Below are 137,257 nucleotides of genomic sequence, written 5' to 3' on the forward strand. Positions count from 1 at the left end.
TGATCTGTATGATGTTATTATCTCTATAGGTTGTTTTCATAAATTCCACAATGGTAAGTGAACTGTAAATAGTTTTATTTATGATAAACGAATTTATTTAAAATTTGTGCTCCATTGGTTGTTTTTTATTTTCTACCAACCTTTACTTCTCTGACAGCGATATATTGTGATGTCCTTACTGGGCTAGTGTAGCTCACCTCTTATTTAACCATTTCAGATCAGGATGACCCGATTCCCGAACCTGATCCGCAAGAAGGCTACGACTAGACCCTAGATAATTTATAATTTCCTGTATTTTCTCCATTTTTCGTATTTCTTTCAGAAAATTTGTTCCGTGATATTTGTTAGTACTTTTGAGTTATCGTGTAAGGGATGTTAACTTTAACTTTTATTTCGCTTTCGCACTCAAATTATTATATGCATTTTTAAAAAAAATTTCGGGGTCGTTACAATATTAGTAGATCAAGTACAATGGTGACTTGTAAGGTAAGATCTAGATGCAAATAGACGAAGGAAACAACAATAACAAAGAAAAAAAACAAAATAAAGAGGAAGTGGAGGGGAAAACCCTAATAGGGTTTTGTTTTCCTTTTATCTCGGATCTTTTACTCTCTCTAAAAGAGATTACGAAGTTATATATGTACAAAAAAGAAGCATAGGTACGTCTCGATGCACTATGTTATTTGTAACGATCCTGAAAATTCAAAGAAAACAAATAATAACCTAAGTGCATAAGCGAAATAATTAGTTAGGGTTTACATTCCTTACACACGACTTAAAGTACCAAATAGTGCTATGAGAATTATTCGTTTGAAAGAAATACAAAAAATTAAGGAAATAAACAAAAAATAAAATGAAATTGACATCCTACTCGTAGCCCTCTTGCGGATCGGGCTCTGGATCCTGCTCCTCTTGATCTGAAATGGTTAAATAAGGAATGAGTTACACTAGCCTAGTAAAAATATCACGCTACTCACTGACACATAAATGAAGATTAGTAGAAAATCAAAACAACTAATGGAGCACTTAATTAAATAAATTATATTTATTAATAATAAAACCATTTACCGTCCACTTACCATAACGAAATTTATAAAAACAACCTATACATACAATAACATAGCATTTATCATGATTTCATATGCATTCGGTAACACGCACACATTATAAATCTATATTCAATAAATTAAACAACAACTGTCCATTTCCATCAACCTGCTGGTATCTGTGGGGGTTCATAGGGATGTCTCCGCTATGTATGAACTCTTTCCTTTAACATTCTCAATTAATGGGCCGTCCCCATACCCCGTCTAGTATGAGCACTAAATTACTAAATCTCAATACTCCATGTGGTATGAGGGTGAAACGGGCTCTCCCCATACCCCGTCTGGTATGAGTGCCAAAATACCAAGTCTTGATATCCCGTCCGGTATGAGACAACATTCACAGTAGGGTTCCCTATTGTACCCGATCTGTCTACCATCTCCCAAGATACCCAGTAAGGCTGCCGTTTCTTCCATTCATTTAATCACACAATTTCTGGTTTTTTTTAGTCTCAAATTTTCAACTAATTGGTAATCACATAAATCAAACAATACATGCATTTAAAACTATAAAATCGATCAATAAAATACTATCATGCAATTAACTGTAAAATAATTCAACAGAATCAACAATAGATAATTTTCGGTTCTTCCTCCATTAGTAACCCATAATTAGTTATGAATATTTTTTAAATTATACAAAATACCATATTATTATTTATTTAGACTTCAATTCCATAACAGAGAATATGGTGAGAGATTCCTACTCAATTCGATGCCCGAAAAGTCAAACTTGTTGACTACGCCTATCGGCGGTCCCTGGATTTTCTGAATTTTTTTTTAAATTAAAACACACTATAAGTACGTACAAATGTCCAAACAACCCAAAATCAGTCTTCGGACCCAACTTTGGCCAATTCTGGAATTTCGGCATGCGCCTTCTCCTGCAGTGATAACTCACCTCAAGTCGGCTGTTTTCGACCATTTTTGGCCGAATTCAGCCGATTTTTCATTAATCTTTATGAGAAAATACGTTAAGGGGACTCAGTTTGTTAAAAAAATAAAAAATAAAAAATAAAAACTCACCGGCGACAAAGCTCTTCAGTGTGGTGGCTACTCTAGCTCACGTTGCGGTTGAGTGTTTTGCTTCAGTCAACCTATAGAGAAAGAAACGGTAATCAGAATGGTGAAAAAATTACGCCAAAAGAAAATCGGGAATGGCTTCATCGGAAGCATTTTGTGAAATTCCCTGCAGCGGTGCCGCCGGGTTTTACCCACGATTTTTGGCCAATCGGCCAGTCCTTTTGGTTCGATTTTTCCATGGGGGTGTTTAAAATTGAATTCCAAGCAAAGGGAGAAATTTTTACCTTTTTTGGCAGCCGAAAGTAGCTCCGGCACAACGGCAGGTGGCAGTGGCTCTCATTCCCGGCGGCTGGGTCTTCTTCTCTAGCAAGGGTGTCTGACGGCTAGGGTTAAGGTTTGGTATGAAGAGGGCTATTTATATCCATTCCCATTTAATCTGGACCGTCTATCGCGTTTGACCTAGACCGTCTATCGCGTTTGACCTAGACCGTCTATCGCGTCTGATTTGGACCATCCAATCGCGATTAAATAGAGAGTGAATCTGGATCGTTTATCGTGATCTAATTTGAGTCATTTGATCGCCTTTAAATCTGACCGTCCGATTGCGTTTGTGGAGGGAATGTATCCAGGTCGTCCGCTCGTGCGGGAACAAATCTGGGCCGTTCGATCGCAGGAACGCAAATCGCCAGCGTGGCCTCCTGCGTGGCACCACGTCAGCATCTGTTGCCACGCGGCGCGTGCTAGTTCGCTAAGGCTACTGATGGGGCATCTTACGTAGCACAAGTTTTCTAAATTATATTTTGATCCCCATTTTCTGATTTTTCTTTCAAAAATACCACTAGAACCCAAAATCATTTTCAATTTCATCCTCTATCAAATTTTCTTCATTTTGCCATTAAATTAAAATTAAAAAAAATTAAAAATTTTCATAAAATAATTTTATTTATATTAATTAAAATTGGGCATTACAACTCTCCTCATCTTAAAAGAAATTTGATCCCTCAAATTTGTCTCTCTCGCTCACAATCAAACTGCTAGCGATATTGGGCTCTGAAGTCTGATTCTAACTCTCATGTGGTCTCTTTCGGTGTCTGATTCTGCCATATGACCTTAACAAAAAGAATTTTTTAGTTGCGGAGTAATCTGCTATTTCGGTCTATAATACCGACCAGTACTTCTTCGTAGGATAGATCCTCCTAGAGTGAAAGAGACTCGTGAGCCTAGATGTGAGAGGGGTCTAGGTTGCACTTGTGTAGCATGAACACATGAAACACATTGTGGACCCTGAAAAGTTCTGGAGGCAGTGCTAGTATGTAGCCGGTGGTACTAATTCTGTCTAAGATTTCAAATGGCCCAATAAACCGGGGATTCAGCTTCCCCCTCTTCCCAAACCTACGGATCCCCTTGAAAGGGATGACTTTAAGGAATACTCAATTGCCTTTCTCAAATTTCAAATCTCTCATCCGGGTGTCCGCATAACTCTTCTGTCTGCTTTGAGCCGTCTGTATATTCTTCTTGACCTTAACTATTTTGGTTGTAGTCTTCTCTACAAGGGTTGAATCGAACAGTTTTCTATCACCCACTTATTCCCAACAGATCGACGATCTGCATGGTCGGTCATACAATATCTCATACGGAGCCATCCCAATACTTACTTGGTAGCTGTTGTTGTAGGCGAACTCTATTAGGGGTAGATGGTCATCCCAACGGCTCCCAAAGTCAAGAACATAAGTTTGAAACATATCCTCAAGTGTGCGGATCGTTCTTTCCGATTGTTCATCGGTCTAAGGATATAATGCAGTACTAACGGACAGTTTCGTTTCCATGGCTTGTTGGAAGCTAGACTAGAACCGAGAAGTGAACTTGGGGTCCCTGTCGGACACTACTGTCACTGGCACTCCATGTAATCTGACTATCTCCTGGATGTACATTTTTGCCAACTTGTCTAAGGGATCAGTCATCATGATCGTTAAGAAGTGGGAAGACTTGGTAAACCAGTCAACAATTACCCAGACGACATCATATCCTGAACGTGCCTTCGGCAATTCTGTCACAAAATCCATGGTGATATGTTCCCACTTTCACTCCAGAATTGGTAATGACTGAAGTAGCCCACTTGGGCGTTGATACTCTGCATGACTTGCTGACATACCAAACACTTGGAAACAAAGTCAGTTATATCTCTTTTCATCATGTTTTACTAAAATCGGGGTCGCATACTTTAATATATCTTAGTATTTTCGAGATACATGACAAATTTTGAGCTATGGGCCTCTATCATGATGTCCCTTTTTAACTCACTGTCACTTGAAACCCACACTTTATCCTGATATCTGAGCAACTCATTGATAGAGACTCGAAATTCTGAGTTAACTCCTCATTCTACATTTTTCTTGAGGGCTACTAGGGTAGAATCGGCGGACTGAGCTTTTTTTATTATCTGGATTAACTCTGGTTGAACAGTCAGGTAGTCCAAACATGTGACTCTCTTCAAGTCCTAAAGCTGCACCTGTTGTGCGGTCCTTATCTGCCTGCATTCTGAAACTATCAAATGGGTTAAGGTACCTATGTTTTTCCTGTTGAGTGCGTTGGCTACCACGTTGCCCTTAGTCGGGTGATACATAATGTCACAATCATAGTCTTTGAGGAGTTCTATCCACCTTCTCTGACGTATGTTGATATCCTTTTGAGTGAATATGTGTTTCAAACTCTTATGATCGATATAGATATGAAAAGTCTTCTCGTACAAATAATGGCACCAAGTCTTCAAAGTGTGGATAATTGCGACAAGTTCTAAGTCATGGGTGGGGTAGTTTTTCTCATGACTCTTCAACTGCCTAGACCCATAGGTTATGACATTCTCATGTTGTATCAAAACACAACTCAATCCTAGGTATGAGGCATCATTGTAAACTGTATATCCACCCGATCTGCTCGCAAGGCCAACACAGGTGCGATAGTTAACCGTCTCTTTAGTTTTGAAAAGCTTCTCTCATAATCCTCGTTTCACTCAAACTTGACGTTCTTCTTTGTGAGCTAAGTCAGAGGGGCAGCTAGACTAGAAAATCCTTCCACAAACCTGTGGTAATAACCTACCATCCCCAAAAAGTTACGTATCTCTTTAAGCGAGGTCAATTTTTCCCATCCGAGCACTGCTTCAACTTTTTTGGGATTCACTGACACTTCATCATTTGATATTATGTGTCCTAAGAAGGTAGTCTGCTTAAGGCAGAACTCACACTTACTCAACTTTGCATATAGCTTCTTCTCATTGAAAACCTGCAAAACCTGAGTAAGATGGTATGTTCCTCTCTGCTCTTTGTATAGACCAAGATATCATCAATGAACACAATAAAAAACTGATCCAGGAATTGTCTAAAAACCCTGTTCATCAAGTCCATGAAGATGGCTAGACCGTTGGTTAGTCTAAATGACATGACCAAGAACTCGTAGTGTCCATACCTGGTTCGAAAGACTGTCTTGAGGATGTCTTCTTCCCTGATTTTTACCTAATTGTAATATAAATGCAGGTCTATCTTAGAGAAGACCTGAACACCTTGCAACTGATCAAAGAGGTCATCGATCTTGGGGAAGGGATACTTGTTCTTGATCGTGACCCTATTCAGACCTCTGTAATCAATGCATAACCTCAATGTCCCATCTTCCTTTCATACAAATGTGACTCTAGCGCCCCAAGGGGACACACTATGTCGGATGAATCCACTGTCCTGCAATTCAATGATATGTTTCTTCAGTTCCTCCATCTCAACGCGACTTATGCAGTAAGACGCAACCAAAATAGACTGGGTGCCTAGCTGAAGGTCTATGGTAAATTCAACTTCTCTGTCCACTTGTAGTCCAAGTAGTTCATCTAGAAATACATCTAAAAAGTTTCGAACTACTGGAATCTCTTGAATACAAATTTTTTTCTTGGGTTTGTCATGTACAACGTCCGAGTTGGCTTTTGTATCCTGCTGAGTGAGATTGTAAGTCCTGCCCTATATAGGAGGTTTGGTCTACTTCTGGTTCCTCGGGCACTCCCTTGCATAATGTTAGACGCTACCATATATGTGGTAGGTGTTGTTGAGACGATAGCAGGGTCGGTCCCATGATCCTTGCCATAATGCTGACAGATCTTGCCGCGTCTTGCTGCTGGAACCTGAGGGGGAGCCTGAGTCATCGGCTTGAGTCTTTTGTTCTGTTGAACAGGTGCAGTAAGCGCTGGTATGCGGTGTGGAGCTGAGGACATGAGGTTTCCTACTACTTGAGGGAATGTGCGAAGGCTCCTCTTTACTAATTGTGCCTTAGTCAGACCAACCGAATAAGTACTGAGATTGAACACAAACAACTACTATCTGATCTCAGAACGGAGACCCCACTTGAACCTTCTAGCCTTCCTGCCTTCATCTATCATGCTTTCAGGAGAATATCGACCCAACTCTAGGAACTTACGAGAATATTCTAATACAGTCATGTCCCCTTGGACTAAGTGCACAAACTCCATCTCCTTCAGATGTCGGAGATGCTCTGGGAGTTACTCTGCATGAAAGGCTGTCAGTAACTGTTACCAAATGACTGGAAAAAGCAAGGTGGTCTACTTGAGTTGCCACCAGTGGTTTGCTTCTCCCACTAGCATGTAGGTAGTAAAGATGACATTCTGTTCGGGAATCACCCCGAGGATCTTGAAGGCCTTCTCTGTCTCAGGCAACCAGAACTCAGTCTCTTCAAAAAAGGATCCCCCGACAAAAGTAGATGGATTTAATCTTTTATACCTTTCTATATAGCTTGTGTCCATCATGAGAGGAGTTGGGTCCCGTGGATGAGGGATTAGACCATGCTAAGGATGGACTGGATGGCCCTGTAGTGGTACTTGATGATACGGTGGAGGTACCGGATTGTACTGTGGTGGTGCCGGATGATGCGGTGGCTAGGGCACCGGATCCTACTGTGGTGTTGCAGGGTCATATCGGGGTGGCTCGGGATCCTCCCGCTGCAAGGTTGGCTCAACCTATGGTAGCGAGAGAGGATCAGGTAACTCCCTCCTTTCCTCCTGGGCCTATTGGATAGCAATGGGTCTCTCCACCATCTCAAATAACCGGTCAACATCCTCTTTAAGCGAACCCTCCCGGGCTGCTCGGTTTAGTGGTGGTCTTTCTTTCATCATCTATCTGTACCTGCATTTTACAAGGAATGGTTGAGTGGCAATTTGTTATTTTTGGTGTTTCCTAAGGATTTTGTGTAAGAAATAGGTCCGAGGAATGCGACTCTGATACCGATTATAACGACTCTGAAACTTTAAAGAAAATAAATAATAACCTAAGTGCGGAAGGGAAATAATTAGTTAGGATTTACATTCCTTACACACGACTTAAAGTACCAGATAGTGCTACGAGAATTACCCGTTTGAAGAAAATACAAAAAATTAAGGAAACAAACAGAAAATAAAATGAAATTGACATTCTACTCGTAGCCCTCTTATGGATCGGGCTCTGGATCCTAGTCCTCTTAATCTGAAATTGTTAAATAAGGAATGAGCTACACTAGCTCAGTAAGAATATCACGCTACTCACCGACACATAAATGAAGGTTAGTAGAAAATCAAAACAACTAATGGAGTACTTAATTAAATAAATGTATTTATTAATAATAAAATCATTTACCGTCTACTTACTGTAACGAGATTTATAAAAACAACCTATATAGACAATAACATAGCACTTATCATCATTTTATATGCAATCGGTAGCACGCACACATTATAAATCCATATTTAATAAATTAAATAACAACTGTCCCTTTCCATCAGCCTGCTGGTATCTGTGGGGGTTCATAGAGATGTCTCCACTACGCGTGAACCCTTTCCTTTAACATTCTCAATTAACAGGTTGTCCCCATACCCCATCCGGTATGAGCAACAAATTACTAAACCTCAATACCCCATCTGGTATGAGGGTGAAATGGGTCGTCCCCATACCCCGTCCGATATGAGACAACGTTCACGGTAGGGTTCCCTATTGTACCCGGTCTGTCCACCATCTCCCAGAATATCCAATAGGGCTGTCGTTTCATCCATTCACTTAATCACATAATTTTTCTTTTTTCCTTAGTCTCCATTTTCCAATTCAACCGTAATCACATAAACAAACAAATATGCATCAGGGAATGCAATCATATCCTGGTTTCTCAATTTAACAATAGTCGCGTAAGGCAGCAATACATGCATTCAAATTATAAAATCGATAAATCAGATATTATTATGCATTAAAACTATGAAATAAATCGATAGAATCAACAGAAAATAATTTTTTGTTCTGCCTTAGTAACCTGTAATTAATTATAGATATTTTCTAAAGGGTACAAAATACTGTATTATTGTTAATTTGACTTCAATTCTATAACAGATGATAGGGTGAGGGATTCTTACTCAATTCGATGTTTGAAAAGTAAAACTTATTGATTGCGCCTACCGGCGGTCCCCGGATTCCCTAAATTTTTCTTCGAGAATTAAAACGCGCTATAAATACCTACAAATATTCCAAAAAATCCAAAATCAGTCTTATGACCCAATTTTGGCCAATTTCAGAATTCTGGCACGGTAGCTCTGCCGTGCTCCGGTGATGGCATTGTCGCCCGCAGCGGCGATCTACCTTGGGTTGGCTGTTTTCTGCCGGATTCGGTCAATTTTGCATAAACTCCTGCGAGAAAATATTTTAAGGGGCCTTGGTTGACCGAAAAAATATAAAAAATCGAAACTCACCGGTGGTAGGGTTCTCCGGTGCGACGGCTCCTCCGGCTGACGTTGCAATTGGGTGTTTTGCTCTGGTCAACCTATAGAGAAGAAAACGGTGATTACAATAGTGAAAAAATTACACCGAACAGGAATCGGGAAGGGCCTCATCAGAGGCATTTTGTGAAATTCTCCGCGGCTACGGCACCAGACTTTGCCTACAGTTTTCGGTCAATCGGTCGGTCCTTTTGCTCTGATTTAGACATGGAGGTATTTAAAATTGAATTCCAAGCAAAAGAAATTTTTTTTACCTTTTTCAGTGGTCGAAAATAGCTCCGGTGCGGCGGTGGATGGCGACGGCTCTCCTTCTTGGCGGCTGGGTCTTCTTATCCGACAAGGGTGGCTGGCGACTAGGGTTAGGATTTGGTGTGAAAAATGTTATTTATATCTATCCCCATCTAATCTGGATCGTCCATCGCGTTTGATCTGGACTGTCTAATCGCGATTAAATAGAGAGTGAATCTAGACCGTTCATCCCGATCTAATCTAGACCGTCCGATTGCATTTAAATCTAACTGTTAGATCACATTTGGAGAGGGAACGCATCCAGGCCGTTCGTACATGCGAGAATGGATCTGGGCCATTCAATCACGGGCACGCGGATCGCCCGCGTGGCACTGCATCAGCGTCCGTTGCCACACAGTGTGTTCTGGTTTGTTAGGGCTGCTGACTAGACATTCTACGTGGCACAAGTTTTCTAAATTGTATTTTGACATCTATTTTCTGATTTTTCTTTTAAAAATACCCACAGAACCCAAAATTTTACCCATTTTTTCCAAAATCATTTTCAATTTCATCATCCATCAAATTTTCTTCATTTTTACACTAAATTAAAATTAAAAAAAATTACATAAATTAATTTAATTTACATTAAATTGAAATTGGGCATTATAGCAGGTGGCGACGGCTCTCCTTCCCGGCGGTTGAGTCTTCTTCTCCAGCGAGGGTGTCTGGCGGCTAGAGTTAGGGTTTGGTGTGAAGAGAGTTATTTATATCCATCACCATTTAATCTAGGTCGTCCATAGTGTTTGATCTGGACCGTCCGATCGTGATTAAATAGGGAGTGAATCTAAGCTGTTCATCACGATCTAATCTGAACCATCCGATCGCGTTTAAATCTGACCATCCGATTGCGTTTGGGGAGGGAACGCATCTAGGCCGTCCGTGCGCGTGGGAACGGATCTGGGCTGTTCAATTGCGGGCACGCGGATCGCCCGTGTGGCATCGCATCAGCATCCGTTGCCACGCGGCACGTCCTGGTTTGCCGAGGCTGCTAACTAGGCATTCTACGTGATACAAGTTTTCTAAATTGTATTTTGATCCCCATTTTCTGATTTTTCGATAAAAAATTCTCACATAACCCAAATTGTCACCCATTTTTCCCCAAAATCGTTTTCAATTTCATCATCCATCACATTTTCTTCATTTTTACATTAAATTAAAATTAAAAAAAATTTAAAAATTGTATAAATTAATTTAATTTACATTAAATTAAAATTGGGCATTACATTATTTCCTCCAAATAACACTGTTCAAGCTTGGTTGCTTCAGTTTTAATGGAAGTTTAGTTGACATTTAGGTTTTGCTAGGAGTTCTAAAATATTATTAAAATAATTGTTCACTAAAAACTTTTACAAAAAAATTGTTTGACATTTGATAAAAATAACTGCATAAAGTATTATTATTTTAAATAATAACTTTTGAAATTTTAGTTGTAAATTGTTATTAAAAGTTAAAACTGTGTTAAAACTTAATAAAAACATATTTGGGTTTTACTTTTTGTTAAAAGTACTTTTTATTTACTTGTTTACTTGTAAAAGTATTTTTTGAAACACAAAAGTTGTGCGAAAAACTGTCCCAAACATGACTTTAAGCAACATCGTCTAAATACAATTCTTGATCCAATCAAACCGCGTCATTTAAGGCGAGGATTAAATCCCCATCTAGTATTTAAGGGCTATGTTAAGCTCTCCCTTTTCATTTAGTTTTTTCATTCAAAATAACAAGATAAATGGTAGCTGGCAGCTTGAAAAACATAAAAATGAAGAAAATATGATGATTATTTAGGAGTTAAAAAGGTAATCATGACTTTCTAAAAGAACCACGTGATGATGATGATTGATTGACGATTTACGTGATAATGATTTACTTCGTCTATATAAAAAAAAAAGGGCTTAAATCCTTAAAGGAGGAGATAAAGAGGAAAAACATAAGAGTGAGAGGTTGAAAATGAGGAAAGTCTTTTTTTTTGGCATTTTATTTAAAAACTCAAGAATTTTAATAGATACTTGAAACCAAAAAAATAAGATGATTTAGAAATAGAAAAAAAAACAAAAAAAAAAAGAATTGTTACAGAGAGTGAAGATAAAAAATTTGTGAAATTATTTTGTGAGACCAAAACAGTAGGAAACAAACAAAGTCGTTTAGCGCTAGGTAATTGCCACTAATTTTATCTACGTTTTGAGTTTTTATGAATGTAATCGTGCTAGTATTTTCGGTTTGAATCAAAATAATTTTGTCATGTATTTTCTCATGCTTGAGTTAAGTTTTTGGCAAAAATTATGCATGTTAAAGTAGAGATATATATACCAAAGTAAAGTGGAATGATGATCCTATATAATTTTTTTTTATAATATTTCGATATTTAACTTAAAATATATAATAGGTTCAATACCTTATTCTATAAGGTATGCATAATGATAATGTAAATGATATTAAAAGATTAATTTATTGTTTAAATGCTCATATATTTGTCTAGGTTAATGATTTTCTAAAACCTCAAATTGGAATTTAGATTAGAATAGATTATGAGTTAATTTGTTTAATAGTTATGCTTAATGTTTCGTTTCATTTCATTGTCCTTGACTCGGTGCCAACATTTTATATGTACATAAGCAATGTTGATGATTGAATTGCAATCTATGAAATTAGACCATAAACTAGTTGTTAAATAACATTTAAATGTTCTAAAAAAATTTTCTAAGGAATCTAAAGATGTTGCAAAAAAAAAAAATTAGAATCATCATTCACATAATTATTTTAGAAAAAGAACATGGATTATTAATGTTTTTTACTCATCTATTTAAGAACATGAGTTGTAATAAACTATATATTACACATACCTTTATTAGTTGCATTATATGTAAAAAAAAAAAAAAAAGCGAAGAAAGTTAGTGGTGAAAAGTAACTTCTATAATTAATTTTATGGTTAATTAGTTAATTACTAGGTTAAATTTTTTATGGTTTAATCTGAATACAGAGAAAATAAACTGGCGAAAGATGTTACGAGAGTTAGAGTTTGTCGCCGGAATTTTGAACGCCTGAAAGCTCTGCAAAACCACCGGCGGTCTTCGGAGCTGAACAATTTTCACCAAATGTAATACAACTTTCCGTTGAATTATGTCCTCTCGTGATTTTTATCCGAACGTGCTCCGGCAATCTCAATCTATACTTCTCTTCTTCTTCCTCCCTACTCCTAACTATCGAGTGTCCAGTTGAATGCGATCTTGAAAATCTCTCTTCATACTTCCTTTCTTCTTCTTCTCTCCTCTCTTCATCATCTCTGATCGTAATACACACTGCGTCTTCCACTACGGCGTCTCTGATCTGTTCCTGATGGCTTCCATTACTACTGCTATGAACGAAAACAGGGGATTTCCCAATTTCATCTACAGGTAAATCTAGGTCACCGCGACAAACAGGGCATGTCCGATGAGATTCCAGCCAGAGATCTATACATTCTTGGTGGAATACATGGTAGCATGTCGTTAAAAGTCGAAGCATATCGTCGTCTGTGAACTCGCAGAGACAGATAGCGCATTCGAGGCCGTACTTCTCCCGGCGGTATTCTTTGACGGAAGAGTACGGAAAAGAGGGGAAGGCTTGGATTGCTTTGGGGTCAAGACCAGGATTAATGGGAGAACTTGCGGTGCGCACTAGACTTCCCGATAAGCTGCGACGGATATTCCAGGCGGTAACGGCGTTCTCGAGAAAACACTTGCAGAAATAGATGGAGAAGAATCCGACAAAGAAGAAGATTAGGAGAAAGACGGCTAAGAGAACGGTGATGGGCGGGGAATAAGGTTGATCTGGAGAATGGGGCTGAGGAGGGCTGGCTGAATTCGACATGGAAAAGAAAAGGGTCGGCGGCCGGAGAAATGAGGATTCCGGCCTGGAGATTTCTGGTGAAGACGAACAAGAGAGAATTGGAAAAGAAGAAGAAGAAGATAATATAATGAGAATTGAAAGAAGAAGATATTTTGGGTGGACTGTAAGAAGAGAGAAAAATAAGGAGGGAAGTCCATGGGAAGGTGATTTGGTTGCTGGCGTTCGGTAGGGATGATGGCCATGGAACGAGTCATTGTGAGAAGAATTCATGTCTGTCTCACAATTATTTCTATTTACTATTATTATAAATTTCCCAAAAATGTTTTACACTCTCCAATTTTTCTTTTTATAGAATATATATTCTTTTCCATTTATGGAAATGTAATCTTCTTTGTTACCATAACACACTTTGTTTTAAACTATTAATATATTAAGGGCTAATTCAAAGTCTTAAAACAACCAAGAAAGAAATTTTGATAAGTGTTACCATATTTTATAAATTTGAAGAAAAATTTAAATTAATTATCATTTGATGTATAAAAATGATAATATTCAAATTACATAGGACACTTATACAACATAATTTTAATTACGCGACAATAATAAACTTGTAAGTGTCACACGTGGACTATATACTTCACATCTCGGGGGCACTTATTAACTACATTAAACTCATAATTTTATTCATTAAGGGAGCTTACCATAACGGTATAAAATAGATAAGTATATTTCTTTCATTAACTAAAGATTCAGCGATTCTCCTATATAAGAATGTATAAGTAGAGAAAAAAAAAAATCTTCCTAAAAATTACAAATTACTGAAATGTTTGAATTTTCTTTTTATATGGATTCTTAGTAAATTTAATTTTCTTCGACCATGACTAGTCTCTAAGATCGGATCTACTTTACTTTTTCTCACGAGAGGTACTATAGTTGTTTAATAAAATAATTATAACAAAAATTTATTTGTCAATAGTTTCAAGAGACATATCACGGATAAAAAAAAAAAAAAAAACTTGTATTATACTTTACTGTTATACTTACTATCATAAAGAATGGGTAAAATAAATATAAGTTGAGGTATCCTTAAGAATAATTCGTTTATAACTATTAATTAAGAAAATAAAATAAATATATCCCTCTAGATGTAATAAGCTTTTATAGTAAGAAGATAGGAGATCGAAAACAACAGTATAATATTTTAAACCTGAGCAAAGAAGATGATAAAGTTATGTCTCTATAGATGTACAACTATATCTAAAAAATTTGCATATGAATGTCAACAGTTAGTTTATGTAGATTTAATTTTGATAATTAAATTATAGTAACGGTAATAATTAAATTGGTAATGACGAGTGATGACAATAATTAAATTGTCAACCATTAATAATTATTAGAAAGAATTAAATGGTAGAATAATGTTGTAGCTACTACTTTAATTAGCGTTTACTTAATTTTTGAAAATTTTCAATGATCAAACATATTTCGAAAGAACAATAAAGAGATTACTATGCTCGATTTTAAGTATAATATATCAGATATTGTGTCTTTTAAATTATGAAACAGATTTAAACTAAATGAGTTATAAGTTAGAGAATAACTATTTAAACTTTTAACTTTCTATGAACTTAAAATTCTTGTTGTAAGTTAAAATTTTCATTGCTACATTATATCTCATACAAATTTTGTAGTTATTTATTAGTATAATTTTTCATTAATGCTCTAAAGACTTTGCTATAAATCTCGTAAAAGGAGCTCTCATCTAAACTCATATAGATCATTCCATCATGTATATCTGTAGCTAAATACACCATTTATAAAGGATATAAAATTTGATTAAGAGTCTAATTCATTTTCATATTCATCATAGTTTTGCATTATTTATATTTATAATAGTGCTTTAGGAAATTAATTAATGACTTGTTACTACTCATGTAAAGCTAATTCATGGGACATTGATCGCATAGGTTAGGTTATTATTATTGTTCATGTCTTAAACTAACTATAGTTTCATTTTCTTGTTGTTTCATTTATTAGTTTCTTCTTAAAGGTTTAGTCAAAGATCAGCAAAGTTCACATGTTAAACTCACATAATCAATAGATATAATTATATCTTTAATTAGTAGTTTAGTCACATCATATTTTAAATGAGTATATCTATTCTTACAATTAAAAATCTTATTCAATATAATGATTGTTGTTATTTGGTGATCACAAAGCATAACCACATAAGACATTGGTTTTATGGCCAATGAAATATTTTCTAAGAAGTTTCTTAACCACCCAGCTTCATTTCCAGCCAGTTTTAGAACAATAAACTCTAATTCCATCATGAATTTAGCACTAATAATTTTTTTAATTGACTTCCTAATAATTGCACTAATATGATGGGTGAATATATAATCATTAGTGAATTTTGTCTAATCTAAATTTGAAATCTAGTTAGATTATCATATCCTTCTAATATAGCTAGAAGTCCACTACATAAAATAATATAGTTCATGGAAATTTTCAAATATTTTCACTAGTTTTAATAAAATACTCTAGTTGTCATTATTGGCATTATGTGTATACTTGTTTGATCTATAAGTAGCATGTGTTATATTAGGTTTAAAAAAGTTTATCAAATACGTTAGACTGTCAGTAATATGTGCATACAAATATTGATCAACAGAACAAGTTTTATTTTTCTTTAATTAAGTGTTAGTATTATAAGGGGTACTCAAAGATGTAACCCAAAATGCTCAAACTTCTTGAGAAGTTCTAAAACATAATGTTCTTGTGATACCATTGTACTATTACCCTTCCTTATGATTTAAAACTCAAAATTACATTTCTCTTACCTATGTCTTTCATACAAATCTACCAGCAAGAGAATATTTTGTCAATTGGTTAGAGGATGATATAGTAGGCTTCGAATTAGTGAGAGTAAGAGCAACATCATCCATTGAAAAGTTTGTTAGAGATGGTACTGATAATTATATTTTCATGAAATCAAAGTTTCAATTGATTAGAAGATTGTTTAGCAAGCTTGGAACCAGTGAAAGGAAAAACAACACATTCTTGCCATCTTTTGAAGTCATCTTTATTAAAAACCTCAACTTTGATATATAAAAGAATGACTTTACAAATAATACAGTAGTAATATAAGAATCTTTGGAGGAGGCACACCTTTGAAATCAATAAGAGTATTAGACACAACAACAATAGTAGGACAATCACCATTAGTGGCAGAAATAGTAAGTTTAGCAGCCCAAGAATCTATATTTGTCATTTAAGATTTTTATAAACATTGGATGGAATTGATATAGCTTCAGGGTGCAAAAATTGCCCTTAAGGATAATTCGCCAACAATTGCGAATTAAAAAAATAAGATAAATGTACCCTTTAAGATTCAACAAGCTTCTACTAAGCAACTAAGAGACAAGAAATAATAGTATAACCTTTTAAAATCCAATAAAGAAAATAATAGAGTTGTATGTGTATCAGCTTATAAGTATATCTGAGGAATTTATGAGCATATTCAAACGATTAGTTTAAGCAAATTCGCAAGCTCTTCTACTAGGTAGTTTAAAGATATGAAACAACAATATAATCTTTTAGAGGTCAGCAAAAAAAATAATAAGATTATCTGTATGTCGATATACAAGTATATATGAAAATTTTAAGAATACATCTAAACAATTATTTAATTTTGATAATTAATTATCAGCTGCTAGTGATGGTAATAATTGAATTGGTGATGTAGGATAAAAAGAGTTTAAAGAGAAAATTTAGAATAAATATGTCAAGAATCAAACTTGAAGATCTTGAATCTCAATAATTAAAATAATATTTTAATGTTTAAACAATAATTATAATAGTCTACTTAATAATTAAGGTAAGATACCTTATTTTTAGTCTCTAAGATACAATAAAAACAGAAAATCTATTAAAAAAAAAAACAAAGAAAATATGAAAATAAGTTAAATATAAAGTATTAGGAAATATAAATTTTTTTTTTTAAAAAAAATAGGAAAATAAGATCTTCATACTTTCTTTTATTGTAAACTTTTCAAAATTTTAGATAATAAAATTTAAATATTCATATTCCTTTCAGTTAACTTTTCAAAATATTTATACTTTTATTTATTTATTTATTCTGTCTCATATTTTTTATAAGTAAAATATGTATACTTTTAAAAGCTACCTATTCTGCATCAATTGGCAAATACTAGTAGTTCAATTGCCAATGACTAATAACAACTATAAACAATTAAATGATGGAATAATAATAATTAATAATAGTTATTTTAATTAGCGTTTAATTGTTCTTTTGAAAATTTTAAAACTTAAAAAAGCAATAATCATTAACTAATAGTTAAAGGCTTGCATCTCTAAGGAAGAAATGAGAAAATAATTGGTTACCGAATACCCTAATAATATAACCCTTTCACATAATCAAATTAAAATATTCCCACATCAACCATTCATTTTGGTTCTTCCAACAGATCATGTTCGTTAACAAGACCAAGCAAACTTCCATGGTGGCAACAAAAGAAGAAGAGAGAGAGAAGAAAAAGTCTGTGAATTTGATGGACTGTTACAAAGATGATTACTATCTCCTTACATGAAAGTGTCATCTAGCAATCACACTTGATAACATTGATAGAGTACAGAGAGTGATAGAAGCTTCAACTTTCCAGATACTTGAACTAAATAGTGATACAACTAAATTTGCAGACTCATCCACTAAAACCTTGGAGGCAACATAAGACTGAAGCCTCCCCTAACTCAAACTGTGTGATTCTATGCATGCATCATATCGTCCTAAACGCTACACCAGTTTCTGCTGTCTGGATTGAGCTTCTTAATTCTTCAAGCTACATGAGCTCATGTTGTTGTTCCTGCAGATTTGTGGATTCAGGACCGAGATTCTATTCCATATCATCGATCCAGTCACCATATATCCTACTGATTTTATCTGGGCCCTTCCACTTTTGAAGAGTTCTTTGCCCTGGCTTTTGTATCACAATGGATGGCCTTTGTGCAGGAACCCCGATATGATAAACATCGGTATGAGTAACTGAAGTGGCTGATGCAACCACAGTGTCAGCTGGAGTTTTTGAAGCTGCTCCTCCCTGTTTGGAGTCAGATGGGGGAGCAGAAGAATCCTTTCCATCTGTATCAACAAGCCCCCCTCCATATCGATGTAACTCTGTGATCAGAAAATTCAGTTTCTACGTTAAAAAGGTCTAATTCCTCCTATTATATTTAGAAAAAAATGCTTAACATATGGAATTCTATCAAATGCTGTGGCGTCATGCTAGAACAGAAGCATCCACACAGATAAAGAACTAGTAATCTAGCACCATTGATCCAAAAGGCTAACTTTCTGATACTATGGCAGTGTTTTGATGCAAATAGACAGGATAGAGTAGGAGAAAACAGAAAAACATACTGATATGCATAGATTGGAGAGAATAAAATTTTATCTGATATGCATAGGATTGGTGGGAAATCTTTGTGTATTCTTATGCTTGCTAACTACCAAACAAGATAAAATATAATATCAGACTTAGAGTCACTTTTTTCCCCCCCGAAAGAACAAACTTACAGTCACTTTAATGCCTTTGTGATGTTAAATGTTAATTTATATAGTTTTTAGAGTTAATTACAGTGCTAAATACTTTTAAATAGAAAATCAATTTAATTTGATGTATTGATTAATTAATAAATTATGTTATTAAAACATAAATTAGTAAACTACATTAAAGTGTACTTTCCAACAATTACTAACAATTCAAAAATAAGTTCAAATTTAAATTAATAACGATTGAAAAAACCATTGTACTCAAAATATAAATAATCAAAATAAATTTAATAAAATAGATAAGCAAAATAAAAAGAAAAAGAAAAAGAAAAAAACCTTGACATGATGGATGCCTGAGACTGCCAAGAGGGATTGCCACCGACACTGACATTGTTGAGAGAGAGATAGGACGGGAAGAATAAGGTTCCAAGAGTTGTTTGTAATTTATAAATTAATTAGTTCTTTTCAAGAAAAGAAGGATTGCTCAGGGAACTCTTTTCCAGAGAAAAGAAAATATATATCAATGAGGCCCAAAGGAAGGGCCACCCCTGTAGAAATGGAAGAAAACTATCCTGAAGAGGACAAAATGTCGATAAAGGTTCCCAGATCCTCCTGTGACATGATTGAATGACTTCTACTAAACAAAAAACACAAGGTCCAGAACCAATGATCTCCAATATTAACAAAAGAAGAGAGAATGTCCTCAAAAACTCTGTTGTACAGATCATCAACACAGCAGCAGCCAATGGAATGAGTTATATGAGGTTTTTTCCTACCTCTGATAGCATATATGCCATCCTAAGTCCAGATTTCATCAGCCACGAAGCCACTGACTGCCCAGGAAAGGTTGAAAAGATTGAGAGCCAAATCCCACAATCTTCTAGATGCAAGGCATATTATCTATGGTAAAATCTGGTTGTTAAAATAGGAGAGGTAAGAATTTCAAGGAGAAGTTAGTCCATGGTTCCTCAAATTATAACTTTTTTTTTCCTTAGATTACTCCTTATGCCACCAAACACAGGATTAGACTCTTTTACAATGTCAGTGCTATAATTTTTATGGACCAAATGCTACTAATGAAAACTTGTAAAACAGTTTTTCCAAATCGAGAACATCTTTTATATTGGACAAATGCAACATAGTGGCTGGTTCACCAGACAATAAACACCTTGTTACCCCTCGTGTTGCACCTCTACAACTGTTCAAATCAGCAAACACATTTACACACACATTCAATGAACATCATCAAAGAAACTGAAAATATTTTAGTCCTATAACAGGTAATCCCCTAGAAGATAAAAGAGACTAGGAGAGGATGCATGACGCAAAAACTCGACTGGACTGATTTCTCACCTTTTGGAGTCTTCTTTGGTTCAAGCTAACTAGAAATATAGAAATAAACTGTAAAAAAAATAAATTATAGTTGAGAAAATAGGTTAATGGATTGATTTTTTCTCCAAATTGTATTAAATAAAAAGGAATTTTGTTTTCCGGGTATTGTTTATGCTAACAGAAGGCCCAAGTGATTGAAAATAAGACATGCAAGAAGAGACAGTAAAACTAATTTGGATGTGATCTCCTCTTCATTTATGTTCCCTGCTTGAAAAGCAAAGAATCAATAATGAATTTCTTTCAAATGCTTTATTGCTGTCATAAATGGAACTAAAGGAAATGCTTGAGAGAGATACTAGTGCAGTTCTTAAATAATGACATGTTTAGTAAGAGGTGTTCATTAAAACATAAAAATACCAAACCTGATTTTTTACTTTTTAATTTTGGTTTGCCATTTTAAAAGAATGCAGATAATTGAAACCAAGCTGAAATTTGAAACCACCGAAACCAAACTGTTAATCTGGTACATTAGATACATATTCTCATATACTATAAACATAATATATATATATTTTTTTTTTGAAATAAAAGTGAAATATTATTATGCACAAGGCACCAAAGGGGTACCGCCCAACATAATAATATATTTGTATACCTGATACTTAAATATAATATATTGAGCTAAAAAATATTTCGATACAAGATTTACATACTTGAAGAGTTTCCTATTAAGTCTAAAAGACTTAAAATTTAGTTGTAAAATTTTATTAGTTTTAGCTTGTGTCCTTGAATTGTATTTTAAAATTTCAACATTTAATGGTGAATTATATTTTCATAGTTCCTAAATATTTTAGAAGTTATACAAGTTATGGCTTGTATAAAATTTATGTTAAATTTAAACATACTTACTTTTCGAAAAAAAAAAAATTGAACATATTTATTAATTTTCATTCCTTCTATTTGTTGCTTGTTGATTAGCTAGTGACTTTCACAATGTAACCAAAACCAAATCACAAAAACTCACATGCTTAGTAGGAAAGATTGCATTCAACATTTAAGAAAGGTGAGAAGAAGGTAATGCCACAATATAAAAGGTGTGATTGCAGTTTCCAGAAATTAATTTCTGCAATGCGTAAAAAATAACTATTATTTTCAATTTGGTTCAACTTCCATCAATTCCTATCCTATTCCTTCTTTTTTTCTTTTTTTCTTAAATGGAAATTCATTCACTTCCTTGATAATATGACAGATGCATCAATTATAATACAACTTGCTAATAAGGACACACGAAATGTACAGTTTGACTAGAACCGATACCATATATAAAAAGAGGAAAGTATCACCCATCAAGTTAAGGAATAGTTTTAGATATAACAACTCCCACTCTCACCTTAAATTCTTCAAAGGTAAATTTTTTTTCCCTACTTAGAGAAATTTGGGATAGAAGTAGAGATAGTACCAATATGAGAATATTGATACCGTTCTACTTAAAAAGATTGGTTTAATAATTAAGTGAATGAGCAAGGTAGACATTAAATGAGACTTAAACCAAACATGTGTATGATTAACACATTCTAGTTGTCTCAAAAAATTATCAGATACATCCTAGTTTCATGAACATAAAGCTGTGTATGAAACTTCAGCCTTAAATAGTACCATGCCAATCCTGGACAAAATACTAGAATATGATGATTCATGAAACAATATTGTCATAATTTCCTTCTCTCCAAAAAATTTGAGTGACTGATATTCTGTATTTAGAACAAAGGAGTGGCAATCATCAAAGCTATAGTCTTACCGTTTTATTTATTGGGCATCCTATTTTTGTCAATGAGGATCTAGGAACTTCTGGACCTTTTAATTTCACATACTTTGTGATTCCTTTGGTTCTAACTATGTTAAAATATATTATTTTCTTTCTTTTTCTTTAAAGTCACCTTCAAACCTGATGTATATGGAAAAAGAAATGGTAGTATACAAATAAAGTAGGATGTGCTAGGAAACCATTAAATGTGGAATATAGAAAGATCAAAAGCATAAGATGTAGTAGCTAGAGATGGCAAAAGTGCAAAAGTTTCCAGCCAGACAACTGAAAGCATTTGCAAATTCAATAGGGTAGACATACATCTCTTGTTGATTGCATCTCGGGATCCAAGAGCTTCTAACTAGAGGTTCCCGTACAAGTTTCAAGACCTATATCGCATTTTTCACTGGAGGCTCCATAGGAATTTTAGCATGATAAAGCAAAGAGATAACTTTATTCCTAAATTGTATGGGTTTCTTTTACATGTCAATCAAGAAGGGGACTGTAAACCTCCAGATTGGGAAAGTCCTCTCCTATCCTAAACCTAAAAGATCAAACTACTATTTTATCTTCTTTAAACTGAAACATCTATAATTCAAAAACAAGTACTCGGCTTCCTCTTACACAAATTCACAAGAAAATTCAAAGCATAGCTAGACTATCTGACCAGTTAAAAACTAGAGAACAAAAGCAGAAATGAAAAAGCAATCATACCTGCAGCGCCATGAGCAAAATGGCACTTATTTCCGAAGGGACAATACCCCGTGATTTCCCACTTGTTACATATCCTTGTCTTCCAGTTGGAAGGCTTGACATTTTGGGCAGCACCAGCACCAGCACCAGCACCAGCACCGGCACCAGCACCAGCACCGGCACCGGCACCAGCACCGGCACCAGCACCGGCACCAGCACCAGTAGCGGCAGTAGCCACTGCAGCACCACTCCCACTCCCAGCAGAACCTCCATATCCACCCGGCCCCAAGCTTATAGCAACGCTTTCCCGATTCTTGGACTGCTCATCATGCAAGAACGTACAGTTGTCCCCATAGGGGCATCCCTCTTCTGTGTAAAACTTTTTGCAATGTCGACCCTTATACGACCTCCCCATTTCACCTCCAAATGCAGAAGATCCCAGTGAAGGAATCTGAAATTCCTCCCTGGGCTCCGCCACGGGATTCCCAGCTGCCGCAGCCGCAGCTTTCTCCTCCTCATGCGCAGCCACGATTTCCTGCCAGTTAGCAGGGGGCCGCCGTAGCTCCTCCACACTGTGGGCGAAATTGCAGTTGGTGACGTAAGGGCACGTCCCTGCTCTGAACTTGCAGCACAGCTTCGTTTTGAAGAACATCTTACCGATTGCCTTGGCCCGGTTGCTGGTAGAGGAATTTGCTTCCTGGGAGTTCCTGTTCTTCTTGCTCGGCGGCTGCTCGCTTCCAGACCGTGTTTGGGAGGGGCGTTGGTCGTAGTTAGAGCTGGAACCGTTGTCGTTTGACGCCTCCGGGTTGGTCCAAACGCGGTAGTCCTCTTCAGTGGCCCAAACTTGATCGTTGGGATTTGGAATCCAATTCTCAGCTGGCATGTTCCCAGTGATCACATGGACTACATTCCCACCCGAATCCCGACCACAGTCCATCCCAGAATTATTAAAAAAAAAAAAAAACAGAAACCCTAGGTGGTCTGTAAAACTGAGTGATGTAAAAGGAAAAAGAACGAGGGTTTGAATACGTAGTAACTCCAATCCTCTGAATTTAATCAGAAGCTCGGAAAAAAAGAATGCAAAATGTTGAAGATTTGAGAGTTTGATGACTCAAACACACATCCAACACCGAAATTTATAGGCTCCGAAGATGAAATCGTGGTTGAAATTAAAAGGCAAAACTCAAGAGTACAAAGAAGAAAGAGGAAGAAAATAAAAAGATATGGAAGAAATTAAAGAGGGAAATAAGGCAATAGATCTACAGGATTAGAATATGATAGGATAATCATTATAACATGTTTACATAGATGGCAAACAGAAAAATTAGATTAGATTTTCATAGAAACAGTTGAAGAAATTTAAGACAGATTCATTAAAAAAAAAAAAAAAATTGAGAGATCTCCAAAAACTTGGATTAGGATTTAGTGCGTGTGGGGTGTAATAATTTTATAATTAAGTAAAAATTTAAAAAAAAAAAAAAAAATGGGTAAATAAACACTCTGTCTCTCTCTGCAACGAGAAGAAGCTGGGAGAGAAGAGGTAAGGTGATGACGATGATGTTCACTTCTCATTAAATTACTTTTTAATTATTTATTTATTTTTTGTCTTCATCATCCAATGCTAATGCTGACGTGTACCATTTCGGGTAATAAATTAATTTCGGATCCGGATCTCGGTATTTCACACGTTCTATTCTTTTTTTCTTTTTTTTTTTTTTTTGGGGGGTGGGGTGGGGGTCAAGATTATGTATAAACCAAATACTATATTTACTTAAGCAATTTTGGGATTCATTTACAGACTTTCTATGATCGAATGATGCGGTCAAAGAAGATATAAATTGCTAAAAATTTGCAGTAAAATTTTGAATTTCTTTATAGAATTTCTAAATTAAGAGATAAACTAATTCCATGATAATTATGTTAACATACAATTGGTTCTTTTTCTCATATCTCATTGGGAGTATGAATTGATTTTTATATTTATAAGTAGAAATGTAATCCTTAAAACACAATTTTTTTATAAGATATACAAAAGTGTTCCATTAAATTTGTTTAGAGTCTACGTAATCTTTTTATTTTTTATGAAAAATAGTCACCTATAAAATTTTAATTATCTATTCATAAATATAGAGTTTGTAACCTATATCAATATTACATTCCTTATTTCATAATTTTTTTCTATCTTATATTAATTAAAATAATAAAAAAATTCTTTTTACTTTTATGTGAAACTTATAATTTTTTTTAATTGACACGAGTCTCACATAATAAAAATTTTTACAAAATAATATTTTACTCAAAATCGATGAAAATTTGAATTCTTTATATATTTATAATAAATATATATAAGATCAAATTAAAAATATTTAACCATACATTCATAAAGAAAAAAAAATTATTGTATATGGTATTGTATCATAAGGTAAAAAAGAATAAATTATTTTCTTTATAAAAAATAATAATAATAAATATGAATCTAAATGTAGAGATTTCAAACTAGTAACAATATTCAACTATCATGATGCATAAACTCAAACCGCACAACAAAAGACATAATCAAAACAATAAAAATTCTATCATTGGTCAAATTTTTAAAAAAGAATTTTTGAATTAAAATAATTTTAGGATAGCATACAAGTTGAAATATTAACTTTACAGTGACAAATTTTTCGTAATTAAATATGGTAGTATCACACTACAAATTGGGTGATAATTTTAGTATAAATAATGGGTCATAATTTTTTGTGCATTTTAAATAAATAGGTCTATTTCTATGTTAAGTACTTTTAGGTGTGTTGGTGGATATTCTCATATACATGTTGTAATTGTTTCATTTAACATATTTTTAAATACTTCAATATATTTCAAACTAATCGAATACATTTATAATAATTTTAGATATTTAGTATTTTTTTTGCAGAATTATCTTATAAATTTTTTTTCAATATATTAAAAAAGTTAAAACACTACTTAATGACTTTATAATTCTATAAAATTATTCTTAAATATTTTTTTTTTTATCTACTTATGGTCTTATCATAATAACCTATGACTACTTAGGACACGAACATCAAATAAAATGGGTAGCAATTTAAAATTTTTTAAAAAATGGAAATAACTTGGAAATTTTTTTGTTCAAACTCATGGACGTATGTGTTCCTGATAAGAAAATTTTTTAGATTTATTTACACGTACCGACAGTAAATTGACATTGCCTCCCTTTGTCCCTAACCGCTCTGCTTCTCTTTCAATAATTTATTTTTGTATGGGAGGTTATTTTTATTATTTTCTTAAATAAATGAAGTAAATATAAATAATTAATTTCATACAAAAAAAAAAAATATATATATATATATTATTATTTTAGAGTGTTTAAATTAAAGCATGAACGAGGAAGCACACGTGGAGCCCATGTGGTACGTTAACCAGATGCCCCAATCAAATTATTATTACTACAAAATATACTACTTTAATAATGATATAACATTTTTTTTGAAAAAATTATATCTTCAAAATTAATATTGACATTATTGTTAACGAAGTAATATTATTTTGAAGTAAAAATATTTATATATAAGAGAAAATTATTTACTCGCATTTTTTGTCCACGTGGCACGACGTCGTAACTGGATCACGCTGCTCTCGTGACTTGCGGCGCCAACTCTCACAGGAGAGAGAAGATCGTTACTTTCGCCGACCACTCCCGTGCAGTTTGCACACGCGTTTCTCTCTCAACTGCGTATCCAACCCTCCACCATAAATCTACCGTCAAAACTGTTTAACACGTGTCTCTAATCTGTTATCAGTCTACAAGAAAGTCAGCGCATCTAACGGTCAAAGTTTAAGTATATATATGCACATCCGCTTAGGGGCTTCTTGGTTTCTCCAACTAAAACAAACCAATAAAAAGGGTAGCCAAGCAGCCATGAAAGCTATTCTCTTGAGAAGCGGCTCCTTGCCGGTTCACCATACCCTGGTCTCTGCTTCGCCCAGGGCTTCTTTCTATCTTCAACCCTCAACCACCGGACCGTTCTCTCCCATCAACTCTCCGAACAGTCGTCTCCGGTTTAAAACCGATCATTCTCGGCCCACGGGAATCCGGCGAACGCTGTCGGAAAACGACATCGTCAGATCGGAGAGGAATGGTCTCTCCGTGTCCATGAAGATGGGAGGGATGGGTTTCCGATCTTTTTCGGATAAAATTCCGGAAGTCGAGGAGGATGAGGTTGATGATTACGGATCGCTGATCCTCGGAAGGAATGATGTCGGCTCCGCTGGAATCTGGCCGGAGAGCGGTATTCCGTCGGACGAACTGGGCTTTCCGGGAGAGGGATTAGGCAGCGGTTCTGGTGACGATGGATGTAAACGAAAGGGTAAAACAGAGGGAGAAAATGGAGACAAGAGGAAGCAGATTGGGGAATACTATCGAGAAATATTGAAGTCGAACCCCGAGAATTCACTTTTGTTGAGAAACTACGGCAAATTCTTATACGAGGTAAATATATACACGAAAACCTCTGTAAAAATTATAGTCGGCTAGTTAATAAAATGATGTGACTGATTAATTTGAATAAATAGGTAGAGAAAGATGCAGAGAGAGCAGAAGAGTATTACGAGAGGGCGATACTGGCGAGCCCCGGAGACGGAGAAGTGTTGAGTTTGTATGGGGGACTTATATGGGAAACGCAGGGAGATGAGAAGAGAGCCAGAAGTTACTTCGATCAAGCTGTTTGTGCTTCTCCTGATGATTGGTGTGCATGTATTTCGTTTGTTTTTTTTTTTTTGTTTTCAACTCATTTGTTAATTAAATTTGTGTTGAATATAAACCATGTTCAGTATGGTGCTGGGATCATATGCACACTTTATGTGGGAAGCGGATGAAGATGAAGAGAAAGAAATGAATGGAAAGTTAATGGAGGATTCAGGTGCTATGATCGTAGCTTGTTAGGCAACAAACAAACAAGGAATTGAGCGAGTGTTTGAGGGAGATTGAAAGTGTTATGAGAAGCCAAAAATACTGTGCAATTTTAATTTTAACATTGGTAGAGGGATCGACTGAAATCCTCTTTGATGCTGCTAACCAAAAATATCGAGTTTTCGTGTCAATTTGTTGGAATAAGTTGCTGCTCCTGCACTCATCTTTGAGTACTGTACAGAACCGGTAATTGCTCTTCATCTCCTCTCAAGTCTTTTTATCTATGTTCTTAATTAATGTAAATATATCTCACTGCACTCGTTTGAAATAAATCTAAAAATGACATATAATGTATCTTCTGTAAATTTACAAATGTGAAATTCCATGTGGAAATCAAACAATAAATTCCAAATTCTATTATTTTTCAATCTTTCTATATACTCAGTTTCTTAATCGCTTCAGCACAATTTACACCTATTCCTAATTAGCCTTTTTAAGTTTGGATTTGCAAATAAATTCTATATCGCATTTATTAATCTGTTCCAAACACATAGCCTAAATTGCTTTCTTATAAGGATCTGATTCCCTCCCCTCACCGAGGGGGTTGAACTCCATATCCCACCTACATGTGTTTTTTCTTAAATAGATTTCCACATACTGTGATATTTCAATCTCCCATCGAAAAATATTTCAGTATTAACCTCGATATGGATTCAAGTCATACATCATTATTAAATAATATGAGTATAATTTTTGATAGTTGCGGGATTAAAATTCTTATTCCAAATGTATTATAAATAGTATTGAAAAGATAAATGATTGTGATTTATTTGTATTAAATTATGTACGAGAATTTATATATATATATATATATATATATATAGTCATAAATCTTAGTTTTTTTCAGATTTGGACAATGATAAACTAATATATATATATATATATTTGGTGTTTGTTGACAACATTATGCACAAAAGTAGACTAAGAAAGGTTGTGTACATTGTCTTTCTAGAGAGTCATCGATAATTTTTTGCAGAGAAAGAAATGAATACTGAAAAAAAAAAAAAAAACAATAGGAATTTGATAATCATGCAATTTTGAAGATCTGTATTTTTCATAGTATGGACTGAAAATGTAGATGATTGAACTCTTTTAAAAGATTTCCGGCAAAGTCTTCTTATAGAGTCCAAAATTATTATATTTGGATAATTGTATAATAATTTGTAAGTGTATTAAATCAATATTTTTAATTAATTGTGTGTGATTATCGAAGCACTGGGTAGATTTATTTCAAACAAAATCTATGAGATTGAAGAAAAAACTATTAAAAAGAAACAAGTAAAGATTTATCAAGAAACTTTTAGCACCCGAGACAAGGTTTAGAAAGCAGCATATATACACTGCTAAAAATTTCTTGTTGAGATAGTAATCGGCAGCATATATATTATATATATGAGTTACATGCCACTCCATTAAATGTGTTTTGGACTTGATTTTATTGCATAGTCTGAATGTTTTTTTTTTTTTTTGAATTTTTTTAATATCTACAATATATTTAGAAATTATTAAATATTAATATCATCCTTATTGAACTATAATTTAAAATTTTGAAATAACAACTTAACTAATGCTCGATTAAACAGATCTTAGTGATTAAGGTAGAGGGAAGCATGAAAGCCCTCCGGTGATTGTAAGATCTTAGTATATCTTATCGGAGTATGGTAAGATCAACTGAGCCAAATAATTAGAATAAATGTTGTTTTCTCTATGGACATCTAATATCTAGATATCCCAATTTAAATTAGGAAGAGCATTAATTTGGGCATTCAAATTGGATTTTGTAGAAGTTGCTTGACATATAACAAATCGATATGAACTATAAACTTTTCAGTTCCTTCTCTCTGGGCGAACTTTAGTCCTTCTAAAACTCCATGAACTTTTAGCTGACGAGGAGGTGTTGATATTGAGGTTGCATATAAAGCCAACAACCTAGTGACTATGTTTGCCATTAATAAGGCCACCAATAATTGCATATCTAAGGTCAACTCGAGCAAAGTTGTTGATATTAAGCTTGAGCAAGGCCCAAGGAAGAGCTTTCCATCTCACGTAAGAGAATTTAGATAGGTTGTCAATGAAATAAGTTCATGCATTGTTGTGACCTATCTAATATTTCATTATTAATCGAATAAGATGAGTGCTTGAAGAGATATTGTAACAGCTCGTGAACTTGAAAAGAAATATATTATGAATTGAATGCAGAAGCGAAACAATAAATTAGAGTTTATATTCCTTACACAATAATTCAGGATATCTAATAGGATTACGAGAATGACCATTCTAAAAAAATAACTAATAATCAAAGAAATACAAGAAAAGTAAACAAACTGAACGGCCTATTCGCAACTCTCTTATGGATCGGATTCTAGATCTTGGTTCTCTTTATCTGAAATGGTTAATGAAAGAGTGAGCTACACTAGCCTAATAAGAATATCGCGCTACTCACTAATACAAAAATGAAGGTTGGTAAAAATTATAAAAATAATTAATGGAACTCTTAATTTAAGTAAAATTTATTTATAAAAATAAAATTATTTATTGTACACTTACCGTAGGGAGATTTTCAAAATCGATCTATAAAGTCAATAACGTAAACAATATTATAGTTTCATATTCAATCAGTCGGAACAATAAATTTCTCATTCATCGGCCTACTAGTATCCATAGGGGTCCATAAGGATGTCTCCACTACGCGTGAACCATTTTTCAACATTTTCAACTAACGAACCGCCCCCATGCCTCGTCCGGTATGACTGCCAAGAAATATCATCCCTCAATATCATGTCCGGTATGAAGGTGAAACAGGCCGTCTCCATATCCTATCCGGTATGAGGCAACGTTCATGGTAAGATTCTCTATGTACCTGGTTCGTCCACTATCTCTCAGAATATCCAGTAAGACTGTCATTCATCTATTCACTTAATCAAATGATTTTTCATTTACCTTTGATTTCTAATTCCCCAATTAACTATAAATCACGTAAAACAAGTAATTCATGCATCAAGAAAACACAATTGAATTATCATACCAATTCTTGTGTATTATCATACATTCGAAACTATGAAATCAATCAATCAGTAAAACATGACAAACAGTAATAAATAATCGGTTTCGACTCCATTAGTAACATTTAATTATCGATATTTTTAAATTACGCAAAATACCATATTATTCATAATTAAACTTCAATTCCATAATAAGGAATAAGATGAGAGATTCTTACTCGAATCGATATCTAAAATGCTAAGTTTTCAGCTGTGCCTATTGGCAGTCTTCGGGTCCCTAAAAATACTCCAAAAAATCGGTGTTAGAAATCATTTTCGGTCAATTTTGGAATTCCAGCACGACGATGCTGCCATGCTCCGGCGATGGCACCGCCGCCCACAGTAGTGGTTTGCCTTAGGCTAGCCGTTTTCGGCCAATTTCAGTTGATTTTGGCCGATTTTGTACTCCTCTTTGTGAGAAAACACACTAAGAAGTCTCAGTTAGCCGAAAAAATTGAAAAATAGAGGCTTATCGACGACAGAGTTTCTGGTGCGACGGCTCCGCCGGCTCACCTTCGTGGTTGGATAATTTGATTCGGTCAACCTGTAGAAAAAAAATGGTAATTGCAATGGTAGAAAAATTGCACGAAACGGAAATCGGGAGGGGTCTAATCGGAGGCTTTTTTGATTTTTTCCGCGGCGGCGCTGTCGAGATTTACCCGCGATTTTTGGCTCATCCGTCAGTCATTTTGCTCTTGAATTTCGAGCAAATGGGAAAAATTTTACCTCTTTTAGTAGTCGAGAGTGGCTCCGGCGCGGCAGCAGGTGACGGTCGGCTCCCTTCCGGGTAAATGGCTCTTCTTCTCCGACGGGAGGTCTGACGGTTAGGGTTAGGATTTGGTATTAAGAGAGGTATTTATATATATCTTTTTTTAATCTGGACCGTCCGATCGCGTTTGATATGGACTGTCCGATCGCGTTTGATCTGAATCGTCTGATCACGTTTAAATATGAAGTGAATCTGTACCGTTCTTTGCAATTTGATCTGAATCATCTGATCGCGTTTATGTAAAAAGTGGATTTGGATCATTCATTGTGTTTAATCGCGACCGTCCGATCGTGTCTGAGGAGAAAACAGATCTGAACCATCCACGGGCGCGGGAACAAATCTACACTGTTCGATCGCGGGCATGCGGATCGACAGCGTGGCACCATATCAGCGTGCCTTGCCATGCTGCGTGCTTCAGTTCGTCGGGGCTGCTGACTGGGCGTCCTACATAGCTCATTTTTTTTAAATTGCATTTTGACATTCAGTTTCTGATTTTTTTTTCAAAAACACCCATATAATCCAAATTTTCACCAATTTCTTCCAAAATTATTTTTAATTTCATCATCCACATTTTTTTTTTTCTAATTTTACATAAAATAATAATTTATAAAATTAAAAAATAAATTTTATACATAAATTTTGAATATTACAATTTAATTTCGGGTAGTACAGATATCACAATAATATCCATTTTCAAAGATGACCTCATTCATCTTCTTCTACATAATCTTGTGTTATAGAAGATAACTTTCTAACTAATAATATCATGGGTGTTGACATTTATTTGTAAATTCTACTGTAATCTATCTTCCTTCTGAATTAATGAAACCTCTTTATACCTGTTTATGACATTTGTTTGTCTCAAGATTTTGATTTTGGATAAATGTAAATGGAATTTGTTTGTTTTGAAGAAAAATGATGATTGAAAGGATTAAGTTAATAAAAATTTACTTGTGCCCTTTGTTCACATCTTTTGATTTAAATTTTGTTTTGTTTTCAATCACAATAGCATTAGATAGATTCTCGAACGACAAACACATAATTAGAGAAATAACTAGACTTAAAAAATTATAATAATTAGGAAGATGAAATTATATTTCCTAAATACAAAATAATTATTTCTTTGATCAATTTAAAATATTATCTTTTATCACGAATATATTTTATTACTTTCATGCAATCATGACTTTTATGGTTAGAAATGTTCTTCCGACATTGATTTGGGTAGAGGGAAAAAAAATTGAGAATAAAAAATCAGATAATTTAATTATATTTCTCTTTTATTTCTTTTTACTTTTTTTTTAAAAAAGTATTTAGATATTTTTTTATCAAATCTAGTCAATAAATAATTATTAAATTTTAAGAATGAATTTTACCATTATACACCTGCATAGATAGATTCTTAAAATTTACATATAAGTCACAATTTAAGTAATAAATCTACAAGTAGGTGTCTAACATATTCCTATTTTATATCCTTCCATTTTGAATTTCTGATAAAAGATTAGTAGAAGAATTAGTGCTTGATTTTGCTTGCAATAAGATTAGTTGCGACTCTTTTTTGAATTTTTTTTAAAAAGAAAAACTAAATATTGAAAGGTTAAAAATTTTAAAGAAATTTTGTATAATTTGCATCATCCTGGTTGTAACAGCTTAACAATTTTATTGGAGTATAATTATTTAGAAATAAATAGTATTGATTAATGTAACGGCTCTAGAAATTCAAAAGAAAAAATATATAATAATTTAAGTATGAAAGCGAGATAAAATGTTAATGTTTCATTCCTTACACAATAACTTAAAAGTACTGAACAACATCACAAAATCAATACTTTGAAAAAAATACGAGAAATAAGGAAATAAATAAAAAATAAAAAAATATCTAGTATCTACTCGCAATCTTCTTGCGAATCGGGCTTTGGAACCAAGTCCTCTTGTAACACCCAACCTTTCCTTTTTTCTTTTTATTAATTATTGTTATATGAATATAATTATTAAATATATAATTTTAATTTGATTTATTTAATTTTAATTTGATTTAATAAAATAATAATAATAATAATAATAAAAAGGGGTAAAAAATGGTTAGAGATTTAATTGAAAACAATTTTGGGGAAGAAGGGTGAAAATTTGGGTTTTAGGATATTTTTGAAAAAAAAATAAGAAATCAGGGGTCAGAACGTAATTTAAAAAAGTTACGTCACGTTAGCTGTCCGGTCAGCAGCCCCGACCAACCAGGACATGCCAGGTGGTAGAGATGCTGACGCAGGAGGCCATGCTGGGGGGAGCCACGTGGGCGATTCGCGTACGCGCGATCGAATGGCTGAGATCCGTTCCCGTGTGCGCGGATGTCCCAGATCAAAAAATGCGCACGGACGACCTAGATTGCATCGCGCACGGATGGCCCAGATTGAATTGCGCACGGACAATCCAGATTGAATCGCGATGAACGGTCCAGATACACTCTCTATTTAATAACGATTGGACGGTCCAGATTAAATGCGATAGATGGCCCAGATCAAAAACAGATGGCTATAAATAACCTTATCAACACCCAAACCCTAACCCTAGTCGCCAGAGTCCCTCGTCGGAGAAGACAGCCCAGCTGTTGAGGAGCCGACTGCCGCCACCCACCACCGCACCGGAGCAATTTCTAATTGCCAAACGAGGTAAAAATTCTACCATTTGCTCAGAATTTGATTTCAAATCCACCCATGGCCAAATCGGAGTGAAAGAATCGGCTAATTGGCCGAAAAATGCCACCGAAGCTCAGCGGCACCGTTGCGGGGTGTTTCAATTTTTGCCTCCGATGAAGCCATTCCCGATTCCTGTTCGATGTGATTTTTCTACCGTTGTGATCATTGTTTCCTCCTCTACAAGTTGACTGGAGCAACCGCAACATGAGTTGAAGGAGCTGCCGCACCGGAGAGCCCCACCACCGATGAGTTTCGATTTCTACATTTTTGGGCCCACCGAGGGTCCTAAGTGTGTTTTCTCACAGGAACCAATGCAAGTTTGGCTGAATTCGGTCGAAAATAGCCCAAAACAGCCAATTCGAGGCGGATCACCGCCGTGACAAAATTCTGAACTTGGTCGAGTGGGCCCTGGGTCTGATTTTTAGGTTATTTGGGACGTGTATAGGTACTGTAAGCGCGTTTCAGTTCCCGAAAAAAAATTCAGGGAACCCAGGGACCGCCGTAGACGCAGTAACAATCTAGTTTTTGGTGTCGAATCAAGTAAGGACCCCTCACCCTATTTTCTATCATGAAATTAAAGTTTGAATAAATGATAATACTGTACTTTGTACAAATTAATAGATTTGCATAATTAATTAAGGTTGCTAATGGAGCTCGAGTCGGATATTATTCTCTGTTGATTCCTGCTTGATTTATTTTACAGTTTAAATGCATTATGGTATCTGGTCTATCTATTCTATGATTTTAAATACATGTATTACTGTCTTACTTGACTACTGTATGATTTTATAATTTAAGATATGATTGTATTATCGGGTACATGTTTATTGTTTATGTGATTATGTTCAACTTGGTAACGGAGACTAAGGGAAAACAGATAAGGTGACAACCTCACTAGATATCCTAGGAGATGGTGGACGGACCGGGTTCATAGGGAACCCTACCGTGAACGTTGTCTCATACCGGACGGGGTATAGAGACTTGGTCATTTGACGCTCATACCGGATGGGGTATGGGGACGGCCTGCTTCACCTTCATACCGGGCGGGGTATTGAGGTTTAATGTCTTGGTGCTCGTGCCGGACAGGGTATGGGGACGGCCCTGGAATTAAGATTGTTAAGGAGAATGGTTCACATGTAGCGAATACACCCCTATGGATCCCCATGGATATTAGTAGGCTGGTGAAAACGAGAAACGGTGATAATCAGTTATTGTTAATGAATACGGATTTATGATATATTTTATGTTACTGATTATGCATGAAATTGTGATCTGTATGATGTTATTGTTTTTGTAGGTTGTTTTCACAGGTTCTCCAAGGGTAAGAAAAAAGGGTAAATGATTTTATTTTAAATAAATGTATTGGTTTAAAATTTATGTTCTATTGGTTGTTTTTGGTTTTCTACAAACCTTTACTCGTGTGACGGTGATATAGAGTGATATCCTTACTGGGCTAGTGTAGCTCATTCTTTATTTAACTATTTAAGATTAGGAGGACCTAGTTCCCAAGCTCGATACACAAAAAGACTGCGAGTAGATGCTAGATGCTTTATAGTTTTCTTTATTTTTCTCATTTCTCGTATTTCTTTCGGAGAACTTATTCTGTGATATTGTTTAGTACTTTTAAGTTATTGTGTAAGGAATGTTAACCTAAATATTTTATTTTACTTCTGCACTCATATCATTATATTTATTTCCTTTTGGATTTCCGGGGCCGTAACACCTCTTGATCTGAAATGGTTAAAAAAAGGATGAGGTACACTAATCCAGTAAGGATATCATATTATACCACTGGCACATAAATAAAGGTTGGTATAAAATCAAAATAACTAATGGAGCACTTAATTTAGCAAATTCATTTATCAATCATAAAATTATTTACCGTTCACTTACCATAGTGAAATTTATGAAAACAACCTATAGAGACAATAATAACATACAGATCATAACTTCATGAATAATCAGCAACATGAAACATATCCATTAACAATAGACCAAATTATAAGCGTTTCTCTTTTCACCAGCCTACTAGTATCCGTGGGAGTTCATAGGGATGTCCCCGCTACACGTGAACTCTTTCCCTTAACAATCTTAATTACAGGGCCATCCTCATACCCCATCTGGTATGAGCATCAAAACATTAAACCTCAATATCCCGTCCGGTATGAGTGTCAAGACATTAGACCTCAATATCCCGTCCGGTATGATGGTGAAGCGGGCAGTCCCCATACCCCGTCCGGTATGAGCACCAAATTACAAAGTCTCCATAACCCATCCAGTATGAGACAACATTCACGGTAGGGTTCTCTATGTATCCGGTCCGTCCACCATCTCCTAAGATATATAGTAAAACTGTCGTTCCATCTGTTTATTTAATCATACCACTTTCCTATTTTTCTTTAGTCTCCATTTAATCATACCACATAAACAAATAAATATGCATTAGGTAATGCAATCATATCTCCAATCCCAAATCAAACAATAGTCAGGTAAGACAGCAATACATGCGTTTAAATCATAAAATAGATAAATCAGATACTATCATACTTTTATACTGTAAAATAAATCAACAGAGAATAATGTCCGGTTTGGGCTCCATTAGCAATCTGTCATTAATTATGCACATCTATTTAATTTATACAAAATATCGTATTATTATTTATTTAAACTTCAGTTCTATGATAGAGAATAGGATGAGAGATCCTTACTTGATTTAATGCCAAAAAGTTAAACGGTTTATTAAGTCTACGGGCAGTCCCTTGGTTCCCTGAATTTTTTCTCCGGAAACTAAAACACGCTTATAATACCTACAAATATTTTAAATAAATCCAAAGTCAGTTCTAGGGCCCACTCGGTCAATTTTAAAAATCCGACACGGTGACTCCACCGTGCTCTGGCGACGGCGCTACTGCCCAAGCGGTGGTCCTCCTTGGGTCGACCGTTTTCGGCTGATTTTGCATCGATTTCTATGAGTAAACACATTAAAGGGCCTCAGTTGGCCGAAAAAATACGAAAAACTGAAACTCACCGACGACGAGGCTCTCCGGTGCAGCGGCTCTTCTGGCTCACGTTGCGGTTGGGTGTTTCGCTTCGGTCAAGCTGTAGAGAAGAAAACGGTGATCTTAACAGTTGAAAAATTATGCGAAACGGGAATTGAGAAGGGTCTCATCAGAGGCAGTTTGTGAAATTTTTTGTGGCGACGGCACCTGGCCTCGCCGGTGTTTTTCGGCCAATTGGTTAGTCTTTTCACTCCGATTTGGCATGGGTGAACTTAAAATTAAATTTCGTGCAAAAGGAGAAGTTTTTACCTTTTTTTGGCGGTCGAAAAGGGTTCCGGTGCGGTGGCGACTGGGTCATCTTCTCCGACGAGGGGTTCTGGCAACTAGGGTTAGGGTTTGGTGCGGATGGGGGTTATTTATATATATCAACTTTTGATCTGGGTCGTCCATCACGTTTCATCTGGATTGTCTGATCGCAATTAAATAGAGAGTGAATTTGGACCGTTCATCGCGATCTAATCTGGACCGTCCATCGCGATTCACTCTGGACCGTCCGATCACTTTTGAATCTGGCCGTTCAATTTCGTTCGGGAGGGAGCGCATCCAGGTCGTCCGTGCGCGCAAGAACGGACCTCAGTCGTTCGATCGCGCGCATGCGGATCACCCACGTGGCCCTCTCCCGCGTGGCCTCCTACGTCAGCACCTCTGCCACTTAGCGTTGGTCAGGGTTGCTGACCCAGCATCTGATGTGGTAAAACTTTCTAAAATTGCGTTTTGGCCCATATTTTTTGATTTTTCTTTCAAAAATACTTTCAGAAACTAAATTTTCACCATTTTTCCCTAAAATTATTTTCAATTAAATCCTCCTTACATTTTATTCCATTTTTTACTCTAAGTAAAATAAAATATAATATAATAATACAAAATAAAATAATAAAAAATTTATATTTATTAATATTTAATCCTGAAAAAAAAAAAATTGGGGGTGTTACAATTAATATTTTAATTCTTATTTGCTTTGTGTAATTTAGGAAGCCTGGTCTTATTTTTTTCAATCTTCATATGTTTATACATGTTGCATTTGGAGTATGAATGAGATGGGATTTTGTTTGAACACCAGCCTTAAGATCTGCATACTTTAGTTGAAAACCAGAAGGGAAGGCTTATGAAAATGTGAGGTCAATTATTTGAAGTATGTTAGCCTCTTGTAAGTATGAAGTTGAAGCATGTTAAACTAATAACTATCTTTTTTATTTATTATTTTAAAGATTATAAAAAAAAAAAATCTAGAATTCTCTAGAGAATTTTAAAATGTGATAAAAAAAAATATATATATATATAAAAAAAAAAAATATATATATATATATATACAAGAAGGTGGTACAAGAAAATTATGTAAAGATGTAGGAAAAAGAGGAGGTTCTAGATGCTTACATGTAGAACATCCCTTGTGATATGTAAAGAGAATTTGTAGTTAGATGGTTGATATATTTTTCTTTTTATAAAATATTATAAATTCGAGTTATGTTGTATATTTTCATGTGTTCTTTACAAAATATTATGTTATAATGGTATCTTTATATCACATAATTAATAAAATATATATATTTCTGTTTAAAGAAAAAATCAGCAACTATAACTAAAAAATCATCGTATATTACTTACACTTTATATGAAACATATCTATAGCACATATGTAAGAGGGTAAGTCATATAAATCATATACATACGATTATCTAAATACTTGTTTGGGATGCATAATGTGGAATGCAAGAAAACTTTCAATGTATAAAATGAGAATCTTTGTTGGTTGCCAGTCATTTCCTGCAAACCCCAAATTCATCTTTCTTGGACTAAAAACGGTACATGATTATCTGTGATTAACCTTGATTTTAATCACCTTTAATATCTTAATTGGTCAATATTTTTCTACAAACTGTTTGATGCTATAATTGATATAGATAAATACAAATTATCTATCTACACTGCTACATCTGTTCGTGAGTGATTATTTGTAACAAATCTTTGCATATAAAAGTCTACTTGAACATTGTAATTAACATTGAAGTCTAACTCATAACGAAATAAAATTATACCCTTTTCATTTTCGTGTTGCATCAACGAGCATCGATGATGACTGCAGAGGACTTGCTGCTAAATATTGCAGCAAGTTTGCAAACAAAATTAAATATGACTCCAAGACATTTATATATGTATATCTGTATGTAATTATGTATATATCTAAGGGATAGACTTCTCATCTTTTAGTTGACAATTATACTCTAGTTACTAGTATTTACTAACCTCAAAGGTTTAGGATGCAAAAAGAAAGCATAAAGTAGAATTCAAGACTGTTTCTTGCAAAACTAGCAGCATAAAAATGTCCCACCGGAAAACGATCTCTTCATAGACATGCGGGCTCGCTACGCAGAGCGGTACTCATTTTTCGTGACCAGATTACATGCTTCTCTACTTGTTTGGTTTGATGGTCCGGCAATAGTACCACTATATTCTTCAACCACTGCAATATCTTCAACTTTGTTGCTTTGGCCTGAATGATCCATAGAAAATCATCTTGTAACCTTTTCACATTCTCCTTCTGATCTTATCTCAATTATTGTGTGATTTCTAGTCTGCAAACTCCCCGAGTTGCTAAAACCGATTACTGGTGTCTTTGGCAATGGACCAACATCACGATAAACACGTACTACTTCTATTTCCTCTATTATATTCACATGCCTTCCATCATTGCCTTCAGTATTAGTTTCATTTTGAGTAGGAAACCGAGATGGTGAAGCAGCAAGTAAGATTATATTAGCGCGACAAAGAGGGCAATTGGAGTGAGATTTAAGCCATGTATCAATACACTGCACATGGAAAGCATGATTGCACTTCGGCATCAGTCTTAAGTTTTCGTCTTCTTCGAATTCGCTGAGACAAACAGAGCACTCTGTTCCTTCAATCAGACCATCTCCCTTTCTGTACTTGCACAGCGTAATGGATTTAATGATAGCCTCATCTACGCCAGTATTTGCAGGCTGCCATGGCTGATGGAGAGATGATGAAGGGCTATGATTGTTCTCTTCTAAATCCTGGCTTGGCTCATGGTTTGATGAGTCCACATCCCCACAGTAGTTGGATATTATAGCATAATAACTTACCAGGAGGAAAGCACTGGCCAAAATTCCGATGATCGTGATAACTAGAGGGGATAAATTGGGACTTGGATTGTCATTAGAGAATTCAAACGATGGAGGAGGAGGAGGAAAGATGATATAACACCATTGCGGGCAGTATATGCTGCAAAAACCTTGGGAACAGTCCTTGCTGTTCATGTACGGCACCAAAATCTTTGGGTCCATTTTGATTTCCACTATGAACTTTATCTGCCTAATGCTAATACGATTACTGTTACTACTATTAGTGTTGGTGACATTTGGATGTTTATATCAACTCCTGCAAAAGCAATTCATAACGATCCGAGTAAGAGCATTTCATATTGGAGTATTTTTGCATTTAGCAATCAAACAGTTTTAATGCTGTAATAAGCTCATAGACTACTAACTAGAAACTAAAAATCAAAATAAAGAGCCCTGAAATCTACTCCTAAAATTAGTAGAGTAAGAAAAAATTACCTGATGACAAGCGTATGGATTGGATGGTCTGAGAGCTTTCATGTCACAAGCTTTCATATATAGGTTGTATGTGTATGGAATAGTTGTTACTAGTTAGAAAGAGGGTCGATGATTTTGTCTGCATAAAAATTTGTAGAGGCTTCACAAAGATGGAATACAAAAAAAGAAAGCAGCTTACTTAGAAAGCAAAGCAGAGGAGGGGTGTTCATTGGCTACTTCTTTTCTTTTTTTTTTTCTTTTTCTTTTTCTTTTTCTTTTTTTTCTTTTCAATTCTATATTTATCTTTTTCCAAGGAAAATGGTTTGAGTGATTCTTGCCAATACTGTTTTAGAGTAAAATATTTTTGATTTTCTTTTTCTTCTCTCAAGTGGCTAAATTGCTTTTGGTCATAAACCAGTTTAGATGGGAAGCAGAATTTCATCCTTCATCTTGAAGACTAAAAAAGCACAAAAGGAAAGGAATATATGTTGAGTCATCTACTCAGATAATATATATATATATATAATTATTTAACAGATTTTAATGCTTCCATTGTTAAATCAAATTATGGTTGTGGGCCTCAGTTGAACATTGCCTGAAGCTTACAAAATATTCTTCTAAGAACATACATCAATTTCCTAGCCATTTAAGCGAAGAAATCAATATTTCTTAATCAAATTGTAAACTTTTTACATTACCACTGCAAGTAAAAAATGATGATGTAAACAGTGAAAGTAACACACACACACAAATATAATAAATTTCTGCTTTCACTTTAATGCTTCAATATGGGTTTTACATGAGCTTTACACTATCACCATCTTTCAACTAGCTTTTTGAAATGTGATTTCTCCTAAATTCAAATAAAAACCAAAAAAAAAACCAGAAAACTCAGTTGACAAGCCCACCACTCTCTTCAAGCATCTATTAGTTTTATTTCTTCTTCTATCATTCGTTAGACCAGGAAGAATTCCATGCATATTAATTTCATCCAACCCAACACCGTTTGCAAATGAGATCTGAATTTATGTTCTATATAATAGTGCATGTATTTCATCGTGAATCAATTTTTCATTTCCTAATAATTTTCATGGCATTTATGATGCATGTCCTGAAGTCAAACAAAATCAGATTGCTCTTTTCAATCAGATTTCTTTATTCCCATCGTGAATATTGTCATGGAAGCACTTAAATTCTCCTTTTGAAGAATAAATCTCAAAACTGGTCTTCTAACCATGTTTTGCCATGTCGGGCAAAAAAGAGAGAAAAAGAGATTCCCCGTTTCAGAATGATATGAGAGAGGATTTTACCATCCACAGGATTAGTTATGAGACCTCTAGTGTCAATGCTCAACAAACGACGTCTTATTCTTGCGGTGGCACAAACCTTATGTTACAGAATCTATTTACTAACAAAATTTTGGAGTCTATTTTCGATTGAAGTTCATCAAATCAATTTTTGACAGTCGAAGATAATTTGATGTAAATGCCACATCGCGAGGATAAAAACCCGCACGGGATATTGTTCAAATGGAAACATAACTATAACTACTGTTCATTTATATGATTATTTTTCATCACTATTTACTTGTTGAGATTTGAAGAATCATAGCTTATAGAAGGATAAGCTTTGTTGAAAATATGTCTGTAAAGCTTTTAACAAGAGAATGAATCCGCTGGATATTTCACAATAGCATATTTTATGAAATTTGGGATTGTGTAAAGCAGTTCATAAAATATGAGTTTGATTTTGGTTAACTGGATCCATAACTTTTAGTGCGTTGAAAAGAATTCCTGCTGCCAATTTAACCGCAGTCAGCTCGAAATTCTAATATTTACCAGAATATGTGTGATGCTATTGCTAGCTGTCGTTCACCTTCATAATCTTCCAGGTACCAAGCAAAAACAGATGAAGACGCCTATTCAGCTTGAGCTTCAGGCATCTCTTCTCCTTTATTTTCATTCTCAGATATATCAACATTTTTTTCGCTCAATTTTAAGCGAAGGGATCGACCCATCAGTTCCTGTAGGAGGGAAAAAAATTATTTGTAATTCCTTCTACTTGATGAATAAATAACTACTATTAAGAAAAAAAGGAAAAAAAAAAAAGAAAACAAGAATGGAAAACTTGAACACCGTAACATAATGACATTTTTCTGAAAAATCTGCCTTGACGCCAAAAGATGGGATCACACCATCAAGCTTTAAGCTCTTTTTTCCATATCTAATCCCTCACATGAATGGAAAAGAATGACTACAAGGTTGAGGTAATAACCCACATCTCTATAAAGGCTGTAAAAAGCTAACTCCTAAGTTATCACAGTATTAAGCGCAAATGGCAAATTCTCTCGAATTCAGACAACACATTACATAAATATTAAATATTATCGAAACAGAGAGTTTGATTCTCATGTTTCGGAGAAGGAAATATTAGTTATAGGAGGGAAACAACAAAAGATGGTGGATTAAATATCCTCTAAAATATGAAAAATAAAATAAGAAATGATAGTGACCACCTATTCTTTTGAGAGGATAGTTAGCAAACAATTATGAAACATTGACAAGGAAAGATCTTTCAAATAGCCATGCGCCTTAACCCACCAAGAAACCAAAAATGATATCTTATCCCAAAGAACCAAAAGAGAAGTATGATCCTTGAAAATCCATGCATTTCTTTTCAGTCAAAGAATCCATAACCCTGTAAACAGAGAACCCCACACCATATCACTCATTCTGATTCTTCGATCTCATACCCAGAAAAACAGAGCAAAAGGAACCCTCCAAATTCTCAGGCAAAATCCAAGAGGCACCAAAATTATCCAAAATCCGATACAAATTCTCCAAGCTATACACTGTTAAGGAAAGCTGCTCATGAGTCCCCTTAGCTCAATAACACATCAGACATACCCCAGGGAACAAGAGTAATTAGGCTGTGAGCTTGAAGCATATAACTAATCAGTATTCAGCCTACCCATAATCACACTCCAAACAAAACTTTTACTTTAGAAGGAACAAGAGCCTTCAAAAAGAACTCATCAAAGACATCATGGTGGGAATCTTGCATATTAGGGGTACGCTATATAACTTGCCTTTTCTTTTCTTTTTCACATTTTGGGAAAACAATTCATTCTTATTTGATCAAATTTGGGTTTTAAGGTAATTTATTCTTATCTGATGTACATCAGTTCATAATTTTGATTTTTCTTTAAATTCAGTACAGATTTCATTCGTTGACTTTCAAATTTTGGTATTTCAGCTTTACAACAAATATTCCATCTTACCATATGATCTTTGGCCTTTCCTACCAACATCCAAAGAAAGTCGCTCATGATCTTCTCAGTTCTGGTTAGATATTTTCTATTTATATTTTCTATTTATATTTTCTATGCTTACCCATTGTATTGAGTTTACGAGGACTATTCTTTATGTATGGACATGGTCACTAAAGGTAGTAACACAGTTAATTCATCCTAAATTTACATGGTAACAGAGCACCTGGGTAAAAATGAGTTCTGCCACTAGATCTTCCTCTTCTTAAAACTCCATTCCAGCCATGTCTTCTCACTTACACAAAACCTCTCATCCTTCATTCAGTGTCTCAATTATTAGGAAGCATGTTAGTGAAACTCTCAAAATTTATCACTCAGGAAATTTTTGCTTTCAAAGATCATTGTGTTACCGGCTACTTTGACAGTTCAAGTGCATGTCCTCTCATAGTCCTAGGCGATGCAAGTAACATCAAATCTAACCCAGATTCCCTCCTACTGCAGCAAGCGGATTCCCTTGTTCTCTCCAAGGCTTTGCAGCTTACTCAAATCAAACAGAACTCAAAACATATGGTAGGAAATTGAGCAACTTTCCACGATCAGGCCCATGCTTGGTTAATAAACTTATAATCCGAATTTTACAACACCCAAGAAGATGTCCTTGCCCTTGATGCATACCTGCAAAAGCTTAAACCCTTTTACGATTCTCTAACCTCCATTAGAAATTATCCCACTGATAAAGATCTTGTGCTTCAAATACTTGAGGAATTATTAGATGACTATGAAAACCTTGTAATCAGCTTAAGCATTCACAAACCTCTTCCTTTATTTATAGAACTTCAAACTGATTTCTACCAAAAAGAAATACACCTATCTAAGTATCACAAACCAACCAGCCTAGAGAAACCTCTGTGACCTTGTACCCTTCTATTCCTTCTCAATACCCGATATCCAAATCTGATGACCACAACTGTGCAAGCAGTCCTATGGAAAGGGGACATAGGCGTGATCACCACACTGGTTCCAGATGCAATCATAGCCCATGATTTCAACCCAAAAGTGCTCCTCACACTCCCCCAGATTTGCTTGGACCATAACCTGCAGGATCTATATGGCTCGAGCCTGCCCAGAGTTAAATCATTATGTTCGTCCTCATTCTACACCTACAACAAATCCAATGCAAATATACTCTGCTTTCTTCAGTCTCAACAATCAGCAAGACTACTTGCTTTGGCTTCCTGACAGATGTGCAATCTCCTACAAACCACCTTAGTTAATAATCTATTATGTATCTCACATGGTTCAATCTGAATAAATCTCTTTTCAAAAATACTCCTGTTCTTCCTTTTGCAATAGCTAATTTTGTCATAGCTAAAAAATTCATCCGAGTTAATAACTGTTCTATTCGGTTTCTTCTGTATGCGTTTATGCAAAGGATCTCAAAAGCAAACTCCATTCCTCAACTGCAATTGCTTAGAGAGTCCTCATTATTTCCCAGTCAGCCAACCTATGTCTACGGCCTCTACTGTTGCTCCTGTTTTCTTGTCGTTTCCACAACTCAAGTTATTTGGAATCACCACTTTGTGCACTGCAGGTCCTTTACTTCAGCTGTAACAAAGCAGACTTCACCCCTTCTTCATGAAATGTTTCAAGACCACTTTTCTGTACTTCTTGTAGTTTAGGGAAAAATGTTAGGCAAAATGTTTTAGATTATCATGTTAATGTTCCTACTCCTTTTTAAATAATACAGATTGATGGAAACCAAGTCATTTTTAGATCCTACTCTCTGTCACCACTTGGTTGGAGCTATACAATATCTTACTCTCACAAGACCCAACATTTGCTATTTTGCCAACCAAGTTTGTCAATTCATGCATGATACTTGTGATGATCGCCTTCAAGAAATGTAGCTTATCCTGCACTGTATTAGTGGGACCATCAACTATGGGTTACAGTAACTCAAATTATATTATATTAAATATAAAATAGACTAGAAGTCATAATTATATTAAATATGAAACTAATATTACATTTAGAAGTCTATCATTATAGTTTAGCAACTTTAAGGTTTTGTTTTTATCAGTACTTAGTTTTCTATTTATATTAGTATGCATATTTCTGTTTTACTACGAGTATGATGCCCAATCTTATTGGTATTAGTTTCCTATTTTATTTGAAGTAATATTTCTAATCTTATTAATTTTATATTTCCTAATCTATTCGAAAAAGACTTATTTAACATCGTATAAATATCTTTCTAAACTCTTTAAGATCATTATTCAATTAATCAATAACAAATTTTGAGAGTTTCTCAATTGTGATCCAATCAAATCTTAGGTGTGATACCTAAGAATCCTAGGTATAATATTTAGGTTTTCACCAAATTTCTAAATAGTACCTTATCCCACATCATGAGAACACTTGTTAATCCCTTAGTGGCTATTATATTTTCCCCAAATCCAATTTGATTTCTTGGAGTACCAAAAGTAGCCTTCTATCTCTTTTTTTTAAATAAAGCAGCCTACTCTCTCTCAATCCAGCATCAAGGCAAAGTACCATACAGTGGCACCTATTTTGCTCCTCATTTTTGGTTTCACAATCTTTACTTAGCTACAATTCTTTGTACCTTTGCAAACTATAATTTGGTGCGATAAGGTAAGTACTATTTACTTATAATCCAATTCAACATGCTCATTCCAAACATGTAGAACTAGATATTTGCTCTATTCATAAATTAGTTATTGCTGGTTTGCTTCCAGTACACTACCTTCCTACTAAGAATGACTTAGGGATACTTTCAGGAAAGCTCTCTCTTTCTCACAGTTTGCGTTGTTATGTTCCAAGCTTTGCATTCTACCACACTCATACCAAAGGTTGATGTTAAGATTTATTTTCTGTTTATATTTTCTATGCTTATCCATTTTATATAGTACCACATGCCAATTCTTTGTGTATATATATCGTTTAAAGGCACTAATACAGAGTCATCCTTATTTCAAAAAGAAAGAAATATACACAGAGTGCATTCAAAATTTCCACCTTTGAGATATTTTGACTGTCATATTCTTGCCCTTGTGACCTAATAGCCCAATGAAAAAAAGACTAGTTAATTTTTCTTACCTTCCCATCTAGAGCAGAAATTGCAGCCTCTGCTTCCTCCTTTGATGCAAAAGAAACAAAACCATACCCAGCAGCCTTTCCTGAAGGGCTATCAAATACAACCCTGGCTGAAACTGGGTTAAAATTGACAGAGAAAAATTCCCTGAGGTGACTGGATCTGACTTTCCAAGCGAGATTGGAGACGTAAAGTTTGTGGTGTGTCTCTGTAGAAGGGAGACTTGGAGGAGGTAGAGGAGAAGGTTTCTTGAATCTCTTAGCAAACTCTACTCTTATTATCCTCCCAGACACTTCCTGGACCAGAAAATACGGTGAGTAAACATATAAGCAAATATGAAATAGAAAAATGTTTCCTTGTTTAGATTATGATGGCAACTAAAAATGCAAATCCCTGATATTAGCAAATACACGCATATTCAGAATGAGAGAAGTTAAAATGAACTGTCATTAGTATAGTAAGTTATTATTGTAATTGGTATATCATTACTAGGATCTATTATTATTATTAGGTTATTTAGGAAATAGCAAATTTTAGTAGGTTTTTTTAAGTGCTTACGATTTAGAGAATTTTTAGATCATCTCTTATTATTTTGATATTTTCAACTTTAAGTTGAAAAAATGGTTGTAATTAGCGTCTACATTACAACTAACCTATATAAGAATAGAAAATACCATATACAAGTATAATTGAGAATTATCATGGTTTCATTATGTGTTCTCTCTATGATAACTTCACTTTATTCTCCTCTTGTTTTTGTTTGTGATACAGAATGAGCTCGCATTAAATTCCTAAATACTTTAGAAGTTATAATTATATTAAATGTAAAACTACTACACTATTTAAGAGTCCATAATATTTAAGAATATTATTATAGTTTTAGTAACCTAAGATTTTTATTTTTATTAATATATTTTCTATTTATATTAGAATTAGTTTTTCAAATATTATTAGTAAAGTAGTTTCTTATTCTTAGTTTCCTAATTTTACTATTTTACAATTTCTTATTTTAATTCTATTTAGAAAATTTTACTTAAAAGATTATTATAAATAACTTGTAATTTTACTTATTGGAGCATTCAGTTATTCAATAATATTTTGAAAATTTCTCAATTTTCTGGTTGTGTGATGAATTAAACCCTTAAGTGTGATGTTTAAGACTTCTTAAATATTATGTATAAGACACTCCAGGTCTGATGTGTAAGGTTTTTATCCCCAAATTCCCAATTGGACAAATCAACCCTATTGTCCCACATCAGTTTGTCTCCCTGTTCTCTTGTTCTTTATTTTTATGTCATATTTTCCTCGACCAAAGTAGGTTTTCCTCCACTAATTAGTATCATAGCCTAATTCACATCCAACTCTTCCATTAAAAAGAACGAATCCATCATCTTATTGGACAAGAAGCTCATTTTGCCTCACTGGAAGACTATCATCAACTCCCAAACAGTGCCTTACATTGTCCCCGCCAACCTGACCCAAAGCTGTCTGCTATCCAAAGCCAACTCAGCTCATCCCCAAAAAAGCACAATTAAATATCTCAGCAGAGCTTAAAAGAGTACGACTTGATAATTTCCTAGTAGCTATCAGCCTACCATTGTTCCTATTTGTGGTTCCTATCCAGATGCAGGACCATCTAGCATAACTTTTTGTAATAAAGATCCCTATTAGAATTATTATACTTTGGTAAGGTTTTGCAGTTAGTATATTTTATTAAGATTTTGTCTCTTATTTAATCAAGTAATCACATTTTTCAAGGGTTGCTGTGGTGTAGTGGTTATCACGTTAGTCTTACACACTAAAGGTCCCCAGTTCGATCCTGGGCAGCAACATTAATTGCTCTAATATGTATATATAATTTTTTTTATTTCAAAAAAAAATTCTGTTATCTATTTAAGAAATATCACATTAAGTCATGTAAATACCCTCTAAATACATGGGATACTCATTATTATTCTAAAAACTACTTATGAATAAAAACTGATACTCTTGTTCATTGAGTGCTTATAAATCAAGTGATTATAATTGTGAAATGATTTTGGTTGTTGTCACTCCCTGACTTTTCTATTTACTTCTCTATTGTTCTAAAACTATCCTGCTCTGCAACATCATGAATCAAATTCCCACACACAAATCCCCAATTTCCCAAAATCATAAGAATCACTGAAATAAACTTTCAAAAGAAAAACAAAAACTAGAAATCCAATTAAATAACACAAAGCAAGCCATAGTCTCCTTTCCAACACTCTCACCATCATAGCAGGTAGATGAAACCACCCAGGCTATCAGACTAGCCAACAACCAGCCGCTCCACCTAGTTGCAACTCCTACCACAGTCAGAATTAGCCACACTGGCAAGCAACACCCTGAATTGTTGCACTATTGGAACTTGCATTTTCCAGTCACATCCATAATCAACAACCACAGATTTGGAACCCACATTTTGGGAAAAGTCATAGCCAAAACCTAAACTACCAACAATCACCAAAAGCAGGTGCATGATGCTTCGGTCACTGAGCACTATTAGTGACTATCGTATTTGATATGTGAACAGGTTCAATCTAACTGGACCAGTCGGGTCCACACTTCCCGGTTCACCCATATTAAAATCAGTTTTTACTTGGTTCATACCCATTCACAAGGTTTATGGATGTACTCTTTCTATTTTTCAGGTCATCTTTGGCAAATTCACATTCCTTGACTTGTTCTAGATATGTCCAATCACTCTTAAAGTAAAACTAGAGCTTTCTTTATGCTCTTAAATAAGTACTACTAGATTCCCTTGGAAAAAAAAAAGTAAGGTAGCCAAGGAATAAGAGATAAAAGCTTTTTTCTCCCCTTATCACTCTAATACCTTGTCAAGCTCATAACTCATCCAAAACATACCCAGTACCAACCCAACTCAATCAAAATGGCATATATAGTTATTAGCTGTCTATAAATCTCCTCAATGCAAGGTTGACCAAAGGACCATCAATTAAACTACACAAGTCTAGTTCTAGTGAGCTTCATGAATCTATGGATAGTGGCATGTCTTGTATGCAAGACACATGCTTTCACTATGGGAAAATTGGAAAGTTAAAAAAGGACTAAGAAGTCCTTAAAGGGTCCATGTGCCTTTTCTGAAGGTTTTCAATTGTGACAATAGGCCCTCTTAAAGTTTCCTGGGCAAGAAAAGAATATACTTTTAGGAAAAGCATAAATCTTCCAAATTTATTTCTAGGGAAAAGTACAATGTCAACCTTTAGGATAAGAGAAACGCAAATAGAAAGATTTCGCACTCGATTTACTTTCCAGATTCCAAGCTGGTTCATTCCTCATCAGTCATCGGGGCATCCACCGGGCAGTAAGAGAGATGTTGCATTAACATATCCTCTTCTTGCCAATCATTCAAATTTTCTTACAAAGTTGACTTTCCAAAATGTATTGGCTGTATCCAGGAGAATATTCATTCACCTTAGCCTCCTTTCTTCTTGGTTAGAAAAACAAAAAAAAAAGGAAAAGGAACTGCAGCTACAAGGTGGCACCTTTGTTCTAGTCATCCTCCTAAAACCCCACACTTCGATTTGAGGCCACCCTTCAATCTAAAGCACCCACAGGACTCATCCCAGCCCATTTCCACAAGCCGATTTTATTGGGTTGTGTAGATTGCTTTACCCTCTAACCCCAGCTACAAGACCAAACTTGACTTTCAATGCCGTCCAGAAAAAGCTATTTCCAAAAATCCATTATTCTCCAAACCCATTTCTCAAGCCAAGAAGAGCCTTGTTGAAGCAATCTAGAGATCTTAGACCAAAGGGAAAAAAATAGAAATAACTTCTTCCTCGAGACTCATCTCATTTGGACCAAAAGATTTCAACTTTCACACATCTGGATATTTGAAGAATGCTTCCTTACATAAGCAGTCATTGCATGTAATCCTCAATGTATCAACCTGTCCTTGCAATATCTTGAGCACTATTTGCTCCAAGTTTGTTCCGCATAGGTTGAACACTGGAGATTTGTTCAAGGTTTCTAGGTCGCGCTGTGTTACCAACACTTAGAATTATGTAGATAACAATTGTTACTCATTGATCATTGTAATCATGACAGGTTTTCACTATGAAATTTTCCTTGCATAAACTCTTTCTCCCAAAATCTTTAATAAAATTTAATAACGACAAGATAAGAAACGGAAAATATCTACTCAATCTTCAATTAACGAAAAGGAGCAAGCTACATTATATAAAAATGGATAAACAAATAACTAAACCTTACATGAGAATCAAATTTATCTACCGCAGCTTGAGCCCCCTGGCCAGAAGACATCGTCACAAAGGCAAACCCTCTACTCCTTCCATCCTTTTGCTTTATAATCTAAATTGAAGAAAGACACTAAAACCCCATGTTATAAGAACAAGTTAAGCTAGAAGAAATTCATCGGAGAAGAAGTACCTCAACATCTACTACACTTCCACACTGGCCAAAGAGGTCCTTGACATCCGCGACAGAGAAAGACCAAGGTAAATTCAACACGAAAAGTTTTCTTTTGAAACTTGATTGCTGAACTTTCTCTGTTTTTGAGTCTGTACGAGCCTCCTGCAAAGTAGAACATTGTGCACAGGAGAATCTTTCAACTGCATGCTGAGAAGGAAGGTAAAGGAAATTACTAGAAAGCGAATCGGCAGACTTGAAGATATGCAGCCTTACGAGGGAAGGAGGGGTTTTGGGACTAAAGTGAAATTTAGAGGAGGAAGAAGGATGGAATGAAGAGAAGCAGTAGGCAGAGAATGCCGCTTCAAGAACCGCCATTATTTCAGGCATCCAAGGAGACAGATGCGATAAGGATAAGGTAGAAGAACATAAATATCTTTGTTTATTTGAAATTTGTGTGTGTGTAAAAATTACAAAATTTTAAATTATACAATTAATTTTAATTAATATTTTGACCTAATAACAAATGTGTTTTTATACGAAACTACTATAATATAGCATGATTTATGGATGTGCTTCAATTTAATTTAATATATAATTTTCATTTAATTTAATTTTTACATTAATTCATTCATAATATATTGTATGTTTATAAATAGAGATTATAAAATATTTGAATTGTATGGAAAATAGAGAAAAGAATTTACATTTTAGCTTATATTCATCTTTTGTTAGTTTCTTATTTGTTACCATCATCATATTTTTCTTTAAAAATTTTATAACCAATATGATTCCAATTTAGCATTTTCTCATATACACTTTCACTTTCTCTACTTTAATTCATTATATTACTCTAATATTGTAATATTATTCTAATTAGTTCTAGTATATTTTTGTATATAAATATTATTTTTCTAATTGAATTTTTATTTTATTTTTTAATTAAATTATATATACATATATATTCATTTTAATTAGTTTGTAATCTTCATTTTTTTTGTTAATATATTTAATAATATCTTTTCATAAATTAATTATAGCAAATATTATAGAACTCCAATTTTTTGCCATTGATAGTACATATAAGAACTATTTATTATAAATACTTGATGATAAAATTCATTTAAATGTTATGAGTATTAGAGATATAATATAAGAAAGATAAAGTGCACCCATGCAAAATTGTGCCAAAACAATGATTTTCCTTTGTCACAATTTTCATGAAGGATTAAAATTTTAAGTTACCTTATGTAGCAGCCCCGAAAATTTAAAATGGAATTTATATTCAAAAATATCAAATGCAGAAGCGAGATCAAAATTTCAGTTAACATCCCTTACACGAAAACAAAAAACGTACTCAAAATATAAAAGATTAAACTAACAAAAAAAAGAACTCGAAAGTAAAGCTATGAGTATGACTATGGAGTCTTTAGGCATCCCCTTCGTCGTCCTCCTGCGGAACGGGCTCAGGAACCATGTCTTCCTGATCTGAAATGATTAAATAAGGAATGAGCTACACTAGCCCAGTAAGGACATCACGATATCTCACCGTCACGGAGGTAAAGGTGGGTAGAAAACACAAAAGATCAATAGAGCATGATTTATAACAAATCCTTTTATTAATAATAAAACCTTTACCATCCACTTACCTCGGTGGAATTTATAAAACAATATACGAAAGCAATAACATTATCATAATCATGGAATCATATAAACTGTAAAACATAACACTTATCACGCCTTTTGTAATTCAATCATTATACAATATATCTTTTCCTCATTTACCAGCCTACTAGTATCCGTGGGGGTCCATAGGGGTCCCGCTACCCGTTAACCTTTAACATTCGTCATCAGATTCCAGGGCCGTCCCCATACCCCGTCCGGTATGGGCGCCAAAACCATAAACCTCAATACCCCGTCCGGTATGAGGGTGAAACGGGCCGTCCCCATACCCCGTCCGGTATGGGCGCCAAAACACATAAGATCTCCATACCCCGTCCGGTATGGGAGATCACAATCCCGGTAGGGTTCCCTACGGACCCGGTCCGTCCACCATCTCCCAGGATATCTAGTCAGGCTGAACACATTATACAATTTCCATTTACATAATCTTTCATTCTCCTTTTCCCTCAGTCAACATTATCAATCACATACAAACAAGCAAAACGATAATTTATGCCAAACAGACAACATACAGTATCAATATCCCGGTCATTCAATCCATAATCAATAAAACAGTAAAATATGCACACGAAACTATAAAATGAAAACATCGAACCTCATGCTGCATTTAAAACTGTAAAACAGGCCAAATAACAATTAACCGACAAACATACTAGACTCGGGCTCCATTAGCGACCTTAAGCAATTTCACACATTCGTTGATTCATGAAATACCGTTTTATCATTTATTGGACTTTAAAACCGTGATAGGAAATAGGGTGAGGGGTCCTTACTCGTTTCGGGGTCCGAACACGGCTTCACAGTGCGCTTGCAGGCTGTCCCTAATTTTCCCTGAATTTTCCTCGGGAAACTGAAACGCACTACTGGTACCTGCACGTGTTCCAAAAAATCCCAAATTAGGCCCAGGGCCCCTTTCGGCCCAAATCGCAACTCCGGCACGGCGCCGCCGCTAGCGGCGGCGATTCGCCTCGGGTTGACTGTTTTCGGCCGTTTCCGGCCGAATTCGGCCACACTCGCATCGGTCCCTGCGAGAAAACAACCCTAGGGCCCTCGGGGGGCCAAAAAATCACAGAAAAATGGAGCTTACCGGCGGCGGCGCTCTCGGGTGCAGCGGCTCTCCGGCGAGGTTCATGTTTTGGTGATTCAGCTCCGGTCAACCTGTAGAGAAAAGAATAGTGATCACGGTGATATAAAAATTGCATCAAACGGAGGCCGGAAAGGGCCTCATCGGAGGCAAAAATCGAGAAGGGGCGCGGCGGCGCCGCTGGACTTCGGCCATGTATTCCGGCCGTTTGGCCGGGATTTTGGCTCCGATTTGGCCACAGGAGGAATCAGCGTGGAAAAACGAGTCGGGGGTACGAAATTTACCTCGATCGGCGGTCGGAAATTCCTCCGGTGCGGCGGCGGGTGGCGGCGGCCGGCTTCTGGTTCGTCTTCTCCGGCGAGCGGCAGGCGGCTAGGGTTTGTGGTCTGGTGTGGGGGTTCTATTTATAACCCTTTGCCTTTTGATCTCAGCCGTCCATTTTGTTTTAATCTGGGCCGTCCGATCGCACGCTTGATCTGGGCCGTCCGATCGCACCTACGCGGATCGCCAACGTGGCCCTTTTTGGAACGACGTGATCTTGCCACGTGGCAGGTCCCGGTTGGCCGGGACTGCTGACGTGGCTGCCGACGTGGCTTTTTTTTTTTTTTTCGGCCCCTTTCCGGGCACTACACCTTAGTAAAAGATCCTCTTGAATTTAGAAAAATTCTGATAAGATATTATGACCATAAAAAAACATTAATTCTTCCAAAAAGTATATTATGGTTAGATGCATTTAAGATTAAAAGAATTTCAATATAAGTCAATCTGATTTTATAGTACTTTGTATAAATTCTTAATTAAAATTATGAGCAAAAAATAATATTGATGAAGATAGGTCTGAGAAAATATTCTCTATTTTTCATGTATAACATCAAATATGTTCATCCAGTAATAATATCAAGAGAAATGTTTCAAAAAATGATCTAAATTAATTTTATGTCTTTTTGCTTAACAAAATAATAAACCATCAATGAAAAATGATTACGTCATATTTCTTAAAGTGAATGCAATAACTATTAATAATTTTAGATGTAGACGAGGTCATCGTCATGGTCATAGTCAAGATGTGGATATGGTTAAATTTTAAATAGATATTATAGATGTCATAATAAAGAATTATTATGTTCGCTATATATGAAAAACTATGAAGAAAATAAAGAAAAAAGTGGACATAATAGTAATCTAAAGATTGTAGAAAGTAGTGTTAATGATGTGGCACCAAGAATATTCATCATATACTTACCGGTGCGTTAAAGCATCTAGTTGATCTTTACCAAACTTTAACTAAAAGAAAATGAGAAAAATTTTGTTTCTAAAAAAAGTGCTTTCAATCAAGATTTTATTAATATGACATATTTTAATATATTTAGTTTTTTTGAAATCTAGAAGGAAATATTGATTTGGAGATGGAAATATCAAAAACTAAAAAATTATCTCTTGTATTATTTTGTTATTTTTTCTTAATTCATTTGTTATTTAAATCCAAATATTAATATATGTTGAACTCTCTTTTAGTTATTAAATATATTTATTTTATATTAATGAAGACAAATGGAAGCTTTTTTAAAATTTAGTTGGATCAAAAATCAAGAATAAAGATATATATTTGGTTGGTAGAACAACAACATATACCATATTAAAGATAAAAAAATATTTTTCTCATTTAATAATGGGTAAATATTAACACAATATATGATAATAAAAGAACTGTTGATAACTCTGAAAAAGTTTATATTATTATCTGAAAGAACAAGTATATTTGTAAATACCCGTAACTTAAAGGAAATGAATTTTTTATTTTAAATGAGGAAACATATAAAAAAGTTAGAGTTACATTCCTTACACAGTAAATTTCAATGCCCAATAAAACTACAGGAAAGTACCTTCTACAACAATTTGTAAAAAAAAAAAAGAAACAAATAAATGATTAAAAACAAGTAAATAAATGTCTTAGGGGGGGGTTAACCTCTACTAGGACTTGATGGAGTCCAGGAGGTAATCTACTCATAATCCTCCTAGTGATTAGGATTTAGATTTTGTTTTTCTTGATTTGAAATAGTTAATAGAAGAGTGAGCTACACTAGTAAAAAAATATCATGCTAATCACTGATACGGAAAACTGAAGGTTAGTAAAAATTATAAAACAGCTAATGAAGCCCTTTGTTTAAGTAAATTTGTTTAATATAAAGAAAATTATTTATTCCATACTTATTATTGTGAGTTTTCCAAAATCAATCTATAAAAACAAATACTTGGATAACATTGTGATTTCATATAGAAGTGAACAGGATTAACAATTCTTCTTTTAACCTGCTTACTGGAATTCTTGGGGGTCCATAAGGATATTCTCCTACTCTTGAACCCAATATCTAGATTTGTCAGTTAACCCAGCCATCTTCATACCCCGTTTGGTAGTGGACGTCACTATCGCTTCGATACCTCGTCCGGTATGAGGGTGAACCATGTCTCCCAAACCCTTCCGATATAGGACTTTTAGCCCTATCCGGCTGAGATAATGTCTACAATAGGGTTTTTTATATACCGGATCTGTCCACCATTTTTCAGGATACCCAGTAAGCCTTTCATACATGTATCTATATCATCAATTAATCATCAATTTTATACTAATATTTCATATTCACAAATCAACTGTAGATTATGCAAACAAACGATATATACATTAAGAACATAATTGAGATATTTTATTTCAGAACAGATCAATACGAGAATGTGCAGTGAGGTAAACCAAACAACCGAAAAAATAATCAAAACCATCAATTAAATACGTATAATATAATAGTAGACAATTCAAGTAGTACAGGAAAATAAATAGTTAATCAGGGCAAATATGAATTGACTAGTTCTGACTCCACTAGTGACCTGTAATTATTTTTAGAATTTTTTACTAAACACAAGATATGCAATTATTAAGCCTCAATTTACTATAATAGGGAATAGGGTGAGGAATTCTTGCCTGGATCGATGTTTCGAAATGTCGTGCTATCTACTACACCTTCGGACAGTCTCTAGCTTTCCTGAATTTTTCATACGAAAATTAAAATACTTGTCACATAGTAAAAAATACTCAAAAAAGTTAAAATCGGTATTGAAAAATCTTTCCAGCAAATTTAGGGTTCTGGCACAATAGCAGCACAGTACTCCAGCACCGGCTTCGCCGCCCACAACGGCAATTAGCTTTGGCCTAGCCGGTTTTGGCCGGTTTTACACGTATCTCTGTAAAAAAATATGTTAGAAAGCCTCGATTGGCCGAAAAAATTAAAAAATTGACACCTACCTACGGGGGAGGGGGGGGGGGGGTCTCTGGGTGTGGCAGCTCCACTGGTCCTCCTTCACGACTGAGGTTTTTCTTTGGCTAACCTACACCACAAAGAGATGGTGAACACGATGGTTAAAGAATTGTGTGAAACATGAAACGAGAAAGGGTTTATCGGAGAGGGTTTTGGGTCTTGGCGCGACGACTCAGCTGGACTTTACCTATAGTTTTCGGCTCACCTGTCGTCCTTTTTGCTCTGATATGGCCACAAGGAGTCTCGAAATTGAATTCCAGGCTGGAAGGGAAAATTTTTACCATTTTTGGTGATTGACGGTGGCTCTAGTGTAACGGTGGTGGTGGTCGGCCTCCTTCTTCGACGTCTGATTCTTCTCCTCCGGCAAGGGCTAATGCGGCTAGAGTAAGGGTTCCCTAGAATGTGATGTTTAGATACCTTTCCCGTGTCAATCTGGGCTGTTCGTTTAGAAACACGTGATCTTCTTTCGTCCCTTAGATTTATCTTAATTGGAGAATGAATCTGGACCGCATGATCAAAATGAATCTGATCGTTCGATCACGTCTAAAAAGAAAAAACATCTGGACCATTCACGCGTGCGGGATGAGATCTAGACTGTCAAATCGTCAGGTATACGGATCACTTGCATGGCCTCTCGCATGGCCTCTCGCATGGTGCCAATATCAGCGGGGTTGCCATGCGCCGTGTTCTGGTTCGCCGGGGCTACTGACCGAGTTGTCCCACGTAGCCAAACTTCTTCTTTTTGCGATTTAATCCCTTGTTTTTAATTTTTTTTTTCAAAAATATCCCCCCGTATTTAAAATTTCACCCATTTTTCTCAAAATTATTTTTAATTTGGTCCATAATTTATTTTTTCTCAAAAAATTAATAAAATTTAAATTAGAATGAAAATTTTTAATTATTTATATATTTTTTTATAAATAAAATTTTTTTAACTCGAGCCAATTTTCGGACCTGGGTATTACAACTCTCTCCCTTTAAGAAAAATTTAGTCTCTCAAATTTATCACCCTCTCACTTAGTCAAACAGTTGAGGATACTGGGCTCTGAAATCCGATTCTAGCTCCCAGGTAGCCTCTTCCTGTGTATAATTCTGCTATAGAACCTTGACAAAGGGAATTTCTCTGTTGTAAAATACTCTGCTCTTCCGGTCTACAATGCCTATCGGTACCTCCCTCATAGGATAAATCCTCCTGGAGTGAAAGGAGCTCGTGAAATAGGATATGTGAAGGGTTCGGGTTGTACTTACATAGTATAAACACATGAAATACATTATAGACTCTAGATAGCTCTAGGAGTAGTGCTAGTTTGTAAGTGGACGTACCAATCCTGTCTAAGATTTCAAACGATCCAATGAACCAGAGATTTAATTTTCTCTCTTACCAAACCTACTAATCCCCTTGAAATGGGTGACCTTAAGAAACACCCGGTCACCTTTTTCAAATTCCAAATCTCTCCTCCAAATGTCCGCATAATTTTTCTGCCTATTCTGAGCTATTTGGATGTTCCTCTTGATTTTAACTATCTTGGCTATGGTCTCCTTTACAAGATCTGGGCCAAATAATTTTCTATCACCCACCTTTTCCCAATATATCCACGACCTACAAGGTTGGCCATACAATGCATCGTATGGGGTCATGCCGATACTTGCTTGGTAGTTGTTATTGTAGGCAAACTCTATTAAAGGTATGTGATCATCTCAATGGTCTCTAAAGTTTAGAACACAAGTTCGGAGCATATCCTCTAGTGTGCGAATTGTTCATTCTGATTGTTCATTGGTTTAAGGGCGGAATGCAGTGCTGAGGGTCCCATTGCTTGCTGAAAACTATATCAAAATTGAAAAGTGAACCTGGAGTCTCTGTCGGATACCACTATCATCGAGACTCCATGTAGCCTGATTATCTCTCGGATATAGATTCTCGCTAGCTTATCCAAAGGGTCGGTCATCTTGATAGCTAAGAAATGAGAGGATTTGGTGAGCCGGTCGACAATTATCCATATAACATCATGTCCTGAGCATGCCATAGGCAACTCTATCACAAAGTCCTTCGTGATATATTCGCATTTTCACTCTAGAATCTGGAATGACTGAAGTAGCCTACCTGAGCATTGATGTTTTTCCTTAACTTGTTGACATATCAGGCACTTAGAGACAAAATAAGCTATCTTTCTCTTCATCCCGCTCCACCAAAATTGGGGTCGTATACTTTAATACATCTTAGTACTTCCGAGATGTATGACGAACTTTGAGTAATAAGCCTCTATCATGATACCCATTTTCAGTTCACTGTCATCTGGAACATATACTCTGTCCTAGAATCTGAGAAACCATTGGTAGAAACCTAGAATTCCATATTTACTCCCTGTTCTGCATCATTCCTGAGAGTTATTAGGGTAGAATTGGTCAATTGGACTTCCTTTATTTTCTGAATTAGTTTGAGTTTGACAGTTAGATGGGTCAGACATGCAACCCTCTTCAAGTCCTAAAGTTGTATCTGTTGTCCCTGTATTCAGAAACCATTAAGTGAGCCAACATACCTGCATTTTTTCTGCTGAGCGCATCGATTACCATATTGCCCTTACCGGGTTATATAAAATCTTGCAATCATAATCCTTGAGGAGCTCTATCCAATGTCTCTGATGCGTGTTGAGATCCTTTTGAGTGAATATATACTTCAAGCTTTTATGGTCTATATAACTATTAAAAGTCTCCCAATACAAGTAGTGGCGCTAGGTCTTCATGGTATAGATAATAGCGGCAAGTTTCACGTCGTGGGTGGGGTAATTTTTCTTGTGACTCTTCAACTACTTGAACTCATAGGCTGTAACTTTCTAATACTGCATCAGAACATAACCTAACCCTATGTAGGAGGCATCACTATACACTGTGTATCCACATGTCCCACTCGGTAGAGCCAACACGGGTGCAGTAGTTAACCACTTCTTGAGTTCTGTAAAACTCCTTTTGCAATCCTCGTTCTACTCAAACTTGATGTTCTTCTTTGTAAGTCGGATCAATGGAGTGGCTAGATTAAAAAAATCCTTCCACAAACCTGCGTTAATATCATGTCATTCCCAGAAAGCTATAGATCTATTAACCAAAGTTAATTTTTTTCAACCGAATACTGCCTCAACTTTCTCAGGATTCACTGACACCCCATCATTTGATATTACGTGCCCTAAAAAGGTAGTATGCCTAAGCCAAAATCCACATTTGCTCAATTTTGCATACAACTTCTTTTCCCTAAGAACTTGTAAAACATGAGTCAGGGGATGAGTGTGTTCCTCTCTACTCTTTGAATAGACCAGAATATCATCAATGAATACGATGACGAACTGATCTAGGAATTATCTAAAAATCATATTCATCAAGTCCATAAAAATAGTTGGTATATTAGTTAGGCTAAATGGCATGACCGGGAACTCATAGTATCTGTATCTAGTCTTGAAGGCTATATTGGGAATATCCTCTGTTATGATCTTTACCTGATGGTAACTCGAATGCAAGTATATATTGGAGAAAACATAGGCTCCTTGTAACTGATTGAAAAGATCACCAATTCGGGAGAGGGAGTACTTGTTCTTGATTGTGACTCTTTTAAATTCCTTGTAGTCAATACACAACCTTAGAGACCCATCCCATTTCCTTGCAAACGTGACTCCAACACCCTAGGGAGATATATTGTGTGGGATGAACCCACTATCCTGCAATTCTTTGATTTATTTTCTCAGCTCTTCCATCTCTACTCGACTCATGCGGTAAGGGGCAACTGAGATGGGATGGGTGCCAGGCTGAAAATCCATGGTTAATTTGACTTTTCTGTTCATTGATAATCCAGGTAGTTCATTAGGAAATACATTCAGAAATTCTCGGACTACAAGGATCTCTTAGATTCAGATTTCTTTCTTAGCCTTGCCTAATATAAAAAAAACAACCGAGTTAAACTGTCATATAATAATGCAATTGGCATGAGGAAAAAAAAATCTAACACTTTTATTAATTTGTGAATGACTCTTCATTAGGAAGGTTGAATACAAGTTTTTTATGGAAGCAGTCTACAGTTGAGTGATATGCCGCTAAGTAGTTCATCCCCAGAATTACATCCAAATTCTTCGTGTCTATTTCTATCAAGTCTACACTCAATTTTCTATCGATTATCCCTACAATACAAGCTTTATATATGATCTCCCCTAATAGTGTCTTATGCCCAAGAGTAGACACAAATAACATAGAATCAAGATTTTCAAGTAATACATTCAATTTTTTTTTACAAAAGCATGTGAAACAAAAGAATGTAAAACACCAGTATCAATCAAAACATGTGCAAGGTGGTTACAGATAGTGTACATACCCTGTATCACGTCCAGGTTAGTTTCAACATCCTGCTGGGTAAGGGTGTAAACTCTGCCCTAGATGGGAGATCTGACTTGATTATGATTTTACAGCACTCTTTCGCATAGCATTGGGTACTCCCAAATATGCGATAGGTATTGTTGAGGCGATAAGAGGGTCGGTCTCCATGATCCTTATCACAGTGCTGGTAAGTCCTACCATGTCCTACTGCCGGCCCCTGAGAAGGGGCTTGAGTCATAGGCCTAGCTCTCTTATTTTGCTGAATCAGTGTTGTAGGTGCTGGTCTGCGGTGTAGAACTGGGGGTCTAGAATATCCTACTACCGGAGGAAAGATACGAAGGTTCCTTTCTACTAGCTGCGCCTTGCCCAGAACTGCTGAGTAGATACTGAGCTCGAACACATACAACTGTTGCCTGATTTCAGGACGGAGACCCCACTCAAACTTTCTTGCCTTTCTACCTTCATCCATCATACTCTCAGGGGAATGCTAACCCAACTCTAGGAATCTTCGGGTATACCCTGACACCATCATATTATCCTGGACCAGGTGTGCAAACTTCATTTTCTTTAAATACCGAAGATGCTCTGTGAGGTACTCTGCATTGAAGGCTACCAATAACTGTTCCCAAGTGATTGAAAGAGCAGGGTGGTCTGCTTCAGCTGCCACCAGTGACCTACCTCACCTATAATTTATCAATTAACCCAACATCTAGATTTTTCAGTTAACCTAGTTGTCTCCATACCCCGTCCGGTAATGGGCGTCAAACATGCCATCGCCTCAATACCCCATTCGGTATGAGGGTGAACCATGCCTTCTAAATCCTTCAAGTATGGAACTTTTTAGCCTTGTCCAGTTGAGGTAATGTCCAAAGTAGGGTTCTCTATGTATCAGGTTCGTTCACCATTTCCCAGGATACCTAGTAAGTCTATATCATCAATCAATCGTTAAATTCATCCTAACATTTCGTATTCACAAATCAACTATAGGTTATGCAAATAGGCGATATGTACATTAAGAATATATTTGAGATATTTTATTTGAGAGCAGACCAACATGGGAATGTGCAATGAGGTAAACCAAACAACCGAGAAAATAAACAAAACCATCAATTAAATACGTACATTATAATAGTAGGCAATTCAACCAATACAGGTAAATAAATAGTGAATCAGGAAAAATATGAATTGATTGGTTCTGCCTCCACTAGTAACTTGTAATTATTTTAAAGGTTTTTTTAATTTTTTATAAAACACAAGTTATGCAATTATTAAGCTTAAATTTATCATAATAGGGAATAGGGTAAGAGATTCGTACCTGGATCAATGTTTTAAAATGTCGTGATATCTATTACGCCTCCAAACAGCTCCCAAATTTTTTAAAATTTTTCTGCGAAAATCAAAATACTTATCACGTATCAAAAAATATCTCAAAAAGTCAAAATTAGTGTTGAAAATACTTTTTAGCAAATTTTAGGATTCCGGCATGGCGGCGACGCCATACTCCGGAGCCAGCTTCGCCACCCACAGTGGCGGTTCGCCCTGATCTATCTTGTTTTGGCCAGTTTAGGCTGATTTTTATCGATTTTACACGTATTCCTACGAAAAAATACATTAGAAAGTCTCGGTTGCCAAAAAAATAAAAAAATCGACATTTGACCAAGAGGGCTTTCGGGTGCGGCGGCTCCGTCAGTCCTTCACAGCTGGGGTTCTTCTTCAACTAACCTACACTAGAAAGAGACGGTGAACACGATGGTTAAAGAATCACATGAAACAGAAAACGAGAAATGAGAAGGGCATTGGAGAGGGTTTTGGTCGCGACAGCTTGGTCGAGTTTTACCTGTAGTTTTCGGCTCATCCGCTGTCCCTTTTGCTTCGATATGGCCACTTGGAGGCTTGAAATTGAATTCCGAACGAAAATGAGAAAATTTTACCTTTTTTACCGGTCGATGGTGGCTCCGGTCCGGGGGTGGCGGTGGTCGACCTCTTTCTCTGACGTCTGGTTCTTCTTCTCCGACAAGGGCTGGTGTGATTAGGGTTAGGGTTCCCTAAAATGTGATGCTTAAATACCTTTCCTATGTTGATGTGGGTAGTCTGTTTAAGAACAAGTGGCCCTCTATCGTCCCTTGGATCTATCTTAATCGGAGAATGAATCTGGATTGCACGATCGGATTGAATATGACTGTTCGATTGCGTCTAAAAAAGAAAAGCATCTGGGTCGTTCACGTGCACGGGATGAGATCTGGATCATCAGATTGCTAGACATGCGGATTGCTCGCGTGGCCTCCTGCGTTGTGCCGATGTCAACGGGGTTACCACACGGCGTGCTCTGCTTTGCCGGGACTGGTGACCGGGTCGCCACGTGACCAAACTTTTCCTTTTTGCGATTTAACCATCTATTTTCAATTTTTTTTTCAAAAACACCTCCCGTATTCAAAATTTTACTTTTTTTTCTAAAACTATTTTTAATTTGGACCCTGATTCATTTTTTTTCAAAAATTTAATAAAATTTAAATTATAAGAAAACTTTTTAATTACTTATATATTTTTTTATAAATAAAATTTTTTTATCCCAGGCAAATTTTTGGGCCTGAGTATTACAATATTTATAAATAACACATGATTATCTTCTCTAAACCCTAAATCTAAATCTTCGCCATAAGTCTAAAAGAAATTCATTAAGTTTTAAGGATGTTTATCAAAATGGATATTATATTGAAACATGTAATGGTCTAAGTAGTGAATATCTTTATGTTATGAGAATCGTATTTGCTAAAAAATACATATTAAAAAAATTGTTAGTATTTTCTTCTGAGTTATACTCCATAAATATTTATGTAATTAAAAAAATCAATTTTATACTAAAAGTTCACTAATTCAAATCTTTTTAGGGTATTGAATGATTGGTTAGCACATTTTATGCAATAATAATGCATAGGATAATTAAGAATTCACGACATCAATTGAATAGTCATGAGATTTTTAGAATAAATGAGTTATCATGTATTATTTATTCTTAGGGAAAATTAATTGTTAAGTTGTCACCAACCAAATTGGGATTGAATCCCCTTTATTTATGGAAAAAATGCAAAAAGATATTTGTGGAGCTATATATCCACCATATAGACCATTTAGATATTGTATTATTTCAATAAATGTATCTATAAAATTGTCACATTTGTGTTTATTATCAACTCATGACTTGGTATTTGCAAATTTACTTGCTCAAATAATTTGATTAAGAGCAAGTTTCCAAATTATACAATCAAGAGTGTTTCTTGATAATGCTAGTGGATTTAGACCTAAAGCTTTTAATGATTATTGTACGACTATTTGAATAAACATAAAATAATCTACAACCCATGTCCACACAAATTAGTTTGGTTGGATCGTTAATTAAACGCCTCCAACTAATAACAAAACCATTAGTAGTGAGAATAAAATTTTATTATTTTTTTTGGGGATATGCTATTTTACATGCAATAAAACTTATGTGCAATTTATTATACACAATCACTTTCAATAATAATTTACTAGTAACAGTGTTTACTTTATGCTTATTAGGAGTAGTTTTTTTAACCTTTTTGTTAAACGCATTTTTAAACAATGTAATTTACTTAAGAAAGTAAAAAATAGTAAATTACTAAAATACCCTATGACCTATACAAAAATGTTTAAAGTTCATTTTGAACTATTTTATTGTTCAAAGTTCTCTTAATACTTTTAAAAAAATGATAAATTTTTTTGTCTCTGTTAAATCTCTCCCAACAACATTTGGTCGCACTGACATAGCATGTAACGTACAGAAGCCACGTCACATCAGTTTTAAATTTGTTCACAAGGTGTCCACCTTTGCACCTATGTGACAACCACGCTAGATTTTTATAACCCATTCTAAATAATATGTTATAGGGAGAATAAGATTAAGATTCCTATAGCCTTGTATATTACAATGTCTACATGTAATAACCAGGCCAAAGGGAGATAAGGGAGCTTAGGCCTAGGCCAAGAAAAAAAAAGGAGAGAAAGAAACCTTAGCAGAAGAAGGATGAGGAGGTTTATGTATAAGTGGTTTATGTATGTTAAATCATAATTAGATGAAATATGTATATTGTAAGAACGTATATATATGTACATAATTAGAATAAGTTTATGGTTAAATATAATAGTACCAAGATAAATTTAAATAAGCAATATGTGTAGATATGGATTGCGGTTGCTTGTTACTTACATAGTACGTTGGGTGTATGTTTAATACGATGTAAACTATATATGTTGGACATACATGTATGCATGTGATTGCTTGCTTAAATGATTTTGTGTGAGTAGTTTGTTGTTATGTATACTCGTTATAGGTGGAATGAGTGTGCATCTCAGTTGTGTAAATAGGTGTGTGAGAGTGATAAGATTGGTTGTTGGCTGTGTGAGTGAGAATATAAATTGATACCATTGTTGAATGTGAATTTTTCTTTAAAAATATAAATCTAATATTTGGGTAGAAAAAGAATAAAATATCAAGAATGTTTGGGGTTTTGAAATTGGAATATGAAATATAAACAATCTTTGAAGAAGAAAAAGCTTACCGGGTATCATGGGAGAGAGTGTACGTATTTGGTACATAAAGTAAACCCTACCGTGGATGTGTTCTCAGTCGTACGGGGCTGGAAAGTCCCATACCAAACGGGGTTGAGAATTGATTTAATTACCCTTATACTGGACGTGGTACTGAGGCAGTCTATAATTGTGGCGCCCATTACTGGACAGAATATGGGGATGACCAATGAGCTGTAAAAGAAATGTTTATACATCTACATGTAGCGGGGATCCCTATGGGCCCCCAGTGATACCGGTAAGGAAAATGATAATATATAATGGAAATGGAGGTGATCTAGATACATATCTGGTATGGTTGATGGTATATGTGAACGAAACAAAATTATCTGAATACAAATCCAATACGATATGATGATATTTATAAATGAGAATGATATGCACGGTACCTAGATATAAATATGTTGGAATTGGTAATAAAAAGGATATGGTCCTTGATTGTTTGTTTTGTTATACTTTGCGATAATGATAATGAGTATGGTTGTCTTGCAAATTATATTTCTATGAATATAAAATTTGCATTGGTTTTATCAAACTTGTATGAATGTGGATTTGCATATCTCTGTTTTGAACACTACTTTATTCTTACTGAGTTTGTGAAACTCACTCCAATTCATACCCCTCCCCAATGCAGATTAATTCAGGTAAGGAGGGAGTTCAAGATCAAAAAAAGATTTCGAAGAATCTTTTAGCTACCTTGGACGCTTACTGTAAAGTAGATCTGAATGTATTATTATGATGTAATTTTGAAAGATTGTTGTGAGTTTCATGAATTACGACTCCGTACAAAGGATATATTGTTGATTTATAGAGATCAGCATAATGTTGCGCAAAAATTTATTAGGTTTACATATGAGGTGACACTCCTTTCTCTCTAGAGAAATTAGGTCATTACACTACAAGAGCAAAATACAAGGAAAAATGAATATAAATGTGAATGCTAAAAGAATTATGAGAGGATTTAAAGGTCAATGTAATAATGAGTAAACGTCAATGAACAAAGAACATTGTTTTGGAAGAGCTTGAAAGTTTATGCAATAATCAATATGAGAGACTTTATGACTATGGTGAGGAATTGAGAGTTAGTAATCCTAGGTCAATCGGAGCAATCGTGGCGAGGAGAATGAGGGAAAACATATTTATGATTGATATTTTTACGTGTGTTTTTTTGGATCTTAAAGATTAGTGGAGAGTTGGGTGCAAATCAATCATAAGCACTAATATATGTCTTCTAAAAAAGATGAGATTTTGCCAACTCCTTTATGTGATACATAGAGATGGGAATAATCAAATATTTCAACAATTCTATGGGATTAAGTGCAAGATCTTCTGATATGGTATCAAAGTATGAAGAAAGGAACGAAGATAAATCCTTGCCATCCACGATGAAGATGAAATCCTAAAATCAAGAGCCTTCACTTACTTGGTTCATTTGATTCTTGGCTTTGATTGAGATAACAATAGAAGATGGAAAGTAAATATTTATATTTTTTCTCTAATTCTACATGGATAATATACTAGTTTGGTTCTAATTTGATAAGACTTGAAGCACTCTATTGAAGATAGATTTTATTGTTTGATTCTACATAGATATTACACTAGTTGTTGATAATAAAATAATATGATTTCGTTCTGATGGAAATTTGAATAATGTAAAACATAGGGGGAGAATATTGTTTTATGTCTGATTACAGTAATTTAATTATGGTTTGACGGAAATCAAAGAACGTAGAAGATAGGAATAGTTATTGTTTTATGGTTGTTTAATTCCATATAGACATTATAATGGCTGGGTCTAATGTGACAAAAGTTGATGAGCCTTTAGAAAATCCTTTTTTCTTACATTCGAATGAGAGTCCAACTCTCTAACTCGCATCCACTGTGCTCATTGGTGAAAATCTTTACTCAATGTCTAGGGTTATGAAAATGGCCTTAATTTCAAAGAACAAACTAAAGTTTGTTCATGAAACCATACAAAGTCCATGAAAAAATGATCTTATGTATGGAGCATGGGAAGGATGTAATATAATTATACTTTAATAGATAATCTAGTCTTTATCCCTGTCAACTACATAAAGCATGTTATGGATCAATCATGCAAAAGATCTTTGGAAAGATTTGCATGATAGATATGCTCAAGGAGATGTAGTAGGATTTCTGATATATAACAAGAGTTGTACTCTATGAAGCAAGATACATCTTTGGTGATAGAATTTTTCACTAAGTTAAAAATTATTTGGATGAAATGATGAATTTGAGGCCTATGCCTACTTGTAAATGTCAACTAGTCTTTAGATGTGATGTTATCCATATTTTTCTAAAATACTTAGAATAAGACCAAACCATTCACTTCTTGAAATGCATGAATGAGATTGCAGATTCTCATATTAAAACCTCTGCCAAACATTAATAAAGTGCTTTATCTGGCAATTCAACATGAGATAACCACAAGTGTAGGGTTACCTACAAAACAATATGAATATAACAATTGTGTGTAAATAAAGATAATATTATGCAAACACCCAGAGGAGGAAGAACATATTATAATTCCAACAACATGAAGAAAAATCCTGGAAATGGGAATAACAAATGAGCAAGTTGCACATACTATGGGTTACTTGGGCACACATAGGTGCTATAAAAAGCACAGTTACCCTCGAGGTTATAAACACAAGTAGAGAAATAATGCAAGTATAGATCAAGTAAGCACAATCACATATGATTCTCAAACAAATAGAGATGGTAACAGTGGAGACTTCTATGCTGGATTTAAAAATCAACGTGATATCTCAGCAGTTGCGCCTCCTTCATTCACCAAGGACTATTATAACATAATCATTGCTCTAATTTAGGGCACTGCACCAACACAAAATATAGTACACCAGCCAAGCATCAATAATCTCTTAGCTAATTTTCAACCTACATTAGAATAAGGTACCTTTTTTCATCATTCCCAATATACATATTAATAAAGTAGATAATTGAATTATTGATTCAGGGTGATGGACCATATAGTAAGTTCTCTTGAGTTGTTTGATTCATATAGATTTATTAATAATATGTTTGTAAAATTACCCGACTCCCAAATAGTGCATATTACTTATATTGGCAATGTACACATCACACCAAATGTTATACTCCATGATGTACTTTATGCCCCTCATTTTACAACAAACCTTAGATATGTCAGTCATTTATTGTGCAATTATGATTATTTCTTTAGCATTCAATAAAAGTGGTTGCTGGATTCAAGAAATTCAGAACTTGAAGATGATTAGTTCAGCTAAGGAATTAATAGAACACATAAACAATGTTATTTATTGTTTATTTTTAGTATGAATTAAACTTCTTTCTCCCCAATTTAGATGGTTTTGGCTATTTTGATGTAGGTGAAAGAGGCAGATCTTAATTCAAGAAAAGAAATCTCGCAGAAGCAAGTTTTGTGTGAAAGCAGCAGGTCTCCAACTATAAGCCTCGCCCAAGGTTTATGCCCTAACAAAAGAAGAAGGCTTCTGCCTATAAGCCTTAGGCAAGGTTAAGACATCAAAATGGTTGCAGATCTCAAGTACACAACTAAGTGTCATATAAGACTTACATTCTCTTGAAAATAAAAAACTAGTCGGTGCATAGGTAACCCTCGGGCATAGCTAACATCGTGACAGCATGGGGAGAACCAAGTTATACTCGACTAAGCCTCGGCCAAGGCTTAGACAGGTGTTGTAGTTGGTTTGAAAGAAAAAGAGCGTGCTTTTGATATCAAAGAAGAATCTCATTACTTCTAGAAAAAGAAACTAAAAATCAAGGACGAGATTATTCTGGAAAGTTAAAAGGAAACTGAAATTATTCGAAGAGATTCCAATCTTCTTAAATAGAAACCCTAATCCTCTCAGGTTTAAAAGCAGTACAAAATTGAAGGACACATCTATCTTGGCTGTCGCACATCAAAGAACTTATAGTTTTTTGAACTTTCTTCCTTCTCTTTCTAGTAATCATTAAAATGTTATTTGTACTGAACCCACCATGAGTGGCTCACAACTCTTTTTTTCTGGCTGTGGATTTAACAAAATTCTAGTTGTATTGTGAGATATAATTGCTTTAATTCTGGTTTTATCGAAGTTTAGTATTTGTTTATTTTCCTGCATATATCATTATTGTTGTTGTTAACCGCTTGAATAGGGCCCATTAGGCGTGGGGCACAACAACATATTGCCAGCCAGAATATTCTAAATCTATAATTGTTTAGATTATTTTGGCATCTAGTGGTAAATTAATCTTTCAGCCAAGAATGATAAATGATCTGGTTAAGCAGTTCTGACAGCTGAATTCAACAATCAGAACCAAGTTCTTCTAGTTCTCAAGGTTGTTGATAGATTAAATCATAGAAACATTTCTAAGACTATCTATTAACAAGAATCAACCAACAACCATTTCTCGGTTGGTTTAAGATTAAGAAATAATAGGTTGTCGGAATGTTTTCGACAACTAGAACTAGTTTATTGTAGTTTAATAAAATTAGTCATTGCATCAATGATCAGTTTTATAACTAGAATCTAACTACTTCTTTAACTAGGATCATTCTCACGTCTGATTATTTCTTTAATTGTTTTTTTAGCACCTTCAGTCTTTTTAGTTAGGGTTTATTTTCAGTAGTCACCTCTTTTTATCATTTTTAACTCCAAAAGAAAAAACTCCCCTCCTAGTCTTTGTGTTTTTGTTTGTTAGTCACAAAAAAAAAAAAACGATTTCAATTCCCTGATGATTCAACCATGTTTACCACTACTGTAATTTTATTTTATTGGTTGAACAATAATTAATTTTTGGTGGATTTGACACCCATCATGTATCATCTTCAAGTCTTCAAAGACACAATTATTTCAACTATTAGTTACTTTGTTAGACATCAACTATTAGTTACTTTGTTAAACATGATTCTGTAATAAATACTGATTCTTCATTTTCTTGTTAACCAAACTACTTGGCATTTTTGAGTTAGTCATCCATCTATATCAAAATTAAAAATGTTGCAAAAACTTGATAGTCCTATTGTTCCTTATTCTTCATTGTCTTGTGATACTTGTCATCATACAAAACAAAAACATCCATCATTTCTAATAAGTAATTTTGGTACTAAAAATATTTTTGATTTGATATACCTTGACATTTGGGACCTATTTTCTTTTGCTTCCCTATATGGACACTATTACTTCTTAACCATTGTTGATGACCAAAGTCGGTACATCTGACTATTTTCTATGAAAATAAAAGCAAAGGTACAAAAAATATAGTCAAATTTTCCTCTATGTAGAAACTCAATTCAATAAAAGAATAAAATGGATTCGAACAGACAATGGAATGGAGTTCAGCATGCCAAACTTTTATGCTAAAAAAGGGATTCTTCACCAAAATTCTTGTCCTTATACACCATAACAAAATGGGGCAGTTGAAAACAAAATACCAACACATTCTGAATATAGCAAGATATCTAAAATATCAACTAGTCCTAATTTGATCCATGAGCTATGAAATGCATATTCCTTGGTTACCCTTCCCACATTAAAGGCTTCAAATTATATGATCTAACATCTCAAGAAATACTTGTGTCCCAAGATGTTTCATTTGTAGATCATGTCTTTCCATTCATTTCCAATGACCAAAACAAACAAGAAAAACTTGTCCTACCCCATATTGATGATTGTTTAACAATTTCAAACAATGATTTTTTCATATCTTTGTATTCATAGCATGATAGTGTACAAACACATTCAATTGAACTAGTCACTTTAGATGGCTCTCATCATTCTTCAGTTGATTCAGGTAACTCCTATAATCACACTTCTTTCTTCTATCTAAAACCTGAGCCCTTTTGCTCTACTTCCCTCTTTTTTACTTATGTCTTCTATTTTTTTGCATGTCTCCCCTCTTTTAAAATTGAAGAAGCCTTCCCCTTAATTATGTCTCACTTTGCCCTTTTCTCTTCATTAGGCTCTACCTATTGGTCCTTCGTCCTTTCTTCCTTGCACATGCAAATGATCATTTTTTGTACTAGCGTGTAACATCCCAAAGATCGAATGGTGGCCTTCAGGGGATTTTAGAAAGATTTAGTGGAAACAAATTTTTAAATACTACAAAAGGTAAAAGAAAGGACCAAATTTAAAAAGTTTTGAAAGAAAAGAGGCAATCTGAAAATAATGTAGGGGCTAGGTGTGACATCCCAAATACTACTTAAAACATAAGGGTGCCAAATACCAAAACAAATACGAGTACATTTAAAATAATTATATGTAGCAAAATAAAATATATTACAAATCCCCTACAAAAATAATTTTGAGTTCCAAATATTACAATATTGAGACGAAATAAAAATAAATACAAGCCTCTTCAAAATTTGGATTCATCAAAGTACAAGACAAAATATACACTCGTAACGGTTCATGGATCTAAGGGATCCTCATAGACTTCAATGGGTAAGTTTATAAGCAGCTCCTCACTATCGTCTTCATCTGAAGGGAGGGTCATAGAAATAGGTGAGTTCCACATACTCAGTAAGGAAAATAGTATTTAAATGACATTATTAAGATTTAAAAAATAATTGATTTAAAATAATACCTTATCCACTTACCATTGAGGAATGTGCATGTGGGGTCATTTCAATAATAAAAAAAACGTTATATTTTATTTTTAAAAAATGTCAACATCAAATCAATCATATTAATCGTATAATCATATCATATAAATAAAGCCAATCAAACAAATCATATTATAACATGCTTTAACTTAATTTTACTTATTCTTCGCGCGAAACCATTCCAACCTCTATCTACTGAAGCCAAAATGAACTTTTGACTACTCTTGTGAAATGATAAATTCATTTGCGGTTTGCTAAACCACAACACATTTATACCTTACGAAACCATGACACATTTTATGACCACGGTCGTACTAACTATAGTGATTCTACATGTAAATTATAGTCATGGTCATACGTCACCAAAGGTGACTCCTATAATCATATCACATCACCACTCTCATAAGAGGCTATGACGTCATCCATGCGGAGTAATTCTCTTATATCTTTTCATATCAAATGGGGGAGAAATAGAATCCTTAGAGATAAAAAACCTAATAGATCATATTAATTTAAATACCATACATGCAAATATCCATAATCATTTCACATGTTCGTTAAATAACATCATGTTTCATCATGTTTCATATCAAATGGGGGAGAAATAGAATCCTTAGAGATAAAAAAACCTAATAGATCATATTAATTTAAATACCATACATGCAAATATCCATAATCATTTCACATGTTCGTCAAATAACATCATGTTTCATCATATCTTATCATGCCATCATATTCATCCAGTTTATTTATTCACTTGGTAGAATGATGTAAATCATGCAATATCATAGAATATTTATATAAACGTATTTAAAACATAACAATAATTAAACATGTAACAAGTCATCTCATATTCAAGCAATATTCTTTTTCTTAATCTAAAAATACTTTTTAAAACGTGCAAAATAAGTACCAAGTTTCTTACCGAAAGCTTGAAGTCTTTCTTAACTCTTTTTCCTTCTATCATCTCATTCTCTCTCTAATTCTCTCTCTCTCTCTAAGATTTGTTTTGGTGAACGGAAGAATGGAAGTGAAGTGATGAAGAAGTGGTGGAAGAGGTCCTTACTTATAAAAAAAGGGAATCGTTGGATTTTCGTCAAGTAACACAAATTTGTGAGGAAAGAGGGAGGGAAAAAAATGACCTAACGCGACACGACGACTGACAGGTGTGATTGATGGACGATCGACGAGAGAACAATAATGCGATGGTGGTACAAAAATTAAAGGCCCATTACCCAAACGACAATGGCGCGCTAGTCAAACGACAACACTCGCCTCCTAAAAGGTGGCGCGTGCTGGCTAAGGGCCTGCGTGCATAGGCATGTGCATAGTGCGCGCGAAGTTGCGTGCTTGTCTGTGCATGATGTGACGCGCGCGGATTGCACGCCTCGCGCCCCGCGTGGATGGGATGTGTGCACTGGCATACGTCCCGTGCTGGCTGCGTGCGCCCGTGTGGGTGAGACACATAAGGCCCCATGCAGATGGGAAAAATTTCTTGCAGCCCTTTCTGCAGGATTTTCTGCCATTTTTTCTTTTCAATTTTTTTAAAATTTTTAAAATTTATAAAATAAAATAAATAAAATAATAATTACATAATTAAATTAATAAATAAGTACATTAGTTCGCAAAAATATAAAATTTATATTTTAAACCCGATTTCATTTGAAAGTTAAAACATAAATTTAAAAAGTTCATAGCCTTAGAATCCGAATTTATAAAAATTTTACACAACAACTAAATACAAATGTTAGGGAGTGTTACGCTAGGTGATAAAGATTCTAAAAAAAGAAGGGGAAATTGGGAACTTTAAAAAAAGCAAGGGAGCCAACGGTGCGGATCTAATTCCTAACATCGAACGGTTCTGAAAACCCCTGTAAAAACTTCCTCTTCTCAACCATTTGGAAGAAAGAGAAAAGAAAACCTAACAGAAGGGAGAGAGGAGCTGGAGTCGCGGAGTGTAGACGACGGAAGGTTGAATAGGGAGGTACTGTTTCCAAGGACAAATAGAAGGCGAACAACGAGTGATTCTGCCGAAGTATTGCCACCAACGTTAGGAAATTTAGTGGGAAAAAGGGGGCCGCCGCTTTCACTCAGGAATCAAAAAGTAAGATCAATTTGATCTTAAAACCCGAAATTTGAAATGGTGCAAATAAATTCCCTAGATCGCAGGAGGATAAATTGATTTAGATTTATGTGCATATGAATGATATATTATTGAATGCTGGTGTGATTATTTCGAGTATCAAACCTATAGTAAGGGGAAAGACTTACATCTCGGTAGCAAATGCTGAAGTTCTAGAGGGATAGAAAAAACTTCTGATGATCTATTAGAGGCCTAAACAATTTAAAACAAATAGGACAAACTTCAGTGGACAGGTCTGTTGAAAACAGAGAGGTGTCTTGTTGAACGGAATGAACTAAGGATACAAAAATTGATCGCGAAACTGGGTAGATCGGTAGGTGATTTTCAAGAAAGGAAACTAGGAATAATTTAATGCTGTTAAAGGGGATGAAATCTGCTAAAATAAATTATACGGATGAGTAGAAGGGGGACCATGTGAGAGTTCTAATCAGTGGGGAATAGGGAGACAGATTGGGGGAATTGACATAGAAAGGAGAATTTTAGTAGAAAAAAAGTGGAACATCAAATGAAACCCCGGGATAAAGAGGGTAGAATTCGACCTGTAGATAACTTGCAAGGGAATAGAGTGCAGAGGAGTGTAGAAGAAGATGAGAGTAGGATGTGAAATGAGTGATGGTAAACTAAAGAGTGAAAATATTAAGAGGAAGAGAAATGTGATTAATAAGAAATTACTATGAGAGAATTGTTAAATTTACTAAAATCTAAATTGAAATCTGGGTGTTCTTATGATATCTGAGGTGTAGTGTGCATGTGTGAGTAGCCGATTATGCTGGCTGGGGAAAAGAGTCATTTGTATGAGTTCAAAGTGAGGTGCAGAGTGATGCTCTGCGTATACCGTGAGGGCTGGAAAACGTCGTGTGTGCGTGTATTTGCATGAAATAAGTTCAAAGTGAGTTTGCATAATGATAATCTGTGTATACTATGATGGCTGGATAACAGTGTGTGTGTATTTGCCTGGAATATGATATTAATAATTGATTATTGTTTTTTGTGTAAGTTGCTGTAGTGTACAATTGCAGGTATGAATGCAAATGTTTAATTTTGAGTTGCGTGTATTGGTTATATGAATACTGAAATTTTTGGTAGAACATGGTTTCACGGCGTGTATGAATGCCAAATGTGGGTTATTACACAGCGTGTTCCTATCATTTCTTCATTTCAGATGCATCCCAATCCTCTTTTGATTTCTCTTGACTATAACATTTATCATCTCTAATTCTCTTCATAACTTCTTATTTCTCTTCGGAGTTTTGACTCACAAGTCTTTCTCTCTGTCGTTTATCTGTAAATAGGAAGAAAATAGATAATGAATACTTTATGAAAGCTTGATTTTATGTTTCAAGTGGAGATTTGGTCCACCCACCCTATTTCTGGATACTTTATGAAAGCTTGATTCTATGTTTCAAGTCCTCCCCCCCGCCCCCATTTCTGGTGACACTTTACTTTAAGATTTGAAGTCCAACAATTTTATTGGTAATTCTGATTTGAACTCTAAATTCAGATGATGTTTTCTTTAAACTTGAGTTAGTTTGTTCTCAATTTCTAAAAGCAAAAAAGAGAAAATTTCTTTTAAATTTCTAATTTTTACTACATGTTCTCTTTGTTCTTTGAATTAGATATATCTTGCATTTTTGTTGATATTGAGGTTTATCTTTTTAACTTTTTTGGAAAAAAAAAATTCTTTTAGGTGGATGATTATCTATCCCTACATGTTAGCTCTTATTTATTTATATATCTAATTTTGAGGAGTTTACTGTAACACCTAAAATTTTATTTTATTTTAATTTTTATTGAAATTTTGTTAAATTTTATTCTATTTTAATATTTAATTTATAAGATTTTAATTTAATTTAATTTAGTTTAATAGAAATAAAATAATAATAATAATAAAATAAAGTAAACTTATTTTTGGAATTTAATTGAAATTGATTTTGAAAAAAAGGGGTGAAATTTTGAATTCTGTTGGTGTTTTTGAAAAAAAAATTGAAAATCAGGGGTCAAAACGCAATTTAGAAAAATAGTGCTATGTCAGTAGCCACGTGAGCAGTCCGGTCAGCAGCCTCGGCAAATCAAGACACGCCGCGTGGCAGGGACGCTGACGCACGAAGCCACGCGGGACGGAGACACGTGGGCGATCCGTGTGGACGCGATCGAACGGTTTAAATCTGTTCCTGCGCGCATGGACGACCCAAATCAAAAGCGCACATGGACGGCCCAGATCTCACGTGTGCGGACGGCCCAGATTTGATCATGATGGACGACTTAAATTAAAAGGGGAAGGCTATAAATAATCGCATTCACACCCAACCCCAAACCCCTAGCCGTCAGAACCCTTGCCGGAGAAGACGACCCAACCACCGGAGGAATTGGCCGCCGCCACCCGTCGCAGCACTGGAGGATTTTTCGGCCGCTAAACGAGGTAAAATTTCTCCCATTGGCTCGTTTTTCGATGCTGAACCTCCATGTGACCAAATCGGAGCCAAACCACTGGCCAATTGGTCGGAAAACACCGCCGAAGTCCAGCGGTGTCGCCGCAGGTTTCCTCGGTTTTTGCCTCCGATAAGGCCTTTCCCGGTTCCCGTTCGATGTAATTTTTATACCACTGTGACCACCGTTCTTTTCTCTACAGGTTGACCGGAGTAAAATACCAACTCGCAACTCGCGTCGGAGGAGCCGCCGCACCCGAGAGCTTCACCGTCGGTAAGTCTCAGTTTTCTGTAATTTTTTGGCCCACCGAGGGCCCTAGGAGTGTTTTATCACAGGAACCAATGCAAGTTTGGCCGAATTCGGCCGGAAACGACCAACCCGAGGCGGATTGCCGCCGTGGGCAATAGCACCGTCGTTAGAGCACGGCGGAGCCGCCGTGCCAGAATTCCGAAATTGGCCGAAAGGTCCCTGAGTCTGATTTGGAGTTTTTTGGGGACATTTGCAGGTACCAGAAGTGTGTTTCAGTTTTCGGAAAAAAATTTAGGGAATTTAGGGACTGCCCGTAGGCGCAGTGAGAATCCGATTTCAGACTCCGAAACAAGTAAGGATCTCTCAGCCTATTTCTAATTACGGCATTAAAGCTTAATAAATGATAAAACGGTATTTATGAATTAATAGATATGTATAATTAATTAAGGTTGCTAATGAAGCCCGAATTTGATGTATTTTTCGATCAGTTGTTGTTTGATTTATTTTACAGTTTTAAATGTAGTATGGTGCCTGATGTGTTTATTATATGGTTTCGTATGCATGAATCATGGTTTCATTTATTATGGTTTGAATTATTGTGAATCCGATGTTGTGTTGCCTTATTTGGTCTCCATTACTGGTTTACGTGTTTATGTTTGATTGGATAATTGAGATTAAGAAAAGAATGAAAAAAGGTATGCGAATTGATAAATGGATATGTCGACAGCCTGACTAGAGGTCCTGGGAGATGGTGGACGGACCGGGTCCATAGGGAACCCTACCGGGAACGTGGTCTCTCATATCGGACGGGGTATGAAGACTTTATGTGTTTTGGCGTCCATACCGGACAGGGTGTGGGGACGACCCGTTTCACCCTCATACCGGACGGGGTATTGAGGTTTATAGTTTTGGCGCCTATACCGGACGGAGTATGAGGACGGCCCTGGAATTAAGTTATTGATGTGAATGATTCACGTGTAACAGGGACCCCCTATGAATCCCCATGGATACTAGTAGGCTGATAAAAGAGGAAATTTGTTACCTAATGATTGAAATACAAAAGTATGATATGTGTTATGTTATAGAGTGTGCATGATCTTATGATGTTTATGATGTTATTGTTTCTCATAAGTTGTTTTCATGAATCTCACTGAGGTAAGGGGACAATAAATGTTTTTATTATTGATAAATGAGTTTGTTATAAATTATGCTCTAGTAGTCGTTTTTGTTTTCTACCAACCTTTACTTCTGTGACAGTGAGATAGTGTGATGTCTTTACTAGGTTAGTGTAGCTCATTCCTTACTTAACCATTTCAGATAAGGAGGATTTGGTTCCCGAGCTCGTTCTGCAGGAAGACGGCGAGTAGAAGCCAAAGAATTTATTAGTTTTCCTTATACCATTCATTCATAGTATTTCCTTTAAGTTAGTTTATTCTTTCATATGTTTAATTTGTTTTGGTTATTGTGTAAGGGATGTTAATTATAATCTATTTTATTTCGCTTCTGCACTTAGAATAAATATATATATTTCCTTTTAAGTTTCGGGTCATTTACTGTTGGTATCAAAGCCGCGTTCCTCGGAACCGTCCCTTACATAATAATACTTAGAGGAATACCAAACTGAGAATTATTACTCAACCATTCCTTGTGAAATGCAGGTGCAGAGAGATGAGGAGAAGGAGATCCCTACTAAACCGAGCAGCCCGGGATGATTCGCTTCGGGAGGATGTTGACAGAATATTTGAGATGCTTGAAAGGATCATTGCTGCTCAACAAAGTCGAGAGGAGAGAAGGGAATTACCCGACCCTCCCCCACTACCACAGTTTGAGCCACCACTGCAACGAGCGGATCCCGAGCTACCCCGGGAAGAGCCTGCTCCTTCACAGTACCACCCGGCACCACCGCTGCAGTATAATCCGGTGCCTCAGCCACAGTATTGCCTGGCACCGCCACAGTATGATCTGGTGCCCCCACTATATCAGCAGGTGCCACCACAAGGCCCCCCAGTCTATCCTCAGCCCGACCCAGTCCCTCTTCCACGGGACTCAGCTCCTTCTCTGATTGACCCGGACTACGTAGAGAGGTACAGAAGACTAAACCCTTCCACTTTTGCAGGGGAGTCCTCTTTTGAAGATGTCCAGTACTGGTTGGCGAAGACAGAGAAGGCTTTCAAGACCTTAGGAGTGGTTCCTGAGCAGAGGGTTACTCTTGCTTCCTACATGTTGGTGGGGGAAGCATATCGTTGGTGGGAGCTCAAGCAGACCACCCTGCCTACGCTAGTCACTTGGGAGCAGTTCTTAGCAGCCTTTCATGCGGAGTACCTCCACGAGCACATCCGACATTTAAAGGAGACGGAGTTTGTTCAGTTGGTTCAAAAAAACATGACGGTGTCGGAATATGCTCGTAAGTTCTTAGAGCTGAGCCGATACTCCCCTGAGACATTGATGGATGAGGGCAGAAAGGCCAGGAGGTTCCAGTGGGGCCTCTGCCCAGAGATCAAACGGCACTTATTGGTACTAGAGCTAAAGACATATTCAGCCGTTCTGGCAAAAGCGCAGATCGTGGAGAGGAGTTTCAACACCCTTTCCCAGTCAGCAGGGAGTCACAGACCCTCAGCTCCACCCTGCAGACCAGCACCTACTGCGTCTATCCATCAAAATAAGAGTCCCAGACCGGTGATCCAGGCCCCCCCTTCAGGCTCTAGGGGTAGCACGTGACAAGATCTGTCAGTACTGCAGCAGGGATCACGGGGACCGACCATGCTATCGCCTCAACAACACCTGTCGTAAATGTGGTAGTGTCCAGCACTATGCGAGAGAGTGCCCGAGGAACCAGAACCAAATAAGACCTCCTTTTTAGGGCAGGGTTTACAACCTCACACAACAGGATGCCGATGCCGACCCGGACGTGGTACATGGTATGTACACTATCTGTGACCATATTGCTCATTTTTTATTTGACACTGGTGCATCGCATTCATTTGTTTCACATGTTTTTGCATCCAAACTTAATGTATCACCTGATAAACTTGATTCAATATTGTTTGTGTCTACTGCTGGGGGTGAAACACTATTAGGAAAAGTTGTCTACAGGGCTTGTGCCGTGGAGATAGCAAATAGAAAACTGAGTGTAGACCTAATAGGGTTAGACACGGGGAATTTTGATGTAATTTTAGGGATGGATTGGCTAGCGGCGTATCACGTCACCATAGATTGCTTTAACAAGAAGGTTGTATTTAATCCTCCTAATGAGAAGCCATTTATAAATTAATAAAATCGTTTGATACTTATTCATTGATGGCAAGTTTCCTTAATTTTCAAGTACTTTAACCTTGCTATTTTCTATAACTAGGCAAGCTCAAGAAGGAAATTTGTATCCAAGAGATTCCGGTAGTCCGAGACTTTTTAGATGTGTTTTCGGACGAACTGCCCGGACTGCCAGTGGACATGGAAGTTGAGTTCACTATAGACCTACAACCAGGCACCCAGCCCATTTCGGTTTCTTCTTACTGCATGAGCCGCGTTGAGATGGAAAAGGTGAGGAAACATATCACTGAATTGCAAGACAGTGGTTTTATTAGACACGGTGTGTCTCCTTGGGGTACCGGAGTCACGTTTGCCAGAAAGGGGGATGGAACGTTGAGACTGTGTATTGATTACAGAGGATTGAACAAGATCACAATCAAGAACAAATATCTCCTTCCCAGAATTGACGACCTCTTCGATCAGCTGCAGGGTGCGCAGGTCTTCTCCAAAATAGATCTGCGATCAGGTTACCACCAGGTGAAAATAAGAACAGAAGACATCCCCAAAACGACCTTTCGAACCAGGTACGGACACTATGAGTTCCTAGTCATGCCAATTGGGCTGACCAACACCCCGACCATCTTTATGGACCTGATGAACAGGGTATTCAGAGAATTCTTGGATCAATTTGTTATTGTGTTCATCGATAACATCTTGGTATATTCAAACAGCAGAGAAGAACATGCTCACCATCTAGCCCAAGTTTTGCAGGTCCTCAGAAAGAAGAAGCTATATGCAAAGTTGAGTAAGTGTAGATTCTAGCTTGAGCAAACCACCTTCCTATGACACATCATATTGAAGGAAGGAGTATCAGTGAATCTCGAAAAGGTTGAAGCGGTACTTGGTTGGGGAAAGTTGACATCAGTTAAGGAGATCTGTATCTTCTTGGGAATGGCAGGTTATTACCGCAGGTTCGTCGAAGGATTCTCTAGTCTAGTGGCTCCCCTAACTCGGCTCATAAAGAAGAATGCCAAGTTTGAGTGGAATGAGAACTGTGAGAGAAGTTTTTCAGAATTAAAGGAACGACTGATCACTGCACCCGTACTGGCTTTACCGAGTGGATCGGGGGGATATACAGTTTATAGTGATGCCTCCTATCTAGGCTTGGGTTGTGTCCTGATGCAGCATGAGAATGTCATAACCTATGGGTCAAGGCAGTTAAAGAATCATGAGAAGAATTACCCCACCCATGACTTGGAACTTGCCGCAATCATACATGTCTTGAAAACCTGGCGCCATTATTTATACGGAGAGACCTTCCAGATCTATACCGATCATAAGAGTCTGAAGTAAATATTCACTCAAAATGATCTCAACATGCGTCAGAGAAGGTGGATGGAACTCCTTAAAGACTATGATTGTGATATCTTGTATCATCCGGGTAAGGGCAACGTGGTGGCAGATGCCCTCAGCAGGAAAAGTGCAAGTATCTTAGTCCATTTAATGGTTTCAGAATGCAGGTAAATTGAGGCCACACAACAGGTTCGGCTTTAGGACTTGAAGAGAGTCGCATGTTTGGGCCGTCTGACCGTTCAGCCTGAGTTAATACAGAGAATAAGGGAAGCCCAGTCAGTCGACCCCGCCCTAGTAGCCTGCAAGAATGATGTAGAACAGGGAGCGAGCTCAGAATTTCGAGCCTCTGCCGATGGGTTACTCTGGTTTTAGGACAGAGTGTGTGTCCCAGACGACAGTGAGTTAAAGAGAGACATCATGACAGAGTCCTGACAGAGTCCCATAGCTCCAAGTTTGCCATGCATCCCGAAAGTACCAAAATGTACCAAAGCATGCGACCCTGGTTTTGGTGGAATGGGATGAAGAGGGACATAACCGACTTTGTATCTAAATGCTTGGTATGTCAGCAGGTCAAGGAAAAGCATCAACGCCCAGGCGGGTTACTTCAGCCCTTACCGATCCCGGAGTGGAAGTGGGAACATATCGCCATAGACTTCGTAACGGGATTACCCAAGGCACGTTCAGGACATGACGCCATCTGGGTAATTGTTGACTTATCAAGTCTTTCTACTTCTTAGCCATCAGGATGACCGATCCCTTGGACAAGTTGGCAAGAATGTATATCCAGAAAATAGTCAGATTGCATAGAGTTCCAGTGACAGTGGTATCCGACAGGGACCCCAAGTTCACCTCTTGGTTTTGGAGTAGCTTTCAGCAGGCCATGGGAACAAGGCTGTCTCTCAGTACTGCTTTCCATCCTCAGACTGATGGACAGTCAGAAAGGACAATCCGTACACTTGAGGATATGCTTCGAGCTTGCGTCCTTGACTCTGGGGACCATTGGGACGACCATCTACCCCTGATAGAATTTGCCTACAACAGCTACCAAACGAGCATTGGCATGGCTCCGTATGAGGCGTTATATGGGCGCCCATGCAGATCACTGATTTGTTGAGAAGAAGTGGGCGATAAAAAATTGTTCGGCCTGGAGTTGGTGGAGGAGACCACGTCTAAAATTGTTAAAATCAGAAAGAACATTCAGACGGCTCAGAGCAGACATAAGAATTATGCGGACACCCGAAGGAGAGATTTAGCGTTTGAACAAGGCGATCAGGTATTCCTTAAAGTCACTCATTTCAAAGGAATTAGTAGGTTCGGTAGGAGGAGAAAACTAAACCCATGATTTATTGGACCATATGAAGTCTTAGACAGGATTGGTACTGCCGCCTACAGACTAGCACTGCCTCCAGAGCTCTCTAAAGTCCACAATGTGTTCCATGTATCCATGCTACGTAAGTACAACCCGGACCCCTCTCATGTCTTGGCTCATGAACTGCTTCCACTCCAAGAGGACTTATCTTATGAGGAAGTACCAGTCGGTATCACGGACTGAAAGAACAGAATACTCCACAACCAGAAAATATGATTTGTAAAGGTAGTGTGGCAAAACCACTCGCCAAGGGAGCCACCTGGGAGCTAGAATCAGACTTTAGAGCCCAGTATCCCCATTGGTTCGACCAAGAGTTAGAAACAAATTTGGAGGATCAAATTTCTTTTGGGGGGGGGGGGGGGGGTGAGAGTTGTAACACCCAATATTTTATTTTATTTTTTATTTTATTTTAATTTTTATTGGAATTTTGTTTTATTTTATTTTATTTTAATATTTAATTTATAAGGTTTTAATTTAATTTAATTTAATTTAATAGAAATAAAAATAATAATAATAATAAAATAGGGTAAAATTATTTTTGGGATTTAATTGAAATTGATTTTGGGGAAAGGGGGTGAAAATTTGAATTCTGGGGGTGTTTTTGAAAAGAAAATCGAAAATTGGAGATCAAAACGCAATTTAGAAAAATAGTGCTATGTCAGCAGCCACGTCAGCAGCCCGGTCAGCAACCCCGGAGGACACACCGTGTGGCAGGGTGCTGACGCGCGAAGCCACGCGGGACGGAGACACGTGGGCGATCCGTGTGCGCGCGATCAGACGGCCCAGATTCGTTCCCGCGCGCACGGACGGTACAGATCAAAAGCGCGCATGGACGGCCCAGATCTCACGCGTGCGAACGGCCCATATTTGATCATGATGGACGGCTCAGATTAAAAGGGGAAGGTTATAAATAATCGCATCCACATCCAACCCCAAACCCTAGCCGCCAGAATCCTCGCTGGAGAAGACGACCCAGCCACTGGAGAAATCGGCCGCCGCCATCCGCTGCCGAACCAGAGGATTTTTCAGCCGCCAAACGAGGTAAAATTTCTCCCATTGGTTTGTTTTTCGATGCTGAACTTCCATGTGGCCAAATCGGAGCCAAACCACCTGCCAATTGGCCGAAAAACACCGCCGAAGTCCAGCGGCGCTGTTGCGGGTTTCTTCGATTTTTGCCTCCGATGAGGCCCTTCCCGTTTCCCGTTCGATGTAATTTTTATACCACTGTGACCACCGTCCTTTTCTTTACGGGTTGACCGGAGTAAAACACCAAATTGCAACTCGTGCCGGAGGAGCCGCCGCACCCGAGAGTTTCGCCGCCGGTAAGTCTCGATTTTCTAGAATTTTTTGGCCCACCGAGGGCCCTAGGGGTGTTTTATCACATGAACCAATGCAAGTTTGGTCGAAAACGGCCAACCCAAGGCAGATCACCGCCGTGGGCGGCGACGACGTCACCGGAGCACGGCGGAGACGCCGTGCCGGAATTCTGAAATTGGTCGAAAGGGCCCTGGGTTTGATTTGGAGTTTTTTGGGGACATGTGCAAGTACCGGAAGTGTGTTTCAATTTCCGAGGAAAAATTCAGGGAATCTAGGGACTGCCCGTAAGCGCAGTGAGAACTCGATTTCAGACTCCAAAACAAATAAGGATCTCTCACCCTATTTCCTATTACGGCATTAAAGCTTAATAAATGATAAAACAGTATTTATGAATTAATATATATGTATAATTAATTAAGGTGTCTAATGGGGCACGAATTTGATGTATTTTTCGGTCAGTTATTGTTTGATTTATTTTACAGTTTTAAATGAAGTATGGTGCCTGATGTGTTTATTCTATGATTTCATATGCATGAATCACAGTTTCATTTATTATGGTTTGAATTATTGTGAACCCGATATTGTGTTGCCTTGTTTGGTGTCCATTATTGGTTTACATGTTTATATTTGATTGGATAATTAAGATTAAGAAAAGAATGAAAAAAGGTATGCGAATTGATAAATGGATAATGTCGACAGCCTGACTAGATATCTTGAGAGATGGTGGACGGACCAGGTCCATAGGGAACCCTACCGGGAACGTGGTCTCTCATATCGGACGAGGTATGAAGACTTTATGTGTTTTGGCGCCCATATCGGACGGGGTATGGGGACAGCCCGTTTCACCCTCATACCGGACGGGGTATTGAGGTTTATGGTTTTGACGCCCATATCGGACGGGGTATGGGGATGGCCCTGGAATTAAGTTATTAATGTGAATGGTTCACGTGTAGCGGGGACCCCCTGTGGATCCCCATGGATACTAGTAGGCTGATAAAAGAGGAAATTTGTTGCCTGATGATTGAAATACAAAAGTATGATATGCGTTATGTTACAGAGTGTGCATGATCTTATGATGTTATTGTTTCTCATAAGTTGTTTTCATGAATGTTACTGAGGTAAGGGGACAGTAAAGGTTTTTATTATTGATAAATGAGTTTGTTATAAATTATGTTCCATTGGTCGTTTTTGTTTTCTACCAACCTTTACTTCTGTGACAGTGAGATAGTGTGATGTCTTTATTGGGTTAGTGTAACTCATTCCTTACTTAACCATTTTAGATCATGAGAACTTGGTTCCCGAGCCCGTTCTGCAGGAAGATGGCGAGTAGAAGCCAAAGAATTTATTAGTTTTTTTTATAGCATTCATTCATAATATTTCCTTTAAGTTAGTTTATTTTTTCATACGTTTAATTTGTTTTGGTTATTGTGTAAGAAATATTAATCATAATCTATTTTATTTCGCTTCCGCACTTAAAATAAATATATACATTTTCTTTTAATTTCTGGGGCCTTTACATTTATGATTTATATTTCAATTTGTATTGAATAGTTGAAATTTTTTTCTTGTCTTGATTTTGATTCTTATATTTTCTCTCTCTCTCTTTTTTTTCTCCTTAATAAAATTATTTGTTATTCTATACTCCAATTTATTTGTCAAAATTTAATTAATATTATGTGATGAATAATATGATTATGTTTAATGCAAAAATTAGTTGCGATTGAAATTATCTTTTTTTATGATTTTATGCATAAAATTCTTTAGCTTTAGATTTCAGGTTAAGAAAAAAGTTCAAATTTTTATTTTCATTTTCATTGTAAGCTATTCATTTTTTATTCACATCATCTTTTTAAAGCTACAATTTTTTCTTTTGTCAAAATTTTATTGGTTTAATTTTTGTTTTGGCTTATATGCATATTATGTAGTTAATATGATTACTTGGTAAAACAAATACTTGTTTCTCATTGTTTTTTTATTTTTCATTCAAGTTTAAAGTTGTATATTTGTTTTTACAAGTTTAAGCTTAAAACATTTGTAATATGAGGATGTTTTATAATTTAAATTTCCCAATTTCTTATAAGAAAAATATATAATTTATCAAGTTTTAATGTGCATCATTGTGGATAATGTTATATTTTAATTACATTTTGATGTTTGATTAAATAAAGTTAAAAAAATAATAATAAAAAATATCAAAAGAATTTTTCACATATTTTTTATTTATTTATTTTATTATATTAGTAACTGATAAATTCGATGAGAAAAAATATAAAAAATAAAAAGACAAAAGTTACTTAATCAATTATATCGTAGTGTATATATATATATGTAGTGTATATATGTATATATTATATAAGAGCTTATGAAACATTTGATTTTTAAAACTTCGGATATTGTTAAGAGCTTCAACAAAACATTTTATTTTTAAAACCTTTTGAGAGAACTTCCAAAATCTATATATACATATATAATTATAATATATAATAGTAATTAGACATGACTAAATAAGAATAAATAAATATTTTATAAAACATCTCCCTTTTGACAAAAATTTTGAACTTTCGTTCCCTCTTCTTTTATTGAAAGAAAGAGAAGAGATTAATTTGTGTTCGTTCTTTCTTTCTTTCTTCAGAGTGAAACGAGGGGCAGGTGGGGAAGATTTTTAACATTGGCTACCTCATCCTTCGCCGACAGAGAGAGAAGATGATAAGATTTTGTTCTTTTTTTTTTTCAGATTAACACTCTGTTTGTATCGTGATAAATGCTAAGATTTTAATTTATAGTACTTTATGGGTGTGAAAAAATCATATTTGTTTCAATTTTCAATAATAGCAAATGGTATCTGACCAATAAATTTAGGACAAATTCTAAAACCACCGAATCGGTGGTATGTGACCCACAAGTTATTTTTTTTCTCTTTATACCATCATATAATATACTTAATTTTATTTTTATCGTCCTAAATTATTATTTATTTTATTAAATATAAAAATTTAATTTAATTATGTGTAATAATTATTTATTTAAATACAAATGTAATTATTTTGGTAAACAATGTATTTTTTTTTCATTGCATATTTTTTATATACCATTTACTATTTATTATATATAGTAGGTAGGAGTAAATTAGTAATTTGACTGAAAAATACAACTATACCATCTTATCATCCAAATAAAAATATGTTATTAACATACATTAATATACAATCATCTAAATATAAAAAAAAATTTGTCATTCTCATCTTATGTCATTGTCATCCAATCACTGCCATTATTATATATTAATTAACTATCACTAAAATTTATCCAAAGAGGGTGAGGCAAACAAGGCAGTTGTCAAGGATGATGATGTTGATGATGATGCTGACAGTGACGATTAATTTAAATTAAGGAGTTGACACAAGAGCTAAAGACGAACGGATTTGAGGGAGGTTCTTAGAGGGTTTGATGAGCTTTTCTTTCCTTTGCTTGATTGAGAGTGAGACGGAGGAATTTAGGGAAGCAAACTACCAAAAATCACAAGGGTTTTCTTCGGGAATGAAGGGAAATAGAAATAAGATGGAAGAAGGGAGATCCGAATGGTATGTCCCTTCATTTACCCTTTTTCTTTCTTTTCTTTTGGAATTCTTGAACCTGTTTTGTAAAATTAATATGGAATTTTTACTTTCTTTTTGAGTTTGGTATTGGACTTGGTATTATCTTTTTCAGTCGATTGGAAATTTTGATTTCAACAGGTTAGGTTATGTAATCTTGATTCTGGGACTCGTTCTTATTTGTGACTCTGGCTTGATTTCTACTTTGGTAAAAATGATTAGTTTAAATGTTTATGGAAGAATGCATATTTGAAGCTAACTTATTCTGTTGTGTCGTGTTCTTCAATATTTATTTCCTTAAGAATAAGTATTTTAAATTTTAGGAGTATCTTAGATCTTGGAACTTGATTTAGTAGAAATGCATGAAGCATTATATTAATTTAAATTGGTTTCTGTAGTAACCATATGGGTAGTTAAGAAAATTTTCAAAAAAGAGGTAAAACGCTTAACTAAATTGGAAAATTAGTAAATTGGAATATCGTGAAATCACATGTTCAAAATCGATTATCATCTCTTTTTGTTAAAATCATAACAGTAAATTGAATAATGTAAATCAAAATCGCTCTTGATAATATTGAATTGTGTTGTAATTAAGTGAATTTTCAAATATGATGTTGAGTGAATAAATTTTGGTGAATTTGAGTGTTGTCAAATTGCATTCTTGAAATTGGTCAAAATATTATTTTTATATTCAAAATGTGATTTCGATGTTTTTTTGTAATCAAGATGTTTTAAAAATAAGTTCAAGAATGTTATTTTCATATTGAAAGGTTGTGATGTGTTTTATTATTCTAATATGACTGCGACATTTGTGGTGAGAAATGTCCACATTCGAGATTTACCCGAATGAGGAGGAAATCAAGAACTAAAATTTGGTAAACTCATTTAACCTCAATTTTGTTTCTTTTTATTTTTTATTTGGATGTATTTTGAATCCTATACCTAAATAAAGTATTAATTATTAACTTTGTTTACGAATGAATATCATCGTCACACACATGTACAATATTTAAGACTCTAAAATATATTATGTAAATTACGATTAAAATAATTAGTTTACATCACAGGGTAAATGTCTCTATTAGGTCCCAATCAAAGCTTGAAGGAAAGAAAAAAAATGTTTTCTACTTAAGGTGAGAAAAGAACCCAGGAATGATTTCTTACTTTCTTTTCATTCACATGTCGAGGCTTTAAATAGCCAAAGAGGGATTACAAGCTAATAACTACTTCCTACTTCTACGACCATGATTTCCAAAGAAAAAGACACAGGATAATGGTCCATTTCCGTTGTGGAGAGCTGCTGCAGAGTGAAACGGTTCTTTGGCTGAATGTTGATATGGTGGACCGATTCTATATGGATGGTTGGTGCACGTGCGGTTGACTGGGTCATTTTCTTTAGTTTCTTATGGGGACACGTTGGGATTTACGGATCCTAACAGTCTCGCACTTTTTATCCTATTCAATTTTGTCATGAACTTATGCTGAATAAACCAGCCTAATAACTAGTGTCTGATCCCGTCTTTCAATAAGATTAATATGCATCATTGTTGTGTTAATTAGTGATGACTTCTTTGACTTGGGATTTTGAATTCACTTGTTGTAGTCTCCAGAAGACTTGTGTAACAGGCTGTAGCAGCCCCGGAAATTTAAAATGGAATTTATATTCAAAAATATCAAATGCGGAAGCGAGATCAAAATTTCAGTTAACATCCCTTACACGAAAACCAAAAACGTGCTCAAAATATAAAAGATTAAACTAACAAAAAAAAGAAACTCGAAAGTAAAGCTATGAGTATGACAATGGAGTCTCTAGGCATCCCCTTCGTCGTCCTCCTGAGGAACGGGCTCGGGAACCATGTCTTCCTGATATGAAATGATTAAATAAGGAATGAGCTACACTAGCCCAGTAAGGACATCACGATATCTCACCGTCACGGAGGTAAAGGTGGGTAGAAAACACAAAAGACCAATGGAGCATGATTTACGACAAATCCTTTTATTAATAATAAAACCTTTACCATCCACTTACCTCGGTGGAATTTATAAAACAATATACGAAAGCAATAACATTATCATAATCATGGAATCATATAAACTGTAAAACATAACACTTATCACGCCTTTTGTAATTCAATCATTATACAACATATATTTTCCTCATTTACCAGCCTACTAGTATCCGTGGGGGTCCATAGGGGTCCCGCTACCCGTTAACCTTTAACATTCGTCATCAGATTCCAGGGCCGTCCCCATACCCCGTCCGGTATGGGCGCCAAAACCATAAACCTCAATACCCCGTCCGGTATGAGGGTGAAACGGGCCGTCCCCATACCCCGTCTGGTATGGGGGGTGAAACACATAAGATCTCCATACCCCGTCCGGTATGGGAGACCACAATCCCGGTAGGGTTCCCTACGGACCCGGTCCGTCCACCATCTCCCAGGATATCTAGTCAGGCTGAACACATTATACAATTTCCATTCACATAATCTTTCATTCTCCTTTTCCCTCAGTCAGCATTATCAATCACATACAAACAAGCAAAACGATAATTTATGCCAAACAGACAACATATAGCACCAATATCCCGGTCATTCAATCCATAATCAATAAAACAGTAAAATATGCACACGAAACTATAAAATGAAAATATTGAACCTCATACTGTATTTAAAACTGTAAAACATGCCAAATAACAGTTAACCGACAAACACACTAGACTCGGGCTCCATTAGCGACCTTGAGCAATTTCACACATTCGTTAATTCATGAAATACCGTTTTATCATTTATTGGACTTTAAAACCGTGAAAGGAAATAGGGTGAGGGGTCCTTACTCGTTTCGGGGTCCGAACACGGCTTCACAGTGCGCTTGCAGGCTGTCCCTAATTTTCCCTGAATTTTCCTCGGGGAACTGAAACGCACTACTGGTACCTGCACGTGTTCCAAAAAATCCCAAATTAGGCCCAGGGCCCCTTTCGACCCAAATTGCAACTCCGGCACGGCGGCTCCGCCGTCCTCCGGCGACGGCACCGCCGCTGGTGGCGGCGATTCGCCTCGGGTTGGCTGTTTTCGGCCGTTTTTGGCCGAATTCGGCCACACTCGCATCGGTCCCTGCTAGAAAACAACCCTAGGGCCCTCGGGGGGCCAAAAAATCACGGAAAAACGGAGCTTACCGGCGGCGGCGCTCTCGGGTGCGGCGGCTCTCCGGCGAGGTTCGTGTTTTGGTGATTCAGCTCCGGTCAACCTGTAGAGAAAAGAATGGTGATCACGGTGATATAAAAATTGCATCAAACGGAGGCCGGGAAGGGCCTCATCGGAGGCAAAAACCGAGAAGGGGCGCGGCGGCGGGATTTTGGCTCTGATTTGGCCACAGGAAGAATCAGCGTGGAAAAACGAGTCGGGGGTACGAAATTTACCTCGATCGGCGGTCGGAAATTCCTCCGGTGCGGCGGCGGGTGGCGGCGGCCGGCTTCTGGTTCGTCTTCTCCGGCGAGCAGCAGGCGGCTAGGGTTTGTGGTCTGGTGTGGGGGTTCTATTTATAACCCTTTGTCTTTTGATCTCAGCCGTCCATTTTGTTTTAATCTTGGCCGTCCGTTTTTGATTAAATCTGGGCCGTCCGTGCATTTAAATCAGGGCCGTCCGATCGCGCCTACGCGGATCGCCAACGTGGCCCTTTTTGGAACGACGTGGTCTTGCCACGTGGCAGGTCCCGGTTGGCCGGGACAGCTGACCGGGCCTGCTGACGTGGCTGCCGACGTGGTTTTTTTTTTTTTTTTTTTTCGGCCCCTTTCCGGGCGCTACACAGGCTACCTATTAGTTCCTTTCTTATTTATACAATATATGCTTTTTACCATATCAATGAGTGATTAAGTTTGTAGATTTATATACGTTTTGAGGTGTAAACTTTATTCTTATTGGTATATGATATAGATTATTATAAACAACTTTATTAATGAATAATAAGTTTTTTAGTTAATGAATTTATTGCATCATATGATAAAATGTATTTGTTTGAATGGTTACAGATGGGGTACATGAACATTGATTTTGTAATAAACATACCTGACACTCCTGATAGAATAGTTTCATGGCAAACCAACATTGGGGAGCAAACTAGAAGAGATAGTAATTTAACAGTATTTGGTCTTTCAAGAAATTTTAGTCATATAGATGAAGAATGTTGTAATAAGCTAAAGGACAGAGGCATAGTGTTTGAAAAAGGCCAAGATAAAATACATTTTCATCACTGGAAAGTTTCCAGGTTCGAAACCGAGGGTCACAACAAGGATGTTGCTATTTTATTTAGGAGAGCAGCTGTGGATTAAGTACTTTGGGCATGAAAAGATGCATTTTAGTGAAATTTAACGTATGGATAAAGGGAAAGCTATTTGACCTCAATTCCTTTCTAAGTTTTATGCTTTCCAAAAAGGCTCTTTGTTACAGATTTAAACCAACACGAAATGATCAAACACTTGAAACGTCTTTACAACATAATACATCTGTAAAATCTCCAATTGAAGGGATAAGAAAAGCTTAAAATACCAAAAATGTTGGTTCTTCATTACTTGACGGTCAAAGTTCTTGAGACAGTTAGCATTACATGTAAGGGGAAAGAGAAGATAGTTGGTATTACATGTGATGTTTCTATCAGTGTCTCATCAGCTCATTAACCCTGCAAGAGCCAATGGCCATATAAGATTGGTACAAAATGGTTGTATTTCTCCCCATGTTATCGCAACTAGGGCTAAACAAGTAGTCGAAGATCCCTTATTGAAGGTCACTTGGACGGTAATATAGATAATGATATTGGATAGAGTCGTAGTGGGAAGGTGAGTTTCCAATGATACCTCGCATATAGATATCAACGATATTATCGCTAATGACAACGTAGGCAAAACTTTAAGGGAAAAGGGGTATTGTTTCACTCTTATATACTGGAAGAACCTGTTCTAGAAACTGATCACTTATTTTGTAGGTACTTTTGCTCGATGAACATATTTTTTTCTTTATTGCCCTTGCTTGATTTCTTAATACCATAAAGGAGAATGACTCACTTAGGTGGACAATCGAGTCAGAAAAAATTTGATTGAGTTGAAAGAAAAAAAAGAATACTTTTGAAGTATAACTTGATTCCTTCAATATGTATGATATGATGAAATTAATTTTTACTTTAAAGTAATAATTTCTTGTATCACTAGTTGTTGCAACAATGATGCATTGCAAAAATTTCAAAAAAGAAAGAAAATGAAAGAGTCCTCATTAATCCTATTAAAAGTGGGATTATACACTAATTATTAGATAGGTTTATTCAGAGCAAAACTACATAGGGTAAAATTGCTAGACATTTACCGTATGTTGTAAATTAATTATTTTTAATCATAATTTACACAATATATTTTGGAGTTTTTAAGTATTGTGCATGTGTGTGATTGTGATATCTATCCATAAATAAAAGTTAATAATTAATATTTACATATTGTATTTTTATATAAGGTTCAAAATACGTCTAGATAAAAAATAAAAAGGAAACAAAATTGAGGTTAGATGAGTTTACTAGTTTTTTGTTCTCAATTTCCTCTTCATTCATATTAATTTCAAAAACGGATATCTCGTTCTCACCACAAATGTCATAATCATATTAGAATGACAAAATATGAAGAATTCCGAACTCATTGAAGTCATTTTTTGAATATCGAAAAGAATTATTTAACCAACATTGAGAATGCAATTTCACAAACACTCAGATTCAATCAAATTTATTCATTCAGCATATCAAGAGTAATTTTGATTTACGTGATTCAATTTCCGGTTATGATTTTAACGAAAGGAATTTTATCTTTAGATTTGCTCAAGTACCAATTTAAATCAATATTCTACTACATGCATTTTTTTTTTTTTGTCAAATCAAGTTCTAAGATCCAAAATGCTTCCACAATTTAAAATACTTGTCCAAAAGAAATAAATATTCAAGAGTTTTTGTGCTGTTCGCAACAAAATAGCTACAGAAATACATTCTTCCATAAACCAATTAAGCTCACAAAATTCAAAATTAAAACTATTTCAATCATATTCAAGTCAGAATTAACAATAAGGAGGAGGAGGAGTTCCAAAATCAAAATTACACAACCAAATCTGTTGAAATCACATAATGCCCAACCGACTAAAGAAAAATTATACCAAAACTCAAAAAGAAGGCAAAAATCTCATATTAATTTTGGAAAACAGGTTCAAGAATTCCTGAAAGAAAAAGAAAGAACAAGGGTGGAGGAGGCCAAATTTTCAGTCTGGTTTAGTTCATTTACGGGCTTGGCCCGTGTGACGAAAATGAAGCGAAGGAAAGGGAAGATCAAAACTAAAACAAATTAAAGAAAAGGTGTGTTTTTTGGGTTTTGACTGATTTAGTTTTTAGAATTTGGAATAACTTCGGTTTGGTTTGAACAAAATTAAAATATACATCTACAGGAGAGTAAAATATGTATCTATACTTATTTACTCATGTCTAATTACAATTATATATTATATATGTGAATTGAAAGTTTTCTCGAGGGGTTTTAAAAATGAAATGTTTTATTGAAGCTCTTAAATATTATATTATATTATATATATATATATATATATGTAAGTTTTAAGAATAAAATGCTTCCTAAGCTCTTATATAATGTATATATATATATATATATATATATTATACAATATAAATTGATTGAGTAATTTTTGTTTTCTTTTTTTATTTTTTATTTTTTCTTTATATTTTAGATTTATTAATAGGGTAAAATAAAATATATAAAAAATTTAAGATATTTTCTTTGGTATTTTTAACTTTATTTGATTAAATGTTGAATAAAATTAAAATATAATATTATCTACAATGACATATGATAAATTATAAATTAAAAAATTATTATCAGCTATATGTATTGTAAAGAACGCAAACACCAGCTTATAATTATTAAATCAAATTGACTAGTTAAACAAGAACATTACAAAATCATGTAGATGGCAATATGCTGGAAAAGTATTCATAGCAAAAGGAAATTCATAAGGAAACTAACAAAAATGTCCTCCACTTGATATAGATAACAATTTAGTTCTCTATTTAACAATTTGATTGAAAGAATAAAATTAGAAAGAAAAAAAGAACGGGGAAGAAGATTAATTAACACACTAAAGACATGTACCAGCAACCAAAATATGAGTAAATTGAGTGATAAGGTATCCCATAAATGGTGGAGTGATAAGAACGAATTTAATCACAATAATAATTTTATTAGGAGATAATAGATGTCAAAATATAACAACTTCAGGCCAAGATGATAATTTAATCAAAAAAGATTATTCATTTGACTAAATCATAAAAGATTATTCTTATAAAAAACGATTATTTAGTTGACTAAATCATGAAAGATTATTCTGATAATTTCTTAGATTTTATTTTTTGAAGATCCTTTCCTTTATCCTTGTAATAGTCTTGTTACTTTTTCTGCAATAACTTTATTTTACTTGGCTTATATATACAAAGTCAAGTACTATTGTAAAAAACAGTATATGTTAATAAAAAATACAATAATTTTCTTCACTCTTTCTCTTAGTATCAGAGTGGGTTGTGTTCACTAGGCACAACAGCTTCGACAATCATGACCTCACAATCCCTAAATGTTGGAAATTTCATTACACTTAAACTCACCCAATCAAATTACCCACTATGGAGAGAACAAGCTTTAGGCTTAGTAGAGAGTCAAGAACTTGTAGGCCATCTTATCAATGAAGATCCAATTCTAACCAAATATGCTATATTAAATCCAAATGCTACAAACATTGAAAACACCACATCAAAACTAATACAAGAATACATTGCCTGGCGAAAATCTGATCGTCTTCTTCGAGGGTGGATTATTGGAACACTCTCTGATCTTGGGCTTGTTATTGGTCTAGAAATAGCTCATGCTGTTTGGGAGATTTTAAAAAATGCTTATGCTCAAGACTCACAAGAATGTGAGTTCACACTACGTCAACAGTTGATATATCTCTACAAAGAAGATGACAAAACCATTAGAGACCACCTTCGTATTTTCAAAGGTTTATGTGATAATTTAGAAGTCATTGAAAAACTTTTTTTTGATAAAGAAAAGTTATTTTATCTTTTCATCAGTCTTGGACCACAGTATGAAACTTTTACGATTACAATGTTAAAACCCCCAAGACCTTCATACATTAAACTGGTCTCATAACTTCAAATTTTTTATCAATGACGCAATTGGTTTTTTAATCTATTAGACATATCAATCTCTTAACTCACTCCTCATCTAGCATTCTATGGTCAATAACAAAAACAATCTCAGAATACATATTCAAGAAATTGCAGCAATACTTTCACATCTTTAGGTTGTGAGTTTCAAGCAGAACAATCTAGAAACCAAAACCAAGGACACTCAAACGATTTTACATCCACTGCACAACAACAACATGTAACACCCAACTATTTTTATTATTTTTATTTTATTTCATTTTTATTAATTCGATATAAATATAAATATATATTAATTGAATTTAATTTATTTTAATGAAAATAATAATAATAATAATAAAGGGATAAAAATTATTTACGGATTTAATTAAAAATAATTTTGGAGAAAAGGGGTGAAAATTTGGGTTCTATGAGTATTTTTGAAAGAAAAATCAGAAACTGATGGGTCAAAACGTAATTTAGAAAAATTGTGCCACCTCAGCTGCCCGGTCAGCAGCCCCGACCAAACAGGACGTGCCAGGTGGCAGAGACGTTGACGCGGGAGGTCAAGCGGGAGGGAGCCACGTGGGTGATCTACGTATGCGCGATCGAACGACTGAGATCCGTTCCCGCGCGCACGGACGACCCAGATCAAAAACGCGCACGGACGGTCCAGATTGAATTGCACATGAACGGTCCAGATTGAATCGCGATGAACGGTCCATATTCACTCCCTATTTAATCGCGATGGACGGCTCAGATCAAAAGCGGATGGGTATAAATAACTCCATCCGCACCCAAACCCTAACCCTAGCTGCCAGAGTCCCTCGTCGGAGAAGACAGCCCAGCCGTCGAGGAGCCGACCGCTGCCACCCGTCGCCGCACCGAAGGAATTTCTGGCCGCCAAACGAGGTAAAAATTCTACTCTTTGTTCAGATTTTGATTCCAAACCCACCTATGGCCAAATCAGACCGAAAGCACTGGCCAATTGGCCGAAAAACTCCGCCGAAGCTCGGCGGTGCCGCCGCGGGGTGTTTCGATTTTTGCCTCCGATGAGGCCCTTCCCGATTCTCGTTCGATGTGATTTTTCCACCATTGTGATCACCGTTTCCTCCTCTACAGGTTGACGGGAGCAAAACACCCAATCGCACAGTGAGCCAAAGGAGCCGCCGCACCAGAGAGCCCCGCCGCCGGTGTGTTTCAGTTTTCTACGTTTTTCCAGCCCACCGAGGGCTTTAAGTGTGTTTTTTCATAGGAACCGATGCAAGTTTGGTTGAATTCGAGCGAAAACGGCCAAAAATAGCCAACCCGAGGCGGATCGCCGCCGCAGGCGTCGGCGCTGCCTCTGGAGCACGGCGGAGCCGCCGTGCAAGAATTTTAAAATTGGCCGAGTAGGCCCCGGGTCTAATTTTTGGGTTATTTGGGACATGTGTAGGTACTGTAAGTGAGTTTTAGTTTCCGAGAAAAAATTTAAGGAACCTAGGGACCGCCCGTAGGCGAAGTAACAATCTAATTTTTAGCGTTGAATCAAGGACCCCTCACCCTATTTCCTATCATGAAATTAAAGTTTGAATAAATGATAATACTGTATTTTGTAGAAATTAAATAGATATGCATAATTAATTAAGGTTGCTAATGGAGCCCGAACCAGACATTATTCTCTATCGATTCTTGCTTGATTTATTTTACAGTTTAAATACATTATGGTATCTGGTCTATCTGTTAACCTTCATCTTTTATTTCACTTATGCACTGAGATTATTATATGTATTTCCTTTTGAATTTTCGGGGCCGTTACAGTTGGTATCAGAGCCGCGTTCCTCTAACCCATCCTTTACACAATAATACTTAAAGAAACACCAAACAATGAATTATCACTCAACTCTTCCTTGTGAAATACAGGTATAAAGAGATGAGAAGAGGAAGACCCCCCACTAAACCGGGCAGCCTGGGAGGGTTCGCTAAGGGAAGTTGTGGACAAGATATTTGAGATGTTAGAAAGACTCATTGCTGCCCGGCAGGGCCGAGAGGAGAGGAGGGAGCTACCTGACTCTCCCCCGCTGCCACAGGTTGAGCCACCACTGCAGCGAGAGGATCCTGAGCCACCTCGGTACGAGCCTGCTCCTCCATAGTACCACCCGATGCCACCATCGCAGTATAATTTAGTTCCCCAGCCACAGTACTGCCCGGCACCGCCACAATATAATCCAATGCCCCCACCATATCAACAAGTACCACCACAGGGGTCCCCCAGTCTATCCTCAGCCTGGCCCAGTCCCTTTTCCACGGGACTCTGCTCCTTTCATGATTGACCCAGGCTATATAGAGAGGTACAGGAGACTGAACTCATCTACTTTTGCAAGAGAATCCTATTTTGAAGATGTCCAGTACTGGTTGGCGAAGATGGAGAAGGCCTTCAAGACCCTAGGGTGACTCTCGAGCAGAGGGTCACCCTTGCTACCTACATGCTGGTGGGAGAAGCATACCACTGGTGGGAACTTAAGTAGATCACCCTGCCTGTTCCAATTACTTGGGAACAGTTCCTAGCAGCCTTTCATGCAGAGTACCTCCCAGAGCACATCAAATATCTAAAGGAGATGGAGTTTGTCAAGTTGGTCCAGGGGAACATGACGGTGTTAGAATATACTCGTAAGTTCCTGAAGTTGGGCCGATACTCCCCTGAGACATTGATGGATGAGGGCAAGAAGGTTAGGAGGTTCCAGTGGGGCCTCCGCCTAGAGATCAAACGACATTTGCTTATATTGGAGCTCGGGACTTACTCGGCCATTCTGGCCAAGGCACAGTTAGTAAAGAGGAGCCTCCACACCCTCCCTCAATCAGTAGGGAACCACAGACCAACACCTACTGTACCTGTCCAACAGAATAAGAGGCCCAAACCAGTGATCCAGGCTCCCCCTCAGGCTCCAGTGGCAGGACGTGGTAAGATCTATCAGCATTGCGGCAGGGATCACGGGAACAGACTATGCTACCGCCTCAACAACACCTATCGCATATGTGGTAGTGTCCAACACTATGCGATAGAGTGCCCAAGGAACCAGAATCAGGGAAGACCTCCTATCTAGGACAGGGCTTACAACCTCACCCAGTAGGATGCTAAAGCCGACTCAGACATGGCATAAGGTATGTATACTATTTGTAACCATCTTGCTCATGTTTTGATTGACACTGGTGCATTGCATTCATTTGTTTCACCTGTTTTTGCATCTAATTTTAATGTATTACTTGATAAACTTGATTCAATGTTATTTGTGTCTATTGCTGGGAGTGTAACACTATTGGGAAAAGTTATCTATAGGGCTTGTGCCGTTGAGACAGCAAATAGGAAACTGAGTGTAGACCTAATAGAATTAGACACGGGGGATTTTGATGTAATCTTGGAGATGAATTGGCTAGTGGCATATCACGCCATCGTAAATTGTTTTAGCAAGAAGATTGTATTTAATCTTCCTAATGAGGAGCCATTTACAAATTAATAAAATCATTTAATACTTATTCCTTGATGGAAAGTTTTCTTATTTGTCGAGTACCTTAACCTTGCTATTTTCTCTAATTAGGAAAACCCAAGAAAGAGAATTGTATTCAAGATATTCCGGTAGTCCGAGACTTTTTAGATGTGTTTCCGGATGAACTCTCTGACTGCTAGTGGACAGGAAAGTTGAGTTCACCATAGATCTACAGCCAGGCACCCAACCTATCTCGGTTGCTCCTTACCGCATGAGCCGCGTTGAGATGAAGGAGCTGAAGAAACATATCACTGAATTACAAGATAATGGTTTTATCAGACATAGTGTGTCCCCTTGGGGTGCCGAAGTCATTTTTGCCAGAAAGAGAGATGGAACGTTGAGAGTATGTATTGATTACAGAGGGTTGAACAGGGTCACATTCAAGAACAAGTATCCCCTACCCAGGATTGATGACCTCTTCGATCAGTTGCAGGGTGCGCAGGTCTTCTCCAAAATAGACCTGCGATCAGGTTACCATCAGGTGAAAATAAGGACAGAAGACATCCTCAAGATGGCTTTTCGAACCAGGTACGGACACTATGAGTTCCTGGTCATGTCATTTGGGCTAACCAATGCCCCAGCTATCTTCATGGATATAATGAATAGGGTCTTCAGACAATTCTTATATCAATTTGTTATCGTGTTCATCAATGACATCCTGGTCTATTCAAAAAGCAGAGAGGAACATGCTCACCATCTAGCTCAGGTTTTGCAGGTTCTCAGAAAAAAGAAGCTATATGCAAAGTTGAGTAAGTATAGAATCTAGCTTGAGCAGACCACCTTCCTAGGACACATTATATCAAAGGATGCAGTATCGGTGAATCCTGAAAAGGTTGAAGCGGTGCTTGGCTGGGAAAAATTAACATCAGTTAAAGAAATTCATAGCTTTCTGGGAATGACAAGCTATTACCGTAGGTTTGTTGAAAGATTTTTTAGTCTAGCTGCTCCCCTAACTCGACTCACAAAGAAGAATGCCAAGTTTGAGTGGAATGAGGACTGTGAAAGAAGTTTTTCAGAACTAAAGAAGCAGCTGACTACTGCACCTGTGCTGGCCTTACCGAATGGATCGGGGGGATATACAGTTTACAGTGATGCCTCTTATCTAGGTCTGGGTTGTGTTTTAATGCAGCATGGGAAGGTCATAGCCTATGGGTCCAGACAGTTAAAGAGTAATGAGAAAAATTATCCCACCTATGACTTAAAGCTTGCCGCAATCATACACGCCTTGAAGACTTGGCGCCATTATTTATATGGAGAGACCTTTCAGATATATACCGATCACAAGAGTTTGAAACACATATTCATTCAGAAGGATCTCAACATGCGTTAGAGAAGGTGAATAGAACTTCTTAAGGACTATGATTGTGACACCTTGTACCATCCGGGTAAGGGCAACGTGATAGCCGATGCACTCAAAAGAAAAAATATAAGTATCTTAGCCCATTTGATGGTCTCAGAATGTAGGCAAATTGGGGCCACACAACAGGTTCGACTTCAGGACTTGAGGAGAGTCACGTGTTTGGGTCATCTGACCGTCCAGCCTGAGTTAATCCAGAGAATAAGGGAAACTCAGTTACCTGGTCCCCCCCTAGTAGCCCTCAAGAACAATGTAGAACAGGGAGTTAGCTCAGAATTCCGAGTCTCCGCCGATGGGTTACTCTGATTCCAAGACAGGGTGTGTGTTCCAGGTGACAGTGAGTTAAAGAGAGACATCATGACAGAGGCCCATAGCTCAAAGTTTGCAATGCATCCCGGAAGCACTAAAATGTATCAAAGCATGCGACCTCAGTTTTGGTGGAATGAGATGAAAAGAGACATAGCTGACTTTGTGTTTAAATGCTTGGTATGTCAGCAGGTTAAGGGAGAGCATCAGCGCCCATACGGGTTACTTCAGCATTTTCCGATCCCAGAGTGGAAGTGGGAACATATCACCATGGATTTCGTGACAGGGTTACCTAAGGCACGCTCAGGACATGACGCCATCTGGGTAGTTGTTGACCGACTTACCAAGTCTTCCCACTTCTTAGCCATCAGGATGACCGATCCCTTGGATAAGTTTGCAAGAATGTATATCCGAAAAATAGTCAAATTGCATGGAGTCCCAGTGACAATGGTGTTCGACAGGGACCCCAAGTTCACTTCTCAGTTTTAGAGTAGCTTTCAGCAAGTCATGGGAGCGAAGCTATCCCTCAGTACTGTCTTCCACCCTCAGAGTGATGGACAGTTAGAAAGGACAATCCGTATACTTGAGGATATGCTCCGAGCTTGTGTCCTTGACTCTGGGGGCCATTGGGACGACCATCTACCTCTGATAGAGTTTGCCTACAACAACAGCTATCAAGCGAGCATTGGCATGACTCCATATGAGGCGTTATATGGGGGCCCATACAGATCGCCGATTTGTTGGTAAGAAGTGAGCGATAGAAAATTGTTCGGCCTAGAGCTGGTAGAGCAGACTACATCCAAGATAGTTAAGATCAGGAAGAACATTCAGACTGCTCAAAGTAGGCAGAAGAGTTATGCGGATACCCGGATGAGAGATTTAGCATTTGAGAAAGGCGACCGGATGTTCCTTAAGGTCACTCCTTTTAAGGGAATTAGAAGGTTCGATAGGAGGGAAAAACTGAACTTCCAATTTATTGGACCATTTAGAGTCTTAGACAGGATTGATACTGCCGCCTACAGACTAGCACTGCCTCCAGAGCTTTCCAAGGTCTACAATGTGTTTTATGTGTCCATGCTACGCAAGTACAACCTGCACCCCTCTCATGTCTTGGCACATGAACCTCTCCCACTCCAGGAGGACTTATCCTACGAGGAAGTACCAGCCGGCATTACGGATCGAAAGAGCAGATTACTCCTTAATCAGAAAATATCCTTTTTAAAGGTCATATGGCAGAACCACACACCAATGGAGGCTACATGGGAGCTAGAATAAGACTTTAGAGCCTAATACCCCCAGTTGTTTGATCGAGAGTGAGAGACAAATTTGAGGGATCAAATTTTTTTTAAGGGGGGGAGAGTTGTAACATCCAACTATTTTTATTATTTTTATTTTATTTCATTTTTATTAATTCGATGTAAATATAAATATGTATTAATTGAATTAATTGAATTTAATTTATTTTAATAAAAATAATAATAATAATAAAAAGGGGTAAAAATTATTTAGTGATTTAATTGAAAACAATTTTGGAAAAAATGGGTGAAAATTTGGGTTCTGGTGGTATTTTTGAAAGAAAAATCAGAAACCGTGAGTCAAAACACAATTTAAAAAAATTGTGCCACGTCAACTGCCCGGTCAGCAGCCCCGACCAACCAGGACGCACCAGGTGGCAGAGACCCTGTCGCAGGAGAGAGCCACGTGGGCGATCCACGTACGCGCGATCGAACGGCTGAGATCCTTTCCCGCTCACAGGGACGGCCCAGATCAAAAACGCGCATGGACGGTCCAGATTGCATCGCGCACGGACGACCAAGATTGAATCGCGCACGGACGACCAAGATTGAATCACAATGAACAACCCATATTCACTTCCTATTTAATCGCGATCAGACGGTCCAAATTAAAAGCAATGGACGGCTCAGATCAAAAGCGGATGGGAATAAATAACCCCATTCGCACCCAAACCCTAACCCTAACCGCCAGAGCCCCTCGCCGGAGAAGACAGCCCAACCACTGGGGAGCCGACCACCGCCACCCGCCGCCGCACCGGAGCAATTTTCAGTCGTCAAACGAGGTAAAAATTCTATTTTTTGCTCAGAATTTGATTCCAAACCCACCTATGGCCAAATTGGAGCGAAAGTACCGGCCAATTGGCCGAAAAATGCTGCCGAAGCTCAACGACGCCGCTACGGGGTGTTTCGATTTTTGCCTCCGATGAGCCCCTTGTCGATTCCCGTTCGATGTAATTTTTCAACCGTTGTGATCACCATTTCCTCCTCTACAGGTTGACCGGAGCAAAACACCCAACCACAACGTGAGCCGGAGGAGCCGCCGCACTAGAGAGCCCCATAGCCTGTGAGTTTCAATTTTCTACATTTTTTCGGCCCACCAAGGGCTCTAAGTGTGTTTTTTCACAGCAACTGATGCAAGTTTGGCTGAATTCGGCCGAAAACAGCCAACTTGAGGCGGATCACTGCTGCCGTCACCGGAGCACGGCGGAGTTGCCGTGCCGAAATTTTAAAATTGGCCGAGTAGGCCCTGGGTCTGATTTTTGGGTTATTTGGGACATGTGTATGTACCGTAAGTGCGTTTTAGTTCCCGAGAAAAAATTCAGGGAAATTAGGGACTGTCCGTAGGCGCAGTAACAATCTAGTTTTTGGCGTCGATTCAAGTAAGGACCCATCACCCTATTTCCTATCATGGAATTAAAATTTGAATAAATGGTAATACTGTATTTTGTACAAATTAAATAGATATGCATAATTAATTAAGGTTGCTAATGGAGCCCGAACCGGACATTATTCTCTGTCGATTCCTGCTTGATTTATTTTACAGTTTAAATATATTATGATATCTGGTCTATCTATTCTATGGTTTTAAATGCATGTATTACTGTCTCACTTGACCACTGTGTGATTTTGAAATTTAAGATATGATTGTATTACCGGGTGCATATTTATTATTTATGTGATTATGTTCAACTTGGTAATGGAGACTAAGGGAAAACAGAAAAGGTGACAGCCTTGCTAGATATCCTGGGAGATGGTGGACGGACCGGGTTCATAGGGAACCCTACCGTGAACGTTGTCTTATACCGGGTGGGGTTTGGAGACTTGGTCATTTGGCGCTCATACCGGACGGGGTATGGGGACAACCCACTTCACCCTCATACCAGATGTGGTATTAAGGTTTAATGTCTTGGCACTCATACCGGACGGGGTATGGGGACGGCCCTGGAATTAAGACTATTAAGAATAATGGTTCACGTGTAGTGGGGACACCCTTATGAATCCCCATGGATATTAGTGGGCTGGTGAAAACGAGAAACGGTGATAATCAGTTATTGTTAATGAATACGGATTTATGATATATTTTATGTTACTGATTATGCATGAAATTTGTATGATGTTATTGTCTTTATAAGTTGTTTTCACAGGTTCTCCAAGGGTAAGTGGTTTTATTTTAAATAAATGTATTGGTTTAAAATTTGTGCTCCATTAGTTGTTTTTGGTTTTCTACCAACCTTTGCTTCTGTGACGGTGATATAGTGTGATGTTCTTACTGGGCTAATGTAGCTCATTCTTTATTTAACTATTTCATATCAGGAGGACCTGGTTCCCGAGTCCGATCCACAAGAAGACGACGAGTAGATGTCAGATGCTTTATAGTTTCCTTTATTTTTCTCTTTTCTCGTATTTCTTTTAGAGAACTTATTCTGTGATATTGTTTAGTACTTTTAAATTATTATGTAAGGGATGTTAAGCTTAATCTTTTATTTCGCTTCCGCACTCAGATTATTATATGTATTTCTTTTTGAATTTCTGGAGCCGTTACACAACATCCTCAACCACTAGGTGAGAGGCATATGACCTCAGCTGAACAAAACTTATATCGAGATGAAACATGTCAATACTATGGGAAAGCAGGTCACATTGCAAAAATTTGTTGGTGGGTGCCAAAACAAACAGCTCAAAATGATGATATTCCACAAGCCCTTGCAACTCTCACTTTGGACAACTCTGTTGTTGAAACTGAGTAGACTTCAGACACTGGAGCCTCAAATCATATAAAAGGTAAATTAGGTATGTTAACTAATATTCATGATTATTTTGGACCTGACTCTATTGTAATTGGAGACGGATCTTCTTTATCTATAACTAGTATTGGAGATTCATTTGTCAAGCAAAAAAATACAACTTTACCTCTCAAAGATGTTCTTTTAGTTCTTAATTCAAAAAGAAATATGCTCTCTATAAGTCAACTAACCACTCAATTTCTTGTTGTTTGTGAATTTTCTAATGTTGTTTTTTGTGTTAAGGATCATAACATAGGGAAATCAGTCATAACATGGAGACAGAAAGGTGATTGTATGTCCTATCTAACACATTAGAAGTACACTTTTCCAATCGATTCAAATACGACACAACAGACATTTGGCATCAACACTTAAGACATCATCAATTTTTAACCCTACAATTATTAAAAAATAAAGGATTGATTGAAGTTTTAAGCCCTACAAGGATTGAACATTTATGTGATAGTTGTCAATTAGGAAAGCTTAATAAATTACCTTTTTCTTGTTCTAAACATTCTACTTCTGGTATTTTTTTTTTAAATTCATTGTGACTTATAGGGACCAGCTCCCATTTTATCTATTGAAAAGTTTAGATTTTATGCTTGTTTGGTAGATGATTTTTCGAAATATACTTGGATAATTTCATTGAAACATAAATCAAATTTTTTTGCAGCTTACTTAATGTTTTAATAGTGTGTTGCTAGGTAGTTTAATAAAAAGATTAAAAAATTTCACTCAGATGGTGGAGGTGAGTTTGTCAACTCAAAATATCATCTCACTTTCTCTCAATAGGTATCATTCATTAGATCTCTTGTCCATATACTCCAGAACAAACAGGTATAGTTGAAAGATGTCATCGAATTATTTGCATACTAATTATGACTATGTTGTTTCAAGCAATGCTCCACTTTTCTTATGGGTAGAAGCCTTTACTACAACAGTTTCTCTCATCAACCGATTGCCATTGTCGTCTCTTAAATTTGACACTCCATATTTTATTCTACATGGTAGTCACCTTGATTATTCATCACTTTGTACTTTTGGCTATAAATGCTTTCCTTACACTTGGGACACACGAAGTCACAAATTTACTCCTAAATCAGCCTTATGTTTTTTTGTAGGTTATAGTGAAAAATATAAAGGATACAAATGTTTTCATCCTCCTACTAAAAAATTTCTTATTTCTCGTCATGTTGTTTTCTATGAGAATTCTTTTCCATTTAAACCGACTTATGTTTCTCCAACTACTTCACATGTTGTTAATATTTTTTACTCATGGTTACCACATACTGAGTCTACTCTTAATACATGTCATTCGTCACAACCAAGTGAACCACTGTGCTTAAGTCCTCTACCGCTGGTTACTATGCCTACTTCATCCTCAGTGCCAAATATGTGTCCAACAAATGCTACTTTACCAATCCTACCTACTATCACAACTACAAATTCTCATGTTCAATCTATTTCGTCCACACCAACTCTTACATGAGAGTCACCTTCCATATTGAAACCAGAATTTTTACTACCACTCAATCCATGCCTGTACTTGAGTCGTCCCAAACATGTCAATCATCACAACTCCAACAAGAATCAATATCACATCCTATAGTTACTCACCTCAAACTTGGGATTGTTAAGCCAAATTCTAAATATGCATTAGCTATCATTTCGTCATCCACCAATCCTTGTGAACTACAAACCATTAAATCAACCTTGTCTCATCCAAGTTAAAGACAACAATGGAAGAAGAACTAGCTACCTTTCATCAAAATCAGACATGGAGATTATTTCATCGCACACCAGACATGTGTATTATTGGTTCTAAATGGGTCTTCAAGTCCAAACTTGAATCAGATGACACTTTAGACCGTTTAAAAGCCTGACTCGTTGTCAAAGGGTATCATCATATTGATGGCGTAGACTACACTGAAACATTCTCTCCAGTTATAAAACCAAGTACCATTCGTATTATATGATCTATTGTACTTGTGAAACATTGGCCAATCCGAAAACTAGATGCCAAGAATGTATTATTGCATCGTAATATCTCTGAAGATATTTGCATGCAACAACCACCTAGTATGACAGACTCTCAATACCCAAATCATGTATGTAAGCTTCAATGTTTTCTATACGGACTCAAACAAGCACCTCCTGCTTGGTTCGATAGATTCAATATTTTTCTCCTTAAGTATGGTTTCTTTTAATATAGCCTAGCTTATCCATATTTATTTATTTTTCATTCTGATCATGGCTCACTTATTTTTTTTCTTTATGTAGATGACATACTTCTTACAGGATCAACCATTGAGCTTGTTACCACGTTTATTCAACTCTTAAGTAATGAATTTTCTATGAAAGATTTAGGAGCAATTCATCATTTTCTTGGCATTGAAATTGCACAAACATCCACTAAACTTCATTTAACCCAATCTCACTATGCTCTCACTATCCTTGAAAGATCCAACATGGTTGATTGTAAGCCTATGAGTACACCACTAAAAATAAAATTTAAACCACCATCAAATGACATTCTCCTTGATGACCCCTGCCACTATCGAGGCATTATCGGTAACCTTCAATATCTTACACTCACTCGACCAGACCTCTCTTATAGTGTTAACTATGCTTCATAATTTATTCATGTTCTCTATATGCTGATTGGACTGAGTGTCCCACCACAAGGTTTTCTACTACTAGCTACTGCACCTTCTTTAGGACTAAAATGATTTCATGGTATGCTAAAAAGTAGCATACGATCTCACACTCCAGTACCGAAGCCGAGTATCATGCCATGGCTAACCCTGCTGCAGAGATTAGTTGGTTGACTTACATTCTTAAGGATCTTCGTATTACACTCCCTTCTCCACCTACACTATATTGTGATAATCCTAGTGTTCTGTACATGACAGTTAACCTTGTGTTTCATGCTCGGAGTAAACATGTCGATTAGACTATCAATTTGTGCATGAACATGTTGCACTTTGACTTCTAGTCACCCAACAAGTTTCCATTGATAAACAAGTTGCTGACATCTTTACTAAACCTTTACCAAAGGTTATCCTTCATTCCTTTTACAATAAACTTTGCCTCCAACCCAGGCTCAATTTGCGGGGGGGATATTAACACAGTAAAAACATTTACCAGCAACCAAAATGTGAGTAAATGGAGTGATAATGTGTCCCATAAATTGTGGAGTGATAAAAATGAATTTACTCACAACATAAACTTTATTAGTGGAGATATATTAGGAGATAACACATGTCTGAGTGTAATAACTTCAACCTAAGATGGTAATTTAATCAAAAAAGATTATTCAGTTGACTAAATCATGGAGGATTATTCTAATCAAAAATAATAATTTAGTTGACTAAATCATGGAACATTATTCTACTGATTTCTTGGAATTTATTTTTTGAAGATCATTTCCTTTATTCTTGTAATAGTTTCGTTGTTTTCAGCAATAACTTTGTTTTACTTGGCCTATATATACATAGTTAAGTACTATTGTAAAAAACTGTAACATCCAAATTTAACCATTTGAGATCGAGAAGACCAGAATCCAGAGTCCAATCTGCAAGAGGATCGCGAGTAGATGCTAATCCTTATTTCTTGTATTTCTTTTAAAATGGTAAATTTTGTAACATTGTTTGATACTTTAAGTTATTGTGTAAGGAATGTAAACTTTGAACATTTATTTCGCTTCCGCACTTAAATTATCAATTATTTTCTATAAATATTTTCGGGACCATTACAGTTGGTATCGAGCCGTGTTCCTCGGACCCATTCCTTACACAAAATCCTTAGGAAACACCGAAAATAATGAATTGTCACTCAACCTTTCCTTGTGAAATGCAGGTACAGATAGATGAGGAGAGGAAGATCCCCACTAAATCGAGCAACCCAGGAGGGTTCGTTTGGAGATGATGTTGATCGGTTATTTGAGATGTTGAAAAGACTTATTGCAGCCCAGTAGGCCCGGGGAAAAGAGAGAGCTACCTTACCCTCCTTATTGCCGCTGGTTGAGCCACCCTTGCAGTGGGAAGATCTCGAGCCACCCTGATATGACCCTGCTCCTCCACAGTACCACCCAGTACCACCACAGTATAATCTGGTGCCCCAACCACCGCGTCACCCAGCACCACTACAGTACAATCTGGTGCCTCCACCGTATCATCAAATACCACTGTAGGGCCATCCAGTCCATCCTCAGCTCAGCGCAATCCCTCATCCATGGGACCCAGCTCCTCTCACGATAGATCCAGACTACATAAAAATGTATAAAAGACTAAATCCTTCTACTTTTACAGGGGGATCCTTCTTTGAAGAGACCGAGTTCTGGTTATCTGAGATAGAGAAGGCCTTAGAGACCCTCGGGGTGATCCCCGAACATAAGGTCATCCTTGCTACCTACATGCTAGTGGGAGAAGCAGATCGTTGATGACAACACAAGCAGGCCACCCTGCCCTTTCCAGTTACTTGGGAACAGTTCCTGACAGCCTTTTATGCAGGGTACCTCCCAGAGCATCTGCGACATCTGAAGGAGATAGAGTTTGCACACTTAGTCTAGGGGAACATGACTATATCAGAATATGTTCGCAAGTTCTTGAAGTTGGGTCGATATTCTCCTGAGAGCATAATGGACGAAAGCAGGAAAACTAGAAGGTTCGAGTGGGTTCTTCGTCTTGAGATCAGACAACAATTGTTTATGCTCAAGTTCAACACTTATTCGGCTATTTTGGCCAAGGGACAGTTACTAGAGAGGAGCTTTTGCACCTTCCCTCAAGCAGCAGAGAACCTCAGGCCTTCAGCTCCACACTGTAGATCAGCACCTACTATACCTATTCAACAGAACAAGAAACCCAAGTCGATGACTCAGTCTCCCCCTTAGGTTCCAACAGTAGGACGTGGTAAGATCTGTTAGTATTGTGGCAATGATCATGGGGACCGACCCTGCTATCGCTTCAACAACATCTGCCGCATATGTGGTAGTGCCCAACATTATGCGAGGGAGTGCCTAAGAAACCAGAATTCGGTCAGATCTCTTGTTCAGGATAGAGCTTACAATCTCACACAACAAGATGCATAAATCAACCCGAACGTGGTACATGATATGTACACTATCTGTAACCATCTTGCTCATATTTTGATTGATACTGGTGCATCACATTCATTTATTTCACATATTTTTGCATAAAAATTAAATGTACTGCCTGAAAAACTTGATTCTGTGTTGTTCGTGTCTACTCTTGGGAGTATGACACTACTGAGAGAGGTTGTATACAGGGCCTATGTCATAGATATAACAGATAGAAAATTGAGTGTAAACCTAATAGAAATTGATACGGGAGACTTTGATGTAATTTTAGGAATGAACTAGGTAGCGATGTATCACGCCACTGTAGATTGTTTTAGTAAGAAGGTTGTATTCAACCCTCTTAATGAGGAGTCATTTACAAATTAATAAAATAGTTTAACATTTGTTTCCCTCATGGCAAATTTTCTTATTATTAAGTACTTTAACCTAGCTATTTTCTCTAACTAGGTAAACCCAAGAAAGAAATTTGTATTCAAAAGGTTCCGGTAGTCCAAGACTTTCCAGATGTGTCTCCGGATGAACTACATGTACTGACAGTAGATAGGGAAGTCGAATTCACCATAGACCTTTAGCTAGGCACCCAGCCTATTTTCGTTGCTCCTTACTGCATGAGTCGTGTTGAGATGGAAGAATTGAGAAAATAGATCACTGAGCTGCAGGACAGTGGATTCATCAGACATAGTGTGTCCCATTAGGGTGCCGGAGTCATATTTGCAAGAAAGGCTGATGGAACGTTGAGGTTATGTATTGATTATAGAGATCTAAACAGGGTCACGATTAAGAACAAGTATCCCCACCCTAGGATTGACGACCTCTTTGATCAGTTGCAGGGTGCCCAGGTCTTCTCCAAAATAGACCTGCGTTCAGGTTACCATCAGATAAAAATCAGGGCAGAAGACATCTCCAAGACAGCCTTTCGAACCAGGTACGGACACTATGAGTTCCTGGTCAGCCATTTAGACTAACTAACGCTCCTGCCATCTTCATGGACTTGATGAATAGGGTTTTCAGATAATTCCTAGATCAGTTTGTTATTGTGTTCATCGATGACATCTTGATTTATTCAAAAAGCAGAGAGAAACACGCTCACCATCTAACTCAAATTTTACAAGTTCTTAGATAAAAGAAGTTGTATGCAAAGTTGAGTAAGTGTGGTTTCTGCCTTGAGCAGACTACCTTCCTAGACACATAATATTAAAGGATGAAATATCAGTGAACCCCGAAAAGGTGGAAACAATGTTCAACTAGAAAAAATTGACATCGGTTAAGGAGATCCATAGCTTTCTGGGGATGGCAGATTATTACTGCAGGTTCGTAGAAGGATTTTCTAGTCTAGCTGCTCCTCTGACTCGGCTCACAAAGAAGAATATCAAGTTTGAGTGGGACGAAAACTATGAAAGAAGTTTTTTAAAATTAAAGAAGTGGCTAACTACTGCACCTGTGTTGGCCTTGTCGAGTGGATTGGATGGATATACAGTTTATAGTGATGCCTCCTACTTAGGTTTGAGTTGTATTTTAATGCAGCATAGGAATGTCATAGCTTATGAGTCCAGACAGTTAAAGAGTCATGAGAAAAACTATCCCACCCATGACTTAGAGCTTGCCGCAATCATACACGCCTTGAAGACCTGACGCCATTATTTGTCTGGGGAGACCTTTTAAATGTATACCGATCATAAGAGTTTGAAATACATATTCACTAAAAAGGATCTCAACATGCGTCAGAGAATATGAATAAAACTTTTCAATGACTATAATTGCGACATCTTGTATCACTTGGATAAAGGTAATGTGGTAGTCGATGCACTTAGTAGAAAAAGTGCAGGTACATTAACACATTTGATGGTTTCAGAATGCATGCAGATAGGGGTCGTACAGCAGGTACGACTTCAGGACCTGAAGAGTCATATGTTTGAGCCACTTAACTATTCAGCCTGAGTTAATTCAGAGAATAAAGGAAGCTTAGTCTGCCGACTCCACCCTAGCAGCCTTCAAGAAAGATGCAGAACAGAGAGTTAACCCAGAATTTCGAATCTCCATTGATGGGTTGCTCAGATTCCATGACAGAGTGTGTGTTTCAAGTGACAGTGAGTTAAAAAAAGGTATTATGACAAATGTTCATAGCTCAAAGTTTGCCATGTATCTCGAAAGCATTAAGATGTACCAAAGTATGCGACCCCGATTTGGGTAGAACGGGATGAAAAGAGATATAGCTTACTTTGTTTCTAAGTGTTTGGTATGTCAGCAAGTTAAGGCAAAACATCAACGTCCAAGTGGGCTACTTCAGCCATTACCAATCCCGGAGTGGAAATGGGAACATATCGTCATGGACTTCGTGACAAGATTACCTAAGACACGCTCAGAATATGATATCATCTGGGTAATTGTTGACCGACTTACCAAGTTTTCCCACTTCTTGGCCATCAGGATGACCGATTTCTTGGACAAGTTGGCAAGAATGTATATTCGGGAAGTAGTCAGATTACATGGAGTGCTAGTGACAGTAGTATCTGACAGGGACTCCAGGTTCACTTCTCGGTTTTGGTCTAGCCTTCAGTAAGCCATGAAAACGAAACTGTCTCTTAGTACTGCATTCCACTCTCAGACCGTTGGGCAGTTAGAAATGACAATCTGCACACTTGAGGATATACTTCGAGCTTGTGTTCTTGACTTCGGGGGCCATTGGGATGAGTATCTACCCCTGATAGAGTTCGCCTACAACAACAGCTACCAAGCAAGTATTGACATGGCTCCGTATGAGGCGTTATATGGGCGCCCATGTAGATCGCCAATTTATTGGGAGGAAGTGGGTGATAGAAAGCTGTTCGGCCCAGATTTGGTAGAAGAGACTATATCCAAAATAGTTAAGATCAGGAAGAACATTCAGACGACTCAGAGCAGGCAGAAGAGTTATGCAGATACTTGGAGGAGAGATTTGGAATTTGAGAAAGGCGATCGGGTCTTCCTTAAAGTCACTCATTTCAAGAAAATCAGTAGGTTTGGAAAGATGGGAAAATTGAACCCCCTGATTTATTGGACCATTTGAAATCTGAGCAAAATTAATACCGCCGCCTATAGACTGACACTGCCTCCAGAACTTTATAGGGTCCATAATGTGTTTCATGTGTCCATGCTACGCAAGTACAACTCAGACCCCTCTCACGTCTTGGCCCACGAACCTCTTTCACTCCAGGAAGATCTGTCCTACAAAGAAGTATCGGTCAACATTGTGGACCGAAAGACCATATTACTTCGCAACTAGAAAATTCCATTTGTTAAGGTCTTATGGCAGAATCACACACCGAGAGATGGCACATAGGAGTTAGAATAAGACTTGAGAGCCAAATATTCCCAACTGTTTGATTGAGAGTGAGAGAGACAAATTTGAGGGACCAAATTTCTTTTAAGGGGAGAGAGTTATAACACCCTAAATTAATTTTTTTTGTAATTTAGGATTTAATTATAAATATAATTTCTTAATTTTTTAAATTTTTAATTTTAATTTAGAGTAAAAATGAAGTAAAATTGATGTAGGATTAAATTGAAAATAATTTTGGGAAAAAGGGGTGAAAATTTAGGTTCTGAAGGTATTTTTAAAAGAAAAAAAAAATCGGTGGTCAAAATATAATTTAGAGAAATTTTGCCACATAGGATGCTCGGTCAGCAACCCCGATGAATCAGGACGAGTCGCATGGCAGCGAACACTGACGCGGTGCTACGCGGACGATTCGCGTGCCCGTGATTGAATGACTCAGATCCATTCTCACGCGCATGAGCGACCCAGATGCGTTCTCTCTCCAAACATGATCGAACGGTCAGATTTGAACACGATTGGATGGCCCAGATTGGATCGCAATGAACAGTACAGATTCACTCTCTATTTAATCGCGATCGGACAGTCTAGATCAAATGCGATGGACGGCCCAAATAAAAAATAGATGGATATAAATAACCCCCATCCATACCAAACCCTAACCCTAGCTGCCAGACCTCTTCGCCGGAGAATAAGACCCAAGCATCGAGAAGGAGACCGCCACCGCCCACTACCACGCCGGAGCCCTTTCCAAGCACCAAAAGAGGTGAAAATTTTCTCCTTTGCTCAGAATTCAATTTTAAACATATGCATAGCCAAATCAGAGCAAAAAGACCGGCCGATTGGCTGAAAAATGTGGGTAAAGCATGGCGGCGGTGCCGAGGAGAATTTCACAAAATGCCTCCGATGAGACCCTTTCCGGTTCCCGTTTGGCATAATTTTTTCACCGTTGTGATTATTGTTTCCTTCTCTACAAGTTGACCGGAACAAAGCATCCAACCACAACATGAGCCGGAGGAGCTGTCGCACCAAAGCGCCACGCCACCAGTGAGTTTTAATTTTTTGAATTTTTTCAGCCAACTGATACCTTTTAACGTGTTTTCTCGTAGGGATTGATGCAAAATCAGCTGAATTCAGCCGAAAATCGCGGCGGTGCTGTCGCTGGAGCACAGCAGAATTGCCGTGCCAGAATTTTGAATTGGCCAAAGTGGGCCCTGAGACTGATTTTGGGTTTGTTTGAGACATTTGTAGGTATTTATAGCATTTTGATTCCCAAAGAAAAATTCAGGAAACTTGGAAACCGCTTGTAGACACAGTAAATAGCTTAACTTTTCGGTCACCAAATTGAGTAAGAATTCATCACCCTATTTTCTGTTATAGAATTGAAGTCTAATTAACAATAAATACGGTATTTTGTCCAATTTAAAAAATGTTCATGATTAATTATGGATTGCTAATGGAGCTAGAATCGGAAACTATTCTCTATTGATTCTGTTGATTATTTTTACATTTTAAATGCATGATAGTACCTTATTGATTTATTTTATAACTTTCAATGCATGTATCGTTTTCTTACGTGTTTACGGTTGAATTAAAAAAATGGAGATTAAAGGTAAACGAAAAACTTGTGTGATTAAGTGACTGGATGAAACAGCAGCCTTACTGAACATCCTTGGATGAGGTATGGAGACTTGGTAACTTGCCACCCATACCGGATGGGATATGGAGACGACCCGCTTCACCCTCATACCGGACGGGGTATTAAGGTTTAGTACTTTAGCGCTCATATCGAATGGGGTATGGGAACGACTCGTAATTGAGAATGTTAAAGGAAAAAGTTCACGCGTAGCGGGGACACTCCTATGAACTCCCATGGATACCAGCAGGCTGGTGAAAAAAGAGGCAATTGTTGTTTGATGATTTGAATATGAAAGTATAGTATGTGCTATGTTGCCAATTGTATGCAGAATCATGATACATATAATGTTATTGTTTTCTATAGGTTGTTTTCTATAAATCTCACGACGGTTAGTAGACGGTAAATTCTTTTATTATTGATAAATGAATTTACTTAATTTAGTGCTTCATTAGTTATATCCTGATTTTTTCTACCAATATTCTTTTCTGTGTCGGTGATATAGTGTGATATTTTTACTGGAGTAGTGTAGCTCATCCCTTATTTAACAATTTCATATCGAGATGACTAAGATTCAGGGCCCGATCCGCAAAAAGATTGCGAGTAAATGCTAATTTTCTTTATTTTTCGTTCATTTTTTTATTTCTTTCAAAAGGGTGAATTTCGTAACACTATTTGGTACTTTAAGTTATTGTGTAAGTAATGTAAACCTTAAATATTTATTTCGCTTTCACACTTAAATTATCAATTATTTCCTATGAATATTTTCGCGGCCGTTACAAAAATAATATTTGTTAATAAAAATACAAGAATTTCCTTCACTCTTTCTCTGAAGAGAGCTATGTTAAGTGATTGAAGTTTGTTTATTTGGAATGTGATTGTGAGCTATGTAAAATGGAACATTATGGTGCTTGATATCCACCTTTGCGATTTTAAATTTGAGCAGATCTGTAAAATAAAACATTATATTCTCTTATTATTTTGTTGTATCTTACTCGTGTGATTTTGATTATGGATAGGTGCAAAAATGATAATTGACTTAAGATAATAAAAAGTATTAAATGAACAAAAATTTACTTATGGTGCTTGAGAAGTCTAAATAATGAAATTATCTCAATTTTGATATTTTGATTGCGTTTAAATCTTATTTAATTTGATGCAATGGAATTGCAAGTATAATCACTTTAAACTTCTTACGTGTTAATTGGCATTGGTTACAAATTCATACTAGGAAAAGAGGAATAATTTGTTCAATACTAAGTTACAATATTATTAAATGAATTCTTAAATGGTGTAACGCATAATAAGAGGAATAATTGGACTTTTGATTATATATAATGATTATAAAAATCAAATCAAATTTCTCAAAGACAACATAATTATTTGTTCAATTAATTTGTATGGTTATCTTTTGTCACTAATATATATTTTAGTATCCTTATGCAAAAATTGTGACTAAAACTTTTATGACAAGAAATGTTTTATCAAGACTAATCTGGATGGAGGGGAAAAAAAAAAAAAAAAAAGAAGTGAAGCTAGGTAAACTTGTCTAAATTTAGTTATGTTTTCCTTTTATTTCCTTTATTTTCTTGTCGGTGCATTTAAATCGTCCTCTACTGATCAGTCTATAAATATTTATTGTGAATTTTATTTATGAACGGATGTCACAAGCACACACTTACATAATAGTTAAATATCTAAAATATACGTGCAAATTATAATTAAAATGATCAGTCCGTATCATAGAGTAGGGGTCTCACACCCTCTTATTTTGTACAATTTTATTCTCAATTTTGGTAAAAAAAAATATAAAAATTTACATTTAATCTCGCTTCCAATAGGACCATAACAATTCCTTCAATTATTTAAAATATAAAAAAGATTCAAAAATCTAAATTTCTTCTTTTTTGTAGGGTCGTGCCACTTGTGACAACCCTCATATTAAGTCTTAAACATAAACACTGGTTAAACTCATGCATCAAACTTCAAAACATCGTAAGCAATTATCACTAATCATTTAGTTTATAGTGGAGATGTAGAACTATCATAATGTGGATGACTGAGGGGGAAAAAAGGCTTGCCAAAATAATCCTTGATCTTAAAAGTGTTGAGAGTTGCCACTAATACTATTTCAAGTGAGATAAAACTTAAAAAATTCATTAGCCTACTTTTAAAGATTGGAAATAGTAGGAGGAAAAAGTGGACTTTTAGCTCATTGAAGCAGCTAATAGATGGCATTATTTTACATGTAGATAAAATTTTTACTTGTGATGTTAGTATGTAAAGATGTCTTTTATAAATGATTTAGTTTATTAATTAAAATATTTTATACAATATGGAATAAGAAAGAAAAATAAGAAAAACAAAGCACACACTAATTTGCATAAACACCTTTTCTAAAAAATCTTCAATATTTCTCGATTTAGCAGTACTTAACTCATTTTAAGATCTATTTCTATTGTTATTATTATTATTTTCATTATGAACTTTTATATTAAAAATAAAAATTAACCGTACTTAAAAAAAAAAAAAAAAAAGAATATTGTATATATTTACTAAGTTCAAATGCCAAACCAAAGAAGACCAATTATATCTATTGATATATATATACTAGCATCCTATATGAATACTACTTAGTTCCTCTTTAGAAATCATGTTAAAATAAAACACAATAGTACTTAAGTTCTAAAACAATCACTTGAAGATATGCAATCTAAAACATGAATTAACAGCTACAACATAAAATTAACAATTTTATTAATATGAGAATAAAAAACCTGCTGTTGGCCAACCTGAAAATGGAATCAAAGTAATTATAAGAAGAATACACATATGAGATGCACTGTACCAATTAATTCTTTATTATCTCATTTCCTAGCATATAATAAAGTGGTATTTAAAAGAAGATAAATTTAAACTTGAACAAACAAAAAGAGTAAATTTAGAATTCAGTATACCTATTTTTCTAAGCAATCCTTCTTTCAATCTCCTTGTTCACTAATTGTCTTTGGAGTTGGTACTCTGAACAAATTCCATTTCTTTTCCTTCCTTGGCCGAAGCTAGAAACAAATCCTCATCTCTTCTTTTTCACCCAGCTGAAACCTAGTCTCCTCCCTCTACTCTCTCAAACCCACTACATTTTTCCTTTTCCTTTTACTTGATAACCTCTCCTACCTCTCTAGAATAGAATGCAGCTCCCAAATTTCCCCTTCAAAACTCTTTCATTTCAAATGCATCCCAGTCATCTTTTTATTTCTCTTGACTGCAACATCTGTCATCTCTAATTCTCTTTATAACTTCTTCATAATTTTGACTCACACGTCCCTCTCTTTGTCGTTTCTCTGGAAATTGGAAGAAGACAACCCTTTATGGAAGGTCACAAATGAAATTGAGTTGTTTCCCTCCCAACACCTCCTCAAAGAACACAATTTTCTTTCAAATTTCTAATTTTTTTAGTCATAACGCATTCATCTACTTGTCTTTCTTCTGTTCATAGTCTTCTTCAAACTTTGCTTTTTAGTTTCAGTTGCCAAGCATGAAGCTGTAAGATTAATTTATGCCAGAGTTTTCAGAACTGGATGCTTTTTGACTTGTTAGGGACTGAATTACGCTGGTTGATATGAAGGTTGATGGCTCAAGTGACATCATATGCTGGCGTGGGTAAATTACTCAAAATATTCAGTTATAAGCAAGGGAAGAAAAGGCTCCTTGTTCACTAAAATATATCACAAATCAATCAATAAGGAGCCTTTTCTTCCCTTGCTTATTGTTGATTTTATGCAGACTGGAGATTAACCTCATGATTGTATTAAAAGAATAACCCTAGCAAAGGCATTGAAGTAAATTGATGATATGGAATTATCTAACGGATTAAAGTAAATTAAACAAGAAAACATTTAACGTATGTAAAAACATTTTATATTCTCCAATTTGTCTTGCAGTTAATCCATGAGAGAGGAATCTAGGGTTCAAGATAAAGTGAGGATGATGGAATGAACTCTTAAAAATGTTTCCATAACATGTTGGCTAACTTGATTATGATTGATGGAAAAATCTTATAAGTAACATTGAACCTTTGAAAGAAAAACCAGACCAGCCGATAAGAAGCATCTTTTTGTCAAACTGTTAAAGCAGCCATGTAAAAGGAAAATAAACAAGCAAGTAAATATTCACACAGCACCAAGTAAACAAGTAAGGCATATTACATTAAATTTATATGATGCGGCTTGTTCGCATCATGTACTATATACCATTAGAAAAACTTAATGGTGAGATAAAATTTTGTTACATTTTTAGAAGTAAAGGAGAACTTTTAATGAAAAATAATTCGGAAAAAAGTTTAGATATTTTTGTAGAATTCATGAGATATTTTAACATTTTAGCCGTAAAAGAATAAATACATCGTTTTTAAATTTTTTAGTTTTATTTTTTATCTAATAAATTTATTTAAATATTCTCTTCATGTCTATTTAAGATTAATAATATATATATATATATAAAATAATGTAAATTATTTAATATTTACAAAATATATATTTTTATTACTTTTTACAAAAAAAAAAATTGTTTAATTTTCTATTAAGTACTTTATTCAAACACCTAATTATTTTTTTAATAAAATTTTTATCTACTTTCAATAACTGAAAATTCTAATTAGATTTTTTAAACAATTGAAGATGTTTCTTACTACAGCCTTTAATACTGTAATTCTTTTGAAGTTAGGATAAATGAATCACTAAAACTATTATAAAAAGAATAAGAAATAAACTACAGTTTTTTTTTTTTTCAACATGCAATATATGTTGATCTTATGTATTTGGTCATTTCCATTAAAAAATATAAGAATATTTTTACTTTGAATGATTATATAGGTTTGATATTGTCACTCTAATATTGATATTCTGATAGTATAATTTTGTTTCTTGCTTGATGCAAAGCTAGCTCCCCATAGATTTAGCTTTTATTTTAATGATACATAAAAATTTTAGGAAATAAGTTTTAAGTTGTAGTAAAGTGACGGGAATACCCTTGTGATGGTTAGTTTTATTGATTTTATTGGTATAAAAGGGACATTTTCTCAAATGTATAAAAAGGACTTCGGCCCAGGATGATTTTATTTGTAAAAAAATATATAAATAATTAATTTAATTTATTTTAATTTAGATTTATTGAATTTTAGAGATAAAATAAATTAGGAATGAAATTGGTAATAATTTTTTTAAAAAAATGATGACATTTTGAATTTGAATGGTATTTTTGAAAGAAAAATTGAAAACGTGGGAGCTAAAATGCAAAAAAAAAAAAAAAGTTCGGCCACGTGGGACGATCTACTTAGTAACCCTGACGAACCAAAGCACGCTGCGTGGCAACCCCGCTGACGTCAGCACCATACGGGAAGCCACATGAGCGATCCGTGTGCTCAGCAATTCGACGACCCAAATCTAATCTCGTGCCCGTGAATAGCCCAAATAGATCGCAATGGACGGCCCAAATTTGCCTATACCATCAGCCTAAACTGAAAACCATCGAACAGTCCTTTTCGCTCTATGTTGACACAAACAGACGACTTAAATCGAAGAGGAGATGAGTATTTAAACTCTTCTTTACAGGAGCACCTAACCCTAGCCGCCAGCCCTCGTTGAAGAAGAATAACCAGACACTGCAGAAAGAGATTGGTCTTTGGCCGCCGCCGCATTGAAACCACTGCCGACAACCAAAAAAGGTAAAATTTTCTCCTTATCGCTTGAAATTCGATTTCGAGTCTCTCTGTGTCCATATCGGAGAAAAAAAGAGGACAGATGAGCTAGAAATCACAAGCGAAGCCCGACGGAGCAGCTGCAGCCAAAACCCTAAACTGCCTCCGATGACTCCCTTCTCATTTTCCATTTCACATGATTCTTTAACCATTGTGTTCACGGTCCCTTTCTGTGCATATTAGTCGGAGGAAAAACCCCAACAGCGAAGGAGAATGGCAGAGCTGTCATACCCGGAGACTCACTGCCGATAGATTTGGGTTTTTGGTTTTTCTAACCAACCGAGGCTTCGTAATATATTTTTTTTTGTAGAGATACGTGTAAAACTAGTTAAAACTGGCTAAGACAAGATGAACCACCACCGTGGGCGTCGAAGCCGGCACCGGAGCACAGTGGTGCCGCCGTACCAAAATTCTAAAATTAGCCAAAAATGATTTTCAACACCGATTTTGAATTTTTGGGTATTTTTGGATACGTGATGAGTATTTTAGTTCATGCAGAGAAAATTCAAAAAATTCAGAGCCCGTCTATGGACCCTCGAGGGTAGTAAGTAGATTAAAACGAAGAGTTACTGATCTTATACATGAAATTAAAATATTACTTGGTTACTTGTTTTTATAGGTTGATTTTGGAAAAACCCGTAACGGTAAGTATGAAATAAAATATTTTAGAGTTAAATGTATTTACTTAAATCAATGACTCCATTAGTTGTTTTGTGATTTTTACCAACCTTCGATTTTTTCATATCAGTTATTAGCGTGATATTTTTACTGAGTTAGTGTAGCTTACATTTTATTAACTATTTTAAATCAAGAATACCAATATCTAGATCTTAATCAGTAAGAGAATTGTGAGTAGTTTGTCTCCTGAACTCTCTTCAAGTACTAGTGGAGGTTAACCCCTAGGATATCTATTTATTTATTTTTAATTATCGTTTGTCTTTTTTTATGAACCAATGTAGAATGGACATTTATGTAACTCTATTGGACATTCCAATTTACTGTATAAGAAATATAAACTCTAATTTTATTGTTCACTTCCGTATTTAGATAATAAATTATTTTATTTAAGTTTCGAGCATTTACACAATCGAATTGGAATGAGGATTGATTAAGGGTGTGGAGAAAGATGGTACTTGTCAATTAAAATGGAGGATCCTCATTGTTCGAGGAATCATAGATGATATCAGAGTAAAGGATCGTCAACTATTTGAACCAAAGTGAATCGTTCTAATTCTTATCAAATTTAACTGGACCAAAAATAATGGTCTTGTTGAACTGTTTTTTTTTTTAACTTTTTCAATTAAATATTAATAAAATTAAAATTAAAAATAAATTTTTTTAATTCTTATTTTTGTATTTTTAATCTAAATTATTTTTTTAGTATTCGGTCAAAATTTGAATCAAACAATGTTTCATCCGATTTACACTAGACAGTTTATTTAGTTCGGTTTTCATCATTTGGTCCGATCTAAATTAGAATTTAACAACTTTTAATGAATGAATATTTTCTTTTTTCAAATGATAGCATGTTAAGACTTAATGCACATTTAATTTCTTGATGTTTTGTATCTTTTTTATTTGATGTTTAACTTTAAATATCATAAATATAGATTTTTAACTACTAGTCTATTTATTTAATTAAATTTTTTGTTAATTTAATAAGCAAGACACCACATAAAGTCACTAAAATACTAATGTGGCATCATGTCACACAATTTACTCGAACTTTTCAGCAAATATGACCTTTTTACCTACGACATTCGACTTGAAATCTCTTCTTCTTTTCACAAATAATTAAAAAAAAAAACATTTGTAATTTGATGCTTTAATTTACTTCTATTTGCTTGATTGAGATGTAAATTTCTCATTAAAACTCAAAATCTTAACCACATTCATAATTTGAAGCTCTACAAGATTAAGAACATTATGTCAAGCCAAATGAAGGGGGGATTACACAAAGCACCAATTAAATATAGTTTAGTTTTTACATATGGAGCAAAATGTAAAGTAAGTTCACAAATTAAAATGTTATGTAGGAAACAATATTTAAAGCAAAATTTTAGTTTGAAAACAGCCTTTGTAAGTATTTATTTATTTATTTATTTATTATTATTATTATTCTAATATAATTAGAATCTTTATAAAGAGAAGCAACCATGGAAAGTCAATAAAATTTTTTTATAGGCTTTGAAATTCTTGAAAGTCAACAGAGAAGAGGGATGTTGAAATTCTCCAAATTCTTGCCAAGGCCAATTAATTGCCCACTATTACTTCAGTGGAATCACCACCCACCCAGCCTTCTAGAAGTTGACTTTCAAAGTGTCAAATATCCTTTTTGGATCATTTAATTAAAATAAAATAAAAAACACAATTAAAAGAAATTTTGAAAATCATTTTAAACTTTTTCTCTGATATATTTGGAACAAGTAATCTACAATTAGTGTGACTAAAAGATAGTGAAAATCTTTTTAATAAAATTTAATCTCATGTGAATTTCTATATGACACCCATATAATATATATTTTAATTTCCATCAAAATATATATTATTTTTTAATTGAATCTGAAAATAAATTTTACAAAATTTTTAAATTTATTAATGTTAGAATATGATGAGCTAGGCTCAATAAATGGGCCACCAAGGACCCAAAATTAGAAGTTTTAGGCCTGCCCCGTCATATCCTGTCTATGATGGGCCAGGCTTGGACCGACCCGTGGCTAATTTTTTTTTGTTTTTTTTTTAAATTGATTTAACTTTAATGATTTTGTCATAAAATTTATTATTTATTATATTAATTTTGTGGATGGGCCAAGGTAAAAGATTTATTCTTAGAAAAGTTTTATCATTTCTTAATTACTTTATTTTCTGTAGTAATATTAATGGTTACAAATATGATAACCAATTTTATCTATTTTCTGTAGAATGTTATGTTATAATTTATATGTATATATTTTTAATTAATAAATATATCAATTTATATTCAACTTATATTATATATATATATATATATATATAATTTAAGGGTAAAAACAGAAAGCAATATGCAAATTCCACCAACCGGTGGAGGGGCCAACTTTAATCAGACTCCCAAAAAAAAAAAAAAAAAGTCCAGTCCTATCCAACTCAAACAAAAACCAATATATATATATATATATATATATATATGTTTTTATATATAAAGAATATAAAAAACACCATAACGGTTCTAACCACAAGAACCCCAGAGGAAAAAATAATAATATAATAATAATTATAACAAAGCATATCTTAATAAACTGATCCAAAGTAAATTTCTTTTGTCTTCTCCACCATCTCCTTTCCTTCTCATCCTCCATTGTTGCAAGCTATGGAATAGTTTTTTAGGTTTCATAGTAAAATTAAGGACATGTTTGGAAGTCACTGAGATTTCCATGTCTTAGCCAATTCAAACCCATTTTTACATTGATAATAATCATCAATGGCTTGATCAATCTCAGCTTGTGTGTTCATAACAAACGGACCATGTTGAACCACTGGCTCATTTAAAGGCTGACCACCAACCAGAATGAATCTTAATGGGTTTGGAGATGTGTTCTTCACTACTAAACCGTCTCCTGAACTGAGAACCAAAACGTGATTTGCAGATGATTTGCGAGAACCAAACATGCCCTCTCCTTGTATGACGTATATGAATGCATTCCATGTTTCTGGTATGCTTTGTTCATACTGGGTTCCACTTTGAAGATTGAAATCTAAAAAGATTGTTGGTGTTCTGGTGTAAACTGGCGATTTAATCCCCATTGATTCTCCTGCTATTACTCGGACTGTCACCCCCTCTTTCTCTCCATATCTTATTTCTGAACTTGGCATTTCTTGGTATTTTGGTTCCATCCTGCAATTTTCTCAAGTATTACAAAAATTCATTTTATATATAAATGCTATTTTAGGCGTGTATATATGTATATGAAGTGACTTACATTTTGTCTTGAGAAGATAGATTGATCCACAGCTGCAATCCCTTGCAGAGTTCATCTCCTCCGGCCATTTCGGAGTGGATTATTCCTCTCCCAGCTGTCATCCACTGAGTCAAAAAAAGAAAGCGCCCATCAAAATTAAAATTATTTCACAAGTATAAACACAACACAAAAAGTCAACACACTCTACAACATTAACATTATGACATTACTTAAAAATGGATTAATATCTAAATAAATTAATTTCTTTAATATATTTTATTAATTTCATAAAACCCGTAATACTAATGATAATAACAAAAAATTTCTAATAAAAAATTCAATTTAATGTTATTAAATTACCTGTACATCACCAGCATGAATTGTCCCCTTATGCCCTGAAAAGTCTTGGTGCTCAATGGCTCCCTGAGATTTAACACAAATCACAAATTAATTTCTTGTTTTGGAAGGTTAATGATTTACAAAACCAGAAATTAGTTTCTAATTAGGTAGATTAATTTATAATACGATTAATTGTCGATAAAAGGATACCTGTAACACGTATGTAACAGTCTCGAAACCTCGATGCGGATGATCTGGAAATCCAGCCGGAGGTGACACTGCAAAATTAACAATTCATTCAATATAATCTGAAAAAACCCAACAAAGCTCCATGGATACAAACAGATGATTTTAATCTTGTGATTGAAAAAATTATTGAAGTAAAAAAAAGCCAAAGAACCTGAAAATTCATCCAACATAATAAATGGGTCCAATGTCCTCAAGTCTCCCCTGAATTGAATAGGCAAAGAAGAGATAAGAAATTAAAGATTCAAGCATATTTCATATTCTAATTTTAATTATTAATATAATTTGATAATTACCTTCCGATGGCTCGGCGTACGACGGCACCTTTGCCTTCGTGTTGAGGTTTGGCCAAAATCTGCTTGACCACCGTTCTGGGTCTGTCAAAACTCATGATGAATCTCAGAGATGAAGCCTTTGATTGTAAAACTCTGTTCATATGCATATGCATATGCATACGCAGACGCATACGCATACATACATCTCTCTCTATTTATGGCTTGCGTGTGTGGATAGACGCACGCAGGTATGGCAACTGACAGAAGAGGAAGTTGGGACGGCGGTGGGACCCTCCTGTCCTCATTGGATCAATCATGATAATCATCATCATGATGTCATCATGATGCCGGGCTCTTCTCCGGTTGAAAGTCAACCTTCTGTTCTCAAACATTCACATCTCCATGATCACGTTCACACGTGTATGTTTCTTTTTTAACATTAAAACATGTTTTTTTTTTTATTGGTTTTAATTAATATAATTAGATTATTTTTTTTAATTTATGGTATTATAATCTACTTTGATTTTTTTTTTTTTTAATTAATGTAATATTTTTAGGAAGTATGAATATGGTTTATACATTAGTATACATATATACAGACACACACACACACACGTATATATAAAAGGTAAAGAAAAAGGAAAATCAAAAGCTTCCAAAAGATGGCATAAATTTCACATTTTAGTTTCCTAAGCAGGCAGTATTGAAGACGTGTATTTTTAAATAATTTCCCAAATCAAGCATGCAAATCTTGAATTGATGTCAATTTTCCTAATCGATTAAACCTTTTAAAGGGGATTTACATCTTTTTTTAGTAGATATCGGATTGAATTATAGCTTAAATTGGGAAAATTAATAACTTGACAATTATAAGGAAAAAAAATAAATAAAACATATAAAAAATTACAATTACAATAAATAAAATTAGGAATATAAGAATAAGATTACAATTTCAAGTTAATTCTATATTCAATTTAAGCTCGTCGTTCATGTATATACATGGAATAAAAATGTAAATCCGTAATTATAAAATTGAAGACAATGTGTGGAGTCATTTAATTTATTAGGACTAAATACTATGAATCAAATAATTAAAGAATAAAATAGATTTGAATGAAATACAACTCCATTACATCTACTAAAAGTATGGACAAAGTAGAGAACTAAGAGAGATGGGCATTATTAATTCCATCAATATTTAAGTTTATAAAATTTAAGAGTGAGATGACCTAAAAACTTGATATATAATTTAAGTTTTTATATTATGTATAGAATTATAAAACCCTCAAAATTATTTACTAAGTTTCATTCTTTCAGTTAAAATCAGTCTAAACAAACTATTTCACTTATTTTGATTTTTGTTTTGTAACAAAATTTTGGTTGTTTCCATTGCTTATTTATTATGTCTACATTTCATTTTTTATTTTGAAAAAAAAAAAGAGAAAATTAGAAATTTACAAATGGAACCGAGGAAAGAAAACAAAAAAAAAAAAAATTGTTTTTGAAAATACGTAATCTTTTTTTTTTTAAAAAAAAAAAAAGAAATTTTTTCTAATAAAATAGGGAATATATTAGAGTCATGTCATATTTATATATATATATATATATATTTAAATATAAAGCGTAAAAAATATTATTAAAAATTGATACCAATGAGGTACCAACCTATATATAAAATATTTATATATCTATTAAAGTATCAATGAGGTCTTCTAAATTTTTGGTGGAATAGAGAGGATGGCCTAGTAACAAAAATCAACCGGTGTGAAATTATCTATTCCTAATTAAATCAAAACCATTCACATCATTAACTTCTTCAAATGCATTTTTTTTTTCTCCTTCCAAACTACCCAAAAGATAGAGAGCAGAATTAATTTGTTTGTTTCCTTCGTTCTTTGATGCCATTCCACGCCCAAATTTCATCTCTTATATATCATGACATCACTTATTTGATGCCTAAAAGTGCATTAACCATAATTCAAAACTTGTACACCACTATACATGAGAGCAATACGTGGTTACACATTTTCCCAGCCCTTTTACAAAGATAAACAAGTATTCACCATAATTTTGTCCAGCCTTCTCAATTTGTTTACTATCAAAAGACATAATACACAAGGTGGGACTCAGAACTTCCAAATTTGTTTGAATGAGAATCTAATGCCATTACTTTCATGCTCGAACAACTACTTATACAAATACTTAATAGTGAAATATTTATTCTTTGTTAGACTCCAACAAGGGTTGTCATTACTCATGTCTAAGGCACAAGGGATAATGTAAAAATTCGAAATATGGGTAATAAAATAATACTGAAATTTATTAATTTACGAAAATAGTTTAGAATTTATGGTTACATTCCTTGTAAAATTTGATTAAAACGTTCAATAAGGCTACGGGACTGTCCTTAAAGAACATAAATGACAAAGTATAATTCGAAAAACCTATGTGATCAACCTCTGCTGCATAATTGGAGAATAAGGAGGTAATCTTTTAGCTAGTTTTCTTACTACTCAGAGTCCAGGTTTTGATCATCCTGATATGAAATAGTTAATAATAAAAAAGTCAGGTAAACTAGTTTAGTAAGAATATCAACGCCTTACCACTGATACGAAAAATTAAAGATTTGTAAAAATCGTAAAACAACCAATGGAGCTTATTTTTCTTTCTTAAATAAATTCATTTAACTGAAAAATATTAATTCCTCACTCATTTATAAGTTCTCAGATGCTATTTATGAAAATAAGAATCAGAATAGTAATTTGCATTTACATTCTAAAAGACCAACAGTAATTAATATTTACCATTTTTAATTACTTACCGATGCCGTTGAGGGTCCATAGGGGTTCCTACTATACGTGGACCAAACATTCATTCAATAAATCAAACGGTCGTTCCCATATTCCGTCCGATAATGGGCGTCAAATACACCACTGCCTCAACACCTCATCCAGTAATTAGAGTAATCCAAACAATTCTTAACCCCTTCCTATATGGGACTTCTTAAACTCGTCTGATTGAGGTTAATGTCTACGGTAGGATTTTTCTTATATACTAGGTCCATATACCCCTTCCTATGACACCCGGTAAGCCCTTTAATTTAACAACATTGTTTATATATACAAGTTTTCATTACTATCTAGTCACTAAATACGTGCAAAACTCATATTTCGCAATTATAAAAAAATGAAACAATCAATTAATAAAGAATATAAATTAAGACCCAATGATTCAAGAAACGTAATTAAGATATTCATTGCAAATAGATAACATAGATAGATAACACAAATAATCTAGGGACAGTTATATATTGACCGGTTACTGGTTCTATAATACTCGGTATTGAAAATCGGCTCGAACTTTTCTTTTTATTATAAAAAAATTATATAAATAATTAATTCAATTTATTTTAATTTATTTTTATTGAATTTTTTGAGAAAAATTGATTAGGGATGAAATTGAAAATAATTTTGAGAAAAATGAGCGAAATTTTGAATCTTATGAGTATTTTTGAAAGAAAAATTAAAAATAGGTGGCTAAATCACCAAAAGGGAAAGTTTGGCCATGTGAAACGACCCAGTCAGCAATCTAAGCGAACCAGAGCACGACGCATGGAAAGACATGCTGAAATCAGCGCCACGTGGGCAATCCGTGTGCTTGGAGATCCAACGATCCTAATCACGTCCCACGCACACGAACGGCTATGATGCATTCCCTCTTTAGGTGCGATCAGACTAATGAGATCAATCACGATGAACGACCCAGATTCACCCACGTAATTGGCCTAAACATGCAACGATTGGACGACTCTCCTTGCTTCGCATCAACACGAACAGACGACCCAGATCGATACGGGATAGGTACTTAAACATCATGTTACAGAAGAACCCTAACTCTAGCCGCACCTACCCTTGCTGGAGGAGAAGAACTAACCGCTAGAAAAGGACCCTGACCCCCAATCGCCACCGCACTAGAGCCACCACCGACCGCAAAAAAAGGTAAAAAATTTTCCTTCCCGCTTGGAATTTGATTCCAAGTTTCCCTATGGCCATATCGCAGCAAAAAAGATGGCAGGTGAGCTGAAAATCACCGGCAAAGCTGATGCAGCTGAAACCCTAAAATCCATCCAATTAGGCCCTTCCAGTTTCCCGTTTTACTCAATTTTATGACCATTGTGTTCACCGTCTTTTTCTATGCAGATTATTCAAATAAGAAACCCCAACTGCGAAGGATAACCGATGAAACCACTGCACCCAGAGATCCCCTCGCTGGTAAGTTCGATTTCTTGTGATTTTTTTGCCAACTGAGACTTTTTAACGTATTTTTTTGCAGGGATACGTGTAAAATCGGCCAAACCTATCCAAACTGGCTAAAACTGACCAGGTTGAAGCGAACTGCCGCCATGGGCACCAGAGCCAGCGCTGGAGCACAGCGACACCACATGTCAGAACCCTAAAATTGGTCAAAAAGAATTTTTAACACCAATTTTAGATTTTTGAGGTATTTTTAGGTACGTGATGAGTATTTTGGATTCCTGTAAGAAACATTTAGAAAATTCAGGACCCGTTAGGAAGTGTAGTAGATAGCACAATATTTTAAAATACTGATCCGAGTAAGGATCCCTTACCCTATTCTCGGTTACGGTAAATTAAGAATTAATAATCGATAATTATGTATTTTGTAAAAAATTTAAAAAATACTAAAAATATTACAGGTTATTAGTGGAGCCGGAACTGGTTAGCTCACCTTGTTCTAATTCCCTCTTTAGTTGTATGTATTTTCTAACTTGCTTACTATTATATTGTGTATGTTTAAATTGATAGTTTCTATAGTCTTCTCGATTATTTGGTTTATTTTGTTCCTCTTGTATTTTTTATTCAGTTATCTAGTTACTCGATTATTGGTTATGATAAACTATATCGCTTACTTAAATGTCATTTAAATTGATTTGTGAATATAAAATGAGACGTTGGTATGCTTTAGTAGTTGTTTAGATAATGAGAATCTAAATAAATGAAAGCTTATTGGGTATCCTAGGAAAGGGTGGACGGACCTAATACATAGAGAACCCTATCGTGGACATTACTTCAGTCGGACGGGGCTGAGAAGTTCAATACTGAAAAAATTTTGGGAGATATAGTTCATCCTCATACCAGACGAGATATCGAGGCGATGATGTTTTTAGTGTCGATTACTGAACGGAGTATGGGGACGACAAGGTTAATTGTAACAGCCCCGGAAATTTAAAATGAAATTTTATATTCAAACACATAAAATGCGGAAGCGAGATCAAAATTTCAGTTAACATCCCTTACACGAAAACCAAAAACGTACTTAAAATATAAAAGATTAAACTAACTAAAAGAGAAACTCGAAAATAAAACTATGAGTATGACTACATAATCTCTAGGCATCCCCTTCGTCGTCCTCCTGCGGAACGGGCTCGGGAACCATGTCTTCCTGATCTGAAATGGTTAATTAAGGAGTGAGCTACACTAGCCCAGTAAGAACATCACGATATCTCACCGTCACGGAGGTAAAGGTGGGTAGAAAAATACAAAAGACCAATGGAGCATGATTTACAACAAATCCTTTTATTCATGATAAAACCTTTACCATCCACTTACCTCGGTGGAATTCATGAAACAATATAAGAAAACAATAACATTATCACAATCATGGAATAATATAAGCTGTAAAACATAGCACTTATCACGCCTTTTGTAATTCAATCATTATATCACATATCCTTTTCTCATTTACCAGCCTACTAGTATCCATGGGGGTCCCTAGGGGTCCCGCTACCCGTTAACCTTTAACATTCATAATCAGTTTCCAGGGCCGTCCCCATACCCCGTCCGGTATGGGCGCCAAAACCATAAACCTCAATACCCTGTCCGGTATGAGGGTGAAACGGGCCGTCCCCATACCCTGTCCGGTATGGGCGCCAAAACCATAAACCTCAATACCCCGTCCGGTATGAGGGTGAAACGGGCTGTCCCCATACCCCGTCCGGTATGGGCGCCAAAACCATAAGATCTCCATACCCCGTCCGGCATGTGAGACCACAATCCCAGTAGGGTTCCCTACGGACCCGGTCCGTCCACCATCTCCCAGGATATCTAGACAGGCTGACCCCATCATACAATTATCAGTCTACACAATCTTTCATTTTCCTTTTCCTCAATAAGCATCATCAATTCACATTTAAACAAGCAAATCGTAATTCATGCCAAACAGACAACATACAGTATCAGTTCTTCAGTCATTCAACCCATAATTAATAAAACAGTAATATATGCACTCGAAACTATAAAATGAACACATCAAACCTCATAATGCATTTAAAGCTGTAAAACAGGCCAAATAACAGTAAATCATCAATCATACTAGACTCGGGCTCCATTAGCAACCTTAAGCAATTTCACACATGCGTTAATTCAAGAAATACCGTTTTATCATTTTGAACTTTAATACCGTGATAGGAAATAGGGTGAGGGGTCCTTACTTGTTTTCGGGATCCGAATACGATTCACAGTGCGCCTACAGGCCGTCTCTAATTTTCCCTGAATTTTTTTTCCCGGGGAACTGAAACACACTAACGGTACCTGTACGTGTTTCAAAAAATCTCAAATTAGGCTCAGGGCCCCTTTTTGGCCAATATCGCAACTCCGGCACGGCGGCTCCGCCGTGCTCCGGCGACGGCGCCGCCGCAAGCGGCGGCGATTCGCCTCGGGTTGGCTGTTTTCGGCCGTTTCCGGTCGAATTCGGCCACACTCGCATCGGTCCCTACGAGAAAACAACCCTAGGGCCCTCGGGGGGCCAAAAAATCACGGAGAAGCGGAGCTTACCGGCGGCGGCGCTCTCGAGTGCGGCGGCTCTCCGGCGAGGTTCGTGGTTTGGTGATTCGGCTCCAGTCAACCTGTAGAGAAAAGAATGGTGATCACGGTGATATAAAAATTGCATCAAACGGAGGCCGGGAAGGGCCTCGTCGGAGGCAAAAACCGAGAGGGGGCGCGGCAGCGCCGCTGGTCTTCGGCCGCGTATTCCGGCCGTTTGGCCGGGATTTTGGCTTCGATTTGGCCACAGGAGGAATCAGCGTGGAAAAACGAGTCAGGGGTATGAAATTTACCTCCATCGGCGGTCAGAAATTTCCCCGGTGCGGCGGCGGGTGGCGGCGGTCGGCCTCTGGTTCGTCTTCTCCGGCGAGCGGCAAGCGGCTAGGGTTTGTGGTCTGGTGTGGGGGTTCTATTTATAACCCCTTGCCTTTTGATCTCAGCCGTCCATTTTGTTTTAATCTGGGCCGTTCGTTTTTGATTGAATCTGGGCCGTCCGTGCGATTGTATCTGGGCCGTCCGATCGCGCGATTGATCTGGGCTGTCCGATCGCGCCCACGCAGATTGCCAACGTGGCCCGTTCCGGAGCGACGTGGTCTTGCCACGTGGCAGGCCCCGGTTGGCCGGGACTGCTGACCGAGCCTGCTGACGTGGCTGCCGACGTGGCTTTTTTTTTTTTTTTTTCTCGGTCCGGGCGCTACATTAATTGTCAAATCTTGATACTGGTCCACGAGTAGAGGGATATCCCTATGGACTCTTAAGGGTCCTAGTAAATAGGTTAAAAATGAAGAATTGTTGATCCTATGCATGCAATTGAAATGTCATTTAGTTAATTGTCTTCATATGTTGATTTTGAAAAAAAAAAAACTGTAACGGTAAGTATCGAATAAAAATTTTTAAAGTTAAATGTATTTACTAAAAGTAAAGGCTCTATTAGTTATTTTCTGATTTTTACCAATATTCAGTTTTCCGTGTCAATGATTAGTGTAATATTCTTATTGGGAAAATGTACCTCATTCTTTCATTAACCATTTCAGATCAAGAAAATTAAGATACAGATTATGATCAGTAAAAGGGTTGTGAGTAGTTCACCTCACTGACTCCCTTCAAGTGCTAGTGAAGGTTACCCCTAGGATACTTATTTATTCGTTTTTTTTTAATTATCGTTTATCTTTTTATAAACTACATAGAAGGGACATTCCCGTATCCGTATTAGAAAATTCAATTTATTATGTAAGTAATGTAAACCCAAATATTGTTATTCATTTCTGCATTTAAAATATAAATTCATTTCTTTTAAAGTTCCAGTTTACAAGCTCCATCGTTAACCTATATTTAATTAATCAAAGGGTCACCAACCATATATAATTTTTTATTTATTTTTAATTTGACTTTAATTTAACCATAACAGAAGAAATGGTGAGGGATTCTTACTATAGATCAGTGTCCAAAACACTGTATTTTTCATTAGGCTTCCCGACGGTTCCCAGTCCTTAACTTTCTTAGATTTTTTCTATTAAAATCAGAACTTACGTCAAATAACATGGAAATATGCAAAAAAGACCAAAAGGGGGCCAAAAATCTCACCTGGGGTCGGTTTAAGGTTCCGGCATGGCGACACCGCCGTGCTCCGTCATCGCTTCCGCCTTCTACGGCGGCTCCTCCTCTCGATCAGGCCAGTTTCGGTCGGTTCTGGGTGAAAACCTGCTCAATTTATGGTTAGACGACATTTGTTGATAGAAAAAGGGAGAGAACCGGAGCTTATCGATGATGTGGCTCTCTGATACAGTGGCCCCAACAACTCCACCGCTTCTTCCTTGCGGCCACGGATTTTCTTTGGTTACCCTATACCAAAAAACATGTCAAATGACCTAGAGTCAAGAAACAGAAAGAACAAAAAAAGGGTTCAGGCTCACCAGAATGTTTTTCAATTTTAGGTGTAGCGACTCAGCCGAGCTCCGCCATTCGTTTCTAGCTTTTCCTCAAATTTTCCTGCATCAAGAAGGATTTAGGATAATTTAGAATGGAAAAAAGGGACGAACGGAAGAAAATTTGCACTTACTGGTGTCGATTTAAGTCTCTAGTACGGCAGCAACGGTGACCAGCTTCTCCTTCGGCGACTAGTTCGCTTTCTGGCCACCTTCTTCTTCTTCTCTAGTGGTCTTGGCAGCTAGGCTTTGGGAGCCCGGGTAGAGAAGTTTAAATACCTCTTCGTCTTCAATTTGGACCATCCGTGCAGGGACACGCGGAGCAACGAAGGCTGTCTGATCGTACCTAATGAGAAAATTGATATAGACTGTCCGATTGAAAACATGCGGGCCATTTGATCAAACTTATTTGGGAAATCAATCTCAACAGTTCACACGCTCGGGAGCGGCCCTAAGTCGTTCAATTGACTTGACACGTGGATTGCCCGCGTGGCTTTCCGTGTGGAACCATGTTGGCGTGTCCGTCACGTCGCGCAAGGCGATTTGTCGTGCTGCTGACGTGGTCGTCATACATGGCCGTATTTTTTCTTTTTATGATTTGTCCCATGTTTTTTAAATTTTTTTTAAAATATATTCTCATCTTATTTACAGTTTGGTCTTGACTTTTGAAAATTATTTTAAACGCGTTCAAAATGTATATAACTTAAAAAAAAAATTTAAAAATTAAAAATTACAATTTTTATAATTATTATTTAAAATAAATTTTGTCATCCCGAGCTTAAATTCTTGGTTCGAAGTGTTACAAATAGAGTGTTTAACAATTTTTCATATTCACTGATTTTTTAGTCAATGAGATTTTTTTACTATATAAACTTATCGTTCCTTTTTCCCTCGCCCATTTCCACGAAAGAGTCACAGATCTTAATATCTTTATGCTAGGTTATAGCGAAAATATGAGAGTACTGGTCTCTGAAGGTACCACCTTTCAGCTATAGATCCTTCCACAACTTAATTCTATCTCCCTTGTCAACCTTCTACTCGATGCACACTTGAAATATACCTCGACCCACTTCGATCTTTTCCACCATCCTTTCCCATGTGATCTTGACGGTCCTCGAGTAAACCACCTTCTCTCATCAATATTAAATTTTGCTACTATCACTCTTCTCCAAAGCATATCTTTCTTTTTCATGAACCTTGACAACTACTTACCTTGTAAAACTACATTCATCTCCATCATGAACCGCATCCCCAAACCAGGGTTGTGTCATATTATATATATACGAAGCCTAAGTATAAGTTTTGCCACATTAAATTACATGATTAATAAAATATTAATTATTTTAAAAATTAATCTAATTATCTTTAAGTATAGATATTTAATTAATACGATTCAATAAATATAATATATTTATAGCACATAATTAATTTAATTAGTCATGTATACTAATTTATTATAATAAAAAAATTACATGTCTTTTAAATTAAATTTTTAAGATTATGTCAGATCTTTTACACTATTATTGTTATCTTAAATAAGAGAATCTATACAAGTATTTTTTTCGTCAGAACATGTGATAACTTGTTAGTATAAAATTTAATTTTATCAACATAATCTCGTTAACATACTAATAAATTTAGTCTTAAACTCTACTAAATCAAGAATTACTAATCAGTTACTATAAATTTATAACATATGCCCAAAATAATGAATTTTACAATCTTTAATAATTTGAACT

General features: G+C 36.0%; 7 protein-coding genes and 1 non-coding gene across 11 annotated transcripts; 3 read left to right on the forward strand and 5 right to left on the reverse strand.

Moving 5' to 3' along the window:
- Window positions 1-12,083: 12,083 nt before the first annotated feature.
- Window positions 12,084-13,265, reverse strand: LOC110811415 (RING-H2 finger protein ATL29-like). Its single transcript, XM_022037914.2, has one exon. The coding sequence runs from the start codon at window positions 13,039-13,041 to the stop codon at window positions 12,205-12,207; it is 837 nt and encodes a 278-aa protein (XP_021893606.2). The 5' UTR covers window positions 13,042-13,265; the 3' UTR covers window positions 12,084-12,204.
- Window positions 13,266-17,568: 4,303 nt separating this feature from the next.
- On the reverse strand, window positions 17,569-23,983 carry LOC110811387 (zinc finger CCCH domain-containing protein 12-like). Of its 3 annotated transcripts, none has more exons than XM_088216339.1 (3): window positions 22,443-23,982; window positions 18,929-18,976; window positions 17,569-18,217 (listed from the first exon to the last, which is right to left on the reverse strand). In XM_088216339.1, the coding sequence occupies exons 1-3, from the start codon at window positions 23,356-23,358 to the stop codon at window positions 17,937-17,939; spliced, it is 1,245 nt and encodes a 414-aa protein (XP_088072465.1). In that variant the 5' UTR covers window positions 23,359-23,982; the 3' UTR covers window positions 17,569-17,936. The 3 variants fall into 3 exon arrangements, 2 of the variants coding, with proteins under 2 accessions (XP_088072465.1, XP_088072466.1); XR_015817950.1 differs by having other exon boundaries at window positions 18,117-18,217; window positions 18,929-20,188; window positions 22,443-23,983; XM_088216340.1 differs by lacking the exon at window positions 18,929-18,976 and having other exon boundaries at window positions 22,443-23,980.
- A 2,311-nt stretch (window positions 23,984-26,294) lies between these two features.
- LOC110811379 (Tetratricopeptide repeat (TPR)-like superfamily protein) lies at window positions 26,295-27,756 on the forward strand. Its single transcript, XM_022037870.2, has 3 exons — window positions 26,295-26,916; window positions 27,000-27,172; window positions 27,258-27,756. Exons 1-3 carry the CDS (start codon window positions 26,347-26,349, stop codon window positions 27,367-27,369), a joined length of 855 nt encoding a protein of 284 aa, XP_021893562.2. The 5' UTR covers window positions 26,295-26,346; the 3' UTR covers window positions 27,370-27,756.
- Window positions 27,757-38,978: 11,222 nt separating this feature from the next.
- LOC110823814 (E3 ubiquitin-protein ligase Os04g0590900-like) lies at window positions 38,979-41,985 on the reverse strand. Its single transcript, XM_022054331.2, has 2 exons — window positions 40,537-41,985; window positions 38,979-40,357 (listed from the first exon to the last, which is right to left on the reverse strand). The coding sequence occupies exon 2, from the start codon at window positions 40,261-40,263 to the stop codon at window positions 39,472-39,474; it is 792 nt and encodes a 263-aa protein (XP_021910023.2). The 5' UTR covers window positions 40,264-40,357; window positions 40,537-41,985; the 3' UTR covers window positions 38,979-39,471.
- A 142-nt stretch (window positions 41,986-42,127) lies between these two features.
- LOC110818617 (RNA-binding (RRM/RBD/RNP motifs) family protein) lies at window positions 42,128-51,725 on the reverse strand. Its single transcript, XM_088216341.1, has 4 exons — window positions 51,330-51,725; window positions 51,153-51,251; window positions 46,901-47,191; window positions 42,128-42,538 (listed from the first exon to the last, which is right to left on the reverse strand). Exons 1-4 carry the CDS (start codon window positions 51,696-51,698, stop codon window positions 42,434-42,436), a joined length of 864 nt encoding a protein of 287 aa, XP_088072467.1. The 5' UTR covers window positions 51,699-51,725; the 3' UTR covers window positions 42,128-42,433.
- On the forward strand, window positions 48,655-48,727 carry TRNAV-UAC (transfer RNA valine (anticodon UAC)). Its single transcript has one exon. It is a non-coding gene; the product is annotated as a tRNA-Val (tRNA).
- Window positions 51,726-74,808: 23,083 nt separating the features above from the next.
- On the forward strand, window positions 74,809-86,574 carry LOC148267370 (uncharacterized). Of its 2 annotated transcripts, none has more exons than XM_088216343.1 (3): window positions 74,809-75,073; window positions 79,447-80,706; window positions 86,354-86,574. In XM_088216343.1, exon 2 carries the CDS (start codon window positions 79,457-79,459, stop codon window positions 80,504-80,506), a length of 1,050 nt encoding a protein of 349 aa, XP_088072469.1. In that variant the 5' UTR covers window positions 74,809-75,073; window positions 79,447-79,456; the 3' UTR covers window positions 80,507-80,706; window positions 86,354-86,574. The 2 variants fall into 2 exon arrangements, with proteins under 2 accessions (XP_088072469.1, XP_088072470.1); XM_088216344.1 differs by lacking the exon at window positions 86,354-86,574 and adding an exon at window positions 85,773-86,127.
- A 38,588-nt stretch (window positions 86,575-125,162) lies between these two features.
- Window positions 125,163-126,979, reverse strand: LOC110811406 (pirin-like protein). The gene is made up of 6 exons (XM_022037903.2): window positions 126,776-126,979; window positions 126,634-126,683; window positions 126,444-126,511; window positions 126,255-126,317; window positions 125,916-126,019; window positions 125,163-125,830 (listed from the first exon to the last, which is right to left on the reverse strand). Exons 1-6 carry the CDS (start codon window positions 126,949-126,951, stop codon window positions 125,356-125,358), a joined length of 936 nt encoding a protein of 311 aa, XP_021893595.2. The 5' UTR covers window positions 126,952-126,979; the 3' UTR covers window positions 125,163-125,355.
- Window positions 126,980-137,257: the final 10,278 nt, after the last annotated feature.

The sequence above is a fragment of the Carica papaya genome, chromosome 3 (genome assembly GCF_054855325.1).
Source record: "Carica papaya isolate Zhongbai chromosome 3, ASM5485532v1, whole genome shotgun sequence".
NCBI lineage: Eukaryota > Viridiplantae > Streptophyta > Magnoliopsida > Brassicales > Caricaceae > Carica > Carica papaya.

Excerpts from the sequence above, each read along its gene's own strand:
- LOC110811415 (XM_022037914.2), bottom strand. The coding sequence starts at position 13,041 with ATGTCGAATTCAGCCAGCCCTCCTCAGCCCCATTCTCCAGATCAACCT.
- LOC110811387 (XM_088216339.1), bottom strand. The coding sequence starts at position 23,358 with ATGGACTGTGGTCGGGATTCGGGTGGGAATGTAGTCCATGTGATCACT. Across the intron at positions 18,977-22,442 it reads TTTTGCTCATGGCGCTGCAG|TGTCGGTGGCAATCCCTCTT; the intron begins GTATGATTGCTT and ends CAACAATGTCAG. Across the intron at positions 18,218-18,928 it reads CAGGCATCCATCATGTCAAG|AGTTACATCGATATGGAGGG; the intron begins GTTTTTTTCTTT and ends TTCTGATCACAG.
- LOC110811379 (XM_022037870.2), top strand. The coding sequence starts at position 26,347 with ATGAAAGCTATTCTCTTGAGAAGCGGCTCCTTGCCGGTTCACCATACC. Across the intron at positions 26,917-26,999 it reads ACGGCAAATTCTTATACGAG|GTAGAGAAAGATGCAGAGAG; the intron begins GTAAATATATAC and ends TTGAATAAATAG. Across the intron at positions 27,173-27,257 it reads TGTGCTTCTCCTGATGATTG|TATGGTGCTGGGATCATATG; the intron begins GTGTGCATGTAT and ends AACCATGTTCAG.
- LOC110823814 (XM_022054331.2), bottom strand. The coding sequence starts at position 40,263 with ATGGACCCAAAGATTTTGGTGCCGTACATGAACAGCAAGGACTGTTCC.
- LOC110818617 (XM_088216341.1), bottom strand. The coding sequence starts at position 51,698 with ATGCCTGAAATAATGGCGGTTCTTGAAGCGGCATTCTCTGCCTACTGC. Across the intron at positions 51,252-51,329 it reads GAAGTGTAGTAGATGTTGAG|ATTATAAAGCAAAAGGATGG; the intron begins GTACTTCTTCTC and ends TCTTCAATTTAG. Across the intron at positions 47,192-51,152 it reads TAGATAAATTTGATTCTCAT|GAAGTGTCTGGGAGGATAAT; the intron begins GTAAGGTTTAGT and ends TTTCTGGTCCAG.
- LOC148267370 (XM_088216343.1), top strand. The coding sequence starts at position 79,457 with ATGAGGAGAAGGAGATCCCTACTAAACCGAGCAGCCCGGGATGATTCG.
- LOC110811406 (XM_022037903.2), bottom strand. The coding sequence starts at position 126,951 with ATGCGTATGCGTCTGCGTATGCATATGCATATGCATATGAACAGAGTT. Across the intron at positions 126,318-126,443 it reads CTGTTACATACGTGTTACAG|GGAGCCATTGAGCACCAAGA; the intron begins GTATCCTTTTAT and ends GTTAAATCTCAG. Across the intron at positions 126,020-126,254 it reads TTCATGCTGGTGATGTACAG|TGGATGACAGCTGGGAGAGG; the intron begins GTAATTTAATAA and ends TTTTTGACTCAG.